At 55.1% G+C, this 138022-nt stretch overlaps 7 protein-coding genes across 15 annotated transcripts in view; 1 reads left to right on the forward strand and 6 right to left on the reverse strand.

Moving 5' to 3' along the window:
• Positions 1-6552: 6552 nt before the first annotated feature.
• Positions 6553-12177, forward strand: MPV17L2 (MPV17 mitochondrial inner membrane protein like 2). The gene is made up of 5 exons (XM_003817781.4): positions 6553-9186; positions 9582-9752; positions 10495-10571; positions 10676-10804; positions 11434-12177. The coding sequence occupies exons 1-5, from the start codon at positions 9000-9002 to the stop codon at positions 11488-11490; spliced, it is 621 nt and encodes a 206-aa protein (XP_003817829.1). The 5' UTR covers positions 6553-8999; the 3' UTR covers positions 11491-12177.
• A 58-nt stretch (positions 12178-12235) lies between these two features.
• On the reverse strand, positions 12236-19467 carry RAB3A (RAB3A, member RAS oncogene family). 2 transcript variants are annotated; one of them, XM_003817779.5, is made up of 5 exons: positions 19296-19467; positions 17913-18140; positions 15755-15873; positions 14150-14274; positions 12236-13085 (listed from the first exon to the last, which is right to left on the reverse strand). In XM_003817779.5, the coding sequence occupies exons 2-5, from the start codon at positions 18138-18140 to the stop codon at positions 12895-12897; spliced, it is 663 nt and encodes a 220-aa protein (XP_003817827.1). In that variant the 5' UTR covers positions 19296-19467; the 3' UTR covers positions 12236-12894. The 2 variants fall into 2 exon arrangements, with proteins under 2 accessions (XP_003817827.1, XP_003817828.1); XM_003817780.4 differs by lacking the exon at positions 19296-19467 and adding an exon at positions 18856-19000.
• Positions 19468-19921: 454 nt separating this feature from the next.
• PDE4C (phosphodiesterase 4C) lies at positions 19922-48928 on the reverse strand. 2 transcript variants are annotated; one of them, XM_008971041.5, is made up of 15 exons: positions 48432-48928; positions 37634-37825; positions 36767-36803; positions 36611-36684; positions 36357-36409; positions 35883-35995; positions 35706-35799; positions 34716-34879; positions 34422-34520; positions 33710-33874; positions 33525-33624; positions 32117-32271; positions 28755-28877; positions 27146-27328; positions 19922-26662 (listed from the first exon to the last, which is right to left on the reverse strand). In XM_008971041.5, the coding sequence occupies exons 1-15, from the start codon at positions 48671-48673 to the stop codon at positions 26315-26317; spliced, it is 2142 nt and encodes a 713-aa protein (XP_008969289.3). In that variant the 5' UTR covers positions 48674-48928; the 3' UTR covers positions 19922-26314. The 2 variants fall into 2 exon arrangements, with proteins under 2 accessions (XP_008969289.3, XP_008969290.3); XM_008971042.4 differs by lacking the exon at positions 48432-48928 and adding an exon at positions 41766-42899 and having other exon boundaries at positions 19923-26662.
• A 15028-nt stretch (positions 48929-63956) lies between these two features.
• On the reverse strand, positions 63957-72486 carry CIST1 (colon, intestine and stomach enriched 1). Its single transcript, XM_008971040.5, has 4 exons — positions 70720-72486; positions 67556-67963; positions 65813-65973; positions 63957-65678 (listed from the first exon to the last, which is right to left on the reverse strand). Exons 1-4 carry the CDS (start codon positions 71063-71065, stop codon positions 65631-65633), a joined length of 963 nt encoding a protein of 320 aa, XP_008969288.2. The 5' UTR covers positions 71066-72486; the 3' UTR covers positions 63957-65630.
• Positions 72487-72603: 117 nt separating this feature from the next.
• Positions 72604-90213, reverse strand: IQCN (IQ motif containing N). Of its 6 annotated transcripts, none has more exons than XM_034945430.3 (4): positions 89868-90213; positions 84962-85083; positions 80410-83012; positions 72604-73612 (listed from the first exon to the last, which is right to left on the reverse strand). In XM_034945430.3, the coding sequence occupies exons 2-4, from the start codon at positions 84972-84974 to the stop codon at positions 72686-72688; spliced, it is 3543 nt and encodes a 1180-aa protein (XP_034801321.2). In that variant the 5' UTR covers positions 84975-85083; positions 89868-90213; the 3' UTR covers positions 72604-72685. The 6 variants fall into 6 exon arrangements, with proteins under 6 accessions (XP_034801321.2, XP_054960417.2, XP_034801320.2 ...); XM_055104442.2 differs by having other exon boundaries at positions 72604-73699; XM_034945429.3 differs by having other exon boundaries at positions 79849-83012.
• Positions 90214-95258: 5045 nt separating this feature from the next.
• On the reverse strand, positions 95259-97133 carry JUND (JunD proto-oncogene, AP-1 transcription factor subunit). Its single transcript, XM_008971037.5, has one exon. The coding sequence runs from the start codon at positions 96992-96994 to the stop codon at positions 95954-95956; it is 1041 nt and encodes a 346-aa protein (XP_008969285.3). The 5' UTR covers positions 96995-97133; the 3' UTR covers positions 95259-95953.
• Positions 97134-125527: 28394 nt separating this feature from the next.
• Positions 125528-138022, reverse strand: part of LSM4 (LSM4 homolog, U6 small nuclear RNA and mRNA degradation associated) — a 16396-nt gene continuing 3901 nt past the window's right edge. The window contains exons 2-5 of one of the 2 annotated variants that reach the window (XM_003817776.4): positions 134666-134707; positions 131233-131331; positions 128309-128492; positions 125528-126168 (exon numbers count right to left, since the gene is read on the reverse strand). In XM_003817776.4, coding sequence (XP_003817824.1) covers positions 126077-126168; positions 128309-128492; positions 131233-131331; positions 134666-134707 — 417 coding nt within the window. In that variant the 3' untranslated portion in view covers positions 125528-126076. Of the gene's footprint in view, positions 128493-131232; positions 131332-134665; positions 134708-138022 lie in introns of both variants that reach the window. The other variant, XM_063600019.1, reaches the window with a different exon arrangement.

Raw genomic sequence — 138022 nt, forward strand, 5'->3', positions numbered from 1 at the left:
CACTGCAACCTCCACCTCCCAGGTTGAAGAGAGTCTCCTGCCTCAGCCTCCCGAGTAGCTGGGACTACAAGCGGGTGCTACCACACCTGGCTATTTTTTTTTTTTTTAGTAGAGATGGGGTTTCATCGTGTTAGCCAGGATGGTCTCGATCCCCTGACCTCATGATCCACCCGCCTCAGCCTCCTAAAGTGCTGGGATTACAGGCGCGAGCCACCACGCCCAGCCACACCTGACTAATTTTTGTATTGGTAGTGGAGACGGGGTTTCGCCATGTTGCTCAAACTGGTCTCAAAGTCCTGGACTCAAGCGATCTGTCCGCCTTGGCCTCCCAAAGTGCTGGGATTACAGGCGTGAGCCACTGCGCCCAGCTCTTCCTTTCCTACTCTACAGGATCTGGCTCTGTTGCCCAGGCTGGAGTGCAGTGGCACAATCATAGCTCACTGCAGCCATGACCTCCTGGACTCAAGCAATCCTCCTGCCTCAGCCTCTTAAGTCGCTGGGACTACAGGCTGGAGTGCAGTGGCGTGATCTTGGCTCACTGCAACCTCCACCTCCCAGGTTCAAGTGATTCTCTTGCCTCAGCCTCCCAAGTAGCTGGGATTACAGGCACATGCCACCACACCCAAGTGATTTTTATATTTTTAGTAGAGACAGGGTTTCACCATTTGGACCAGGCTGGTCTTGAACTCCTGACCTCGTGATCCACCCGCCTCGGCCTCTCAAAGTGCTGGGATTACAGGCGTGAGCCACTGCGCCCCACCCCGAAGTTCACATTTACAAACAGATTTTGAAAACAATATTTAAGCAGGCATATTAAAAAACATAATTATTGTTGAAAAGCTTATTTACAAGCTTTCATCTCACTTTCATTTAACTTACTTGTGTTCAACAATTATGCTTAATTACTCATGAACATTTCATAAAACATTGAAAAAATAATCATCATCTTAAGTTACTTTTCTTGTTGACAAATCAAGTATCAAAAATCAAAGAAGCAAAGAACCTAAAAAAAATATATATGGGACGCAGCTCCATGGCTCACACCTGTAATCCCAGCACTTTGGGAGGCCACGGTGGGAGGATCACTGGAGACCAGGAGTTCAAGACCAGCCTGGCCAACACAGTGAGATCCCATCTCTATAAAAAATACAAAAATTGGCCGGGCGTGGTGGCTCGTGCCTGTAATCCCAGCACTTTGGGAGGCTGAGGCGGGCAGATCACCTGAGGTCGGGAGTTCAAGACCAGCCTGACCAACATGGAGAAACCCCATCTCCATTAAAAATACATTAGCCGGGTGTGGTGGTGGTAGCTCTAATCCCAGCTACTCGGGAGGCTGAGGCAGCAGAATCGCTTGAACCTGGGAGGCAGAGGTTGCGGTTAGCCGAAATCACACCATTGCACTCGAGCCTGGGCAACAAGAGCAAAACTCAATCTCAAAAAAAAAAAAAAAAATAGCCAGGCCTGGTGGCTCACACCTGTAATCCTAGCTACTCGGGAGGCTGAGGCATGAGAATCACTTGAACCTGGGAGGCTGCAGTGAGCTGAGATCATGCCACTGCACTCCAGCCTGGGCGACAGAGCAAGACCTTATCTCAAAAAATAACCATCCAAGCAACCAAAAAAAATTAAAAACCCACATATGGGTCTCTCCTTTACTTTTTAAAATTAATTTTATTGTCAGGCTTGACATCCATTAAGCAAATCACCTTTTTTTTTTTTTTTTCAGACAGGGTCTCACTCTGTCACCCAGACTGGAGTGCAGTGAGGTGACATCACAGCTCACTGCAACCTCTGCCTCCAGGGCTCAAGCGATCCTCCCACCCCAGCCTCCCGAGTGTCTGGAACTACAGGCACGAGCCACAACACTCAGCTAATTTTCTATATTTTTAGTAGAGACAGCTTTTCACTATGTTACCCAGGCTGGTCTCAAACTCCTGGACTCAAGCAATCCGCCTGCCTTGGCCTCCCAGAGTGCTGGGATTGCAGGCATGAGCCACCATGCCCACCCTCAATTCACTTCGTAAAATTTTTTTTATTTATTTTTTGAGACAGGGTCTTGTTCTGTCACCCAGGCTGGAGTGCAGTAATGTGATCACAGCTCACTGCAACCTCCACTTCCAGGGCTCAGGCGATCCTCCCCGCTCAGCCTCCCGAATAGCTGGGACAACAGGCGCGAGCCACGAGCCAGCATGCGCGGTAAATTTTTGTTTGTTTTTTTTTTTTTTTTGCAGAGATGGGGTTTTGCCATGTTGCCCAAGCTGTTCTTGAACTCCTGGCTTCAAATGACCTACCTCCATCAGCCTCCCAAAGTGCTGGGATGGATGACAGATCTGAGCCACCACCTGGCCAAGCAATTCACTTTTATTGCATGTATTGTTCTTAGGTTTATTTTATAGTTTTACAGTTTACACTTTTATAATCTTCAACATCTAAAGATAACATAAGCCTGTTTGACTAGTCTTAATTTACATAAGCAAATGTGGCTTTCTAAAGTCAATGAAATAGAGCTCCTTTACAAGTTAATCTTTAGGAATTCCATCAAGAGGGAGAAAGTGTTACATACCTATAACATATATATATATAAACATAAATAGGTGCAGTCAGAGATCTTATAGCTTTCATTTTAAAATTATAGCTGTGAGACAGGTGTGATAATACAAAACTCACTAGTTTTTTAAAAAATGGTGGAGCCGGGCACAGTGGCTCACGCCTGTAATCCTAGCACTTTGAGAGGCCGAGGCAGGCAGATCATTTGAGGCCAGGGAGTTCAAGACCAGCCTGGGCAACATGGAGAAGCCCCATCTCTACTAAAAATACAAAAATTAGCCAGGCGCAGTGACTCACGCCCATAATCCCAGTACTTTGGGAGGCCGAGGTGGGCTGATCACCTCAGGTTGGCAGTTCAAGACCAGCCTGACCAACATGGAGAAACCCTGTCGCTACCAAAAATACAAAATTGGCCGGGTGTGGTGGCACATGCCTGTCGTCCCAGCTACTCGGGAGGCTGAGGCAGGAGAATCACTTGAACCCAGGAGACAGAGGTTGCAGTGAGCTGAGATCGTGCCTCTGCACTCCAGTCTGGGTGACAGAGCCAGACTCAATCTCAAAAAATATAAATAAATAAATAAGTGAGATCCAATTTGCATCTGCAGAGGCAGATGAAATGAGTTAAGATTACCTACTCAGATCATGAAAGCTTTGTGCTAACATTTGTAAAGACTGTTAAAATTTTTCACTTGCCAGTTGGTTTCCAAATTGCCCTCTGAGAACACAGTTCTGATCCATTGCAGGGGAGCCCCAAATTTTGGGCTTAGCCCAGGAGGGCTCTTGGCTTCTTCTAGGAAAGTATCCAAGGGTGACGTGGTGGTGTTATACAGCACCTTTTTTTTTTTTCCCTGAAAGAGTCTTGCTCTGTTGCCCAGCCTGGAATGCAGTGATGTGATCACAGCTCACTGCAGTCTCCAAATCCTGGGCTCAAGAATCCCCTTTGCCTCAAACTTCTGAGTAGCTGGGACTACAGGCATGCACCATCTATCTGAGCTAATTTTTAAAATTTTTGTGGAGATGGGGTCTTGCTATGTTGCCCAGGCTGGTCTCAAACTCCTGAGCTCAAGTGATCCTCCTGCTTCAGCCTCCCAAAGTGCTGGGATCACAGGTGTGAGCCATAATCCCAGCCTGATAAGAATTCGTCCTTTTCTTTTTTTTTTTTGAGACGGAGTCTGGCTCTGTTGCCCAGGCTGGAGTGCAGTGGTACTTTCTCAGCTCACTGCAACCTCCATTTCCCGGGTTCAAGCGGTTCTTCTGCCTCAGCCTCCCGATTAGCTGGGATTACAGGTGCCTGCCACTATGCATGGATAATTTTTTTGTATTTTTAGTAGAGACGGGGTTTCACCATGTTGGCCAGGCTGGTCTTGAACTCCTGACCTCAGGTGATCCACCCACCTCGGCCTCCCAAAGTGCTGGGATTACTGGTGTGAGTCACCGTGCCAGCCTTTTTTTTTTTTTTTTTTTTGAGACAAAGTCTCACTCTGTTGCCCAGGCTGGAACTCAGTGGTGCTATCTCAGCTCACTGAAACCCCAGCTTCCCAGGTTTCAGTGATTCTCCTGCCTCAGACTCCCGAGTAACTGGGACTACAGGCACACACCACCACACTCAGCTAATTTTGCTATTTTTTGGTAGAGATGGGGTTTCACCGTGTTGGCCAGACTGGTCTTGATCTCCTGACCTCAAGTAATCCACCCACCTCAGCCTCTCAAAAAGCTGGGATTACAGGCATGAGCCACCGCGTCCGGCTGAATTCTTACTTTGCATTGGCTTGTCAGGTCCCAGCATTTCTCCCCTGCAGACCCCAGAGGGAGCAGATATTCCCAGCCAGTTGTAGCCCGTCCTCATCACCAGAAACTAGCAGGGCTAGAGCTTTCCTCCTCTCTCTGGTGTCTGGCTCAGACTGACAGACAGATTAACAAAACAATAGCACACAAAGCTTACTCATTGTAGATGGGAGCCCTCACGAGAAAAATGGAGACCGAAAAAAGTAACTAGACCTAAGTGTTTGTTTTGAGACAGGGTCTTGCTGTGTCATCCAGACTGGAGTGCAGTAGCGGGATCACAGCTCACTGAAGCCTTGACCTCTCAGGCCCAAGCAATCCTCCTGTCTCAGCCTCCCAAGTAGTTGGGACTAGAGTTGCACACCACCACACCTGGCTAATTTTTTAAAAATTTTGGCCGGGCACAGTAGCTCATGCCTGTAATCCCAGTACTTTGTGAGGCAGAGGCTGGGGGATCACCTGAGGTCAGGAGTTCAAGACCAGCCTGGCCAACATGATAAAACCCGTCTCTAGTAAAAATACAAAAATTAGCCAGGCGTGGTGGCGGGTGCCCATAATCCTAGCTACTTGGGAGGCTGAGGCAGGAGAATCACTTGAACCCGGGAGGCGGAGGTTGCAGTGAGCTGAGATCGCGCCACTGCACTCCAGCCTGGGCAACAGAGTGAGACTCCTTCTCAAAAATAAAGAAAAAATAAAAAGATAGATCACAGAGCCCTTCTGGGCTGGCCGCAGTGGTTCGTGCCTATAATCCTAGAATTTTGGGAGGCTGAGATGGGCAGATAACTGAGGTCAGGGGATCAAGACCAGCCAGACCAACATGGCAAAACCCCGTCTCTACTAGAAATACAAAAATTAGCCGGCCATGGTGGTACATGCCTGTAATCCCAGATACTTGGAAGGCTGAGATAAGATACTTGAACCCGGGAGGTGGAGGTTGCAGTGAGCCAAGATCATGCCACTGCACTCCAGACTGGGCAACAGAGTGAGACTCCATCTCAAAAAAATAAAAAGAAGAGCCCTTCTTGCATCTACTGTTTGCAAGTGTGTTTAACTCAAAATTCTCAATATCAATATGCCAAAGTTGTATGCTGGTATGTTATGGGTGACATGTCCTGAACACTATCAACAGAAACATACAAAAATTACCGCCAGGTATCAAAAGCTGCTCTTCCTGGGAAGCAATAAAGTATCTTTTGTTTTTCTGTTTTTGAGACAGAGCCTGGCTCCGTCGCCCAGGCTGGAGTGCAATGACAAGATCTCGGCTCACTGCAACCTTTGCCTCCCGGGTTCAAGTGATTCTCCCGCCTCAGCCTCCCATGTAGCTGGGATTACAGGCACCCGCCATCATGCTTGGCTGATTTTTGTATTTTTAGTAGAGACGGGGTTTCACTATGTTGGCCAGGCTGGTCTTGAACTCCCGACATCAGGTGATCCGCCTGCCTCGGCCTCCCAAAGTGATGGAATTATAGCCATGACCCACCACACCCAACCCCATAAATTCTCTTAATTTTATTTTTTATTTTACTTTTTGAGGCAGGGTCTCGCTCTGTCATCCAGGCCAGAGTGTAGTGTCACCATCTCAGCCAGCTGAAGACTCAGCCTCTGGGACTCAAGCGATCCTCCCACGTCAGCCTCTCAAGTAGCTGGGACTACAGGTGTGCGCTACCGTACCCGGATAATTTTGTTATACGGTCTTACCATGTTACCTGGTCTTACCATGTTGCCCAGGCTGATCTCCAACTCCTGACCTCAAGCGATCCTCCTGCATCCAGGTCCCAAATGGTAGGATTACAGGCATAAGCCACCGAGCCCGGCCAAGCAATAATTTTTTTTTTTTTTTTGAGACAAAATCTCGCTCTATCGCCCGGGCTGGAGTGCAATGGCATGATCTCAGCTCACTGCAAACTCCGCCTCCCAGGTTCAAGCGATTCTTCTGCCTCAGCCTCCAAGTAGCTCAGATTACAGACATGCACCACCACACCTAGCTAATTTTTGTATTTTTAGTAGAGATGGGGTTTTGCCATGTTGGCCTGACTGGCCTTGAACTCCTGACCTCAAGTGATCCACCTGCCCCAGACTCCCAAAGTGCTCGGATTACAGGCATGAGCCACCGTGCCTGGCCAATAAATTCTTAATTTATCCACCATTGTCTCTCAGCAACCAGTAATCCATTTGTAGATTACTAAATGGTCAGCTCAATGTCAAACAAAACTATGGGAGACCACTGTTTTGGACTGAGCTCCTGCACTAGGCACCAACAGACCAGATGAAACCAGAATGGAGTCACTCGTGCTAAATGCCACGTAATCAAACTGAAACTTTGAGGAAGCAGACATATCCCAAACAGATCAGTTTTTTATTTTTATTTTTTTTAAATTTGTTTTGTAGAGATGAGGTTCTGGCCAAGTTGCCCAGGCTGGTCTTGAACTCCTGGCCTCAAGCGATCCTCCTGCCTCAGCCTCCCAAGGTGCTGGTATTATAGGCATGGTCCACTGTGCCCAGCTGTCTTTCCTAAAAATAGATTTTAGTCTACCTGGGCCGGGCACGGTGGCTCATGCCTGTAATCCCAGCACTTTGGGAGGCCGAGGCGGGCGGATCATGAGGTCAGGAGATCGAGACCATCCTGGCTAACACGGTGAAACCCTGTCTCTACTAAAAATATAAAAAATTAGCTGGGCTTGGTGGCGGGCACCTGTAGTCCCAGCTACTCGCCAGGCTGAGGCGGGAAAATGGTGTGAACCTGGGAGGTGGAGCTTGCAGCGAGCCAAGATCGCGCCACTGCACTCTAGCCTGGTCCACAGAGCGAGACTCTCTCTCTCAAAAAAAAAAAAAAAGAAACTCCGTAAAATATTTAAAGAGGTTAATTCTGAGCCAAATGTGAGTGACCACGGCCCTAGGCACAGCCTTTTTTTTTTTTTTTTTTTTTTTTTGAGACAGTCTCGCTCTGTGGCCCAGACTGGAGCTATCTCGGTTCACTGCAACCTCCACCTCTCGGGTTCAAGAGATTCCCCTGCCTCAGCCTCCCGAGTGGCTGGGATTACAGGCGCCCACCACCACGCCCCTGGCTAATTTCTGTATTTTTAATAGAGATGGGGTTTTACCATGTTGGCCAGGCTGGTTTTGAATTCCTGACCTCAGGTGATCCAGCTGCCTCGGCCTCCCAAAGTGTTTGGGATTACAGGCGTGAGCCACTGCGCTTGGCCAATCCCCACCTTCTTGACTGACCATTTAAAAAATGTAAGAAACACCTTTAGCTCATCGTGAGCAGCACAAAACAGGCAGGGACAGGATTTGGCCCTGAGACAGGAGAATAGGTCTGGAGGCAGGGAACATAAGGCCAAATCAAATGGAAACAATTCAGCTATGACAGGAAATATCTTCTCCATTTAAAGAGGGCATACATCCAGTAAATGACTTTGTAACTTTACTTCATCCTCTTCATTTACATAGGACGTACATTAAGTAACCAGTGAAAACCTCTAGAGGGCATTTAAACCCCAGAAAATTCTTAAACAGGTCTCTTGAGTCCGTATGCTCCACTGGCTCCCACCCTGTGGAGTGTACTTTCGTTTTCAATAAATCTCTGCTTTTGTTAAGCTTCATTCTTTCCTTGCTTTGTTTGTGCACTTTGTCCAATTCTTTGTTCAAGATGCCAAGAACCTGCACACCTTCAACAGTTAACAGCCCACAGGCAGTAGTTTGCGAGTCTAGTAGAGAATGCATAGGGATTTCCACTGAAAATCATTTTTTAAGCCAGTTACGGTGATTCACGCCTATCATCATCCCAGCACCTTGGGAGGCCAAGGCGGGTGGATCTCTTGAGGTCAGGAGTTCGAGACCAGCCTGGCTAACATGGCAAAACCCCTGTCTAGACCAAAGATACAAAATTAGTTGGGCGTGGTGGCCCGTGCCTGTAATCCCAGCTGTTTGGGAGGCTGCGACACGAGAATCGCTTGAACCCGTGAGGGAGAGGTTGCGGTGAGCCGAGATCGCGCCACCGCACTCCAGCCTGGGTGACAGAGCGAGACTCCATTTCAAAAAAAGAAAAAAAATCATTGTTCCCTACGGGAACGGTATAATTAGGATATAATTGTTTCTGGCCACAGATCACACCCCTTCTGGTTAAGTCCAGGAGAATCTGGAAATACGGAGGGCAACCAGGCCAGAAGGCGTTGTAACTGCCTAAGATTGACCAACCCTAACGCGGGAGGCGGGACGACGGTCACTGATTTGCCAGCGTGATGCCGGTCTGCGACTGGCCAGTGCCGTCCTGGGCGTGTCGGTAGGACGGGGCTGCGGCGGTTTCGCATAGGCTGGCACAGAAAGGGGCGGGGAAACAAGAGTGCAACGTTACCAATCGGCATGCGGGACGTAACGCAATTCTTTTTTCCGATTGGTCCGTGAAGCTCGGGAGGTCGTTGGGGGCTCGACCTTGGGATAGAACGCCTGCCTTTTATTGGTCAATACTCTTCGAGGCGGGCAATGTGGCTTCCCGAGGCTGCCTGCGATTGGTGAACGCGTCGCGGCTCGGGGCGGACCTGCGGACTGAAGATCCTTATGCGATTGGCCGGGGAGCCGGAGGGACGGGCAATTTGGGATCAACAGTGACTCGCGACTGGTCGGCGCGGCGAAAGCAGAGCGGCGCGCCGGTTCCTTGGTTCCTGAGGGCGATGGCGCGGGGTGGCTGGCGCCGGCTACGCCGCCTGTTATCCGCGGGGCAGCTTCTATTCCAGGGCCGCGCGCTGCTCGTCACTAACACGCTGGGCTGCGGCGCGCTCATGGCGGCCGGTGATGGCGTGCGCCAGTCCTGGGAGATCCGCGCCCGGCCCGGCCAGGTTTTCGACCCACGGCGCTCCGGTGAGGACGCCATGCTGCTTAGCCCTTCACCCCGGGCGACCTTTGATCCCGACACCCGACTGCGGGCCGTGACCCCTGACCCGTGGCCTCAGTCCCCCGCAGGACCCTTGCCCTGACCGCGCCTCTCCCCGGGTGTCTGTCTCCCCGCAGCTCTGGGTCTCCATCACCTCCCAACCCCTGGAGGTCTCTGCCCACTACCCAGGAGCCTCTGGAGCCGCGCCTCCTGGTGGGGCTTGTAGTGGAAGAATGCACGGGTGGGCTCTTCCGGTTTTCCCGGTGAGGCTGAGGCTCCGGGATGGCATTGGGCTTACCCAGGCCTTAGCCAGGGAGGGAGAGAGGGAATGGACTGAGGAATTTGCCGGCCCGACCCAGCCCCCTGACTTACACTCTTATAGCGAGCATGTTTGCGGTGGGCTGCAGCATGGGTCCCTTCCTGCACTACTGGTACTTGTCGCTGGACCGCCTATTCCCTGCGTCTGGCCTCCGAGGCTTCCCAAATGTCCTCAAGAAGGTCCTCGTGGATCAGCTGGTAGCCTCTCCATTGCTGGGCGTCTGGTACTTCTTGGGTAAGGAGCCTCCTAAGCCTAGGCTTTGCCTCTCATAGGTCGGGAGGGGTGGAGCCAGCTTTGTGTTAAGAAGGATGCAGAGGTGCATTTCCAATGTGCCCCCTGTTTGGGTCGCCCTGGACTAGGAGCCAGGTCACAGCGGGGACAGGACAGACTCGGCCGATGTGAACGCTGGCGAGTGTAGGAGGGACGAGGACGGTATCTGTTGGGGCCGCCCTGGGCGGGAGGTTGAGAGCATTTCCCAAAGAAGGGGACCACACTCAGTTGAGACATGAAGAGGGAACCAGCGGGCAGAGGGAACAGCTAATGCAAAGGCTCTGAGGCCTGAAGGAAGAGAAATTGAGGCTAGACTTAATGGGGTGCAGCCGTGCCAGCCCTAGGCTCGGTAAAGACAGCGGTATTAATAGAGGAGTCTCTCATTCTCCACCTCCCAGCCCGGCTTCCTGGTCTGTGATGGAAAAGTAACACAACTCCCTCAACTTCAGGGTGTCTCCATTGGGGCACATGTTTATATGTTTATAACCTCTCTTTCTCTCACTGGGACTGACTTGCTCTGTTTTGTCCCTACACCAGCTACCCTAATTCTCTGTCCATCCCATCTGAAAGTCCCTGTCCCTCTGCCCGGGGTGGGCGGCGTGGGTTCTCAGGGGCCCAACCCCGCCCCCTCCATCGTCAGCCCATCTTGTCGTCTCAACAGTACTTCCTGGCCTCTAACACTCTCATTTCTTGGTTTCCTTCCCAGGCCTTGGCTGCCTGGAGGGTCAGACAGTGGGTGAGAGCTGCCAGGAGCTGCGGGAGAAGTTCTGGGAATTCTACAAGGTGGGAGCACCCGCCCCTTGCACATGTCCGGCCCCGCCCCCTGATGGCCGCTCCGCCCCCGCCCAGCTCTGGCCCCGCCCCTCATCCCCCGCCTCTCCCCGCAGGCTGACTGGTGCGTGTGGCCTGCTGCGCAGTTCGTGAACTTCCTCTTCGTGCCCCCCCAATTTCGAGTCACCTACATCAACGGCCTGACGCTGGGCTGGGACACGTACCTGTCCTACTTGAAGTACCGGGTGAGTGTGGAGGGCATACCAGGCACCCAGGGGACTCCCCAGGGGGCTACACGTGTGAGCTCCAAGTGGCAGTGTAGCCAGCCACCCTGGAGGGTGGGAGTCTCCTGTGCTCCTGACAACCCACACCCAACAGTGGGCTGGCGGAGAGCTCCTCACTAGCAGTTAAGACCCAGCCGTGGCTGAGCGCCGTGGCTCATGCCTGTAATCCCAGCACTTTGGGAGGCCGAGGCAGGCGGATCACGAGGTCAGGAGATCGAGACCGTCCTGGCTAACATGGTGAAACCCTGTCTCTACTAAAAATACAAAAAAAAAAAAAAATTAGCCGGGCGTGGTGGCGGGCGCCTGTAGTCCCAGCTACTCCGGAAGCTGAGACCGGGGAATGGCCTGAACCCAGGCAGCGGAGCTTGCAGTGAGCCGAGATCGCGCCACTGCACTCCAGCCTGGGCGACAGTTCGAGACTCCGTCTCAAACAAACAAAAAGACCCAACCCTTCTCTGCTGTCTGATGTGACCTCAGCCCGGTCCCTGCCAAGTCTGTTGAGCAGAGCTGACCTCTGGCCCAAGGGCAGGTAGAGGGACAGGGAGGGATGAGCCAGGCTTCTGACCAGATGCCTTGTCTTGTGTGGACAGAGCCCAGTTCCTCTGACACCCCCAGGCTGTGTGGCCCTGGACACCCGAGCAGACTGAACTGTCTGCTTCCTGGACCGGATGCAAGACTGTCTCCTGGCGGACCACCCCCTCTGACAGAAGGGGAATGGGCTCCTGCAGCAAGCTCGGGTCTTGGGCCACGTCCCAGCACCACTTCAGCTCCCGAGCATTGGGCTGAGCCGCCCTTTCCAAGCTCACTTCTGGGACTCAGTTTCCCCAACCGGAACACACCCATGAAGATGGATGATCATCCTCTAGCCCTTCTCAGCAGGAACCTCATGCGACCTGTGACCAAGATGTCCCATCCTCAGCACAGGGCCCACTCTGCCAACCAGTCTCAAGCACCAGCCCCTCAACACTGCCATCCACCTGGCTCTGGGCCAAGCCACCAATCCAGAGCTCCCTCAGGTCCTGGGACTAAGGCGGGGACATGACTGATCCCCTCAGAGCAGGCTCAGGCCTGGAGTCGGCCCCCAAAAGTTTCACATAGGGCCAGGCAGCCTCTGTGTTTCTTTCCCTGGTCGTGAACTGTGGAAATGCCATTAAACTCTCTCTATAATGTAACTGAAACTGCTGGCTGGGTGCAGTGGCTCCCACCTGTAATCTCAGCCCTTCACGAGGCTGAGGTGGAAGGATTGCTTGAGGCCAGGTGTTCGAGACCAGCCTGGGCAACATAGCAAGACCCTGTCTCTATTTATATTGAAAAATAAAAATAACAAAAGAAAATGCTGTGGATGATCAAAACCAGGGTGGGCAGGGCCCGGTGCTCACAGGGACACACATGGATGGTCCATTCGCTTTATTGGGTGTGTGTAGTGTTGTCATGACATCTCCTAAGGAACTGGGGGGCACGTTTGACACTCATGAGGTCAGAACAGGTCCGGTGGGCAGGGGGGGTCCCAGGGTGGTGAATACCCACAGCACACCCCCCCACCAAAAGAGAAAACGGGGAGAGGAGCCTGGCAGGCCAGACTCTGACCCCCATGGTCCACACAGGGAAACCCCCAACAGCGGCCTCGGCCCACCGCGGCAGAGCCGAGGGGCTGGCAGGCCTGGCCACCTCCCATTGCCCGATCAGCCTGCTTTAGGGTGTCATCTGGCCCCTCTTCACAACTGACAACTGTGGATGGGGGTGAATTTAAAAAAAAGGCGGGGGGTGGTTCAGGAGGGTGAGCGGTGAGTTCACGGGGCCACAGACACCACAGCTGAGTGGGGAAAGGGATATATGTACAGGATGGGCAGGGCTTGGGGCGGGCAGGGGAGCCTGGGCCCCTGGGGGACATCTTCAATAAATAAATAAATAGCTACAATAATAAATAAGGGTGACGGGCTAAGTCAGGAGCAGGGGTCTTGTGCCCGTGGCTGGTAGGGGCCGGGTCAGGTCCGGGTAGTTGGGGGAAGGTGGGGAAGACAGGGAAGAGGGGAAAGGGGGTGGGGTGGCTCTCAGCAGGCGCAGTCCTGGTGCGGTGGCACCTGCTGGTCACTGAGCTGTGGGCCCTGCTTGGCGCCTGTGACCGCAGGGTCCGCTGTGTCCAACGACTCGGACATCTTCTCGCAGATGACATCCACCAGGCGCTCAAAGGTCTGCTTGACGTTAATGTTGTCCTTGGCGCTTGCCTCAAAGAACTCGAACCCTGTGGTCAGAGAAGGCAGGGATGAGGACCCTGGCCACGCCCTATGCCAACTCCCAGAGGTGTTTCTCTGAGGAAAGGGAACACCTGGAGATTCCCAGTGCCAAGCAACTTATTGAAGGTACTGACAAATCCCACAGAGAAGAAACTTATTGAAGGTACTGACAAATCCCGCAGAGAAGCAACATGGAACTGGGTCAGCTTTGCATTTCCTGCTTTTTTTTTTTTTTTTTTTTTTTGAGACAGGGCCTTGCTCTGCTGCCCAGGATGGAGTATGGTGGCGTGATCATAGCTCACTGCAGTCTCAACCTCCTGGGCTCAAGTGATCCTCCACCCCCACCTCTCAAATTGCTGGGATTATAGGTGTGAGCCAGCGCACCTGGCCTCCTGCCCTTCCTTCCTAAAATTGTGTCTTGTTGTCCTTAGGGACCTGGCAAGACATGCCCTGCAGCGTCCAGCCCAGCCCCATGCACTGGCCCTGGAAGGCTCTGACACTCAAATCCAGCTGTGACCTCCCCCTGCTCACACACCCTCTGTGACTCCCTATTGCCCTCCAAAGAGTCCCAGCCTCTCAGCACATGGTTGAGGCCCTCTATGATCGGCCACATTTCCTCCAGCTGACCCTCATGTTCTAGTCTTGTGAAATTATTACCAAAACACACACGACCTTTCTCACTGCAAGCCTTTGCCCAAGCTATTTCCTCTGCCTGAAAGACCCTTCTTCACTACCCACCACTCCAGGAAGCCTGGCTCCTCTCATGTGCTCCTCCCATCCAGGTCCCTCCCTCTACCTCAGGGGTCCCTCGAGGCACCCCTAGATGCCTCTTGAGCCCAGCAACACCCAACAAAGCGTTGGACAGTGAGTGTCAGAATAAATCCTTAAACTTTCTGCATGGCGAACTCCTACACATCCCTCAGGATCCAACTCAAATGGCTCCTGGATGAAGGCTAGTTTGCAGAAAGTGTGAATTACCTGGCTTTAGCTGTAAGACCTTGAGTGTGCGCCCTCCCCTCTCTTAGTGTCCTTTTTCTAGACTTGTGGGTCTCCAGCCCAGCTGGGCACTCACCAAGGTGGTCAGCTAGCTGCCGGCCACGTTCTGATGACACCACCCGCTCATCCTCCATGTCACACTTGTTTCCTACCAGCAGCACCTGGGCATTGTCCCATGAGTAGGTCTTGATCTGGGTGGACCTATAGGAGGCACCAATGGGGGCAGGTCAGGGCTTGGAGGATCCCAGCTCCACCCTGACGGGCTGATGTGGAGCCTGTGTCCTTGTCCGAGGAAGAAAGACCCAGAAGCTTGCCCCTCCATCCTCCCCACCATCCTTTCCCCCAATGTGCCCCTCTTTCACCCCACTCCAGCCCCCGACTGACCCATTATTGTTTCTGTGTTTTGGGGTTTTTTTTGAGATAGAGTCTGGGTCTGTTGCCCAGGCTGGAGTATCTGCCTGCCTTCGCTTCTCAAAGTGTTGGAATTACAGGCATGAGCCACCCAGCCCAGAAATTTTCTTTTTTTGAGATAGAGTCTTGCTCTGTCACCCAGGCTGGAGTGCAGTGGCGCGATCTAGGCTCACTGCAATCTCCACCTCCCAGGTTGAAGTGATTCTCCTGCCTCAGCCTCCTAAGTAGCTGGGACTATAGGCATGAGCCACCATGCCTGGTAATTTTTTGTGCTTTTAGTAGAGACAGGGTTTCACTATGTTGGCCACGATGGACTCGAACTCCTGAGCTGAAGATCTACCCACCTCGGCCTCCCAAGGTGCTGGGATTATAGGCATGAGCCACTGTGCCCAACCCAGAAAATTTTTTTTTAAAGTTATTACTTCTGAGCAGAAAATTGAAATGTTTACAATCTCTAACCTATGCCAACTCTCCTTTTTTTTTTGAGACAGAGTTTTGCTCTTGTTGCCCAGGCTGGAGTGCAATGGCACAATCTTGGCTCACTGCAACCTCCACCTCCCGGGTTCGAGCGATTCTCCTGCCTCAGGCTCCCAAGTAGCTGGGATTACAGGTGTGCGCCACCACGTCTGGCTAATTTTTGCATTCTTAGTAGAGATGGGGTTTCTCCATCTTGGTCAGGCTGGTCTCGAACTCCCGACCTCAGGTGATCCACCTGCCTCAGCCTCCCAAAGTGCTGGGATTATAGGTGTGAGCCACCATGCCCGGCCATGCCAACTCTCCTTATAGTCTCTATGTTCTCCACCCTACACTTGCAGATATTTGTTTCTATATGGTTATAGTTTTACTTTTCCATCTGAAATCCTTCTCTGACCCCTACGTTTTATTTATTATTTTTTGAAGAAAGTTTGGCTCAGAGACAATGGCCCCAGAATGAGTGTGGAAGGCCAGAAGCAATGGCTCACGCCTGTAATCCCAGCACTTTGGGAGGCCAAGGTGGGCAGATCACTTGAACCAAGGAGTTCAAGACCAGCCTGGGCAACATGAGGAAACCCCATCTCAACTGAAAATACAAAAAAATTAGCCAGGTGTGGTGGTATATGCCTGTAGTCCCAGCTACTTGGGAGGCTGAGGCAGGAGGATCACTTGAGCCCAGGAGGTCGAGGCTGCAGTGAGCCCTGATCGTGCCACTGCACTCCAGCCTGGGTGACAGAATAAAACCCTCTCTCAAAGAAAAGAAAAGAAAAAAAAAGAGCAAGTGGGGTACACTCACCAGTCCTGCACTGCATTGAAGGATTCCTCGTTGGTGATGTCATACATGAGGATGAAGCCCATAGCGCCCCGGTAGTATGCGGTGGTGATGGTCCGGTACCGCTCTTGCCCTGCTGTGTCCTAGGGAGGAAGAGATGAAGGTCAGAGAGGACCTGCACATAAGGCCCTCGAAGAGGAAATGAGCTCTGATATCATCCAGTTCAGCCCCCTGGGAGAAGCAGGAGCTTGCCCAGGGGCACAAAGTGTCAGGAAGAGCAGGTTGGGTCACCAGTGCTCAGAATATATGAGTGCTCCATTATTCCATAGAGTCATTCACCAAACGTACTGTGCCAGGTGCTGTGGCTCACACCTGTAATCCCAGCACTATGGGAGGCTGAGGTGGGCAGGTGGCTTGAACCCAGGAGTTCCAGACCAGCCTGAGCAACATAGCAAGACACCATCTCTACAAAAAGTACAAAAATTAACAGGGTGTGGTGGCTCACACCTGTAGTCCCAACTACTCAGGAGGCTCAGGTGAGAGAGTTGCTTGAGCCCAGGAGGCAGAGGTTGCAGTGAGGTGAGATCGCGCCACTGCAGTTCAGCCTGGGTGACAGAGTGAAACCCTGTCTCAAAAAACAAACGGGGTCGGGTGTGGTGGTGGCTCACGCCTGTAATCCCAGCACTTTGGGAGGCCAAGGCAGGTGGATCACCTGAGGTCAGGAGTTTGAGACCAGCCTGGCCAACATGGTGAAACTCTGTCTCTACTAAAAATACAAAAATTAGCTCGGCGTGGTGGCATGCACCTGTAATCCCAGCTACTCAGGAGGCTGAGGCAGGAGAATCGCTTGAACTCAGGAGGCAGAGGTTGCAGTGAGCCGAGATCGCGCCATTGCACTCCACCCTGGGTGACAAGAGCGAGACTCCGTCTCAAAACAATAACAACAAAAAAAAAAAAAGAAAGAAAGAAAGAAAGAAAAAAAAAACAGGGGCCAGGCGTGGTGGCTCATGCTTGTAATCCCAGCACCTTGGGAGGCCAAGACAGGTGGATCACTTGTGGTCAGGAGTTCAAGACTAGCCTGGCCAACATGGCAAAACCCTGTCTCTACTAAAAATACAAAAAAAAATTAGCTGGGCTTGGTGGTGAGCCCCTGTAATCCCAGCTACTCAGGAGGCTGAGGCAGGAGAATCGCTTGAACCCGGGAGGCAGAGGTTTCAGTGAGCCAAGATTGCACTACTGCACTCCAGCCTGGGTGACAGAGCAAAAACTCTGTCTCAAAAAACAAACAAACATGGACTGGGCACTGATCTTTTCCACACCCTGAACTGGACACTGGGGACACAGTTGTTAACAAGATGGGCACTTCCCTTGCTAAGTGACACTCAGTGTGGGAAATAGAAAATAACGGTATAAATGTATCCTATATTGGAGAGTGACAAGGACCAAGGAGAAAAATCAAGCCAGATGAAGATGGAGAGAATTTAACTGTAGGTTTAAAAATTAAAGGAAGCTGACACTTGCCTGTACTCCCAGCTACTTGGGAAGCTGAGGCGGGAGGATTGCTTGAGCCCAGGAGTTCAAATCCAGCCTGGGCAACAGAGTGAGACTCTGTCTCTTAAAACTAACAAGGCCAGGTGGGGTGGCTCATGCCTGTAATCTTAGCACTTTGAGAGGCTGAGGTGGGAGGATCGCTTGAGCCCAGGAGTTCAAGACCAGCCTGGGCAGACATAGCCCGACCCTGTCTCTACAAAAAAGAAAAAAATCAGCAGGCGTGGTGGTAGGAGCCCGTGGTCCTAGCTACTCAGGAGGCTCAGGTGGAAGAATGGTTTGAGCCTGGGAAGTCGAGGCTGCAGAGAGCCGTGATCACGCAACTGCATTCCAGCCTAGGTGACAGAGCAAGACCACCCTGTCTCAAAAAACAAACAAAAAAAGAGAATGGGGACCAAGATCCAGCTGAAACCTCATACATGGAAGAACTTGAAGATGGGGAAACTGAGGGACCAGGATTAGGTGCTTATGGGAGAACACAGGTGCTGTTTCTGCCCCGGTACACAGTGGGCACCTGATAAATGCCCAGTGTGTAAGTGAATGACTCCAGTCAGGAAAGAGACGAGGTTGGGGCTGCTTTTCCAAGTACGGGAATCCAGCCGAGCCGAGCGGGAGCCCTCCAGCTGGGACCCACCCAGATCTGCAGCTTGATCCTCTTGTCGTTGCGATAGATGGTCTTGACCTTGAAGTCGATGCCCACGGTGCTGACGAAGGCAGGCGTGAACGAGTCGTCAGCATAGCGGAAGAGGAAGGACGTCTTGCCCACGCTGCTGTTGCCGATGATGAGAATCTTGAACATGTAGTCGAAGTTCTGATCCGAGGACTCCTTCTGCCCATAGCGCGAGTCTGTGGCGGATGCCATCTGGGGATACCGGGTGTAGCAGAGCCGTGAGGGGGGCTCTCTCCATCCTCATGTGCCCAAGCCCAGGCAGAAGATGGCAAGGGCTCCAGAAAACGGCCGGTGTATGGAGGACACCCTTATCCCATCAGGAGCCCCAGTATTAATTGGTGGTGCCCCCAGCAGAGGGCAGCCTGTGACCTTGAAATCCTGGGCGTTTCAGAGGAGGGGCTCAGAGGGTTGCCCATGGGGACACCCCAGCAGCCCCCTTCAAGGGGCAGGTGCCCCAGGTGGGGCTGTAACCCTAAACCCAGGGCTGAGCCCGGAGGGGGTGACTGCGGCTGGCTCCGCCCCCCATCAATCTTTCATGGTCCTCAGAACCCGGCCGCGCGGCCCCACGTGCACCGCGTGCATGGTCCCTCGAGGACGCGCATCTGCAGCCCCCGCTCCCCGCAAACCTCCAGGCCGGAGAGCTCCGGCCAAGGCCGCTGCATCACATGATACAGGCGGGACATGCACACGCTCACGTGCACACAGCCTCAAACACGCTCATCCGTACATACAGGAGTGTGTGAACGCACTGAGGTGCACAGGACAAAGACACAGACACCTGTTTGCACACCGACTCGCCTATAGAAATGTGCAAACCACCCGTGCGCACAGGCCCCTCCACCCATGCAGGCGTGTGCACATCACCCACACGGACACGGATCCCCGTGCTTGTATGCACGGGCCATACCTGCACAGGCGGTCCACACGTCTTTCTCCACGCGCGTGCAACGCGCACACACTTAGGCCCAGACCCCCACGGCGTCACACGAGCATATCCAGGTACACAAGCAAGGGTGCACACAGACCCGCTGACACAGGCAGGCGCGCACACGCGTGTGCACAACACGCGCACGCGCACGCAAAAGCCTCCCGCGCGCACAGCTTCCCGCAAGGAGCTCGGCTCCCCTCCCCCTCCGCCGCAGAGCAGGGGGGTTGGGGGGGTTAGTGGTGAGGATCAGGCAGGAGTGGGGCGCCCGGGCCCTACCCATTCCCAGCCTCGCGACCGCCGCATCCTTCCCCCCATTCAACCCTAGTCAACCTCGTCCCCCACCTCCATCAGCCCATCAGTCAAATGAAGGTTATGCAGGTGCTCGGAGCCTGAGCACACCCGGCCGCCCAGGAGCTCACCTTGCCCTGCACCGATGCAACGGCGACCCTAGCGGCGGTGACTTTTTTGGCGGTGGCGGTGACAGGACCCCGGTGCGTTGATGTGGGGCTGCGCGGCGGCGGCGGCAGCAGCGGCTCAGGCCCCTGCAGTCCTCCGTGACGTCCTGCAAAGGGAGGGGCGGAGCCTCACATGTAGATAAGTCCGTGACGCCATCCGGAGGCGGAGCCGCGCGTAGAGATGTGGCCCATTGACGCACGCAGAGCCAGATGGGGCAGGGCTCCTGAGCAGATTGACGTGAAAATGGGGCGGGGCCTAGCGTGTGCATCCAGTAGGGGCGGGAGCGGAGCGGGGACCGACTCCGCCTCTCGTCCGCCTCCTGCCCGCCTCGGGGAGGCGGGGCCCCTCAGCGTTCTCTCACTGGCTTAAGCCCTCGAGCGACGGGCGAAGTAGCCAATCAGCGATTGTCTACGCCCTCCTCTTGTCCAATGGTGGCATCTGGGACATTGAAGGGCCGAGAGGCTGAGGCCTCGGCTGAGCCCCGGTCTTCCAGGGGCGGTTCCCTTACCCGCCCGCACCCACCCCAGGTAGGGGACTCTTGAGGCCACCGTCTACTCCAAGGTGCTGTGACCCCTGTTAAATGCCCCTGACTCCCAATTGCAGAAAAGAAAAATCGAGGCCCAAGAGATGTTTTATACCCTCACATATATGGGGTTCAAAATAAATACAAAAGAATAAACAGGGGTCAAGAGGGACCCCTGTCCCATTCCCGAGGCGTAAGACCCCCCCCACTGAGGGAGGGGCTAGTAAAGACTCCACCCCTCCCCCGTTTCTGAGGTTTGAAAAGAAAGAAGTAGAGGTCAAGAGAGCCTCCCCTCCCCACCATTCCCAGAAAAGGAGGAAGGGGCTGATGGACTCTCTGGGAACCCCCTCCCCTCCCTGCGCCCCGTCATCAAGAGGAAAATTCGAAGAAAAGGTTTAGCAGGGACAGAGAAGCGACCTGTCCCGGAAACCCCTTAAAGCCTGCGGTAAATGCCCCGGGAAACAGGGAGGGCACGAGCCGAAGCCTCCAGCTCTTCAAAGCTCGGATTCAAAGACCCGGGGGCTGGGAGACCCCCTCCCTCCATCCTGGGAAAGCAAAACTCAGAGAATGGAGCCTTTTGGGAGCTAAGATGGTCCATCTTTTATTCCTCCAAATCTTTAGGGAAGGAAGTCAGAATTTGGGGAGGGGGGAGGAGCCCGAAACCCCAGCCCCCACTTTGGGTCTCCTGCTCCCCCTACTCCAGCTTTCAAACCCTCCAGGGGTGTGTGGCCCCCAGGAGAGTCCTGATCCCCTAGATTCTCCCCCCACCCCTCCCAGTAGGCGGGGCTGGAGCGTGTGTGTGTGGCGGGGGGTGACTCGTCCTGTTTATAAAAAGCTCGCCAGCTGCGGAGGCGCCGAGAGACCAGAATAACTTAGCGCCTCGAGGCCCAGCCGCCGCCAACCCCGTCCCCAGCCCGCCCCCAGTGCCCTGGGAGTACTGGGACGCCCACCCCCACGTCCCCGCACCGTTTACATTTGGGAAATTTATTTTTTCTTTTTAGGGTAACATGTTTGCTCCCTCCTCCCCCACTCGGACTATAAAAGTATCACCAATCCACTGCAGAGAAATTGGGAAAATTCAGAAAAACAAAAAATAAAAAGAAATCCACCTCCCATTCTCCCTGCCCTCCGCGCCCACGCGGTAGTCCGTGCTCTGTGGGGGGCTCCAGGGCAGCTGGTCCAGGCCCTGGCCTGCCGCCCCCTTGGAGGGGAGGTTTCTCGGTTGCTCAGCTCCCTGATCGCCCAAAGGCACGCTTCCTACATGGGTGGCTCTCTCGGAAATACCTCCTGCCTTTTTTCCCCAGGAAGAGAAAAGTGAGCCACGAGAATGTGCGGAAGCTTCCGTCACTGACTTAGTATTTTAAAGTAAAAATAGCCGGGTGCGGAGGCTTACGCCTGTAATCCCACCACTTTGGGAGACCAAGGCGGGAGGATCGCTTGAGCCCAGGAATTGGAAACCAGCCTGAGTAACATAGGGAGGCCCCATCTCTACAAAAAATTTAAAAATTAGCTGGATGTGGTGTCGCGTGCTTGTGGACCCAACTACTCCCGAGGCTGAAGTAGGAGGATCACTTGAGCTCAGGAGGTCGAGGCTGTAGGAAACCGTATGGCGCCACTACACTCCAGCCTGGACGACAGAGTGAGACGCTGTCTCAAAAAATTAATTACTTAATTTAAATTTAAAAAGAATGCAAGCCCTTGATTGTCCAGAGCAGCATTGGGCTCTGGAATTAGAAATGGTTGAACTGGGGGAGGGGCTGCCGGATTGGGGTATTTTCTTTGTGTCAGGGGAGACAGAGCTGGTGGGAGAACGGGCTAGGCTTCCAGGCCGGCCCCACTCAGAGGAAAGTCCAGAGGCTTCCCTGCAGCCCTACCCTATCGTCTACACTAGACAAATAAAAATAAAAATGTGGCCAGGTGCGGTGGTTTATGCCTGTAATACCAGCACTTTGGGAGGCCGAGTCAGGAGGATCACTCCTTGACCTTGAGGTCAGGAGTTCGAGACCAGCCTGGCCAACATGGTGAAACCCCATCTCTGCTAAAAATACAAAAATTAGCCCGGTGTAGTGGTGCCTGTCCCAGGAGGCTGCTCAGGAGGCTCAGGCATGAGAATCGCATGAACCAGGGAGGCAGAGGTTGCAGTGAGCTGAGATCACCGGCACCACTGCACGCCAGCCTAGGTGCTAGAGGGACACTCTGTCTCAAGAAAAAAAAAAAAAGTATCCCAGATACGGGTCCAGGGACGACTTCTCGGGGAAGAAGACACTAACTTAAAACCCAATGGGGGGGCCAGGTGTGGTGGCTCATGCCTGTAATCTCAGCACTTTGGGAGGCCGAGGTGGGTGGATCACCTGAGGTCAGAAGTTCAAGACCAGCGTGGTCAACATGGTGAAACCCCATTTCTACTAAATATTAGCCGGGCATGGTGGCGGTCGCCTGTAATCCCAGCTACTTGGGAGGCTGAGGCAGGAGAATCGCTTGAACCCGGGAGGCAGAGGTTGCAGTGAGCCAAGATCGCGCCATTGTCCTCCAGCCTGGGCAACAAGAGCAAAACTTTGTCTAAAACAAAAATAAAAACAAAAACCCAATGGGTGAGGCTGGGGGCTGAGAGAGAAGCATTCCAGGTAGTGGGAACAGCTTGTTTGAAGGCCCTGTGGTGGGACCAGGCTTGCAGTGTGGCCAGAGCAGATGCAGTCAGTAAGGGGAGAGGGACAAATGCCTTTGGCTCAAACTGAAGGAGAACATATGAATATTCATTTATAAGAAATATGAATATTCTAGGGCTGGGTGCAGTGGCTCATGCCTGTAATCCCAGCACTTTGGGAGGCCGAGGCAGGCGGATCATGAGGTCAGGATTTCAAGACCAGCCTGGCCAACATGGTGAAAACCCAGTCTCTACTAAAAATACAAAAATTAGCTGGGCATGGTGGTGGGCACCTGTAATCCCAGCTACTCAGGAGACTGAGGCAGGAGAATTGTTTGAACCTGGGAGGCGGAGGTTGCAGTTAGCCGAGATCACACCATTGCACTCCCGCCTGGGCGACAAGGCGAGACGCAAAGAAAGAAAGAAAGAGAAAGGGAAAAGGAAAGAAAAGAAAGACAGAGAAAGAAAGAAAAGAAAAGAAAGAAAAAAATATGAATTTTTTTTTTTTTTTTGAGAGTCTCGCTCTGTCACCCAGGCTAGAGTGCAGTGGCTCGATATTGGCTCACTGCAAGCTCCGCCTCCCGGGTTCAGGCCATTCTCCTGCCTCAGCCTCCCGAGTAGCTGGGACTACAGGCGCCTGCAACCACGCCCGGCTAATTTTTTGTATTTTTAGTAGAGACGGGGTTTCACTGTTAGCCAGGATGGTCTCGATCTCCTGACCTCGTGATCCGCCCGCCTCGGCCTCCCAAAGTGCTGGGATTACAGGCGTGAGCCACCGCGCCCAGCCAAAAATATGAAAATCTTGTAACAGATGGAGAAAAACTAGAGGGAAATAAGTCAAAATACTGCAGATAATCCATGGGTGGAGATACAGCAGAATTTTATTTCCTTCTTTATACATTTCCATTATTTCCAAATTTTTTACAGCGAACATGGTATTACTTTGTAAGCGGACTAGGGGGAAAAATCTTGAAAAAAAAATTCCCTAAATATCTGCTTTTTAAAAGTCTGGAAGGAAATGCACCAAGTTCGTGAACCCGGATGACTTTTAGTTCTGGCACTGTGGAATTTTATCATTAACTGTGATGATGATGAATTCTGAGTGGTTATAATATTTATGAACGAAGCCAGCTGCTCTGGAAGCCGAGGGCGGCTGTGATGACGCCTGTATCTTGTATAAATATTCAGGCACGCGAAGAGGGAGGCAGAGGGGAGGGATGGATACTGAGGCTTCCGGAGGCGGGGATCGAACCCTAGGCTTGAGCATGGTGCTGCCCACTCCGCTCGGAGGCCCGACCAGCAGGACGAGCTCTTCCTGGCGAGGTGCGGTAAGTGGGACCATCACGGCTGGAGGATGCCATCCCTCCGACCCACCCCCCAACCCCCGACAAGCGCCCCGCCGTGTCTCCCACGCCCGCCACCAGGGGGCGCCGCTGGCTAACATTGGGCGCCCAGATGCTTGACTTTGAGCTGGCAAGAGGACCTCTCTGCGCCTCAGTTTCCTCATCAGTGAAATGGCCAGGACACTCAATTTAGTCAATCGAATGTCTTAAGATGTAAAGATTTTATTTAACCCCAGATAAATGCTCAGTACCCCAAATGTCTAAGATATTTCAGGGAGGTCACAGACAACAACCCCCCACACCTAGTCGGAGTTTATCCAAGTACTAGGATCAGGTTACAGAGGGGAAACTGAGATCCAGAAGAGGCTATGATGGCAAGAAAGCCTCAGGGGCCTCCATTCCTCTAGGGGGAGTCTGAGGCAGTTTCAGGAATCAGGAGACTTAGAGACCTGCTAGAGAGGGAAAATCGTGTGTTTTTGTTGCTGTCCTAGGGAAGGAGGAACACGTAGGGGACCCACTATGGCGTTCTGAGGACAGAGAAAGCAGGGGGCTCCTACATCCAGAGACAGCAAAGACAGAAAATAAAGCGACTTAAAGCAACAACTGGTGCACAGGTGCAATCAGTCTTCAGAGACATGCCGGGCACAGAGCCCCCTCTTTTCATTGTTGTTGTCGTTGCCCAGGCTGGAGTGCAGTGGCGCGACCTCGGCTCACCACAACCTCCACCTCCCGGGTTCAAGTGATTCTCCTGCCTCAGCCTCTCAAGTAGCTGGGATTACAGGCACCTGCCACCATGCCCGGCTAATTTTTTTTTTTTTTCTTTTTGAGACGGAGTCTTGCTCTGTCACCCAGGCTGGAGTGCAATGGCACGATCTCGGCTCACTGCAAGCCCCGCCTTCCGAGTTCAAGGGATTCTCCTGCCTCAGCCTCCCGAGTAGCTGGGATTCAGGCACCCACCACCATGCCCAGCTAATTTGTGTATTTTTAGTAGAGATGGGGTTTCACCGTGTTGGCCAGGCTGGTCTTGAACTCCTGACCTCGTGATCCACCCGCCTCGGCCTCCCAAAGTTCTGGGATTACAGGTGTGAGCCGCCGCACCCAGCCTCTAATTTTTTGTATTTTTAGTAGAGACAGGGTTTCACTATGTTGGCCAGGCTGATTTCGAACTCCTGATCTCAGGCGATCCACCCTCACTCAGCCTCCCAAAGTGCTAGGATTACAGGCGTGAGCCACCTGGCCCAGCTATTTTTTTTTTTTTTCTTTTTTGAGACAGTGTCTTGCTCTGTCGCCCAGGCTGGAGTGCAGTGGCATGATGTCGGCTCACTGCAACCTCCGCCTCCTGAGTTCAAGTGATTCTCCTGCCTCAGCCTTCCGAGTAGCTGGGATTACAGGTGCCCGCCACCATGCCCAGCCAATTTTTGTATTTTTAGTAGAGATGGGGTTTCACCATGTTGGCCAGGCTGGTCTCGAACTCCTAACCTCAGGTGATCCACCTGCTTCAGCCTCCCAAAGTGCTGGGATTATAGGCATGGGCCACTGTGCTCGGCCTCAGAGCCCCCTCTCTTTCCTTTCCTTCTCTTTTCTTTTTAGACAGGATCTTGCTGTGTTGCCCAGGCTGGAGTGCAGTGATGTAGTCATAGCTCTCTTCAGCCTCCAACTCCTGGGCTCAAGCGATCCCCTTTGTCTCAACCTTCTGAGTAGCTGGGACTACAGGTGCACACCACCATGCCTGGCTAATTTTTTTTTTAAGAGACGGTGGGGGTCTTGCTATGTTGCCCAGGCTGGTCTCAAACTCCTGAGCTTAAGCAGTCCTCCCACCTCAGCTTCCCAAAGTGCAGGGATTACAGGCATAAGCCACTATGCCTTGCCCAGCCCTTCTCTTCTGCTCCTCTTCCTGCCCCCTACCGCAGTTTCGGAAACAAAACTGGGTATGAATGAAGCTTTGGTGCTGAAAATTTCCCCATTCACATTTCCATGCTCTTGCAGAGAGCCGCTTGGTAGAGGAAGACGGAGAGATGCCTTTCGGATGGTCTCCTGACTCCCCACCCTTTGTGCAGGGCTACTACAGAGGCAGAAAGCTGGCACGAAGTAGATGAGCAATAAATATTTGATAAAGAAAGAAATAATTGACAGATGTGACTCAAGAGTGACCACTGGAGAGGGTGGACTAGAGGCTCCAGCAGACAGCACCTCTCCTCACAGGGATAGAAGCCCAGGAGAAAGACACCAAGGGCATCGTAAGAGGCTGCCCCTTAGAGAGCTCTTTTAGGCAAGTCTAGGGTCAGAGTGGACCCCAGCCAGGTGCCTCCAATTAGACCCTGGGAGCCACCTATAACTAAGAGCTTGATTGTCTCCCTAAATGGGTGGGAAAGTGAAGCAGGAGCCACATGGAGCCTCTTCCTGGAAAGTCTGCCTGCCAAGAGCCAAAGGGCTTTACCATCCATTGCCCCTGCAGTTCACGCAGGGCTGGCCCTAAGTCCTCTGGTTGTCGAGGGGTAAGTCCCCAGGGTCTGGGCCGGCTTCAGGGGACAGGAGTTCAGTGTCAGGCAACTCCAAGGCCTCTTTGGCTAAAGCTGTCTCTTCCCCCTCCTCTTCTTCCTCCTCATCCTCTTCCTCTGCCTCCTCCAGAGTCAGTTCAAACTGGAATCTGTCAGGCCCGTCCCGCTCGGGGTTGGTGAGGTCTGAGGGACTTCGGGGGATCTTGCTCTGGTACCACTCTCGATTGTCCTCCAGCGTGTCCAGCAGGTCCTGTGCGTCTGGGTGGACCAGGTCAGCCCAAGTCTCCCACAGTGGGTGAGCAATGTAGTCAATGAAACCCACCTGTGGCGGGGGGTGGGGCAGGTCGACATTTGGTGAGTTACAGTGAACCCTAGACTCAATCCAGCCTCCAGATCTTTAGCCAAGTTGTTCCCTCTGCCTGGAATGCCGCTTCCCAACAACTGCTCATCCTTCAAAACCCTTTTCAAATAACTCATTCTCTAGAATGCCGCCCTTAACCCTCCTGGCCTCCTCCAACCCCAACCCTAACCCCACAGGGCTGAATGTACGTGTCCCCCAGACTGGAAGCCCCTCCAGGGTCCTGCATGTCACCTAGAACAGATGTTTCCAAACCCCAGAAGTGCATGTCCCTCTCCCTGAAGCCCAGAGAGAATGGATCCCAGGTCTAACTCGGCCCAGACAGCACCCTTCGGGCACACTCCCTGGCTAGCCAGCCAGGGCCAAACCAGGGCTCGTGGGGTTGGCTCAGCCCCTCCCTTTTACTTCCTCCCAGTGTCTACCAGCTTAGCCCAGTCCCCTGCCAACCTGGGACTTCTCCACTGAGGCCGTATGCTTGTCACACATGGGACTGATGTCCAGGCCCGACTCACGCTCGCGGTCTCCCTGCTGGAAGAACTCGGCCATGATGCGGTCCGTCCACTGGCGGTACAGGGGCAGCGGCTTGGTGGGGTTGCTCAGATCAGCACAGTGCACCAGGTTCTGCAAGACCTACAGAGATCGAGGCTTGGGAGGGCACTGGCGGGGCCCAGCCACACCTAGACCTGGCACCTCCACAGACAGGCTTGGTGCCATGGACACATTCATCTTACAGGTGGGGAAACTGAGGCCTGAGACCTGAAGAAGTGGTTAAGGCACAGGCATGTGACTCTTGCCATTTCTTCAAGTTTGGCATCCAGTTGGCACTTCATAAATGAAGCTAAATGAGAACTGCAAAAATGGAGGCCCTCTCCGATTTTTTTTTTTTTTAATGAGTTAGGGTCTCACTCTGTGACCCTGGCTGGAGTGCAGTGGCAAGATCTTGGCTCACTGCAACCTCTGCCTCCCAGGCTCAAATGATCGTCCCACCCCAGCCTCCTGAGTAACTGGAACTATAGGCATGCGCCACCATGCCCGGCTAATTTTTGTATTTTTGTAGAGACGGGGTGTTGCCCAGGCTGGTCTCAAACTCCTGAGCTCAAGCGATCCACCCATCTCAGCCTCTCAAAGTGCTGGGATTACAGGTGTGAGCCACTGAGCCCAGCTTTTTTTTTTTTTTTTTTTTAAGAGACAGGGTCTCACTCAGTTGCCCAGGCTGGAGTGCAATGGTGCAATCACAGCTCACTGCAGCCTCTAACTCCTGGCCTCAAGCAATCCTCACACCTTGGCCTCCCAAAGTGCTGGGATTACAGGCATGAGCCACTGCGCCCAGCCTTCACTCTAAATGTGTAAGAAACCTGGCTAAAATTGTTTTTGTTTGTTTGTTTTGGTTTGTTTTTTTGAGATGGAGTCTTGCTTTGTCACCCAGGCTGGAGTGCAGTGGGGTGATTTTGGCTCACTGCAACCTCCACCTCCCAGGTTCAAGCAATTCTCTGCCTCAGCCTCCCGAGTAGCTGAAATTACAGGCGCCCGCCACCACACCCAGCTAATTTTTGTATTTTTAGTAGAGATGGGGTTTCACCATCTTGGCCAGGCTGGTCTTGAACTCCTGACCTCATGATCTGCCTGCCTCGGCCTCCCAAAGTGCTGGGATTACAGGCGTGAGCCACTGCGCCCGGCTGCTAAAGTTGTTTTTAAAGTAAAACCGGCCGGGCGCGGTGGCTCACGCCTGTAATCCCAGCACTTTGGGAGGCCGAGGTGGGCAGATCTCAATCTCATGGAGATTGAGACCATGGTGAAACCCTGTCTCTACTAAAAATACAAAAAAAATTAGCTGGGCGCGGTGCCGGGCACCTGTAGTCCCAGCTACTCGGGAGGCTGAGGCAGGAGCATGGCGTGAACCTGGGAGGCAGAGCTTGCACTGAGCCAAGATGGCGCCACTGCACTCCAGCCTGGGCGACAGAGTGAGACTCCGTCTCAATAAATAAATACATAAATAAATAAATAAAGTAAAACCAAAATTTAAAAAGGAAGCCCCAGTGCCCATCCAGCTACACACCTGGATTCGGTCGGAATAGTTGTCCAGGAGGAGGACACCGAGGCTTGTCACCTTCTTGGTCTCCACCATGGTCTTGAGGTCGGCCAGGAGGTTCATGTGTTTGGACATGTCTGTGGCCAGCACCTGGGGGCAGGCAAGGGAAGGTGACAGGCGCGAGGACCCTGCCCACCCCAACCCTCACTCCCAACTCCCAGATGCCACTCTGGCTCAGACTCAGCCCTCTGGGCCTCAGCATACTCATCTGTGAAATGGAAGGATGCAACTGCATTCACTGCAAACTCTGCTCAAAAGAGGGGCTCAGTCAGGGGCCCCTTTTGGGAGGTCGTTTGGGTTGGCCATGAATTCCACTTGTGTGACAGGGTGTAGTGGGGAGGTGATCAAATCTGTGCGCCTGGGACTTGTCAGACAGAGTCTCCCACAGTGGGTGGGCAGTGTAGTCAATGAAACCCACCTGTGGGGTGGGTGGGGCAGGAAGGCATTCGTTGAGTCACAGCAAACCCTAGAACCAATCCAGCCTCCAGATCTTTAGCCACGTTGTTCCCTCTGCCTGGAATGCCGCTTCCCGACTCCTACTCATCCTTCAAAGCCCTTTTCAAATAACCCACCCTCAGGCTGGGCGCCGTGGCTCACGCCTGTAATCCCAGCACTTTGGGAGGCCGAGGCAGGTGGATCACGAGGTCAGGAGATCGAGACCATCCTGGCTAACATGGTGAAACCCCGTCTCTACTAAAAATACAAAAAGTTAGCCTGGCATGGTGGTGGGCACCGGTAGTCCCAGCTACTCGGAAGGCCGAGGCAGGAGAATGGCATGAACCCAGGAGGCGGAGCTTGCAGGGAGCCGAGATCCTGCAACAGATCTGGGCGACAGAGCAAGACTCCGTCTCAAAAAAAAAAATAAATAACCCATCCTCTAGGATGCCTCTGTTGACCCTTCTGGCCTCCTCCAACCCCAACTGTGACCCCACAGGGCTGGTTACGGGCTAGGGTGACTTGTGCCTGAGGACAGTGGGGAGGATGAGTTCTGTGCAAAGGGGCTGGAAGAGTTGGGTACATGGGAGGGAACTAAAAGAGGTGGCTGTGGCTGGAAGAAGTGAGCTCAAGAGAAAGGGAGGTGAGATTGAAGAGACTGAGGGCCTCTGGCAGCTGGGGGAGATTGTCCAGAGGCTATGGGAGCCACAGGGGAGTTTGCAGCTCACTGTGGGGAGGGATGTGACTTCATACCCCTCAAACTTCCATGTAGCCACCATGTGCCCTGGAGGGCTATTTCTAGGCACAGATGTTTAAAAACCAGATTAACCCAGCCGGGCGCCGTGGCTCACACCTGTAATCCCAACACTTTGGGAGGCAGAGGTGGGTGGATTACCAGAGGTCAGAAGTTCAAGACCAGCATGGCCAACATGGTGAAACCCCGTCTCCACTAAAAATACAAAAAATTAGCCGGGTGTGGTGGCAGGCGCCTGTAATCCCAGCTACTCAGAGGCTGAGGCAGGAGAATCACTTGAACCCAGGAGGTGGAGGTTGCAGTGAGCCAGGATCACACCATTGCACTCCAGCCTGAGTGACAGAGCAAGACTCCATTTCAAAAAAAAAAAAAACTTAACCCACCACTCAGCCCAGCCAGGAGTGACTCAGATGTGGTTCACCGGCTTCTCTGAGAGTCAGACAAAAGTCTCAAAACTTCTCCTCAAATCTCTCATCTGTCCCAAATGCTGTCTCCCCACCCTGTGGGTACCCACCACTCAAGACCCCAATTCCACCTCACCAAACGTTTAGTTCTTTCTCACTCCAAGCCTTGGCTTTGTCTAAGCCCTCCTCACGTGGGGTTCCCTCTGCTGAGAACACAGCCTTCCTCATTCTGCACACCCTGGCTTCAATGTTCCCTCTCCAAGAAGCCCTTTCTGACCTCTTTGGCTGGTCTGGGCTCCGAAAGCACCTTGAACCTTCCTCCTCACAGCTCTGCCTGCAGGTCCCTAGTCAAGGGTTAGAATTTCATAACGGCCGGAACTGTCTTTGCACAGATCAAGCACACAATAGGTGCTCAATAAATGCTTGTTAAGTGAATGAATGAGGCATGAGACCCCAAAACTTACTGATGTGCCCCTACCTAAAAAAAAAAAAAAAATTCAAATGGATAGATGTGTATAATTTTTTTTTTTGAGACAGAGTCTTGCTCTGTTGCCAGGCTGGAATGCAGTGTGCGATCTCCGCTCACTGCAATCTCCACCTCCCGGGTTCAAATGATTCTCCTGACTCAGCCTCCCGAGTAGCTGAGACTACAGGTGCATGCCACCACACCCAGCTAATTTTTGTATTTTTAGTAGAGACAGGGTTTCACCATGTTGGCCAGGATGGTCTTGATCTCTTGACCTCATGATCCGCCTGCCTCGGCCTCCCAAACTGTTGGGATTACAGGCCTGAGCCACCGTGCCTGGCTGCTTAATTTTTTTCTTTTCTTTTTTTTTTTTTTTTTGAGACAGAGTCTCATTCTGTTGCTGAGGCTGGAGTGCCGTGGTGCAATCTCCGCTCACTGCCACCTCCACCTCCCAGGTTCAAGCGATTCTCCTGCCTCAGCCTCCCAAGTAGCTGGGATCACAGGTGCCCGCCACCAGGCCCGGCTAATTTTTGTATTTTTAGTAAAAACAGGGGTTTCACCATGTTGATCAGGCTGGTCTCGAACTCTTGACCTCAAGTGATCCACCCGCCTCAGCCTCCCAAAGTGCTGGGATTACAGGCGTGAGCCACCGCGCCCGGCCCAGATGTGCTTAATTTAAGGCTTAGCAAAAGTTGCACCTGACATCCCAGAAACGGTTCCACATTGCCTGGGTACAGCCAGGATCTGCTGGGCCCAGCAGAGGGCCTAGGGTTTGGGCAGTCACTAGCCCCCTTTTTTTTTTTTTTTTTTTTTTGAGATGGAGTCTCACTCTGTTGCTGAGACTGCAGTGCAGTGGTGCGATCTCAGCTCACTAGCTCACTACAGCCTCTGCCTCCCGGGTTCTAGCAATTCTCCTGCCTCAGTCTCCCAAGTAGCTGGGATGACAGGTGCACACCACCACACCCAGCTAATTTTTGTATTTTTAGTAGAGACGAGGTTTCACCATGTTGGTCAGGCTGGTCTCGAACTCCTGACCTCAGGTGATCCGCCTGCCTCTGCTTCCCAGAGTGTTAGGATTACAGGCATGAGCCACCGCCCCTGGCTCCACTGTTCCATTTCACAGATGAGGAAGCTCAGACAGAGTGAGGACATGCCTGGGTCTGGATGAACCGCCGGCCATGCCAATATCACCCCACCCTGCTGTCTGCAGATGAGAAGGATGCCCCGCTCCCCTCTGCCCCTCCCGCCCCGCTTACTGCCCTGGCCTCACCATGTCAATGACCATCCTGCGCAGACTCAGTCGCTGCTTGGCGCTGAGGTTCTGGAAGATATCGCAGTTCTCTGCCTGCAGCAGCTTGAAGCCCACAGCCAGGTGATGGTTCTCCAGCACCGAGGCGTCATTGTACATAAGCGCCAGCTCTGAGTCTGTGAGGGTATGGGACTGAGAGCCCCAAGATCCACCCACCCCACCCACTCTACCCAAAAGCAGCTTTTGGAAATCCTTAGCAAACTCCTACCCATGCGTTGAAGGCCCAACTCTAGCATGCCCTCCTGTAAGAAACCATCCAGGTCCCTGGCGCTTCCCTGACTGCAGGGCTAGGGTTGTCTGTGTTTGGCTCTGCCTACCCAAGACTGGGAAGGCTCCTCATGGACCCCCTATGGCCAGTGACAGTGAGTACTCAGTAATGTTTTTTTTTTTTTCTTTTTCTTTTTTAGAGACAGGGTCTTGCTGTCACCCAGGCTGGAGTGCAGTGGTGCAATCACGGTTCCCTGCAGCCTCAACCTCCTGGCCTCAAGTGATCCTCCCATCTCAGCCTCCTGAGTAGTTGGGATTACAGGTGTGTGCCACCACACTTGGCTAACTTTTGTTATTTTTTTGAGAGACAGGGTCTCACTGTATTGCCCAGGCTGGTCTCGAACTCCTGGCTTCAAGCAATCCTCCCGCCTCGGCCTCCCACAGTGTTGGGATTACAGGTGTGAGCCATGGCACCCAGTCTCTGGACTCTAGGTCCTTTGAGTGAGGGGCCTCCACTCTCACCCCCAGCACTCCAGGGCTTGTACACAAAAGGTGCCCAATAATTGCCTGTCAACTGAGTTTTTCAGATTCCTCATAGGATCCTAAACTTTAAGATCTTGGTGGAACTGGCTGGGCGCGGTGGCTCGTGCCTGTAATCCCAGCACTTTGGGAGGCTGAGGCAGACAGATCGCTTGAGGCCAGGAGTTTGAGACCAGCCTGGGCAACAGAGCGAAACCCTGTCTCTACGAAAAATACAAAAATTAGCCAGGCATGGTAGTGTGTGCCTGTAATCCCAGCTACTCGGGAGGCTGAGGCTAGAGAATCGCTTGAACCTGGGAGGTAGAGGTTGCAGTGAGCCGAAATCGCGCCACTGCACTCCAGCCTGGGTGACAGAGCAAGACACTGTCTTTAAAAATAAATAAATAAAGGTCTTGGTGGAACCAGATCAGCTCTGCCACAGCTCATTATTCTGTCATTTGTTGGCACCTACTGTGTACCCAGACCTGCTCCAAGACCCTGAAGGGAGGGAAAACTGTCATAGTCATTTCATAGACAGGGAGACTGGGCTCAGGGCAGATGGGAACCCCCTGAGATCACCTGGTGGACAGGGTGGAGGCAGGGTCCACCTCCTCTCCTGCACCCACTTCCAACTCCCACTTACTGGTGTTAATCAGAAACTGGTTGGAGACCCCAGGATGGTCCACGTCGTGGATGGCGCTTGCAAAGAGGGCAGCCAGGATTTCCAAGTCTGTGAACACAGCCTGAGCAGGCAGAGGGCACAGGCGGTGAGGGGCGGGTTCTCTGGGCCCTGCACCCGCCCACCTGCCTGCAGTCATGGCGCGGTACCTCGAGGGCGGGCGTAGCCAGCAGCACATGCGTGGACTGGGCCACGTCGGCGGCATGTAGGCTGTTGTGATAGGCCACATTGGCGTGGTAGTGACCCTCCAGCATCAGCAGGTAGGTGGCCAGTGTGTCTGCTGGGATCTGGAATGTCTTCAGCAGGTCCCGCTCCTGGTCCATCACAGATCCTGGCTCAGGGCCTTGGCCTTGGGGCTGCAGCACATGCTGTTCCTACCCCTCTCTTCTGAACTCCTATCTATGCCTCAAGCACCTGCTCCTGGTCCATCACAGATCCTGGCTCAGGGCCTTGGCCTTGGGGCTGCAGCACATGCTGTTCCTACCCCTCTCTTCTGAACTCCTATCTATGCCTCAAGCACCTGCTCCTCTGAGATGCCCTCTGTGCTCTCCTGAACTCCTCCACTCTGTGTTATTTGGTGGTCCATCCCTGACCCTACAGGACTGGGGGTGTCTCTGTCCAGCTCTTCTCTCCAGATTTCTCTCCTCTTCAGGGCCAGGGGCCGGGCCAGGGCTGAGGCTTCTGGACAACAAACTGTTCATCTGAGTGAACTCCTATTCATCCTTCAATACCCTGCTCAAATTATCCCCTTCAGAAATGTCAGGGAGGATTTGAAAAATGAGTGTCCCTGAGGTCTGTGGTAGGAAGCAGTGAGGGAAACCCCAGGAGTTTTTCCTTGGAAGCCAAGGGCAGGGTAGGTACCTGAAAAATGCTGAATATGATAGCTGTGAGGGGCCGGTTCCCACTTAGCTCCGCCACCTTGAACACGTCAAGTCCCCACTTGTTGGTGTCTTCTAGCTCCTAAGATATGAAGGGCTGAAGCTTAATTAACCCCAGCCCAACTTCCCCAGACTCTAGAGCCTCCATCCTCCCACCCCAGGTTCCACAGTGAGCCCCAACTGCCCAGTATATAGGTGGGCAAACAGGCCCGAGATAGGGCATCCAGACAGAGCCAGGGGCCAAACCTTGATCTTGGCATTGTGGTTGGGGACCCACCTTGGCCAGTTGCTCCTCCTGGTCAGTCTGGACCCCAAAGCGTGGGACAGTGGCTGAGGAGAGGTTGGCACTGTGGCAGAGCCCATGTAGGCCACTGATCCGGGACATGGGCTGTGGGGCCTCCTCAGCGGTCACCTTGGGCAGCTCCACCTCGGTCTGCTGGTCTGCGGATGGGCCAGGGTGAAGCTCAGAGAAGCCGATTTCACCTGCTGGGGCCTGGCCTCAGGACCTGAATTTTGCCAAACCCCAGGATCAGCCTATTTCCCTTTCTACAGGAACCAAAGTAAGTTCGGAGTAAAGACCCTGTCGGCCGGACGCGGTGGCTCACGCCTGTAATCCCAGTGCTTTGGGAGGTCGAGGTGGGCAGATCACTTGAGGTCAGGAGTTCGAGACCAGTCTGAGCAATACGGTGAAACCCCATCGCTACTAAAAATACAAAAATTAGTCACGTATGGTGGCAGGCACCTGTAACCCCAGCTACTCAGGAGGCTGAGGTGGGAGAATTGCTTGAACCCAGGAGGCGGAGGTTGCAGTGGCTGAGATTGCACCACTGCACTCCCGCCTGGGCAACAAAGTGAAACTCTGTATCAAAAAAAAAAAAAGATCCTGTCTTGCCTGTAGCTACCTACCCCTCTCCTCTGTTCACAGCTGATCTCAGTAAACCCTTCTGCTAGGCTTGGCCCCTGGGTGCCTGGGGCTCAGCATTTTCCCCCAAACAGCCTAATGTCCTTTCCGTCTCCCAAGCTAGTGTCTGGTTCCCTCCATCTCCTCCTAGGCAAATTTCTACTCATGCTTCAAAACCGTAGCTTTAATGTCCCCTGCTCCTGGAAGTTCCCCTTGTTCCTCCCTCTGATCCAGCCCTGACTCATGGGGCTGAAGGTGTCGGTGTCTGGCTGTATCTCCCCCAGACTGAGGTCTATCATAGGAATCTTTCTTTTGTTTCTTAGTACTCCTAAAATGTCGTCCAGGCAGTGACTCAACAAAGCTCACCCAGGAAGGTCCGGGAGATGTACTCGGACACCTGGTTCCCGGAGCGGCTGGTTTCGGACAGGTGGGTCAACTCCCGGTTCAGGATGCGCTTGAACTGGGGCGGAGGGAAGGTGAAGACCGTGATGATGGGGCACCGTGGGCCGAGGCAGGTGAGCTCAGCGATCTGCCCCACCTCACCTTGTTGGAGGCCATCTCCCCCACCGAGTGCCGGGTCTGCAGCGTCTCCAACTGATCCAGGCACCAGTCCAGCTCGTCTAGCGTCTCCAATGCCAGCTTCTGCCCCGTGTCCTCTGGGAGCCGAGGCAGTCAGGGGCCTGCCCAACCCCCCGCTCAGGGACCCCACGCCTCTCACGACTTCGTCTCTTCATCTGGACCCTGAAACTGTTCCCACGGGGGCCACCCAGGACTCCTGGACCCAAGTTCCAGATCTGTTCCCCGAGTGCCTGTGTGACCATGAGATCTCTGGGCCTCAGCCTCCTCATCTGTAATATGAGTGTGGTGGGGTCCATCCCCGAGGGCGTTATTGTTTGTTTTTGCAGGGGCGGGGCTACAATTAGCCCCAGTCTAAGGGGCTCATGGACTGGGGAGGTCACTATGGAAAGGAAGCTCCCAGCTGTCCTCAGCGGGGGAGGGAAGGAACAGGTACTTTACCTGCAGGCGGAGGGAGCTGATTGCTGGATGAAGGGTTTCCGACGGGTCCCTGCCTGCGGTACAGCAGCCTCAGGCGTGGCTGCTCCGCCCATCTCGCCCCGCCCCCAAGTCCACCAGGCCCCGCCCCTCAAACCCACCTGGAGGCGCCGGAGCCCCAGCCTCAATTTGCAGCCCGCTTTCCGCCAGGCCCCGCCCCACCCCGCCCACCTTGTCTCTGCCGGCCCCGCCCCCGCCCCGCCCCGCCCTCTACCTACTTGGCTGCTCCTAGGCATTGCTGGCGGGCAAGGGCCGCCACGTTGCTCCGAACGGTCCGCAGACTGGCCAGGACCTGTTGGGAGGAGGTGGTAGGCGGTGGGAAGGAGAGGCCGGATCCGGAGGGGGTCAGGGCAGGGAGGGCGGGGGACACCCACCTGGGCAAAGGGCGTCACAATCATGTCCTCTCCATGTCTGCGAGGAGACGGGCCATCAGGGAGAGCTCTCTCCCATCTTCCAGCTTTTTACCCACACCATATGCCCTCAGCTGAGGGGGTCCTGCTCTCAGGACTTCTCCTCCAGGCTCCTTCTTAGTCCCTGGGGTCCCCTCATGCGACTCTCCCTGAGACCCAGCACAGCCCCTCCAACCATTCACTCACTTTATCGGCATTTCATAAATGGGGAAACTGAGTCCTAGGGGTAAGTAGATATTTCCCTTTTCATTATGCCTACTAGGAAGCTCAAATCAAAGTATTTCTTCATTTGCCGCTAATTGGCCTTAATGTTTTTTGTTTTTGTTTTTGTTTTTGTTTTCTGAGGCAGACTCTTGCTCTTTCGCCCAGGCTGGAGTGCAGTGGTGCCATCTCGGCTCACTACAACCTCCGCCTCCTGGGTTCAAGCGATTCTCGTGCCTCAGCCTGCTGAGTAGCTGGGACTACAGGCGCGCGCCACCACACCTGGCTAATTTTTGTATTTTTTAGTAGTGACAGGGTTTCACCATGTTGGCCAGGCTGGTCCTGAACACCTGACTTCAGGTGATCCGCCTACCTCGGCCTCCCAAAGTGTTGAGATTACAGGCGTGAGCCACCGTGCCTGGCCGACCTTAATGTTTTTGGATTACCACCCCTACTCCAGCAAAAGGCCAAGTTCTCTACACACTTGATTGAATATATGAGCTGTCTGGCAAACTCCTACTTAAACTTCAAAACCTTCCTTAAATGGCTATTTGAAGGAGCTTGCTGAATAGAGGAACAAAGGAAGGAGGGAGGGTAGAGGCGGTGTCATCCCACCAGCCCCAGACTCACAGGTCGCTGGCCACAGAGGAGTTCCGAGACATGGCCTTGGGCGAGAGTTCATAGTCGCTATCTGAGCGGTACAGGAAGGACTCACGCCGCTGGCTGTGCGGGACTGGAGCCTGCATAATCCGGCCCAGGCCAGGGCTGGACTGAGGGTCCGGGGCCCTCCTCCCGCACGAGAGCCCATTTTCCAGGTCAAAGCTGAAAGGAGAGAAGGCATGGTCAGAGACGAGGGTCATGACAACTGGGTGCCGGGTCGTGGCCACCTTGTCTGGTGCGTCCTCCCTGGGGCTGCTTGGCAGTCAGGCAAGTGTGGTTTCCAGCTTGTTCACCTGCCCCCGGCTACACCCTCAGGAACCCTGCACCCCTCACACTTTGGTCTTTGAGTCTACACTGGACTCCAGGACCTCAGTTCCAGATCTTCCTCAAAGTGGCTATGTGGCCATGGACAGGTACTGACTTTCTCTGGACCTCAATCACCCTATTTCTTTTATTTTTTTTCTCTCTTTCTTTTTTTTTTTTTTCTTTCTCGTTCTTTCTCTCTCTCTCTCTCTCTCACCCTTTCTTTTCTTTTCTTTTTTTTTTTTTTTTGACAGGGCCCCACTTTGTCACCCAGGCTGCAGTGCAGTGGTGTGATCCTACCTCACTGCAGCCTCAATCTCCTAAGCTCAAGCCATCCTCCAGCCTCAGCCTCCTGAGTAGCTGAGACTACAGGAGCATGCCCCAACACTCGGCTAATTTTAAAATTTTTTGTAGAGACCAGGTCTCACTATTTTGCCCAGGCTGGTCTTGAACTCCTGGCCTCAAACAATCCTCCCAGCTCCGCCTCCCAAAGTGCTGGGATTACAGGAGTGAGCCACTGCACCCGGCCTCCCCATTTCTTTTTTTTCTGTTTTTTGGGGTTTTTTTGAGACGAAATATTGCTCTGTTGCCTGCACTGGAGTGCAGTTATCCATGCTGGAGTGCAGTGGGGGCACGATCTCGGCTCACTGCAACCTCCACCTCCCGGGTTCAAGCAATTTTCTCGCCTCAGCCTCCCAAGTAGCTGGGATTACAGGTGCGCACCACCACGCCCGGCTAATTTTTTTTTTTTTTTTTTGAGACAGAGTTTCACTCTTGTTGCCCAAGCTGGAGTGCAATGGCACAATCTTAGCTCACCACAACCTCCACCTCCTGTGTTCAAGCGATTCTCCTGCCTCAGCCTCCCGAGGAGCTGGGATTACAGGCGTGTGCCACCACGCCTAGCTAATTTTGTATTTTTAGTAGAGACGGGGTTTCTCCATGTTGGTCAGGCTGGTCTTGAACTCCCGACCTCAGGTGATCCGCCCGCCTTGGCCTCCCAAAGTGCTGGGATTACAGGCGTGAGCCACCGTGCCCGGCCAAAGTTTTGTATTTTTACTAGAGACAGGGTTTCACCGTGTTGGCCAGGCTGCTCTTGAACTCCTGACCTCGTGATCTGCCCGCCTCGGCCTACCAAAGTACTGGGATTACAGGCATGAGCCACCGCACCCGGCCTCCCCTGTTTCTAACATGTGCGTGATGTAGCCCATCCCCGAGAGCTCTTTGAGGGGGTTACAACCGAACATCCAAAGACTGCGACTGGATGACCATATTGCAAAGGGACAAACTGAGATCTAGCTCACATGGTGGACACGTGGACTGGAAACAGCTTCTTGGGCTCTTCTACCTGGAGGAGGCCGGGGTTCTGCCTAGCTCCTGCGTGCGCCTTAGTCTAAAGAGACCCCACTTCTAGCCAACTTGCCCACACCCTTGGCTACCTGCCACGCCCCCAGCGTTCCAGGCTCCACCCTCAGCCCATAAGGCTCCGCCCCACGGCCGCCGACCACGCCCCCAGCTAGCCGGGTCCTGCCCTAGGCTCCCCCACTCCTCCACTTCATCTTCAGCCTGAACGTTCCGCCTGTTATCTTCCACCTCCGGGTCTTTGCACAGGCTGTGCTTTCTGCCCGGCCCACCCTCCTCCCTCTCCACACTACCTGTCCCGTTCTACCCTCAAACCCTGTCTTTCCCTCTGGCCCCTCCTCTTTGGGGTCAGAGGTCAGAGAAAGGGCGTAGGGCAAGAACTGGGGCGCTAGAGAAGGCGGTGACCTGGGGGTGGGTTTTCAAGAAGGGCAGGCGGAAGCGGCACCGACAGGAAGACAACCGGGACCGCCTGAGACTCGGAGTTCCCGGCCGAGGGCCAGTGTCCGGCTGGTCCCGGCCATGACTTTTGGGTCAAAGGTCACCGTATCCCCGTCCACGAGCTGGGTCGGCACCCCGCGTAGGCTCAGATCTGGGTAGAGGTGGGGGATTTGGCAGCATTCGGTCCAAGTATGACCGGGTCTGAGTTGGGTCTGATCACGTCGAACTGGACTTGGTCACGAAGAGTTTGTTCGATGAGTTCGGGAGAATTCGGCTACGTCCGATTGAGCTCGGGAGACTTCGGATAAGTTCGAGCTTGTTCGCCTAAGTCCGGTTACGCTCGGTCTGCTTCGAACAAGTCCGGGTGACGCTCGGGCCGGGTCGGGCATGTTCGGTCACGTCCGGCTACATGAGGGCTAGTTCGGGCATCTCCGACTAAGACCGGCCGCGCTCGGCCTGTTCCGTCCGACTCCAGCGGGTTTAGCAGCACCGGGATGTACCCCACGGCCAGCCGAAGGGGCGGGGCTTCTTAACCCTTCCCTGGCCCGTCTGGGGTGCGCCGTGGGCGCTGTGGTGCAATGGGAGACGCTCTTAGGGGCGGACTGGAGGCGGCGGATAACCCAGATCTGCCCCTCGAGGGGGAGGCATGCGGATCGCGACCCCCTACCCCTCTCTCGGCTCTCCCCAAGGGTTCCAGAAAAGCGCGTCTGTGGACAAATAGGGAAACTGAGGCCAGGAGCGGCCACAGGGCGTGCAAATCCGGATCCCGGGCGCGGAGGGTTAAGGACTGGGCCCGGGTTTTCTTGGGGCGGGGGAGGCTGTTTTTCTTTCTGCTCTAAACTTAGCCGGGAGCGGCGGGGTCAGGCTGTGGTTCCATGACGCGGGCGGTGCGGGGGTAGGGCCCCCCGGCTGTGGGAACGGCGCGGCTGCCCATTGGCCAGGGGGGTAAACTGAGCCAGGGAGGCTCGGACTTGGGTTCGGGTCTGGCCTGCGCGGGGCCGGCCCTCGTTCATCCTCACTTCCTAGTACCCGCGACGCGCCCTCGACGTCCCTGCGCTGTCTCTAGCGCCTTCAAAAGGGAATGTGCTTCGCTAGTGTTTGGTGCCCCGAGGTCGCTCTCCAGGACACGGAACCCCCACTCTCCCACTCCCTGGTTGAAATGGAACCACCAGGAACCACGGTCATACCTTCTCCCTCCAACCCCAGCTATGACCTTGGAGAGGGACCTCCCCTCTCAGCCTTTGGGTGCCAGACTTACCAAGTGGGTGCCAATTCGGCGCGGACCAAGCGCAGGATGCCAGCCACAGTCGGCGCCCACAAGCCCCACTCCGAACCCCAGCCTTGCCCCCATCCCTCCCCACGAGGTCACAGTCGTTTCTGGAAAGGCAGGGATTCGAACCCAGAGGGGTGGACCGAGTGCTTAGAGGATGCAGCGCAAGCAGCTTCCGGGCGCAGGCGCGCGCTCAGCCTGGGACTCCCGAACGCCCTGCCTCGAAAACCCCCTCAATTCAGGTCTTCCTCCGTGGACACCCAGAGTTCATTGTGAGGCCCCCAGGGCATCTCTTTGCTGGCACTGGGACAGGATGCTGGTGGGAGGGGGCACCAAGGGAAGGAGTGCCCCTTCCCCCTCCTCCCACTGCCAGGACGCACAGCCTGCCTGCCCCAGGCCGGCGAGGGTCAGGAGGAGACGTGAGCCTCAGCCCGTCCCACTCTGGGCCTCACAGCTGGAAGGAGACAGACGGCTGGTCCCCTGGGCCTATATCCAGGCGGCGGGTGGAGACAGACAGAGACAGAGAGAGACAGAGTCACCAACTGCGAGACAAAAGTAGGGTAAGGTAGGGTAGAGGGAGAGAGATACAGAGAAAGCGAGGGAGAGGCAGAGCGTCCAAGCCCTGACTCCGGCCCCGGCCCCAGCTGTCCCTGGCCTTGTCCCTGTCCCTGCCCTTCCCACCTCCACACCGGGCGTCCCGGTGACCCCGCCAGGCCCTCTGTCCAGCCTCACCACAGCGGATGGGCCACCGTGAAGCGCCGCTGCAGGCGGATGCTCTGATTCACCAAAAGCTTCCTGAAGAGCCCGGGGGAGCCGCGCGGGGATCCCCGAGGGGAGCCGGGCCCGGGGACCGGGGCGGGCGCGGGGGGGCCCTGCATCGCCAGGACTGCGTGGAGGCTGGACCGAGCGCCGGCTGCGCGGGACCTTTTCTGGACAGCTGCGGGGGCGGGGCCCAGCGGGGAGGGGGCAAAGGGCGCATCGGCCCCGCCTCGAGGCCGGCGGCTCCCTGACGACCCCCGGGACAAACGGGGAAACTGAGGCACAGAGTCAGACGCAACTCTCTGCTCCTTTTTTTTTTTTTTTTTTTGAGACGATCTCGCTGTGTTGCCCAGGCTGGAGTGCAGTGGCACAGTCCTAGCTCATTGCAGCCTCAACTTCCTGGGCTCAAGGGATCCTCCTACCTCAGCCTCCCAAGTAGCCGGGACTACAGATGCACACCACCACGCCCGGGCTAATGTATTTTCTGGAGAGATGGGGGTGTCTCTTTATGTTGCCCAGGCTGATCTCGAACTCCCGGACTCAAGTGATCCTCCTGCCTCAGCCTCGCAAAGTGCTGGGATTATAGGTGTGAGCCATTGCGCCAGGCCCAACTGCACTTCTTTAGGGGGCTGCCCCTAAGATCTCAGAGCCTGGATCTTACTCAGCCTTCCTCTGCACGTCCCTGGTTAGTGCAGCTTGCTGGGCCAATAACTGCTAAAAAGTGTAGAATGAGGGAGTCAGAAAGCAAGGTGCCCAGAGAAACAGCTGTCTTGCCTTCCATTATTGAGGGCGTCACCGAGGTATAGAGTTTGCCAATGTCCGATCCCACGCAATGTTTCTAATCCTCCTCTGCCCATTTTCCAGATGGAGAAACTGAGGCCTAGTGCCATCAAACAGCGCACCAGAAACTACAAACCCTTAATCCTTTACCAAGTGGGGAAACTGAGGCTTCCATGGAAGCGGTCATGGGCATGGGTCTTTGTTGCAGAAAGCGAGACCCAAACTCAGGTCCCCCTCTCCCAGCACCCCTACACGCAACTCCCCACATGATCCCCCACCTGCTCTGACATTCCCCAGGCCCTGTCTCTGGATGCCTTCACCTCTCCTGCTGTCTCCTCCTAGACAAACATCCGCACATCACCTCTGCCAAGTCTTCTGTCCTGCGAAACCTCAGCCGCCCACCCCTGCCATCAGAGGGACCTCACTGTCCCAGGACTGGGGGGGCCTCTGGTGTCTGGGAGGATTCCCAGAGTCTGTACCGGGTGCTCTACCCTCGGAATGCTGGAGTCAGGCTGGCCTTGTTCCACTTTACAGAAAAGGAAACCAAGGCTTAGCATGTGTCACACAAGGAGGAGGGACCTAGAAACAGCCATGTCACAGGCAGAGGCCCAGGGGACCTCCCAGCAACTGAGGCCTGACCGTGCCCCTTGCTGTGGAATGACCTCTGTCTCTCAGCCTGGGCCTTCCCCCCGGGGCGGCTGCCTCAGTCTTGGTGTCCCCAGACATGGTACCCATGTTTCTGGCAGTCCTGGAGAAGCCCATTGATCAGGGATCCTGTAGGAGATCCTGAGGCAACCATGCTAAGGCCAGATACATGAGAGTCTCCCCATTCTACAGATGAGAAAACAGAGGCTCAGAGGAGGAGTCACACAGCCCAGAAAAACAGAGAGCCTCAGGTATCTGGCCAGGAAGCCCCCCTAACCCCCGCAGTCTTGCAACCAGACACCTGGCGGGAACCAGACCTCGCTGTCCCCAAGACAAAAATACCATCGTTGTCTGCTGGGGCCAGACCTAATTATAGCCATCCCTAGGGGACACATGCTGCTAGGATTGGCCTTGTGGGGACACTGGAGCCAAGGTCTCAGCAGTCTTGACACCACCTCCCCGCCACTGTGAGAGAAGTGACAATAGTTACATGTCCCCAAGGAGAAACCGAGGCACAGAGATTCAGCCCCTCCCCCAAAATCACAGACATAAAATAGGAGGCTAAGACTAAACAAAATTATGTAAACTGAGTGCTTCAAAAACATGCAGCACTCAGCCAACAGCAGTGAAGGGAAAAGTCATTGGATTTTCAGACGAAACCTACAAAGTGTGGACTACTATTCCCATTTCGAGGATGGGGCTACTGAGGCACAGAAAGGCACAGTCATTTGCCTAAGGACACACAGCCATAAGGTGCAAGACTGGGGTCATTTGAACCCGGGCAGGTAGTGTTCTTCCCAGCCTGGGTCCTCCCGCACTGGATGCGTTAACTCATTTCATCCCCTCTGTAGTCCCAGGGGCGAGTCTCACATTAATATTTTATCAATAGGTTTACTATTAATGTTTCATCCATATATTTAATTTTAAATATTTTATTAACAGTTCTAACAGGAAGGTGTTAATTAATAGCTGTTCGGATGGAGAAAGAGTCACAGCAAGGGGTGGCCACAGAGCCAGGACTCAGCATTCACAGCCTGGCTCCTACCTGGCCCTGGGAGGCTCTCCAAGCCCCGCTGGGTAAGGGACAAAAGCTGAAAGAGGTTTGGACAGAAGCACCCCTACCCTGACTCCATCCCTGCATTACTGCATCTCCTGTAGAGGTGCCCAGTAGTCTCTGGTGCCTTTATTTATTTTATTTTATTTTATTTTATTTACATATTATTATTTTTTGAGACAGAGTTTTGCTCCTGTTGCCCAGGCTGGAGTGCAATGGCACAATCTCGGCTCACTGAAACCTCCGCTTCCTGGGTTCAAGCAATTCTCCTGCCTCAGCCTCCCAAGTAGCTGGGATTACAGGCATGTGCCACCATGCCAAGCTAATTTTTTTTTTTTTTTTTTGTATTTAGTAGAGACGAGGTTTCACTATATTGGTCAGGCTGGTCTCGAACTCCTGACTTCAGGTGATCACCTGCCTCAGCCTCCCAAAGTGCTGGGATTACAGGCGTGAGCCACTGTCCCTGGCCTTACTTTTTTGAGACACAGTTTCACTCTGTCGCCCAGGGTGGAGTGCAGTGGCGCAATCTTGGCTCACTGCAACCTCTGCCTCCTGGGTTCAAGTGATTCTCCTGCCTCAACCTCCCAAGTAGCTGGGATTACAGGCATCTGCCACCACGCCCAACTAATTTTGGTATTTTTAGTAGAGACGGGGTTTCACCATGTTGGCCAGGCTGGTCTTGAACTCCTGACCTCAGGTGATCCGTCTGCCTCAGTCTCCCAAAGTACTGGGATTACAGGTGTGAGCCACTGCGCCCATTCTGATGCCTTTAGCACACCACTGCCTCAGTTTCCCTCATTTGAATGTCCCTTCTCTGGGCAGGCACTTTTCTCCACTGCCACCAGGTGGCCCCAGAGAGATTTTTTAATGGGTGTTTTTGCCCATTTTACAGATGAGTAAACTGAGACATGGAGAGGGGAGATGACTTGCCCAAGTCCCCACGGAGGAGTCAAGCAGAATGAGCAGGGTGGGGGCCAGGTCACATGTGTAGATGTTCGCATGGGTCAAATCACACACTCCTTTGCTGCAGACCCTCCCATGGCCCCCCATTGCCCTCAGATCTGAATTCACACCTCCCAGAGGTCCCATGTGGCCCATCCCCACCTCTCTTCTCTTGGCTTACACCGTTCCAGTCTCTCCCCACTCCTCACTGTTCTCTGAATCAGCCAGGCTTATTTCCACCCCATGGCCCTCACCTGAATGCTTGTCGCCTGCTGATGCTTTGTCTTTTGGGTTACAGTTAGAGTCACCTCCTCCGAGAAGCCCTCCCTGACTAGCCAGGTAAATGCCTCAGAGCACCCTCCAGCCATGGATACAATTTCACATTTATTGTCATGATTATTTGCCTGTGAGTCCCTGGAGAGCAAGGCCAGGTCTGCCTTGTTCCCTGCTGTTCCCTCAGTACTTGGCACTTAGTAGATGCTCAATAAATGCTTGTAGCGGCTGGGTGTGGCGGCTCATGCCTGCAATCCCAGCACTCTGGGAGGCCACGGTATGTGGATCACTTGAGGTCAAGAGTTTGAGACCAGTCTGGCCAACATGGCAAAACTGTCTCTACTAAAAATACAAATATTAGCCAGGCATGGTGGTGGGCACCTGTAATCCCAGCTACTGGGGAGGCTGAGGTAGGGGAATCGCTTGAACCCAGGAGGCAGAGGTTGCAGTGAGACAAGATTGTGCCACTGCACCCGGCCTGGGCAACAGAGTGAGAGACTCCATCTAAAAAATAATAAATAAATAAATGCTTGTAGCATAAACAGAGAGCCTCTCCTTCCATCCTCAAGCCACACTGATCCATTTTCAGCTCCTCACATGCCTGATCTTCTTGAGTCTGAGGCTTTGCACATTCTGTTCCTTCTACTTAGAATACCCTTCTTGCACTCACCCTAGCTGACCTCTTTCCTCCTGCAGGCTAAACTTAAATGTCACTTCTCCCAAGCAGTCCTCCCTGACTCCCACCCCACTGCTGGGTCTGGAGCCTCCTCTGGGCTTGTTCTCTGACCTTTCCCTATCAACCTGTGCCTTCTCCACCTGGTATGAGTGTCTCCAACATCAGCCTTAGGGGACACAGCTTCTTATCCATGGTTGTGTCTCGAACACAGGGCCTGCCACCCAGTAGGTGCTTAAATGCCTTCTCAACAAAATGCTTAGACCCTCCCATACCCCTGTGATCCATCTGGGGCTGTGGGGAAGCACATTCCCCCAACAGTTTCTAGGGCTGAGTAAAGAGCCACAAGCTGGGGACCCAGTGTGTACCAGGCTCAGGCACAGAATATTCACCTCTCTGATGAGGACGCCGAGGCTCCGGGAGGCACCACGGCTTGCTCAATACCACACAGCAGGTTGGCCTTGGGGCCTGGCCTTGAACTCAGTTTCTCTGGGCTTCCCCCTGGGGTGAACCCCTACCCTCATATCAGCACAGAGAAGCACAGTGGGCCACATGCATGCTCATCCACGTATGTGTGACTGCAGCGCATACGATGCGCAGAACGACGTGTGTGTGCACACACACGTGCACAGGGACACCCAATCCACCGCTCCTGCCTCCCAGAGCCAAGCGGGGGCTTCCCCTAGAAGAGCTCATACCAAGGCTCTGTTTGTTCTTTCTTGAAAATGGAAAATCATGAGTCACCCGAAGGGATGGGGCAGGAGGAACTAGAAGCCGGGGCGGGAGAAGGGGCTCCTGGGTCACCTGAGAACAGCTCCAACCCCTCTGGGCTGTGGGAACCATCTACCCCAGATGCCTCCCAGGCTGCTGGAGGGCCAGGCTGGGGGTGAGAGGCCAGGCTTGCTGATGGAGTCAGAAGCCAGTGGCCCCTAGGGGGTCCATGCACCAGGACGCAAGAAAGCCAAGCTCCAGAGCAGGGAAGTAACCCATCCAAGGCCACTCAGCCTGGACTGAAATCTGGGATGCTGGTCCTGCTGACTTGGTTCTCCCTCCAACCTAAGGAGGGCTTGGAGTTCCTGGACCCTCCTTCCTGGCCCTGGAGCCTCCACCTGGTAGCTGGAGACCCTCATGTAGGGCCCCCTGAGGATTCTACATTATCTTTCTATGAGTCTCTTCTGTCTCTGTCCTAACCCCACCCCACTCAACTTACACGAAACAGGAGAAGCAGCCCCTCCTTACTTAAGTGAAAGAAACTTCCTGTGCACGAGCTTCCCAAGGGACTTCCCTTCCTCCTACAGGGGAGCAGGGTGGGGTGAGGGAGTGGGGGCGGGGGAGGTAGCAAGAGAAGGCTCCTCCCCCCAACACTGGAGGCAGCCTGCCCTGGCCCTTATATATCTATAATATATTAAATAGGCCAGGTGCTGTGGCTCACACATGTAATCCTAGTACTTTGAGAGACTAAGGCGGGAGGATTACTTGAGGCCAAGAGTTCAAGACCAGCCTGGGTAACATGGCAAAACCTCGTCTCTAGCAAAAATACAAAAATTAGCCAGGCCTTGTGATATGCCCCTGTAGTCCCAGCTACTCGAGACTGAGGTGGGAGGATCGCTTGAGCCTGGGAGGCAGAGGATGCAGTGAGCCATGATCAAGACACTGCACTTCTACCTGGGCAACAGAATGAGACTCTGTCTCAAAAATAAAAACTTTGTGTGTGTGTGTGTGTGTGTGTGCATGTGTGTGTGTATTTATATCCAAGCACCCCAGGGTTACCTCGGGTGCTTGAGGTGGTCACAAACTTCCCCCACAGGCCTGCGGACATTCCACAACCCCGAAAACCTTCGGACCCCCAGCTATGTTAGCACAAGGACAGTCACACTCAGCCACATACCTACAGGCACCACAAGGGGAGACACACAGGCACACCCACAACTACCTGGGACACATGGAATCATACCCAAGCATGAACGTACAGGAGCACCCCAAACACATCTGGTCACCCCAGTCTCACGCGCGCGCGCGAACACACACACACACACTCTTTCAGTCCCAACCGCACGTGGGCACACCCGGTCACACAGACCCACAAGCCATGATGACACCAGCACCCTCAGCTCCACCCCTACGTAGAAATAGCTTTTTCCTTCCAGGCGCCAGCCTCAACCAAGCAGCAGAGACCCCCGCCCCCTGGAGAAGCAAGGACCCTCCCCCACTCCCGCCAGGCCCCGCGCGCCCCTCCCCCGCGCTGCAGGGGGCCCCTGCCCCGGCCACCTACCGCCTGCAGGAGGAAACGGGCCAGGAGAGCCGCGACTTCCTGAGCTCCGGCCGCGGGCTCAGGTCCCTCTCGCGGCAGCCCGCGGACTTGTCCGGATCCGAATAGAAGCGCTGTTGGATGCGGATGGGGCGCCGGGGTTGCCGCCACAGGTGCTTCGGGGCTCTGGTCATGCTGTGGCGGCCGCGAGAGCGACTCAACCTGCTGCACGCCTCTGCCCCTTCGCCGACCCCCAGGTTCTCCATGCGCCAGAGAAAGGGGTCTGGGATAGCAGGGAGCAGGACTCGTCCCCGTGAGCGGGCGCCGAGGAGCGTCTGCTCCCGGGTCCGGCCCAGGGCCGGGAGTGGAGGCGACAGCGAGGAGCTGTCCGCGCCGGAGGTGCTGAAGCGGTAGAAGGTGGAACGGGGGCTCAAGGTGGGGCCGACACCGAGGAGCTGTCGATGCCCAGATGGTGCTGAAGGGTAGAACAGGGGAGAAGAACGTGGCGAGGGGGTGTTGAAGCTAGGGGCTGAAGAGACCCCCCCCACACACCAGCCCCGAAAACCGTCTGCCGTCCCCTATAGCGCTGCATGGAAAAGAACCAAGACAAGGACTTGGAGTGGAGAAGACAGAAATTGTCCACTGATTGCTGCTAAATGGAGGGCAGGGAGACAGGGTCTCAGGAGACCCCCGGGGCCGAGACGGTGTCCCTCGCACCGTGTTGAAAGAGAAAAAGGTAGCTTTGGGTTCTCCGGGTGGATGAGACAGCGAAGAGCTGTCCGCGACCTGATGGTGCTGAAGGCAGGGGAGGGAGAGCGGGGTTCAGGTGCACCCCCAGACCAGGGCGTCATCCGCCCAGGAGGTGCTGAAACATGAGCAGTGACGGGCCCTCAACCTTCCCCAGCAACAATGGCAACAAGGAGTCTGGAAGCAGTCAAGGTTCTGGTCTTCGGAGGTACGTACAGATAGCAGTCTTTCTGCCAAGCCCAGGAAGGTAGACTCCGCGGTTCAGCCCCAGAAGGGGTCTCTTTGGAGCCCTAAAACCCCCACCCATGCCAGGCAGGGATATGAGAAGGACAGGGAAATTGGCAAGGCTGTGAGGGGGCTCCCATGTCTGGGATGGGCACACAGAGGCTACCTCTGGCCAGAGCTCCAAACAGCTACCAGTAGGGATGGGCAAAGAGGGGAAGTCAGGTCTCTCTAAGAAACATCCTAGTTCTGCTTCTAAGACCCTCCCCACCCCAAAGCCATGCTGCAGCTGAGTTGGGGGAGGACTGGCAGAAAACCCACCTTTTGTGGAAGCTCAGGACAGGCAGGAGGAGTATCTCTGAGACTCTCGTGCTTTTAAAGCCACACCAACACACAGACCCTCAGCGGAAATGGCAGGATCTCATTCGCCCTGAGAAAGGCCCAGGCCCCACCTCACAGCCACGATTCCTGCCCTCAAACCCCAGGCCTGCCCCTCCCTCCCAGTTCTGGAAACTCAAGTCTCCACCCACCAGGCGTCTTAGTCTCAGGGGTAATTTCCTGGGAAGTGCAAGGATGGGTAAGAACATTTTCCATCATGGTTAACTGAAGTAGGCATGAACAGCAGCAGGGCTGGGCGGGTGAGTGTGGTGCAGAAAGAGGTGAGATTTTGTACTCCCAGGGTCATGACTTGGTGGAGGCCTCCTGTGGGCTCTGGGCTTGGGCAGGGAGGCATTTAAGGCCATTAGGGTGCCTCTTGCTGCATCAGATTTGAGAAGAGCCCCGATGTTTTTGGAAGTCTCAGAAGCACTCAACAAGGTCTTTCCCATGGAGACCATCTCCCAGTGACCCCAGCCATGTCCCCAGGTTGGAGAAAAGGAAAACATTTGGGCCAGGATGTCAGACAGACTGAATTCAAGCCCCAGTACCATCATGTCTTGCTGTGTGACGCATGACAAATGACTCCCTCTCTGTTCTATGCTTGGGTGGTTCAGTCCCTGTTCTCCACCCCCCCACCACTCCCAAGAACTGACTGTGGGAGACAACTTGGCTCAATGGTGAGGGACATGGTCACTGGCTGGCTCTGTCACTTCCCCTCCTAAAGTCTTTTTTTTTTAATATTCTGGAAAAGAGGAATAATAATGGTGTCTCCAACTCTTGGCATCATTGCAAGGACTAAAAGTGATGCCAGATGTAAAGGGTCTGAGACCAGGAGCTGTGCATACCAGTGCCCCCTCTCCCCAGCTCCTGCTAGCATCCACCAACAACTGGTGTGTCTAGTTTGTTTGTTTGTTTGAGACGGAGTCTCACTGTGTTACCCAGGCTGGAGTGTAATGGTGCGATCTTGGCTCTCTGCAACCTCTGCCTCCCAGGTTCAAGTGATTATCCTGCCTCAGTCTCCCAAGTAGCTGGGATTACAAGCACTCGCCACCACACCCAGCTAATTTTTGTATTTTTAGTAGAGACGCAGTTTCACCATGTTGTCCAGGCTGGACTCGAACTCCTGACCTCAGGTGATCCACCCGTCTTGGCCTCCAAAAGTGCTGGGATTACAGGCGTGAGCCACCATGCCCAGCCCTGGTGGTGTGTCTACTTTGTAAATGTCATCCAAATCTCCTCAGTTCTCTCCAGCCCATGGCTCCCACCCTGGTCCAGCACCAGTATCTCCTGCCCAGACACTGCCCAAGCCTCCTTCCTAGTCTCCTTGGTCTCCTTCCACTCCTATCCCTGACAGTCAGTGCTCCACAACAGCAACCACAGGGAATTTTTAATGCCAATATTGACCAACTCTGTCTCCGGAAGACACACCTCTCACTCTCCAGGGCACCCCATGAGGTCTGGTGTGTGGTTTCAGCTCCTGCCTACTTCCCGGGGCTCCCCTCCCACCCTCCAGCCACACTGATCTGTTTTCAGCTCCTGACACACCTGATCCTCTTGAGTCTGAGGCTTTATACATTCTGTTCCTTCTGCTTGGAATGCCCTTCCCTGCACTCCCACTGGTTGACTTCTCTTCATCCCTCAGGCTAAGGATTTGTTTTACTGTTTTTTGTTTGTTTGTTTGTTTGTTTGTTTTGTTTTGTTTTGAGACGGAGTCGCCCAGGCTGGAGTGCAGTGGTGTGATCTCAGCTCACTGCAAGCTCCGCCTCCCGGGTTCACGCCATTCTCCTGCCTCAGCCTCCTGAGTAGCTGGGACTACAGGCACCCGCCACCACGCCTGGCTAATTTTTTTGTATTTTTAGTAGAGACAGAGTTTCACCATGTTAGCCAGGATGGTCTCGATCTCCTGACCTCGTGATCCACCCACCTCGGCCTCCCAAAGTGCTGGGATTACAGGAGTGAGCCACCGCACCCGGCCTGTTTTTATTTTTTTAAGATGGTGTCTTGCTCTGTCACCCAGGTTGGAGTGCAGTGGTGCAACCTCGGCTCACTGCAACCTCCACCTCCCGGGTTCAAACAATTCTGCTCCTGAGTAGCTGGGACTACAGGTGCACCCCACAACTAATTTTTGTATTTTTAGTAGAGACAGGGTTTCACCATGTTGACCAGGCTGGTCTCGAACTCCTGATCTCAAGTGATGGACCGGCCTCGGCCTCCCAAAGTGCTGGGATTACAGGCATCAGCCACCACACCCAGGCCCTCAGGCTAAGTTTAAATACCACTTCTTCCAGGTAGTCCTCCCTGAGCCCCCTCGATGTGAGGTCAGGAGCCTCCTCTGGGCTCCTCTGGTCTTCTCCATCACAGCATGATTACTTTGTCCTGTCTCTGCCTGGTATGATCTGTCTCCACCATCAGCCTGTGGGCACCTCCTTGTGCATGGCTGTGTGCCCACTGTGTGCCAAGTACAGGGCCTGGCACACAGTGGGTGCTAACTTAATAAATGCTTTCTGGATAAGGTCAAGAAGGGTTCAGATGGACGAACTGCTCTTCCTCTCCTGGGGCCGGCCCCTTTAATCCCCATCAGCCTTCTCACCTATCTGGGACCACGCTGTCTTTTCTCTGTCCCTTAAGCCTCAATGGTGAACACCACATGGGTACTGGGCTCGACCTCTCCAGGCGGCACAAGGCGGCTCGGCAGCGATGGCAGCAATGGGGTACCCGAGAAGCCTCTCCGGATGATACCATCACCAAGGGGGCTCACAGGGGCCAAGCCAGAATCCACCAACTCCCAGAACCACTGGAAGAAACCAGAAAGACATGAGCAAGTTCTTGGTCATGGGACCTCTCTAGGACCCTGAAGTGCCCTCACCCAGACACCTGGACTGGCCCAGAGAGCTGTATCTCAGTCCTACTCTCCTGAGTGAATTTACCTCTCTGAGCCTCAGTTTCCTCATCTGTGAAGTAGGGATCTCAAACGTGGGGGGATATAAATATTGCCTGGTCCAGGCCAGGCGCTGTGGCTCGTGCCTGTAATCCCAGCACTTTGGGAGGCCAAGGCGGGAGGATCACCTGAGGTCGGGAGTTTGAGACCAGCCTGACCAACATGGAGAAACCCCACCTCTACTAAAAATACAACATTAGCCAGGCGTGGTGGTGCATGCCTGTAATTCCAGCTACTCGGGAGGCTGAAGCAGAAGAATCGCTTGAACCTGGGCGGCGGAGGTTGCAGTGAGCCGAGATTATGCCATTGCACTCCAGCCTGGGCAACAAGAGCGAAATTCCATCTCAAAAATAAAAAATATAAATAAATAAATAGTGCCTGGTCCAGCCAGGCCCAGTGGCTCACGCCTGTAATCCCAGCACTTTGGGAGGCTAAGGCGGGCGGATCACGAGGTCAGGAGATCAATACCATCCTGGCTAACATCGTGAGACCCTGTCTCGACTAAAAATACAAAAAAATTAGCCGGGCGTGGTGGCGGGCGCCTGTAGTCCCAACTACTCAAGAGGTTGAGGCAGGAGAATAGTGTGAACCCGGGAGGTGGAGCTTGCAGTGAGCTGAGATCGGGCCACTGCACTCCAGCCTGAGTGACAGAGCGAGACTCCGTCTCAAAAAAAAAAAAAAAAAAAAAGTGCCTGGTCCACAGTACACATTGCAGAAATATTTATTTATTAACTAATAATAGCATGCTCAGTAGGGCACGGTGGCTCATGCCCATAATCCCAACATTTTGAAAGGGTAGTTTGACCCCAGGAGTTCTAGAACAGCCTGAGTAAAATAGTGAGACACTATCTCTACAAAAAATAAACAAAATTAGCCAGGCATCGTGGTGTATGCCTGTAATCCCAGCTACTCAGGAGGCTGAGGTGGGAGGACTGCTTCAGCCCAGAAGGTCAAGGCTGTAGTGAGCCAAGATCATGCCACTGTACTTTAGCTTGGGTGACAGAGTGAGACCCTGTATCTCTCTCTCTCTTTTTTTTTTTTTTCGAGATGGAGTCTCGCTCTGTCAACCACATTGGAGTGCAGTGGCACAATCTCGCCTTACTGCAACTTCTGTCTCCCAGGTTCAAGTGATTCTCCTGCCTCAGCCTCCTGAGTAGCTGGGATTACAGGTGCCCACCACCATGCCTGGCTAATTTTTTGGTATTTTTAGTAGAGAGGGGTTTTCACCATGTTGGCCAGGCTGGTCTCGAACTCCTGACCTCAAGTGATCTGCCCACCTTGGCCTCCCAAAGTGTGGGAATTACAGGTGTGAGCCACTGCGCCCGGCCGAGACCCTGTCTCTAAAAATAAAAATAAATAAAACAGTATGTTTATTTTTATAACATATTATATGCCATATAATGCTATTTATTATAATGCTATGCACCATAGTGATATTCTATTGTATATTTTTTCTTACATTTGAGATTCCAATATATTATTTATTAAAATATAAAAGTAGGGCCCAGCACAATGGCTCATGCCTGTAATCCCAATACTTTGGGAGGCCAAGGCAGGTGGATCACAAGGTCAGGAATTCCAGACCAGCCTGGCCAACATAGTGAAACCCCATCTCTACTAAAAATACGAAAATTAGCCGGGTGTGGTGGCACACGCCTGTAGTCCCAGCTCCTCAGGAGGCTGAGGCAGGAGAATCACTTGAACCCGGGAGGCGGAGGTTGCAGTGAGTGGAGACCACACCACTGCACTCCAGCCTGGGTGACAGAGCAAGACCCTGTCTCAAAAAAAAAAAAAAAAGTAAAACAATAAAACATGCAGTAAATAAGCAAATGAATAATAACGATAGTACTAATGGCTAACATTTTCTGCACAATCACCCTGTATAAATGCCGTTCCAATAGTACATGGATGGGCTCATGAAGGTATAATGAAGCCATTTAGCGCCATTATTTCCATTTAACAAAGGAGGAAATGAAGGCTCAGAGGTTAAGTAACTAGAGCCCAAGGTTGCAATTCATAAATAAAAGCAATTCTGAGCTTCAGTGCCGAGTTCCTTGAAGGAAGGACTGAATGGGAGAAACTAAATGAGATGCTGTTTCCAAGCAGGCTCTGGGTAAATGCTGGATACATTTTAAGAACAGGCAGAATCAGTCTGAACGGATGCGTTGGGAGTGTGAGCTCTTCAGCGCAACAGATCTGGGTTCAATCCAGGCCACGTGGTCCAGGGCAAGCGGCCTCAGTTTGCCCATCTGGGAAATGGAGGCGAAAGGGGTACGGATCCCTCAGAGGTGTTGATGATAAAACAATGGGACCCACGTGCGCCAGACACAGGCTGTGTGCTGTCCGCAGTGCTGACCCCAGAATGGGGCACAAAACTGGAACTCACAGCTTTGGGGTAAGGCGATCAGTGAAGACAAATGTGGAGATGGGAGAGGTGGGGTTCAAAGAGATGGCCCAGTCTTCCCCTACTGTCCTCCTGAGCCTCACCAATGAGCCTATCTCCACCACCAGACTGAGCATTAAAACTGGGAAACTGGCCAGGCGCGGTGGCTCACGCCTGTAATCCCAGCACTTTGGGAGGCTGAGGCAGGCAGATCGCTTAGGGTCAGGAGTTTGAGACCAGCCTGACCAACATGGCAAAACCCTGTCTCTACTAAAAATACAAAAATTAGCCGAGCATGGCGCTTTGCACCTGTAATCCCAGCTGCTTGGGACGCTGAGGAAGCAGAATTGCTTGAACCCAGGGGGTAGAGGTTGCAGTGGAAAGATCTGGGCAACAGATCTGGGCAACAGCACTCAGGCTGGAGTGCAATGGTGTGGTCTCCGCTCACTGCAACCTCTGCCTCCTGGGTTCAAGTGATTCTCCTGCCTCAGCCTCCCGAGTAGCTGGGACTACAGACACATAGTCCCCATCTCAAAAAAAAAAAAGTAAAAATAAAAATAAAAAAGCTGGGAAACTGCCAGGCATGGTGGCTCATGTCTGTAGTCCCAGCACGTTGGGAGGTTGAGGCCAAAAGTGAGTTCAAAACCAGCCTGGGCATCCTGTCGCTACAAAACATTTTATAAATTAGCCAGGTGTTGTGGTACATGTGCCTGTTGTTCCAGCTCCCAAGGAGGCTGAGGCAGGAAGATTGTTTGAGCCCAGGAGGTTGAGACTGCAGTGAGCTATGATTGTGCCTCTGCTCTTCAGCCTGGCTTACAGAGGGAAACTCTGTCAAAAAAAAATGGGGCTGGGCACGGTGGCTCATGCCTATAATCCCAGCACTTTGGGAAGCCGAGGTGGATGGATCACAAGGTCAAGAGATCGAGACAAGCCCAGCCAACATGCTGAAACCCCATCTGTACTGAAAATACAAAAGTTAGCTGTGCCTGGTGGTGCACACCTGTAGTCCCAGCTACTCGGCAGGCTGAGGCAGGAGAATCGCTTGAACCTGGGAGGCAGAGGTTGCAATGAGCCGAGATCATGCCACTGCACTCCAGCCTGGCAACAGAGCGAGACTACGTCTCAAAAAAAATATGGGGAATCTGAGGTCCAAGACCATGCTGCTAATCAGGACCAGAGCCAGGGCAAAGTGGGGTGGGAGAAAGAGGGTGCGGAGAATGGATGTGAGTTGAACTTGAACTTCTGTGTGTGTAAGGGATGCAGCATAGCTCATTTCCTTGCCTATGAGTGGGGGGTCCTCTGACTCTCGTGTTGTGGAGGAAGACATCAAAGCTTGGAGAGAAAATGACCTGCTTGCTGGGAGTCACACAGCTGGGAGCTTGAGCCACGCTCAGATCTCATCCTTCTAGGACTGTTCCCCACATTTGAGCACAACTCGTCCCCACCCTTTCCCAGGGGCACCTGAAATTGAAGGCAGAAATGCAAGTGCTCTACAAGAGGCCTCCCTCGGGAGAGTTCCTGGTAGCTGGGAGGGTGTGTCGGGAAGGAAGAGGGTGGGGTGTGTGGGGACAGTTAACATCTCCCAGATGGGAGGCCCCTGAGATGTCAGCTGCTCATTTTCTTTTTTCTTTTCTTTCTTTCTTTTTTCTTCTCTTGTTTTTTTTTTTTTTTTTTTTTTTTGAGATGGAGTCTCACTCTGTCTCCTAGGCTGGAGTGCAGTGGTGCAATCTCGGCTCACTGAAAGCTCCGCCTCCTAGGTTCACACCATTCTCCTGCCTCAGCTTCCCGAGTAGCTGGGATTACAGGCACCCGCCACCATGCCCGGCTAATTTTTTTGTATTTTTAGTAGAGACGGGGTCTCACTGTGTTAGCCAGGATGGTCTCGATCTCCTGACCTCATGATCTGCCCGCCTGGGCCTCCCAAAGTGCTGGGATTACAGGCATGAGCCACTGCGCCCGGCCAAGACAGGGTCTTTCTCTGTCACCCAGGCTGGAGCATGCAGTGGTGCAGTCTTAACTCACTGCAGCCTCGACCTCCTAAGCTCAAGGATCCTCCCACCGCAGCCTCCCAAGTAGCTGAGACTACAGTCACACACCACAACTCCCAGCTAATTTTTGTATTTTTTGTAGAGACAGGATCTCACTATGCTGCCCAGGCTGGTCTTGAAATCCTGGGCTCAAGCGATCCACAAGCCTCAGCCTCCCAAAGTGCTGGGATTCCAGACTTGAGCCATGGCGCCAGGCTTGTCTGCCCATTTTCCTGCTGGGAAAACAAGGTTCCAGATGGGAGAACTCCCTGCACACATTCCTATTTGTTCACGTATTCATTGAACAAATGCAAAAAAATAGTTCACCTCGTGTTAGGAAGAAAAGAAAACTGGACAAGGGTCTGGGAATGAGGGAGTGGATCACATTGCTGGGGTGAGTTAGGGAATTTTCTGAGGAGGTGGCTTTGAGCCGAGGCCAGAAAGAGGAGAAAGAGCTGGCCAGGAGAAAGATAGGGGAACAGCATACCAGGCAGAAGGAACAGCACCTGCGAAGGCCCGGAGGTGGCAACAAGTTGGTAGGTTTAAGGAATGGGAATTGGTAAGCCAGGCACTGTGGCTCACGCCTGTAATCCCAGCACTTTGGGAGGCCGAGGCAGGCAGATCACCTGAGGTCAGTAATTCAAGACCAGCCTGGCCAACATAGTGAAACCCTTGTCTCTATAAAAATACAAAAATTACCTGGGTGTGGTGTTGTGTGCCTGTAAGCCCAGCTACTCGGTAGGCTGAGGGAAGATAATTGTTTATGCCCGGGAGGCGGAGGCTGCAGTAAGCCGAGGTTGCACTGTTACACTCTAGCCTGGGCAACAAAGGGAGACTCCATCTCAAAAAAAAAAAAAAAAAAAAAAAAAAAAGCCAGGCACAGTGGCTCACACCTGTAATCCCAGCATTTTGGGAGACCGAGGTGGGCAGATTGCCTGAGTTCAGGAGTTCAAGACCAACCTGGCCAGCATGGTGAAACCCTGTCTCTACTAAAAATACAAAAAAAATAGCCAGGCATGGTGGCATGGGGCAGTAATCCCAGCCACTTGGGAGGCTGACGTAAGGGAATTGCTTGAACCAGGGAGGTGGAGGTTTCAGTGAGCCAAGATCGCACCACTGCACTCCAGCCTGGGCCACAGAACAAGACTTTCACCTCAAAAAAAAAAAAAAAAGAAAGGGAATTGGGAGCCAAGGGCCAGGGTGGAGGGAAGTTCGTTGCTTCAGGTGCTGGGTGAGGACTTAGGATTTGATTCTGGGAGAATGTTGAGGTTTTGAGGAATGTGATCTACTTGGGGATCACAGGAAGCCTGCTGTGGCCAATTTGGGGAGCAGGGCCTATCCCTGGGGCAGAGGCTAGAGCAGTGGCCATGTGAGATATGGACCAGAGCGGGGCCTGTGAGTGGATCTGAGATATGTTTTGGGGGCTGAAAGACAGGCCATAGCCATGGAGTGTGAGAAAGAGAAGATTCAAGGGTGCCTGGTGACTTTTTTTTTTTCTTTCGAGACAGAGTTTCGCTCTTGTTGCCCAGGCTGTAGTGTAATGGCACAGTCTCACTGCAACCTGCAACCTCTGCCTCCCATTTTCAAGCAATTCTCCTGCCTCAGCCTCCCGAGTAGCTGGGATTACAGGTGCCCACCACCATGCCCAATTAATTGTATTTTTAGTAGAGACAGGATTTCACCATGTTGGCCAGGCTGGTCTCGAACTCCTGACCTCACGGGATCCACCCACCTAGGCCTCCTAAATTGCTAAGATTACAGACGTGAGCCACCACATCCGGTGGTGACTGGTGATTATTAAGCATGATTACTTGTTTTTCAGAAAGCCAGGAGTCACACAGTTACCTGGGGAATGGGGCTGCCATTACTCGCATGGGAAAAATTGAGGGGAAGCACCAGGCTTTGGGTGGGTTCCAATTTCGCTGGAGCATCACATGAGTCCCAGATGGAGCCAGCAGAGGCAGCTGAATGTTTGGATCTGGAATTATGGGGGACCTGGCTCAACTGAAGGTGAAACAGACCTAACAGGTCTGGGGGCAGTTGCCAGCATCTGGCTGTTGGTCAGATGCGGGGGTGCTCCCGAGAGCCCTGATTCCTGGGACCCAGCCAGCTATCCCTCCCCCATCTGGAGTGGAATGGGGTAAGGATGGGGCTCCCAGGGACTAGGGATGGGGTATAGCGGGGTGTCCTCTGGTCTCAGCTGCAGCACACATCAACCTACCACTCCTGATTTTTTATCTTTTATTTTTGAGACAAAGTCTCACTCTGTTGCCTAGGCTGGAGTGCAGTGGTGCCATCTCGGCTCACTCCAACCTCCAACTCCCTGTTTCATGTGATTCTCCCACCTCAGCCTCCTGAGTAGCTGGGATTACAGGCGCCCACCACGATGCCAGGCTAATCTTTTTTTTTATTTTTTATTTTTTTATTTTTAGTAGAGACAGGGTTTCACCCTGTTGGCCAGGCTGGTCTCTAACTCTTGGCCTCAAGTAATCCACCCACCTCGGCCTAAAGTGCTAGGATTACAGGCATGAACTGCTGCACCTGGCCCTGCTACTCCTGATTAATTGCCCTCTTCATTAAGAAGCTGGGATGGGGATGGAGGGCCTGATGGGAGGCTCCTGGGTGGGGAAGGCCTTCGTAGGAGACCCAGAGCTACCTCCTCTTTTTTTGTTTGATTTTTTTTTTGAGATGACATCTCACTCTGTCACCCAGGCTGGAGTGCAGTGGCGCAGTCACAGCTCACTGCAGCCTCGGCCCCCTGGGATAAAGCAATCCTCCCACCTCAGCCTCCCAAAGTTCTGAGATTACAGGCGACCGCGACCACACCTAGCTGAGAGCTCCCTTTTGTTGTTGTTGGGTTTTGTTGTTGTTGGGTTTTGTTGTTGTTGTTGTTGTTGTTTGTTTTGGTTTGTTTTTTGAGACAGGGTTTCCCTCTTGTCACCCAGGCTGGAGTGCAATGACGCGATCTTGGCTCACCGCAACCTCCGCCTCCTGGGTTCAAGCGATCCTTCTGCCTCAGCCTCCCGAGTAGCTGGGATTACAGTCATGCACCACCACACCCAGGTAATTTTGTATTGTTAGTAGAGACGGGGTTTCTCCATGTCGATCAGGCTGGTCTCAAACCCACAACCTCAGGTGATCCACCTGCCTTGGCCTCCCACACTGCTAGGATTACAGGCATGAGCCACAGTGACCAGTTTTTTTTTTTCTTTTTCTTTCTTTCTTTTTTTTTTTTTCTGTTGAGATGGAGTCTCACTCCTTCACCCAGGCTGAAGTGCAGTGGCACGATATTGTCTCACTGCAACCTCTGCCTCCCAGGTTCAGGTGATCTTCCTGCCTCAGCATGCCGAGTAGCTGGGACTGCAGGCGCGTGCCACCACGCACTGCTAATTTTTTGTATTTGTAGTAGAGACAGGGTTTCACCACGTTGGCCAGGATGGTCTCGATCTCTTGACCTCATGATCCGCCTGTTGTGGCCTCCCAAAGTGCTGGGATTACAAGCATGAGCCACTGTGCCTAGCCTGTTGTTGGTTTTTTGTTTGTTTGTTTTTTTGTTTGTTTGTTTGAGACAGAGTCGCACTCTGTTGCCCAGGCTGGAGTGCAGTGGCACAATCTCGGCTCACTGCAACCTCCACCTCCTGGGTTCAAGCAATTCTCCTGCCTCAGCCTCCCAGGTAGCTAGGATTACAGGTGCCTGTCACAACACCCAGCTTATTTTTTGTATTTTTAGTAGAGACAGGGTTTCTCCAGGTTGGCGAGGCTGGTCTCAAACTCCTGTCCTCAGGTGATCCACCTGCCTCAGCCTCCCAAAGTGCTGGGATTACATGTGTGAGCCACCGTGCCTGGCCTCTTTGCTGTTCCTTAAACCTGCCTCGGGGCCTTTGCGTGTGCTGTGCCATCTGCCGGGAACACCCTTCCCCTGGCTGTTAAAATGGTCAGCTGCTTGTTTCCATCCATACTTCAGCTAAAATGTCAACTTCCCGGAGAAGGCCCTCCTGCCCAGCTCGAGCAGTCTCATGAGCACTCACCCACCCCCACATTTTCTCTTTTTTCTTGCCTTAACATCTGTCTCATGAGCCCTGTCATTTTGGGGCCTGTCACTGCAGTTCTGTGTCCTACACACTCAGCATGTGGCTTGGCACACAGCGGGTGCCCATGTGCAGGTGCAATGACTGATGCTGTGAGCTGAGTGTGGGAGAGGTCATCAGAAGGTCCTTTATTTATTTATTATTATCATTATTTTTTGAGACGGAGTCTCGCTCTGTTGTCCAGGCTGGAGTGCAGTGGCGCAATCTCAGCTCACTACAAACTTCACCTCCCAGGTTCAAACGATTCTACTGCCTCAGCCTCCCGAGTAGGTGGGATTACAGGCACCTGCCACCATGCCCAGCTAATTTTTTTTTTTTTTTTTTTTTTTTGAGACAGAGTCTTACTCTGTCATCCAGGCTGGAGTGCAGTGGTGTGATCTTGGCTCACTGCAACCCCTGCCTTCCGGGTTCAAGCGATCCTCCTGCCTCAGCCTCCCGAGTAGCTGGGATTACAGGTGCCCGCCACCACGCCAGGCTAATTTTTTTTTTTTTTTTTTTTTTTGAGATGGAGTCTCGCTCTGTCACCCAGGCTGGAGTGCAGTGGCATGATCACGGTTCACTGCAGCCTCAACCTCCCGTGCTCAAGCAGTCCTCCTACCTTAGCCTCCCAAGTAGCTGGGACTACAGGCGTACACCACCATGACTGGCTTTTTTTTTTTTTTTTTTAATAGAGATAGGGTCTTACTGTGTTACCCAGGATGGTCTTGAACTCCTCGGCTCAAGCGATCCACCTGCCTCGGCCTCCCAAAGTGCTGAGATTACAGGCGTGAGCCACCGCGCCCAGACTACCCTTTTCCTTTCCTCTTCCTGCAGATGGCTGGAGTGTGGATAAATAAACATTAAGGCATATGCAGCTACGCCTGCCCTAGGAGACCCGAGGCTCACCCTGAGCACCCTCATTCCACACAATGTTAGCCCAGTTTTTTAACACACAAAAACGCTGAGTTCTGGCCAGGTATGGTGGTTCATGCCTGTAATCCCAGCACTTTGGGAGGCTGAGGCAGGCGGGTCACTTAAGATCAGGGGTTCAAGACCAGCCTGGCCAACATGGAGAAACCCGTCTCTACTAAAAATACAAAAATCAGCCGGGCGTCAAGGCTTGTGCCTGTAACTCCAGCTGCTCGGGAAGCTGAGGGAGGAGAATCACTTAAACCCGGGAAGCAGAGATGGCAGAGAGCAAAAATCACATCACTGCACTCCAGCCTGGGCGACAGAGTGAGACCCTGTCTAAAAAACAAAACAACACAACAACAGAAACCACTGAGTCCTAGAGAGGTTACCAGCCACTCAGGTGATGGGCCTGGGATTTGAATCCAGCCCCCGCAGGGTTTTCCTCTTGGCTCAGTTTCCCAGAATGGGGGCACTGGCTGTGATCCGAAGTTGTGACCTCATGACCCATTGCTCAGGCCTGGTGGCAGCCAGGTCCCCTTTTCTTGGGTGAGTCAAAACCTTGTGTCCAGGCACAAGGGATCTCCTGCTCCCAAAAGCAGTGGCCACAGCCCTGGGCTGGACAGTTGGATCAGGTCCCCAATTCCCTGGTGGCCTCTCTGGGCCTCAGTGGGCCCCTGTGAGCTGGTCCCCAAGCAGCTCTAAGTGTTTCCTTTTTTTTTGGTGGTGGGGACAGAGTCTCACTCTGTCTCCCAGGCTGGAGTGCAGTGGCGTGATCTCGACTCACTGCAACCTCCGCCTCCCAGGTTCAAGCAATTCTCCTGCCTCAGCCTCCAAGTAGCTGGACTACAGGCATGAGCCACCATGCCCAGCTAAGTTTTTTGTGTGTCTAGTAGAGACGGGGTTTCTCCATGTTGGCCAGGTTGGTCTTGAACTCCTGACCTCAAGTGATCCGCCTGCTTCGCCCTCCCAAAGTGCTAGGATTGCAGGCGTGAGCCACCGCGCCTGGCCAGCTCTGGGTATTTCTCAGTAGGGGGTCTCTGGGATCTCCCCACCATGGCCTGGGCCACCCCCACCCCCTACTCACTTCACTCAGCAGGAAGGAGAGTGTTGTCCTGCTGTGCCTCATGCTGCTGGCACCTGTGGCCCTGCAGAAATGGCTCTGAGACCTCCAGACCACTGGGAGCCCAGGTACGGCCCTGTGGGACACCCCCTAGACGGAAACTCACTCCCACACTCTCTGCACCCTCCCTTGAACCCCAAGGACACTAAATCAAGGTGGCATGGACCACACCACAGGCACCAGTGTGAGACACCCGCCCGGACCTTGCAGCGGTCCCCATCCAGGGACAGCAGCCAGGTGCCCAAAGCCCCTCCCCACACCTGTCCAGGTTCAGCAGCCTGGGTGGGGGCATCAGGACTGGCGAAACAAGGTCTCCTGGCCCCAGACACATGGGAGACCCATTCAGCTCCCAGAGTGGCTCTGATGGTTTCAGGGGGATTACGACACCCCAGCCCCTCTCCTGAGATGCCCCCAAGCTCAAGAATAAGCTTGCTCCAGGAGGCCCAGGCATGTCTGGCACTTACCACCACTGCGGAGTCCTGCCTGGGTCCCATGACCTCCTGGCTAGTGAGGGAAGGAGGGGAGAAAATGACCTGACCAAGAGGGAGGCCCAGGGCTCCCTCAACACCCACTCAGCGGAGCCCCTTAACTGTCTGGGCACCAGGCCAGGACATAATCCACACACTTTCCTTGGGTGAGGCTCCCAGTGGGTGGAGGGCAGAGTGTCCAAGAGGGCCTGAGGGGACGAGAGAGTGGCCAAGAGGGTGGCCAGGCATGGAGGGGGAGGGGCGGGGAGGGCAGAGGAAGGAGGGGGGAAGGAGGGAAGGGAGGCGTAGGAGTGAGGAGGCTGGGTGAGAGGTGTTAAGATTAATTGTTCATGTGTTTGCATATGATAGAGTGAGAGAGAGGGCACGAAGGAAGATGGTGGTAGGGGACCAGCGGCTCTGGGAACGGGGGGATTTTATCAACTCAGGGTCTAGGATATCTGCTTCCAAGCAGAGCCCATGGGGTGTGGCCTAAGGAGCTTGGGGGCTCCAGGAAAGTTGCCTGCTGTGCTGTGCCGCCCCAGGCAGATCAAAGACCCTCTCTGGTCATTGGCTGGGCGCGGTGGCTCACGCCTGTAATCCCAGCACTTTGGGAGGCGGAGGCGGGTGGATCACGAGATCAGGAGATCGAGACCATGCTGGCCAACATGGTGAAGCCCCATCTCTACTAAAAATACAAAAAAGTAGCTGAGTGTGGTGGCAGGTGCCTGTAATCCCAGCTACTTGGGAGGCTGAAGCAGGAGAATCGTTTGAACCCAGGAGGCAGAGGTTGCAGTGAGCTGAGATCGTGTCACTGCACTCCAGTGTGGGCAACAGGAGCGAAACTCCATCTTATTAAAAAAAAAAAAAAAAAGAATGGCTTGAACCCAGGAGTCAGAGGCTGCAGTGAGCCAAGACTGCACTACTGCACTCCAGCCTAGGTGACAGAGGGAGACTATCTCAAAAAAGAAAAAAAGAGAGAGAGATGGGGTTTTGCCATTTTGCCCAATTTGGTCTCAAACTACCAAGCTCAAGCAATTCACCCACCTCAGCTTCTCAAAGTGCTGAGATTACAGTGGTAAGCCACCATGCCCGGCACCCCCAGTTTTGTTTGTTTGTTTTGAGACAGGGTCTCACTCTGTCACCCAGACTAGAGTGCAGTGGTGCAATCTCAGCTTACCGCAACCTCTGACTCCCAGGCTCAACCAATTCTCCTGCCTCAGCCTCCCTAATAGCTGGGATTACAGGCACACACCACCACGCCTGGCTAATTTTTGTATTTTTAGTAAAGATGGGGTTTCACCATGTTGACCAGGCTGGTCTTGAACTCCTGACCTCAAATGATCCACCCACCTTTGCCTTCCAAAGTGCTGGGATTACAGGTGTAAGCCACTAGGCCTGGCCCTATTTTTTTTTTTTTTTTTTTTGAGATGGAGTCTTGCTCTGTTGCCCAGGCTGGAGTACAATGGGGCGATCTCAGCTCACTGCAACCTCCACCTCCCTGGTTCAAGAGATTCTCTGCCTCAGCCTCCTGAGTAGCTGGGATTACAGGCACCTGCCACCACGCTCAGCTAATTTTTGTATTTTTAGTACAGACAGAGTTTCTCCATGTTAGCCAGGCTGGTCTCAAACTCCTAAGCTCAGGAGATCTGCCCGCCTTGGCCTCCCAAAGTGCTGGGATTACAGGTGTGAACCACCGCACCCAGCCAAGTGAGCTCCTGATTCTTATCTGTCCCTGCCTTGAGTCTGTGGATCCCCTGAAAGTAAAGACATGGTCCCCACTGTGACCCCAGCACAGAGCCCAGCACATAGTAGGTGCTCAGTTAATGTTTTCACATGAGTCCATAACTCGTGTTTTCACATGAGGCCTTGGATGAATGGTAGGGGCTTTATTTCCTCAGGTTCTGCTCCTCCCCAGGAACCCCAGCCCCATCCATGCCCCCATCTCTGTTGGCTCCTCAGGGCTCACTCCTGGAGGTGGTGGGCAAAGGACAATCTGTCATTCATGGATCCCTGAGGAAGGAACACACAGGGAGGCATTCAGACACCAAAAGGCTCTGCAGCCCAGGCTGGCCCTGCTTGGGATGGCAGCTCCCCCAACCATGCCTTGGCCCCAGGGCTGAGCCCCCAGCCCAGCCCTACCTTACCATGGACACCTCGTCCAGGTTCTCAAACTTGGACTCATTCCGGTGACAGAATCTCACAGCCATGACCACAGACCCGATGAGCAAAAGAGACACCAGCAAACACACGACCACCACCACGCTCGGGTTCCTGTGTAACTCACGGGGCCCAGTGTCACCTGGAGCTGGGGAAAGGAGCTCAGAGTCAGCACTGGGTCCTATTTCCCACAAGCCTAAGACACCCACCAGGGCCCAGAGCCTTTTAAATCTGTTCTCAAGAAGCTGACCTCTCTTCCCTCTCCAGTTGAGGCTGCCACTTTTTAATCATTTATTTTAGAGACAGGGTCTCACTCTGTCACCCAGGCTGGAGTGCAGTAGTGCAATCACAGCTCACTGCAGCCTCTATCTCCTGGGCTCAAGTGATCCTCCCACCTCAGCCTCCCAAGTAGCTAGGATTACAGGCATGCACCACCATGCCTGGACAATTTTTTTTTTTTTTTTGAGACAGGGTCTTGCTCTGTCACACAGGCTGGAGTGCAGTGACATTATCTCAGCTTACTGTGACCTCCATCTCCAAGGATCTAGTGATCCTCTTACCTCAGCCTCCCCAGTAGCTGAGACTACACGTGTGTGCCACCACAGCCAGCTAATTTGTGTATATATTTAGTAGAGATGGGGTTTCACCATGTTGCCCAGGCTGGTCTTGAACTCATTGGCTCAGGTGATCCACCCGCCTCGGCCTCCCAAAGTGCTGGGATTACAGGCGTGGGCCACTGAGCCCAGCCTAATTTTTAAATTTTATTTAATCAATTACTTTATTTATTTTTGAGATAGAGTCTTTTTTTTCCCCCCTGAGATGGAGTCTTGCTCTGTCTCCCAGGCTGGAGTGCAGTGGTTCAATGTGGGCTCACTCCAACCTCCGCCTCCCGGGTTCAAATTATTTTCCTGCCTCAGCCTCCCAAGTAGCCCGGATTACAGGCGCCCGCCACCATGCCTGGCTAATTTTTGTATTTTTAGTAGAGACGGGGTTTCACCATGTTGGCCAGGCTGGTCTTGAACTCCTGACCTCAGGTGATCCTCCCACCTTGGCCTCCCAAAGTGCTGGGATTACAGATGTGAACCACCACGCCCAGCCATTTTTATTTTATTTATTTATTTATTTGAGACAGAGTCTTACTCTGCCACCCAGGCTGGAGTGCAGTGACACGATCTCAGCTCACTGCAACCTCTGCCGCCTGGGTTCAAGCGATTCTCCTGCCTCAGCCTCCCGAGTTGCTGAGATTACAGGCGTCTGCCACCACGCCTGGCTAATTTTTGTAGTTTTAATAGAGACGGGGTTTCACCATTTTGGCCAGGCTGGTCTTGAACTCTTGACCTCGTGATACACCCCCCCCCCGCCCCCGCCCCCGGCCTCCCAAAGTGCTGGGATTACAGGCTTGAGACACCGCGCCCCGCCATTTTTAGATTTTTTTGTAGAGACAAAGTCCTGCTATTTTGCCCAGGCCCAAATACATAATGTATAACCTGTCTCCCCACCACAGCAAGTATTAGTTTCTCTCTTTGCCCATCGCTGCGTGCCCAGCCGTGACATACACTAGGCACTTAATAAATGCGCATAGCATGAAGGGCTTTAGACAATGGAGCAGAGACAAGAAGCCCTTCCTAGAGCATTCTCGGGGCTGTACCTCCCCCTGGTGGTCAGTTCCAAAACTGCAGCCTGTTACACCCGCCACCTCCCTACAAACACCCCAATCTCTTAATACTCACCTGGGCCAGGGGGCTCCAAGGTCTGGTCAGTGGAGGTCAAGGGCTCCGTTCCGGGGCTGTGGGAAGTGGGGCTCCAGTGCGGGGTCAGGGATTCGGAACTGGGGAGGGTGGAATGGGAAGAGGGGGTGAGCTCTGCCCTGGGGGAGCCAGAACTAGGGTGCGTGATTGTCTCTGGTTGTGGGGAGGAGGGAATCATCCTTGAATCTGTGGAGCTGGGGCTCGGCTGGATGGTAGGGGTTGCCCCTGAACTTGAGGGGCTGAGGTGGGTTATGGAGTCTGTCTCCAAACTCATGGTGCTGGAGTAGGATTTGGGGGGTTCCCCTGAACTATGGGTGCTGTGGGCGAAGGGAGAAGAAATCAGAGAGCTGACAGGTGATGTCTCCGTACTGTTCTCTGAGGTCACAGTATCTGGAAAGAAAAACATCATTGGAAACTGGGCGCGGTGGCTCACGCCTGTAATTCCAGCACTTTGAGAGGTCAAGGTGAGAGCATCACTTGAACCCAGGAATTAGAGACCAGCCTGGGCAACATAGCGAGACCCTCTCTCTCTCTCTTTCTCTCTCTCTTTTTTTTTCTTTTTTTGAGATGGCGTCTCGCTCTGTCACCCAGGCTGGAGAGCAGTGGTGCCATCTCAGCTCACTGCAACCTCCACCTCCTGGGTACAAGCAATTCTCCTGCCTCAGCCTCCCAAGTAGCTGGGATTACAGGCATGCATTACCACGCCTGGCTAATTTTTGCATTTTTAGTTTCACTGTGCTGGCCAGATTTGTCTCGAACTTCTAACCTCAGATGATCCACCTGCCTTGGCCTCCCAAAGTGCTGGGATTACAGGCATAAGCCATCATGCCCAGCCTTTTCATTTTTAATTAATTTATTTTTTTGTCCAGGTCATAGGGAGACCTGAAAGATTTAGGACACCATGTGAGCTCTCAGTGGGAAACTGAAGCTCCCACTCAAATTCATGCTCCTGGTCTGAAGTCCCATAGCCCGGGTTCAAGTGCAGATCAGCGTTCCCAGTTCTCTTGGCTGAGAGCTCTAGAAGCCCTTTGGATATGGGAAGTGACTGCATCCCAGGCAGTGCTGGGCAGCTCCTTTAAATTTTCTGGGACTCAGTTTTCTTTTCTGTAAAATGGAGTTCATGTGGAGTTGGTGCCTCTGACAGTTCATCAGTCAGGTTCATAGTGGGTGTACACAAGCTGGGTGCTCCCAGCTATTGGGGAGGCTGAGGCGGGAGGATTGCCTGACCCCAGGAATTCAAGGCTGTAGTGCGCCATGATTGCGCCACTGCACTCCTGCCTGGGAGACATAATGAGACCTTGTCTCTACAAAAAAAATAAAACAAAAATTAGCCAGGCATGGTGGTGCATGCCTAGTCCCAGCTACTCAGGAGGCTGAGGTGGGAGGATCGCTTGAGTCCAGGAGTTCAAGGCTGCAGTAAGCCATGATCATGCCACTGAACTCCAGCCTGGGCAACAGAGTGAGACTCCGTCTCAAAAAAAAAAAAAACACACACACACAATAGAATAGAAACACAGTGGGTGCACAGTGACACTCAACTATAAAGATCCACCTATGAGCTCAGAGAGGATCAGCCCTAATTTTCTCCAGGTAGCCCTAGGCTAACCTCAACTTTAATGGAAGACACAAAGACACAGGCGCTGGGAACATGTCTCCGGAACCCACCCTTCTACGTGTTGGTCCAGCTACTTCCTGGCTCACATCCCATCCCAGGCATGGAGTCCAGGGACCAGGCTGGGGGCAGGTAAGCAGTTCATGAGCCACCTCCCACAACGACTTCCCACCCAGTTCCAGGTGACTGGGCCTCTTAGGCACTTACAAGTTCATTCATCAACTCTCTGCTCCACCCATGCACTCTGCTCTGGGCCAAACTTTGTGCTTCCTCCTTGACTCACCCTAGGCAGCAGAAATGCGGAAATAACACACAACACTGGCCCTGAGAGGGGGCTGGGTCCACATGCCACCCTCCCCAGATCTCTATGTAGCCCCCCAGGCCCTGTGGGGATGACGGCTGAGTCTAGAAGAGGCATGGAACTCAGGCTGGGCTTCATCCCTATTTGACAGATGAGAAACTGAGGCTCAGAGTAGCAGAGGGTCTGGCCTGAGGTGACTAGGGAGCTGGGCAGAACGCCCCTCAAGGACCCTTGTCCTCTGTTTCTGCTGAAATGAAGATGATTCAGAGGCCAGAGTGGACCCCAAGCCAAGTCAGAATTCTGGGGAGCTGAGTGCTTAGTGAACTGAGGAAAAGCTGTGGACTTGAAAAAGGAAGAGTTGGAGGACACAAGCCCTGCTGAGTGCCTGGCACTGAGTAGGCACTGGTGAGCTGCTGAAGGGTTGACCAGAAGGTAAAAAGAAAGATGTTTCTAGGCACTGTGCTGGGTGTTTGCTCTCCCCAGAGACTCCTAGACTGGGAGGCTCACATGAGCCAAGTCAGCCAGTTCTAATCTGGGTCTGGGACAAGCTGGACTGAGCCTCAGTTTCCTGAGCTATGAAATGGGGATAAAAGTGGTGCCTTCTGAATGAAACCCCTCCCTGCAATGAGCATTTCAGCAGCCATGGTGGCCTCTGCTCTGCTATTACAGGTCTGTGGGGTAGGACACCGGTCAGAGAGAGTGACAACATAGTGGCAGGTAAAGGGCAGAAAAAGGGAATGCAAGAAGCTCAAGGCTCCTCCCCTCCACCCTAGGCACTGTCTTATAGGAGAGCAAGAGGGAATTAAGTCAGACACCCAGAAGAACTTCTCATGGGAACCACAGATGTTTGATGACCAGGAAGTGAGTCCCTGTTCCCTGGAACCCCCATGGCCCTGAGGTCTTCACCATTCTCCCTTTGGGGACTGGCTAAAAGGAACAGATTTGAAAAGGAGCCCAAAAGTAGGTGTGAGGCCATCTGCGGCCTCCAGCAGGTTCAGGGCTCACTGGAGTTGCAGGACCCACAGCCCCAGGGCTTGGGAGCAGCGGTGCCTCATCTGTCCTCACAGCTGCTCCGTTTGCTTCTGGGAGAGAAGCCAGCCTTCCTCGGAGGGCTGGCAGACCAGCGTGGCCTGAGGGAGGGGTCCAGAAGCCAGGTGTGTGACTGGGCTGTGCGTCCCCCACCCCCACCCTTCCGCTTTCTGGAAGCTGAGCCTCGTTTTTACCAGCTCTTACCTGTAGGGGAAGTATTGTAATTCCCATCAGCTTTCAGCGACACCATCAGCACCAAAAGCAGAAGTGGCGGCAGCTGGGGGCACGCCATTCCTGTGCCGGGAGGGCCTGCCACCGGCTCTGCACAGGTGTGTGGCCAGGTGTGTGCCCAGGTGCCAGCTCCTTGCACCTGGGTGTGCGCTCCCTGCTGGTGGAGCGTGGGGCTGTGCAGGGGCGAGGCGCAGGTGGGGCTGCAGGGTGTGGGACCTCCCTGGGGCGCTCCTGTTCCCCCGGGTGCGGTTCTCGCCCTCTTCACCTGGACTCCACCCCTTCTAAACACGACGACCCAGAAGCTCTCAAAGCCAGTCATCCACTAAAGACACCCTGCTCCTGCCGTCCTTTTTCCCCCTGCTCCTGGTTCCACAGCTGCCCAAACCCCTGCTGTCACTCCCTCTGCCCCTCGTCCAGCCAGGTTGTCCCCTCTGGGAGCACCAATTTCTCCCACCTCCCTCCTATCCCTGAACCCACAGGGCTGGGGATGTCCTTGTTCTCTGTCCTCGTCCTCCTCTGTCCTCTGTCTCACCCAGACTGGGGCCTTTTGGGGACATGACTAAAACCTTCTAACCTTCTAGCATTTCTATTATGGATTTCTTTTTCTTTCTTTTATTCTCTTTTTTTTTTTTTTCGAGACGGAGTCTTGCTCTGTCACCCAGACTGGAGCGCAGTGATGCAATCTCGGCTCACTGCAACCTCTGCCTCCCGGGTTCAAGTAATTCTCCTGCCTCAGCCTCCCGAGTAGCTGGCGCCCGCTACCAGGCCTGGCTAATTTTTGTATTTTTTAGTAGAGACAGGGTTTCACCATGTTGGCCAGGCTGGTCTCGAACTCCTGACCTCAACTGATCCACCCGCCTCGGCCTCCCAAACTGCTAGGATTACAGGCATGAGCCACCGTGCCCAGCCCTTTTTTTTTTTTTTTTTTTTTAAGAGACAGGGTCTCACTCTCGCCCAGGCTGAAGCACAGTGGCACAATCACAGCTCACTGCATTCTCAAACTCTGGGATTCAAGCAACCTCCCGCCTCAGCCTCCCAAGTAGCTGCGATTACAGGCGTGTACCACCATGCCCGGCTAATTTATTTTTTTTTTTTTTGAGACTGAGTTTAGCTCTTGTTGCCCAGGCTGGAATGCAATGGCACAATCTTGGCTCACCACAACCTCCACCTCCCGGGTCCAAGCGATTCTCCTGCCTCAGCTTCCTGAGTAGCTGGGATTACAGGCATGTGCCACCATGGCCGGCTAATTTTGTATTTTTAGTAGAGATGGGGTTCCTCCATGTTGGTCAGGCTGATCTCGAACTTCTGACCTCAGGTGATCCGCCCACCTCGGCCTCCCAAAGTGCTGGGATTACAGGCGTGAGCCACCGTGCCTGGCCTTTTTTTGTTGTTGTATTTTTTTTAGTATAGATGGGGTTTTACCATGTTGGCCAGGCTGATAGCTCTAACTCCTGACCTCAGGTGACCCACTCATCTTGGTTTCCCAAAGTGCTGGGATTACAGGCATGAGCCACCACACCCAGCCATCCTGTAGGATTTTTTAGGGGTGAGGGACTTGAGGTGAGTGCTCTGGGCCGGGTCCCAGGCACATTTCTAGAGTGCACTGGGGACAGTTTCCATCTGGGACGGGCTGGACACCACCCCACTACCCGTACGTGGATATGGCAGAGGCACAGCTGAGACCACATTGGCAGTGCCTGACCTCCAGGAAAGATTTGAGGTCCCCATGCTGGCCACAGACCCCAGATGCATACTGCATGGTTGGAAACTTCAGAGTTCTCTTCCCTCTGGGATGTTCCAGATTCCCCCACTATACCCAAGCCACTTCCATTAACCCAGAACACATCACCCAAGATCTAGACTGTGGAGGACTTTATTCATTAGGCCCAGAGAGCCATGAGTGCCTCCCACGAAGTCCCCACTGCAGGGAGCCAGGGTCCTAGACGCCGGGCCAATGCATGTGCCGTGAGCTGGCCCAGGGGTCTGCTGGTCCCAAGAGCGCCTCTGTGTTCTTCAGACAGCTCCGGGTATGGTGGCCTCGCCAGGTGGCTTGAACTATCTTCGCTGCCATTTGCTGCTGCCTCATCTGCTGGCGGATCTTAAAGCCCCTCCAGGTGGACTGGATGGCTGTGGCCGCTTTGTCCTGGCGATGCGGCTGCCTGGGACTCAGGGCAGCCCGCTGGTAGGCGGAGGCCCAAGACACTGCCCCGGGGCCCTCAGCGCCCCGGCCCATGCCCTGCACCACGCGGGTGGGCTGTGTGCGTCCACAGGTATGACAGGTGCGAGGGCTGGAGCCCACTAGCATCACCACGCTGGGCGGGCTCCCGATCCTGGAGCTCAGGGAGTGGCAGACGCTGCAAGCGTGTGCCTGGCAGGACTGGAAGCAGCGATGGTCAGATACTGTCCTGGCTCTGCCATCCTGGAACCAGCTTCGGTCAGACATGACCCCGGCCCGGCTGCCCAGCTCCACCCACGTGACGGGGTGGAGCATCTGCCGGTGCCGGGCTTGGTCCCGGCGGGTGCTGTAGCCGCGCCAGGCAGACTGGATGGTCGTGGTGGCTCTGCAGAGGTGTGCCAGGTTCCGCCGCACACGGCAGCCGCGCCAAGTAGCTTGGATGACCGTGGCCCCCCGGTGCCACAGCCGGATCCTGCGACGCACCAGGTAGCCACGGATGCCCGCCTGGATAGTGATCACTGCGAGGATACGGATCTCCTCCGCAGCCTGCATGGACACCATCGGCTCCCCGGACCGCCTGGGAGGCACCACTGCCTTGTTGCGCCGGGTGTCCCAGGACGCAGCACCCCTGGCTGGCTCCCACGCGCGGTTCCACGATTGGCCACCAACCACACCAGCGTCCGCGGGGCCCTGGAGTATAGTGGAGTTCAGGGGCGCCTTGTGACTAACGGCAGGATTCTGGGGGCTATAGGAGTCCTGCCGTCTCCACGGTGACTCCTGGTTAAAAAGGGGTGGCAGGGAACCACTTGGGGAAGACTCATAGCCTAGAGACACCCTCCGAACTCCCGGGGCCAGCGGAGGAATGACCGAGGAGTGTGTCATCTCCCCAGTGCGGATGACGGGCCTTACCTCTGCAGAGGGCCTGTGGGTGGGGTTTGCACCACCTCGGGCTGAGGCCTGGGATGGTTGTCTTTACACATACTGGAAGGGCCTAACCCTGGCCACAGAACTTTCTAGCAGTTCTGGAACAATCCTACCATGCACGGATCTGTAGGAATTTTTAGGGCCCATGGAGTCCCAGCGGCTGCTCGGAGCCATGTTTCCAGACACTGTTTTCTGGAGTGGATTGGGGACAGTTTCTGTCTGGAAGGGACTGGACAATGCCCTTCTAGCCGAGGACGGATATAGTGGCACATGTGAGACCATGCTGGTGGTCGCTGACCTCTAAGGAAGACTAGGATTCCCCATCCTGCCCACAGACACTGAAAGCAATCTGAAAGCCTCAGTACTGCCACGGGCCAGCTGGGGTGATCCTGAGACTACATTAGAAGCAACTGTACCCTGAGAGTGATTTTGGGGTATGACGTGAACGACAGACGCCTGTTGATAAACTGAGGGGGACTTAGTGGCTAAACCCGGGGCCTGGAAAGGGACAGGGACCATGCCACTAGCATGGCTGGGAGCCACCTCCCTTGGGGAAGAGACCCTTTCTCAGACAGGGACCTATGATCATGGCCCCCATCAGCTCCCAGAGGACTGGAGTACATCCACGGGGTTGCGCCAATGACCCTGGCTTTGCTGAATAGGTCATTGGATCCACTTGATCCTGACACTTGGGACACAGCCTCATCCAATTCTCCTAGCTTGGCTTGGTCCCCTGTGACCCCAGATGGCATTATCCTAGCATCTTGGCTCAATTGTAAGGCTCTTGATAGAACCGTGGGCACTCGGTGTAGACTCCTCACTGTGCCACTAGCTGCCGGGGCTGAGGAGTGACCTGGCGCCAGACTGGTAGTGTGGGGCATCTGCAAGGGGGCTATAGACCTCTCCCCAGCCAGGGCTTTGAGGTAAGGAGGGGCAGTGATGTCAATCACCATGGGCCCCTTGGAGCAGCTCTGAGCCACACTAGAGGCCCCCATCATTGGCACAGAACCAGGGGGGACAACTGGGCTCACCCGACTCACTACTGAACCTGGGAGCAAGTTTGGAGCAGCTAAGCTAGCGGAGGGTCTTACAGATAGACTCGGCTTCTTTCTGTCTGCCATCAGACTGGGAGCCACCCAACTGGACACAGAGCCTGCGGGAAGGCTCTGACCCATGCCTCAGATGGTGGAGCCCGGGGGAAGGCTGGAGGTTATGCCACCAGGCAGAGTGCCTGGGACTGCGCCCGTGCTCACCCTACTGGCTACAAAACCTCCTGCCGCACCACGACCAGCCCTGCTCTTCAGAGAGTCCTGCGGAATCACATCTCTCTGCTGGTAACTGGGTGGGACCATGGATGCCTCAGAAGGGTGCCAGCAGTCTATGTTTTTTGGAATAACCACACTGATCTGGGAGCTGCTGGGGCCCATGCTGTTCAGGGAAAGATTAGACTGAGTCACGGCCAGTCTGTTGGGCGCTGAAGCCAGAGAGGGGCTGGGGGCCATCCCTGTGGTTCCAGAGGGATGTGTCAAAGGGCCACCTGCCTCTAAGACCTGGGATGCAAGGGAAGCCATACCATTGGCCACCTGACATTGACTTTGGCCCATGCCAGTTGCTATGGTTCTCCAGGGGAGATTCCCAGCTAGGCCAGGAGACGTGGTCCCCTGAGACCCACTGAGGAACATAGCATCAGCCAAAGGCTCCTGGGGATGGCTTACAGCCACACCCCTGAACAGAGGCGTGATTCACTGGCCTACACAACAGGCCTCCTCATCAGCATGAGAGAGATTTGGTGTTGAAACACTAACCACAGAGGGTGGACATACATGCCTCCCACCAACCCTGGGTGGATGATGGAACCCAAGGGACACGTCGTTGAACTTGAAGTCCGGGGGGCTGGATACCATCTCACTAACAATCAGAGGTTCTTCACATAGTTTCACCCCAGTAACCAGGGATGGCTGGTTCGGACCCTGGTCCATATTTCCAGCCACAGAGGGATATGGTCCACCCAGGCTAACTGAAACAAACGCTGATGGGTGACACAGACACGGGACTACTGAGTCCACCCTTGAACACTGCAGATTTGAATCCAGCCTAGAGCCCCAGCATGGCTCATTGAGGCCATGACATGTACCACTGACCACAGATGGCTGGGATCGGCTTGGGGCCAACCTAGTGTCCGGGGGTGACTGAGCCAGGCTTAGGGCTTCCGTGTGGGCCACAGATGGTGGGAATAGGCTGGGGGCTATGGCTGGCTTGGCTAGGCTGGAGGCTAGGGAACAGGATGAATATGTCTTGCCTGGGCTGGAGGCCACGGATGGTTGGGCTTGCCTTGGGGATACTGCAGTGGTCTGAGATGGGTGGGCTAGGCTGGGGCCCGCCCCCTGGCCACATATGGGTGAGCTAGACTTGGAGACAACCCATGGGGTCCTGATGGGTGGGCTAGGCTTGGGGACACACCAATGGCTTGAGATGGCTGGGCTGGGCTTAAGGACACCACACAGGTCATAGGTTGGTGGGCTAGCCTTGAAGACATCCCTGTGGCTTGAGACGGCTGGGCTAGGCTTGGGGATACACCACAGGCCATAGGTTGATGGGCTGGTCTTAAGGGCATTGCAGTGGTGGCTTGAGATAGCTGGGCAAGGCTTGGGGACACCTCACTGGGCATAGATCGATGAGCTTGGCTTGGGGACACCATACAGGTCATAGATGCATGAGCTCTGCTAGGGGACATCCTGCTGGTTATAGATGCGTGAGCTTGGCTTGGGGACAACCTGGAGGCCACTGGTGGGTAATCTTGTCTAGGGGACATCCCACTGGCTTGAGATGGCTGGGCTAGGCTTGAGGAAACCCTACTGGCCACAGATTGGTGGGCTACACTTGGGGACACCCCAGTGGCCTGAGATGGCCAGGTCAAGCTTGGCGATTCCCCAGTGGCCTGAGGAGGCTGGGCCAGGCTTGGGACTCCCGAATGGCCGTAGATGGGTGAGCTAGGCTTGGGGACACTCCAATGGTGTGAAATGGCATGACTAGGCTTGGGGACACTCCAATGGTCTGAGACGGCATGGCTAGGCTTGGGGACACTCCAATAGTCTGAGATGACATGGCTAGGCTTGGGGACACTCCGATGGTCAGAGATGGCTGGGTCAGGCTTGGAGACTCCCCAGTGGGCTGAGATGGGTAGGCTGGGCTTGGGGACATCTCAGTGGGCTGAGATGGGTAGGCTGGGCTTGGGGACTCCCCAGTGACCACAGATGAGTCGCCTGGGCTTGGGGACACCTCAGTGGCCATAAATGGGTAGGCTGGGCTTGGGAACACCTCAGTGCGCTGCTATGACTGGGCCAGGCTTGGAGACTCCCCAGTGACCACAGATGGGTAGGCTGAGCTTGGGGACACCTCAGTGGGCTGAGATGGCTGGGCAAGGCTAGGGGACTCCCCAGTGGCCACACATGGATAGTCTGGGCTTGGGGACACCTCAGTGGGCTGAAATGGGTAGCCGGGGCTTGGGGACACCTCAGTGGCCATAGATAGGTAGCCTGAGCTTGGGGACACCTCAGTGGGCTGAGATGAGTAGTCTGGGCTTGGGGACACTTCACTGGCCACAGATAGGTAGCCTGAGCTTGGGGACACCTCAGTGGGCTGAGATGGGTAGCCTGGGCTTGGGGACACCTCAGTGGCCACAGATAGGTAGCCTGAGCTTGGGGATATCTCAGTGGGCTGATATGGGTAGGTTGGGCTTGGGGACACCTCAGTGGCCACAGATGGGTATCCTGGGCTTAGGGACATCTCAATGGCCATAGATAGGTAGCCTGGGTTTGGGGACACCTCAGTGGGCTGATATGAGTAGGCTGCACTTGGGGACACCTCAGCGAGCTGATATGGGTGGGCTGGGTGTGGAGATACCTCAGTGGGCTGAAATGGCTGGGCCAGGGTTGGGTACTCCCTAATGGCCTGAGATGGGTAGGTTGGACTTGGGGATGCCTCAGTGGGCTGAAATGGCTGGGCCAGGGTTGGGTACTCCCCAACAGACTGAGATGGGTAGTCTGGACTTGGAGACACCCCAAAGGCTTGAGATGGCTGGGTCAGGTTTGAGGTTACCCCAGGGGCTTGACATGGCTGGGCTAGGCTTGAGGGCTCCCCACTGTCCATAGATGGCTGGGCTAGGTTTTGGGACCCCCAGTTAGCCATTGATTGGTGACCTTGGTCTGAGGCCACTCTAAAGGTCCTTGATGGGTGTCCTTGGCTTGGGGACCTCCTAGTCACCAAAGATGGCTGTGCTGGTCTTGGTGTCACTCTATTAGGCACAGAGGAGTGTGGTAGCCTTGGGGTCACCCAATTACCCATAGATGGGCAGGTTAGCCTTGGGGATACCTTACTGGATGCTATATGCTGGGATAGGCTTGGGGCCAGCCTACTGAACCCTGATGCCTGGCCTAGGTTTGGGGCTACCCTACTGGCCAGTGTAGCCTGGGACACAATTGGGGCCAAGCTCTTGGCCACAGATGGTGGCTTATATGCAGTGGAGACCACAGTACCTAAAGACAGAGTCCTCCTCAGCTCTGTCTTGACGGTTGCCTGGGACACCTCAATCAGATTCACAGAGCTCTTGCCTAAGGAGAACTTGTGGATCTCAGCCTCTGAGCCCCAGTGAACACGCAAGGTCAAGCAGTTAGACACTGAGCTGTGTTGGAAACTGGGCACTTTCTCCGAGGCTGGAGTGGGCCGGTAGGGGAAGTGTAGGGTCATGTACCTATAGCCGGTTTCAGTCTCTTGCGTATCCTTAAGCCTCTGGAGTGTCCTCATGGACTCCGGAGGAAAAACAGACTTCACCGCAAGGTCCCCTTCTAAATTGCTTTCCCGTGACTCATCTATCTTGTTGACGGCAGGCAGGCTGGCCACAGACATAGTGGAAAGGCTGAGGGAACTAGAACTTTGCAGAGAGCTTTCGGAATTGTTCTCCTGACTGTAGGTCACAAAGCCCTGGGAGAAGCACTGTCTCGATCCTGTGGCAAACCACCTACTGGCTCACCGAGGATGGATGGCTGGTGGTCTGTTGCTAGCTTCTGGGGGCAGAGCAGGGCAGACACAGAACCCTGTGTTCGATTCCTCCCCTGTCCACAGACAGATGTCTTGGGACGAACTTGAGCCAATGCACTGCCGGGGGAAGCTTGAAACAGACCATGAGTCTTGGATGCCTGAGTTTTGGTCACCATGGTGACCTGCAAGGGACTTGGGGCCCCCTTGTCTATCACCTCCCTAGTACCCGGGGGGGCCTGCTTGCGATTTGGGGGCTACTACCTCCTCCCCAGGCTCTCCTTGGAAGCCCTGGATGCCTGCTGCTGGCCTCTGGCCACTGAGGGTTGGTAGAGACCAGGATGTACCCCTGAGGACTGACACCAAGGCAGGCCCCCACAGGCAGGGTAAGGCTGGTGAACATGGGCAGCCCTCCCACCACCCACGCTGCAAGGAAGCCTACCCGAGGCCACCCTGCCCTCCCTGGTCGATAGACGAGAGGCCACCCTGGGGACCACATGTGGCCTGTGGCAGCTCGGGGCTGTGCCATAGGTCACGGAGGGCTGGTTCATGCTTGGGCCCACACAGTTGGCAACGAGAGGCTGCCACAGACTCGGGGGTGGCTGCACGTGGGACAGCTTGAGCAAACTGGGGCCCTCCCCACTCCCCTCGGGGTTAAAATCTGATGCCAATGTGCCAGGCTCCAGGGTCGGGCGTGCTTTTTCCTTTTGGAACTTGGGGCTCAAATCCAGGTTTGAGGAGAAGTCCCTGCTGGACTCCATCTCCCGGGACAGCATGGGATACAGGCCAGTGATCAGGGGGCCCTGGTGAATGCTGGTGATGACGCTACCCATCACGGAGGCTCCCACAGTGACCACAGATAAGCAGGGTGACCCCCACAAGATGGCCCCATCCCCCATCTCCTCCAAGGGCCCGGCAGGTTGGCCCATGGTGAAACAACCCCAGATCCCAACCTGGGAATCCCTGACCTTGCTGGTCTGTGGTCTCACGGGGCCCAGGGAGGGCCCCCATGCGGCCGATGGACTCCTCCTGCAGGCCACCTCCACCAGGGCCAGCGTCTTAGTCACCCCGCTTCCTGTTGATTTTGAGGCGGCCTTGGGGAGGATGGTTCCAGTCCTCAGGGCCACCCGACACCAAGACTGGCTCAGGAGAGCACCCAGCTCACCCTGACACAGGGCCTGGCTCAGAGCCGCCCACTCCTCCTCCGTCAAAGCCTTGCTAAGCACCTCGGCCAATTTACCCTGCATGACCTTGGTGAGTTCCGCCCGCAGCTCGCCCCGGGACACGGCTCGGGACAGGGTCAGGCGCAGCTCACTCCAGGACAGCGCCTTCACCAGCGCCATGCTCAGCATGCTCTGGGGCAGGGCTTTGGTGACAGTGGCACCCAGGACCTCCTTGGACAGGGCCTGGTTCAGAGCTGCCCAGACTTCTCCCTGGGAGAGGGCTTTGGCCAACAGAGTGCGGAGATCCTCCTGGGATGCCAGCACACCAGCTACTTCAGCACACAAGGAGGCCAGCAGGGAGCTTACCGTGTCCTCCTGGCAGGGCACCGCCTGGCCGGGCATTGATGGCTGGGCACGTGTGGCTCCGTTGTCTCCCCAGGACTCAACATTGCATGTGGAATGTCTGGTGGGTGCCATCAGCGGCACCAGCATACCCTGGACCTCACAGGCTGCCAGGCATGGTCCCCCCTGAGTGGTCTTCCCCGGCACGTGTCTGTGGGGCTGTGGCTGGGTCTGTCTGTCCTCTGGCTTGGCCCAGGGTGGGGCGCTGAGGCCACCGAGGCGCTGGCAGGTGTGGTTGGACACCTTGGACCCTGTTAGGAGCACCTGGGAGTGGGTGTTGCTGCTGAGATCAGCAGCCTGGTGCGCTGGGATGAGGCACGTGGTTATGTCTGTGATCGGCTGCCCCCGGGACTGCGTCTTGGTCAGACAGGTGGCTAGAGGCGCTTGGGATTGGACCTTCATGGCACCTGTGGCCACATGTGTCTGGGAATGCATCTTGCTCAGACAGGTGTCCAGATGGGCCAGGGATGGGGTCTTGGTCAGCTCAGTGGGCAGATGTCCCTGAGATGAGGCCTTGGTCAGCGGGGCGGCCAGCAGTCTCTGGGACAGGCAGGGTGGATGTCTCTGGGATGAGGCATTGGTCAGTGGGGCAGCCAGCTGTCCCCGGGGCAGGGTGACAGCCATGTCTACAGGCACATACACGTGAGGTGGCTTGTCCCCTTCCTCAGCAACTTTTGTCCAGGATGGAGCCCCAGCCATTTCCACTGCCACACTGGTCTTAAATGGCATGTCTGTTTTCACCTGTTCCTGGGGGCCAGTCTTGATTTTCTCAGCTTCCAAAGGAAGCTTAGCTGCAGCCCTGGGGACCCCAGTTCCCGGATGTGGTTGAGCCAGGCACCTGATCCTCCCCTCAGCCAAATAGGAGGCGGACGAGGCTTTCACCGCCTTTGCAGCCTGCTTCACATTCACGGCGGCCTTGGCCTTGGGTGGGTTCTCATGGATGGAGCCTGAGGCGTTGGGAGTTCCGGCTGCTACCGCCACTTGGGGTGGAGCCTTGACATTTGCCGCTGTTGGAGAGGCCAGACACAGAGTCTTGAGGATGGTGGCCACCGAGCGTAACTGGGCTGGGGTCTTGGTTATCATGGCTGCCAGGCGAGTCTGGAGTGAGGGCTTGGTCACCCCAACTGGGCTCCTCTGGGATGAAGCCTTGGACATTGTGGCTGACAGACATGTTTGCAATGGGTTTTTGGCTGAGGTGGTGACCGGGTGCATCTGGGGTGGCGTCTTTGCCATCGCAGGCCCTGGGCATACCTGGGGCAGGCTGTTCATGATGGAAGCCAGAAGGGAAACCTGAGGTTGGTTCTTTGCCGTGATGGTCGCAGGGCATGTCTGCCGTGGGGTGCCAGTTCTGGAGGCTGTGGGGTGTACCTGGATCTTGGTCATTGTGGGCATGGGGCATGTGTGAGGTGCAGTTTTGGTCACTGTGGGCCCCGGATACATCTGGGCTGGGGTCTTGGTTATTGTTACTTTGGGAACTGGGCTAGTCTTGGGTAGGGTGGTGGTCATCATGGACGCTGGATATGTCTGCGGCAGGGTCACGGAGACCACTGGATATGTCTGGAGTAGAGTCTTGGTGATCATGGGCCCTGGACATATCTGGAAGGGGGCTTTGGGGGTCTCTGCTTTCACAGGGCCCTGGGTTTGGGCTCTGGATGGTTTCGTAACTGCCTGGTCATACCTTCTGGACAATGGTGTCTCCGGAGCTCCGGCTTTGTTGGTCCGGGCAGTTACATGTTTGGTCTTCACTGAGTCACCCTCTATGTGGATGAGGCAGGTGCTTCTGATGGTTCTGGTCAGCAGGCATGGCTGGCATTTTGCGTCCAGACTCACTGGGCAGGGAAATCTGATGGTGACCATCTGGTGTGGCAGGAAGGCCACCCCCCGGACTCTGGCAGCATGAGGAGCCTGCACACAGGGCTCTGGGGTACCTTGAGCTGCTGGGGGCTGCAGGAGGGGGGACGACTGGGGTCTGCAGAGGACCAGATTGTCACAGGAAGGGAACTGGGTCTCCTTGTTCACCATGATGGGCGGGGACAGAAGACGGTTCTCTTCCGGATGCTGGAAGCGCACCTGCTGCGGGGCGTGATAAGGTATGTCCCCCTCCTCCGCCCTCGTTTTCTTTACCAACGACTTGCTGGAGTGAAGGATGTGTCTCTTGTTGAAGCGCCGCCAGGCCTCCTGGATGGCCTTGGCCGCCATCATCTGGGAAATCAGCTTCTGCCGGAGCCAATAGCCCCTCCAGTTGGCTTGGATGAGCGTGGCTGCACGGGCGTGCATCATGTCCATCTCGTCTACCAGGATGTTCTTGAAGGCCTGGCTCTCGACCACAGCCCGGAGGCGTGGGACGCGGCGGGACGCCGTCTTGGCTTCGGCAGGCTGTTGCGGGAGATGCTTCTTGGACTTGAGGCCCTCGTGCTGGGGCTGTGGAGGCGCTTTCTCCATTTTGTCCGGGAGACTGGGGTGGGCGGGGGCTGGAGGATGCACTGCCCACGGGGTGACAACTGGCTCGTGAACTGTAGCTGGGCGGCCGGCTGCACTGCCTTGATTACGGGACAGGTCAGCTCTGCCTGTGGGGGCGGCAGGGGGTGGTCAGGGTATAGCAGGTCCTGCAAACAAGAGGTCTCCTGGCTGGGGTGGACACTGGCCCCCCAGGCCCAGATCTTGTTCCTGGCACCTTGCGATCTTCCGCCTCCCTTTTTCCATCCCTCCCTCTCCCAAGTGGCCTTTGCCATCCTTATATCCACCTCTCATCACCCTACGGCCACTTCATCTTGGCACACAGTGTATGACACCTGAATGCCCGACCACTTACCTGCTTTTCTTTTTTCTTTTCTTTCTTTTTTTTTTTTTTTTTTTTTGAGACAGAGTTTCGCTCTTGTTGCCCAGGCTGGAGTGCAATGCTGTGATCTTGGCTCACCACAACCTCCGCCTCCTGGGTTCAAGCGATTCTCCTGCCTCAGCCTCCCGAGTAGCTGGGATTACAGGTGCACGCCACCATGCCTGGCTACTTTTCTGTATTTTTAGTAGCGACGGGGTTTCACCATGTTGGCCAGGCTGGTCTCGAACTCCCGACCTCAGGTGATCCACCTGCCTCAGCCTCCCAAAGTGCTGGGATTACAGGTGTGAGCCACCGCGCCCAGCCTGCTTTTCAAACTTTATCTTGGATGTACCCCGGGTTTAGTACTGATCACAATGTTTTGGAAATTTCCTGTTTGCCTCTGTGTGTGTGTGTGTGTGTGTGTGTGTGTGTGTGTGTGTGTTTGAAAAAGAGAGAGAGAGAAGTGTGGTGGGGGAGATTATTTGCCTCTCCCCATTGATTGTGAATCCTAGAAGAGAGTCATTTCTGTGTCCCCATCTCAGTCATAGAGCTTGGTTCCAAGCTGTGAATGGGTAGGTATTGGGTGGGGGGGGCATCTTGACTGATAAATGGTGAGTGGATTGGAAGTTGGATGGACAGATAGATACAGGACTAGATACTGAATGGATGAATCAGTCGATGAGTGAATGGTAAATGGGTTGGAAAGACAGATGAAGGTTTGGATGAATAGGTAAATAAAGCTGATGAATAAAGTGTTAAAGGCAAATTGGCCCGGCGCGGTGGCTCATGTCTGTCATTCCAGCACTTTGGGAGGCCAAGGTGGGCAGATTGCTTGGGGTCAGGAGTTCGAGGCCAGCCGGGCCAACATGGTGAAACCCGTCTCTACTAAAAATACAGAAAAGTAGGCCGGGCACAGTGGCTCACGCCTGTAATCCCAGCACTTTGGGAGGCCGAGGTGAGCGGATCACAAGGTCAGGAGTTTGAGACCAGCCTGGCTAACGTGGTGAAACCCCATCTCTACTGAAAATACAAAAATTAGCTCGGCATGGTGGCACGTGCCTGTAATCCCAGCTACTCAGGAGGCTGAGGCAGGAGAATTGTTTGAACCCGGTAGGCAGAGGTTGCAGTAAGCCGAGATCATGCCACCTCACTCCAGCCTGGGTGACAGAGCAAGACTCTGTCTCAAAAAAAAAAAAAAAAAAGAGCCAGGTATGGTGGCATGAGCCTGTAGTCCCAGCTAGTCAGGAGGCTGAGGCAGGAGCATTGCTTGAACCCGGGAGGAGGAGGTTGCAGTGAGCCAAGATCACGCCATCACACTCCAGCCTGGGCAACAGAAGTGAAACTCCGTGTCAAATAAAAGGAAAGAAGGAAGTAAGCAAGGGAGGGAGGAAGGGAGGGAGGGAAATTAAAGAGAGCTGGAAAGACTGGTGAAGAGATAACCCAACAGGAGGTAGACTGATGGGTGGATGGGTGGGTGGGTGGATTAGGGGATGGATAGGTAAATGGCATATGGAAGGATGCAAAGAAGGAAGAAAAAGTGGTGACTGTGGCTTTCAGAAGTAACTAGGATGCAGAGAGAGCTGGGACACTGTCAAGCCACCCTGATGCATAGCCTGGAGCACAGCACACTTGTTTGGCAGAAGCCCCTCTCTTCAGGTTGGACTAGCCAGACCCCTTGCCCATAGACCATCTTCTTACCTTGAAGGGTCATAGATTTGGAGGAGTAGCAGGAGAAGAAGGTGCAATCTCAGAAGCCAGCCTGCAAGAGGAGGCAGCCTTCAGCCTTTCATCCATGCAATATGCAGCAACACTGCCCTGGGCTGGCTCAAGACCAACACAAAAAGAAATGTTAAAAGCAAAAATGCTAAATTCTAAAATTTCTAAATTCTAAAAAAAAAAAAAAAAAAGTGCAAAGATGAGGAAATTTATTCCAGTGTTATTTTGTAGCTAGAAATCAAACAAAACAACTGGAAATAACCAAAACAGTGATTAGTAGAGGTTCTGCTACAAATGAATACAGAAGTATGTTCAAGGATGTTTAACACTGTATTGTTTAGCAGAGGAAAAACTGGAAGAAACCAAAATTATCAATGGAGACAGGCTTAAATTAATCATACAAGGGCATGATATCCAGGCATCAGAAATGGCGTCCAGGCTGAGCACAGTGGTTCTTGCCTGCAATCCCAGCACTTTGGGAGGCCAAGATGGGAGGATCACTTGAGGACAGAAGTGTGAGACCAGCCTGGGAAACTAAGCAAGAACTGTCTCTTAAAAAAAAAAAAAAAAAAAAAAAAAAAAAAAAAAAAAAATTGGCCAGGCGTGGCTCACGCCTGTAATTCCAGCACTCTGGGAGGCCGAGGAGGGTGGATCACCTGAGGCCCGGAGTTCGAGACCAGCCTGGCCAACATGGTAAAACCCCGTCTCTACTAAAAATACAAGAAATTAGCCAGGCATAGTGGTTGACGCCTGTAATTCCAGCTACTCAGGAGGCTGAGGCAGGAGAATATCTTGAACCTGGGAGGCAGAGATTTCAGTGAGCCGAGATCGTGCCATTGTACTCCATCTGGGGCAACAAGAGCAAAACTCTGTCTCAAAAAAAAAAAAAATAGGTCGGGCACAGTGGCTCACATCTGTAACCCCAGCAATTTGGAAGGCCAAGGTGGGTGGGTCACTTGAGGCCAGGAGTTCCAGACCAGCCTGGGCAACATGGTAAAACCCGTCTCTACTAAAAATATAAAAATTAGCCAGGCATGGTGACATGCACCTGTAGTCCCAGCTACTCGGGAGGCTGAGACAGGAGGATCATTTGAGGCCAGGAGGTTGAGACTGCAGTAAGCTACGATGGCACCACTGCACTCGAGCCTGAGCGACAGAATGAGACCCTATCTCTTTTTTGTTTTTAAAACAGAGTCCCACCCTTTTGCCCAGGCTGGAGTGCAGTGTCACAATCTCGCCTCACTGCAACCTCTGCTTCCCAGGTTCAAGTGATTCTTGTGCCTCAGTCTCCCAAGTAGCTGGGATGACAAGTGTAAGCCACGGTGCCTGGCTGAGACCCTGTCTCAAAAAAAAAAAAAAAGATTGTGATTAAAGAGTAAGCATAAGATAAAAGGTAGCCTGGGAGGCCAGGCATGGTGGCTCACACCTGTCATCCCAGCACTTTGGGAGGCCAAGGCAGGTGGATCACAAGGTCAGGAGTTTGAGAACAGCCTGGCCAACATGGTGAAACCCCGTCGCTACGAAAAATACAAAAATTAGCCAGGCACAGTGGCATGCACCTGTAATCCCAGCTACTTCAGAGGCTGAAGCAGGAGAATCGCTTGAACCCGAGAGATGGAGATTGCAGTGAGCCGAGATCATGCAACTGCACTCCAGCCTGGGCGACAGAGTGAGACTCTGTCTCAAAAAAAAAAAAAAAAAAAAAACCAGGCGCAGTGGCTCACGCCTGTAATCCCAGTGCTTTGGGAGGCCGAGGTGGGTGGCTCATGTGAGGAGTTCAAGACCAGCCTGGCCAACATGGTGAAACTCTGTCTCTACTAAAAATACAAAAATTAGCCAGGTATGATGGCAGGTGCCTGTAATCCCAGCTACTTAGGAGGCTGAGGTGGGAGAATCTCTTGAACCCAGTAGGCGAAGGTTGCAGTGAGCTGAGATCATACCATTGCACACCAGCCTGGGTGACTGAGCGAAACTCAGTCTCAAAAAAAAAAAAAAAAGATAAAAGGAAACTCTATGTGGTACTTTAGGGCTGAGGGAGTATCCCCAAAAAAGGGGCAAATTTGGAGAGCATTCAGACTTCCTTGGAGAAAGTATGGTCCCGCCTAACAAGTTAACGGAGATAATTGCTGGATCGGCCAAGCCAGAGCTGGTCTGGAGTTGCAAAACAAGCAAAAGGCCCACCCTCCAGGGTGCAGATGTGGGAACAGGTTATCAACAGTTGGTGCTCTGGATGTGCACTGGAAACCTAAGTGTTGTTGGGGCAGGAGGCCTTCAATGTGTATGGGCCACCGTGGGGGCTCTGTTCTTTTATTATCATTTATTTATTTATGATTTTTGAGACAGAGTCTCACTCTGTCCCCCAGGCTGGAGTGCAGCGGCACGCACCATCTTGGCTCACTGCAACCTCCGCCTCCCGGGTTCAAGCGATTCTCCTGCCTCAGCCTCCCGAGTAGCTGGGATTACAGGCATGAATCTCACCACACCCAGCTAATTTTGTTTGTTTTGTTTTGTTTTTGGAGGGACGGGGTTTCACCATGTTGGCCAGGCTGGTCTCAAACTCCTGATCTCAGGTGATTCGCCTGCCTCGGCCTCCCAAAGTGCTGGGATTACAGGCGTGAGCCACCGCGCCTGGCCTTTTTTTTTTTTTTCTCTCTCTCTCTTTTGAGTTTTGTTCTTGTCGCCCAGGCTGGAGTGCAGTGGCGCGATCTCCTTTCACTGCAACCTCTACCTCTCGGGTTCCAGCGATTCTCCTACCTCAGCCTCCTGAGCAGCTGGGATTACAGGCACCTGCCACCACGCCTAGCAAATTTTTGTATTTTTAGTACAGATGGGGTTTCATCATATTGGTCAGGCTGGTCTCAAATTCCTGACCTCAGGTGATCCACCCACCTTGGCCTCCCAAAGTGCTGGGATTACAGGCATGAGCCACCGCGCCCGGCCTTAGGGGCTCTATTTTTTGTGTGTGTTGAGAGGGCTGAGGAAAGGTTTTCACCAGGTCAAGACTGCAAAGTCACAGGACCACGTTCTGGATCCAGGGCTCGGGCAGGCTTCACCTGGTGTCTTCACACCTCTATCCCTAATGCCTCACCAGCGCCCTCTATTGAGAAATCTTAGCATTGTGCTCACTTTTTTTTTTTTTTTTTGAAACGGAGTCTCGTTCTGTCTCCCAGGCTGGAGTGCACTGGCACCATCTCGGCTCACTGCAAGCTCCACATCCCGGGTTCACGCCATTCTCCTGCCTCAGCCTCCTGAGTAGCTGGGACTACAGGTGCCCGCCACCACGCCCAGTTAATATTTTGTATTTTTAGCAGAGACGGGGTTTCACTATGCTAGCCAGGATGGTCTCCATCTCCTGACCTCGTGATTCGCCCACCTCGGCCTCCCAAAGTGCTGGGATTACAGGCGTGAGCCACCGCACCTGGCCGAGCATTGTGCTCACTTTAAACAAGACATAACGAAAGAAATTCCTTTGTTTATCACATATTGAAAGGGTCCATTTGGAGACAAGAGGCAATGCATGGATAACTGACACACATATATTTATTATTTTTATTTTTTTGAGATGGGTGGAATCTTGCTCTGTTGCCCAGGCTGAAGTGCAGTGGCACGATCTTGGCTCACTGCAACCTCCGCCTCCCGGGTTCAAAGTGATTCTCCTGTCTCAGCCTCCCGAGTAGCTGGGATTACAGGCACTTGCCACCACACTTGGCTAACTTTTGTATTTTTAGTAGAGTTGGGGTTTCGCCATGTTGGCCAGACTGGTCTCGAACCCCTGACCTCAAATGATCCGCCCGCCTCGGCCTCCCAAAGTGCTGGGATTACAGGCATGAGTCACCATGCCTGGCCTAATTATTATTATTATTCTTTTTGAGACGGAGTTCCACTTTTGTTGCCCAGGCTGGAGTGCAATGGCGCCATCTTGGCTCACTGCAACCTCTGCCTCCAGGTTCAAGCGATTCTCCTGCCTCAGCCTCCCAAATAGCTAGGATTACAGGCATGCGCCACCACACCTGACTAATTTCGTATTTTTAGTGGAAACGGGGTTTCTCCATGTTGGTCAGGCTGGTCTTGAACTCCTGATCACAGGTGATCTGCCCGCCTCGGCTTCCCAAAGTGCTGGCATTACAGGCGTGAGCCACCTTGCCTGGCCTAATTTTTGAATTTTTAGTAGAGATGGGGTTTGACCATATGGGTCAGGCTGGTCTCAAACTCCTGAGGCAGGAAAATCACTTGAACCCAGGAGACAGCAGCTTTGGGAGCTGAATGGGCCCATTCCAGGGGCTGAGGTTTCATCAACCAAACGGTGCAGCTCTTTAGAGGAACTCAACCAGAAGGGGTGAGAAACGGGATTGTGGAGGATGAGAAGAAGGAACAGGGGCCCCCTGGACACAGAAGCCAAGCGACTGGCTCGGTAATTTTGAGTCTCAATTGAGCCTCAATTTCCCTATCTGTCACAAGACATAAGATCACCATCCTCAGGTTGCCAAAGAGACACAACAGGCTCAGCTGGGTGCAGTGGCTCCTGCCCGTAATCCAAGCACTTTGGGGGACCAAGGTGGGAGGATCGCTGCAGCCCAAGAGTTTGAAAACAGCCTGGGCAACATGTCTCTATTTATTTAAAAAATAATAATAAAGAGACATAACAGGCTCTCCAGGATGTCCCCCATCACAGGTGAACAAATCCGCCATCAAGGCTTTAGAGGTCCCTAGAGCCCCTGCTCTGAGGGGCCAAGGAGCTGACCCATCATTTGCAGTCACCCAGAAGGCCCAGAAGGGCTCTAAAGGCACTGGGGGCCAGAGGAGAACGACAGGGTCCCCCACGAACCCTCGCAAACAAGTCCTCCACCAGCCCCACTCACCCGCCCCCAAAGCCACCAGCCCCACTCACCTGCCCCTGAAGCTAAACCCAGCAGTCTGAACGGCCAGTCTTGGAGCCCTGGTGCCGCAGCAGCTTTGTGACTCAAAGCCAAGTTCTGGCCAATCCCTGGCAGCTCTTAGGGGGTGGGGATTCTAGAAAGCACAGCCAGAGGTTGGGGAACAGGATGCAGGGCAGGGCCAAAGGTCATGGTGGTTGCTACCTACACCGGCTCATCCTGAGTACAAAGGGTTCTCAGCACAGAGGGAACCCCAAATCTCCCCCTCCATGTACCTAGAGGCAGTTTCAGTCTTTCATCCCACGGGCATTTTCTGAGCACCTACTATATGCTGGAATTTGCCCCATGTCTGGGGATACAAACAACTCATGGAATTTGCCCCATGTCTGGGGATACAAACAACTCAAAGAATTTGGGGCTGTAAAATGGCTAGATGGGAAGGGACCAAAAAGGGGGTGCAACGGGCCAGTCAGGGTTCTCACTGATGTCTTGGGTGTGGCTCTGAGACTGCGGGCTCCTTGGGGTGGGGCCGGACTTGATCTCTTGGGAACCCCACTGGGCCCGGCAAAAGTGGGTACTGACCCTGAGCCGCAGCGCTATAAGGGGAAGTCAGGCCGCTGTCCTGGATCACCTCCTGGGGCTGGGCTGGGGCCCAGCATGAGTCACCGCTGGCTGGGCCAAGGCTGACACGCACCTTGGACTCAGTGCAGCTGGCTCCAGCCAAAGCCAGCCTGGCCCAGAAGCCTCTGCCTGGCTTCCTTGGGGAGCCGCTGAGGGTTGCCGGGACAAGAACCAGCAGGGGTGCCTGACCTCCCTCTGCAGCGATCACCCCCTCCAAAACCTTCCCTATACTGTGGGTGTGACTTTGGACAAAATCAGGGACATGGCAGATGGCAGTTGGATGGGGTTTATATCCTTTGTCTGTTTTTTGAGATTGAGTCTCGCTCTGTTGCCCAGGCTGGAGTGCAGTGCTACGATCTCGGCTCACTGCAACCTCCACCTCCCCGGGTTCAAGCAATTCTCGTGCCTCAGCCTCCTGAGTAGCTGGGACTACAGGTGCATGCTATGACGCCCAGCTGATTTATGTAGTTTTAGTAGAGATAGGATTTCACCATGTTGGCCAGGCTGGTCTCAAACTCCTGACCACAAGTGATCCGCCTGCTGCGGCCTCCCAAAGTGCTGGGATTACAGGCATGAGCCACTGCGCCCAGCTCATCCTTTGGATGTTTCATCAGAACAGGTCCCTTCTGTGCTGTCAATGAGCTAAACACAAACTGGGAGTTCTCAGGGCAATTGGAGACCGTAGGAGCCCAGTAAGGTGCTGGCCTAGCCTGAGGGTTACTACGGACAGGCTTCCGAGGACTGTGCAGCTGAGGCTGGGAGGTGGCGCTCAGCTGCATGACTGGGGGAAGAGTAGCTGGCACAGAACTACAGCTGCAGCCGTGCAAAGACCCTGAGGCCAGGAAGGCAGGATATTGGGAATTTGGGTGGAGAGGCTCCTGAAAGGAGACACTGGCCAGCCCAGGGACTGGTGCAGTCAGGACTTTTTCCAAAAAGTTTTTAAGGAGTCAGATCTGTGATTTAGAAAAAGCCCTTCACATCACAGCTCATGCCTGCTTGACTCCCCCATCAGACTGGAGGGCTGGCCTCCAGGGAGTATGCATCAACTAGGTGTCAATAAATGCTGGGGACGCTGGGCACGATGGTTCATGCCTATAATCTCAGCACTTTGGGAGGCCAAGGCGGGCAGATCACTTGAGCCCAGGAGTTCGAGACCAGCCTGACCAATATGGCAAAACCTCGTCTCTACTAATAATACAAAAATTAGTCAGGCATGATGGCAAATGCCTGTAATCCCAGCTACTTTGGTGGCTGAGGCAGGAGAGTCGCTTGAACCCAGGAGGTGGAGGCTACAGTGAGCCAAGATTGCACCACTGCACTCCAGCCTGAATGAGAGTGAGACCCTGACTCAAAAAAAAAAAAAAAAAAAAAGAGGCCGAGTACAGTGGCTCAATACCTGTAGTCCCAGCATTTTGGGAGACCGAGGTTGGAGGATCACTTGAACACAGGAGTTCAAAACCAGCCTGGGCAACACAGATCCCATCTCTACAAAAAAATTATTTAAAAATTAGTAGGGTGGCTGGGCGCGGTGGCTCACGCCTGTAATCCCAGCACTTTGGGAGGCCAAGGCTGGCGGATCATGAGGTCAGGTGATCGAGATCAACCGGGCTAACACGGTGAAAGCCCATCTCTACTAAAAACACAAAAAAATTAGCCAGGCATGGTGGCAGGCGCCTGTAGTCCCAGCTACTCAGGAGGCTGAGGCAGGAGAATGGCGTGAACCTGGGAGGCGGAGCTTGCAATGAGCCGAGATGGCGCCACTGCACTCCAGCCTGGGCGGCAGAGCAAGACTCCGTCTCAGAAAAAATACAAATAAAAATTAGTAGGGCATGGTGGCGTGCACCTGTGGTCCCAGCTACTTGGGAGCCTGAGGTGAGGCAGGACAATCAGTTGAGCCTAGGAGGTCAAGGCTGCAGTGAGCTGTGGTCTTGCCACTGCACTCTGGCCAAGGCAAGAGCGAGACCTCATCTTGTAAAGAAAAAAAAAAAAAAACTTGTGGGGCCCAGTGGCTCACACCTGTAATCTCAGCACTTTGGGAAGCCAAGGTGGGTGGATCACCTGAGGTCAGGAGTTCGAGACCAGCCTGGGCAACATGGTGAAACCCTGTCTCTACTAAAAATACAAAAAAAAAATTTAGCCAGGCAGGGTGGCTCACGCCTGTAATCCCAGAAACTTTGGGAAGCTGAGGCGGGCAGATCACGAGGTCAGGAGATCGAGACCATCCTGGCTAACACGGTGAAACCCCGTCTCTACTAAAAATACAAAAAAAATTAGCCGGGCATAGTGGCAGGCGCCTGCAGTCCCAGCTACTCAGGAGGCTGAGGCAGGAGAATGGCGTGAACCAGGGAGGCAGAGCTTGCAGTGAGCTGAGATCACGCCACTGCACTCCAGCCTGGGAGACAGAACAAGACTCCGTCTCAAAAAAAAAAATTTAGCTGGGCATGGTGGCAGACACCTGTAATCCCAGCTAATCGAGAGGCTGAGGCAAGAGAATCGCTTTGAAACTGGGAGGTGGAGGTTGCAGTAAGCCAAGATCAGGCCATTGCACTCCAGCCTGGGCGACAGAGGAAGACTCAGTCTCAAAAAAAAAAAAGAAAAACAAAGTATGTCCTCCACCTCTCTGCAGGGCTCCTCAGAGTCCTTTCGCCTTAGACCACTTGGGGGCAGGCAAGCAAGAGACCTGGGTTTGAATCACTGCTCTGCCATTTAACAGGGGTGTTGGCCGGGCACGGTGGCTCACGCCTGTAATCCCAGCACTTCGGGAGGCCGAGGCGGGCGGATCATGAGGTCAGGGGATCAAGACCATCCTGGCTAACATGGTGAAACCCCATCTCTACTAAAAGTACAAAAAATTAGCCAGGCGTGGTGGCGGGCGCCTGTATTCCCAGCTACTCAGGAGGCTGAGGCAGGAGAATGGCATGAACCCAGGAGGCGAAGCTTGCAGTGAGCCGAGACTGCGCCACTGCACTCCAGCCTGGGCGACAGAGCAAGACTCCGTCTCAAAAAAAAAAAAAACAGGGGTGTTGGGCAAGTCTCAAAACTTCCCTTCCCCTTCTCTACTAATTGGGGGCCACAGTAGGTACCATCATTGAGTGCAGTCACTGTTGTCCGTCCCCTGAGCACCTCCCAGTTCTGACTTGTGACCTGAGAGATGTTACGCTGGATGCAAACACCCGCATCTCACAGCACAGGATGTAGAGGCCATCGGGGGAGGAGGACTCGCCTGAGATCTCACAAATGCCAACTGGAACCTAAGCTGGAACCCAGTCTCCCAACCAGTGACACTCTGCCCGAGATGTGGTTCTTGATCTCTTGTGTGTCAAGACACCCCTGTTCTCCCACCTCAGCCTCGGTTCCCTTCAGCAGGTTCCTTCAGGCCCTGCTGAAACGTCTGCATGACCTCCCACAAGGCAACGTGACAGCTAAAAACCAAACCCTGGCCGGACGTGGGGGCTCACGCCTGTAATCCCAGCACTTTGGGAGGCCGAGGCGGGTGGACCACTTGAGGTCAGGAGTTCCAGACCAACTTGACCAACATGGTGAAACCCTGTCTCTACTAAAAATACAAAGAAGTAGTCGAGCATGGTGGGCACCTGTAATCCGAGCTACTTGGAGGCTGAGGCAGGAGAATCACTTGAGCCCGGGAGGCAGAGGTTGCAGTGAGCCTAGATGGCGCCACTGCACTCCAGTCTGGGTGACAGAGCGAGACTCTGTCTCAAACAAATGAACCCCAACATAGCTGTTGGTGGCAAGGCCTTTCTCCATGACCAAGGGACGGTGGCCATTCTCTCCAAGTTTCTTCATCTGTAAAATGGGTGCAATTCAGTGGCCCTCCCTAACAGGGCTGGCTAGGTACACATGGCCACCAGCCCTACTTGCTGTGTGACCTCGGCCACTAATGTTCACATCCCTCAGGGTCCCCAATGAGTTGGAAGCCCAAAGCGCAGGGTCTTAACAGCAAAGTGCAGAGCAGGCAGGAGAAGCAGGAAGCCTCGGGTCAAAGCTCTGAAAGTGAGGGAGTCCAAGGTCAGACTATCTCTGCACAGTCTCCTTAAAAGGCTGTGTAATGTCAAGCCAGTTGCTCAACCTCTCTGAACCTTAGATTTCCTCAAAGTAGGGAGTAGGATGTTGGGAGGAGGAGAAGCGAACTTCAGGGAGATACTTGGAAAATCCCAGTCCTGGAGGCAGACCTCTTGGGTTAGATCCCATCTGTGCCACCTTCCTCCTGGTACTGGGTCCATCAGCTTGTCCTGGGCCTCAGCATCCCCCGATCCACCAAAAGAGAAAAGCTTACACTGTAAGCCAAGCACTGCTCTGTAAACATAAACTCTCTTAATCGTCACAACTTTATGGGGCAAGTTTTTCGACTGTTCTCCCCATTTTATACGGACAGGCAAACCAAGGACCAAAAGGTTAAAAAGTTTACTAAGTTTCTGTCTCTTCCTTCCTGCCTTGGGCTGGGGCTGTGCCCTTTCCACCTCGAAATCTCTCCTTCCCAAAAGGCAAGGAGGCATTAGCTAGTTCCAAACGCAGATCGAAGAACCCAAGACCCCTCCCCAACCTGGACATTAGCCGGCCCCGCGCCCAGGCGCGTCTAGGGGGCGCTCGCTGCGCGCCAGATGTGCGGGCCGCTCTCGGACACCCGCTCTCTGCTCCTTCCCAACGAGGGGAGGAGCTAGGGACAGAGGGAGGAGAGAAAGGCGGGGGTGTAGGGGGGGAAGCGAACCAGGCCCCGCCCAGCCCGCCAGGCCCCGGCGGGGGAAGAAGGAGGCGGAGAGCCGAGCTGGCGTAACGAGACTTTACTGAAAACAGAAAACCGGGCGAACCAAGGATTACAAACAGGAATGTGGACTCGTAGCAAAACAAAACAAAACAGAACAAAAAGGGAGGGGGGACCGGTCGAAAGAACCGAAGGGGGGAGCGAGATCGAGGAAAGGGGCGGAGAATTTTTTTTCTTCTTCCCATTTCTTTAAAAAACCAACACAAGAAAACACACACACACACAACCAACGTTTGTTCCCGAGTAGAAACATAAATAGGGCAGAATCGAACACTCTGTTCTTCTCTCTTCCAAAGGAAAAAAAAAAAAAAGTAAAAGGAAAGGAAAGGCAGGGTTTGAGGCTGCGCCCCCTCGGAGCCCCCTTCCGCGGCGCGGTGTACAAAGGGGCAGCCGAAACGCGCGGGTTTGTGCAACACGGGGCGGCCGCGCGGGGGACAGAGGCAGCGCGAGGGCGGGGGGTCATGCGCTCGCCCCCCCGGGAGCAGGGGGTCCAGCTTGTCGAGTCCGGGGCGCCCCTTCCGAGTCCTGGGCACCCTCGGGGGGGAATCCCCGGGGGCCGCGCCCTCTCTGAGTTCCTGGGCACACTCGGGGAGGTGGGGTCCCCAGGGCCGCACCCTCTCCAAGTCCGGGGCGCCCACGACAACCCCCGCGAGCCCGCCCCTTGGGGAGGGTGGCCGCGCATGCGCCCCGCGCGCAGACTCAGTACGCGGGCACCTGGTGCTGGGGCAGCAGCTGGCAGCCGCTGTTGACGTGGCTGAGGACTTTCTGCTTGAGCTGCGCCACCTGCTCGCGCAGCAGGCTCGCCGTGGACGCCAGCTCCGTGTTCTGACTCTTGAGGGTCTTCACTTTCTCTTCCAGGCGCGAGATGCGCTCCAGCTTGCGCTTGCGGCACTTGGAGGCGGCGATGCGGTTGCGCAGCCGCTTGCGCTCCGCCTTGATGCGCTCCTGCGTGTCCATGTCGATGGGCGACAGCGGCGGGCTCTCGCCGAAGCTCGGCACGTCGGGCACCGTCTGTGGCTCGTCCTTGAGCGCAGCCAGGCGCGGCGGCCCCAACGCGCCTGGGGGTGGCGGCGGCGGGAAGGGCACAGGTTCGGCAGCGAAGGCGACCGTCGCGGCGCCCCCCGCGCCCCCGGCGCCGCCCGCGTAGCTGCTCAGGTTCGCGTAGACAGGCGCTTCGGGCGCGGCCGCCGCCGGGGCCAGCTCGCCGGGGGGCGCGGAGCCCGTGGCCGTGCCCGAGGGCCCCCCGGCGGCGGCGGCGGCGGCGGCGGCCGCGCCCGCGCCGAGCTGGTTCTGCTTGTGTAAATCCTCCAGGGCCTTGACGAAGCCCTCGGCGAACTCCTGCTCCTCGCTGGCCGCCACCTTGGGGTAGAGGAACTGTGAGCTCGTCGGCGTGGTGGTGACCAGCCCGTTGGACTGGATGATGAGGCGCTCGAGCTCGGGGGAGGCCAGCTTCAGCAGCCCCAGGTCGGGAGAGGCGAGCAGGCCGTCGGGGGGTGCCGCGCTGGGGGCGCCGTCGGCGCGCAGGGGGGTAGGAGGCGGCGCGGCCGCAGGCTTGAGCGCTGCCGCCACCTGCTCACTCAGGCTCAGCGTCAGCGCGTCCTTCTTCATCATGCTGCCGGCCGCGGCCGTCGGGGGCGCCCCGGGGAACAAGCGGCCCGGGGACGCGAAGCTGCCGCCGCTGCCACTGGCGCCGCCGCCCAGGCCGCTCAGCGCCTCATCGCCGTAGAAGGGTGTTTCCATCCTCCGCCTCCCCCGCCGCGCCGGCCCGGGGGGGAGTGGCCGCGGCCTCCCGGGGGGCCCGCGCCCCCCCGTCCGCTCGGCCCTGCGCCCGCCCCGGCCGCGGCCGCTGCGCCCGGCCCTCCACTGGCGGCGGCTCCTGCGCCGCGCCACTTGTGCGCCCTCTTATAGCCTCGGCTCGGCGCGATGAGCTCACCGCCCCCGTTCGCCATTGGGTGCGGGTGACGTCGCTCATTTGCATGGAGGGGCGGGGCCAAGCCGCCGACGCCCGCCCGGCCGCCGTTGCCCCGGCGACGCGCGGTAAACGGCACAACAGCGCGCTGCCTTGTGGGTTGACGTCATGGGGGCGGCCGCGCGCCCGGGCCGGGTCACCCCGCCCCGGGACCGCTGTGTACGACCGATCTCCCCGGCGCCGCCTCCGCCAAGGCACGTCCCGGGTGGCGTGATGGGCCCGGGCCACCAGGCGCCCGCCCGCCCCGAGGCCCCGCCCCGTGTCCGCGCGTGGGGCCCCGGCCGGGCGGGGGCGGGGGCGGTGCCGGCCTCCGGGGACTGGAGGGGGATGGGGTCCCGCATGGATAAATAACTCCTTGGCGCTTCCTGCTCTGCTGTGCCGCCAGGGCCTCCCCTAGCGCGCCTTCTGGAGAGGCTTTGTGCGGATACGGGGCTGGAGGCCTGGTGGGGCTGTGTCCGGGGGCTCGCCGGGGGTGTGGGGAGGTCTGCGTTCCTCACCCTCCCTCCTTCCTTCCCTCCCTCCCTCCACCCCGCGTGTGATTGCTCAGGAAGAGACAGGGGAGGGGAGAGGAGGGTCGCCAGAAGTTGCTGAAAGCGCTTGGATCCTGATCATTTTCACTGAGTGCGTTCTAGAACCAGGAGTCCGACTTCCTGCCTTTACAGATGGGAAACTGGGCTCAGAGAGGTGGAGTGACCATCCCCCGAGAGTTAGCTAGGAGTCACAGCAGGGCCAGGGCTGTGACTAGGCCTGAGCTCTTGTCCACCCTTAGAACCCTAGAACCTGGGAGTCCAGGCCCCTGCGCAGCCCCTTCCTTCCGCCGCCCACGTTTTAACCCCAGGTCTGCCAGGGCTGTGATGTCCTGGGCGAGGGTGCCCAACTCCAGGGGCTGGGCTGATGAGGCAGGAATGCCGGCTATAATTATTACATGCTTGTTGCCACTATCATGGCTGTTAGGGCTTAATGAGCCACTATTAAGACTGGCTGGGAAGGGGGTGTGAGGGAGGAGAGATGGACCCACCCCACCAATACTCACAAGGGATCCTTAGGACATCTGGATCTGACCTACAGCCTCTGCATGCACCCCTCCAGCTCCCCACCTCTGTCTGAATGGAGCCCACACCCTCCTTTCCCTGACCTCCTTCCCCTCACTCTCTCTGATCCTTGGCCTCCCAGTTGCAGGACTAATCGTACCTCTGGGCCTTTGCACGTGCTATGCTCTCTGCTTGGTACTCCCTTCCCCCAGTGCAAAGATGTGTCTTCAGGAAGTGCCCCACCCTCAGACTTTACTCCTTTATTGTAGCCTCTGAATCTGCCAGAATGATGGAGTGGACCATAGTCCCTGAAGGTCAGGGACATTGCCTATGCTGAGCCTGCTGACAGGGCCTCATATAGAATGGATGCTCAGTATTAAAGGTGAATGCGGGGCTGGGTGTGGTGGCTCATGCCTGTAATCCCAGCACTTTGGGAGGCCGAGGCAGGCAGATCACTTGAGGTCAGCAGTTCAAGACCAGACTGGCCGAAATACAAAAATACAAAAAAAAAAAAAAATACAAAAATTAACCGGGTGTGGTGGTGTGCACCTGTAATCCCAGCTACTCAGGAGGCTGAGACATGAGAATCGCTTGAACCCGGGAGGCAGAGGTTGCAGTGAGCTGAGATTGTGCCACTGCACTCCAGCCTGGGAGACAGAGTGAGACTTCAGTCAAAAAAAAATAAAAAATAAAGGTGAATGCAACAAAAGGTTGCTTGTGTGGGTGGTCTCTAGCCTCAGTTTGTCTGCCTGGCCAGTGGGCATGCGTTACTCCTTTTCTATCCTCCTTACTCACCTGGCTCTGCCCCCAACTGGGCCCTGGGGCATGAAGGCCATAGGGGAGGCTGTCCTCATCATCAAGAGAGGTGGCCTGTCGGCCACACGTGGTGACTCTTGCCTGTAATCCCAGCACTTTGGAAGGCTGAGGCAGGCATTTGAGGTCAGGAGTTTGAGACCAGCCTGACCATCATGGTGAAACCCCGTCTCTATCGAAAATAAAAAAAATTAGGCTGGGCGCAGAGGCTCACGCCTGTCATCCCAGCACTTTAGGAGGCCAAGGCAGGCTGATCACGAGGTCAGGAGATCAAGACCATCCTGGTTAACACGGTGAAACCCTGTCTCTACTGAAAAATAAAAAAAAATTAGCCGGGCGTGGTGGCGGGCGCCTGTAGTCCCAGCTACTCGGGAGGCTGAGGCAGGAGAATGGCATGAACCCGGGAGGCAGAGCTTGCAGTGAGCCGAGATCACACCACTGCACTCCAGCCTGGGCAACAGAGCGAGACTCTGTCTCAAAAAAAAAAAAGAAAAAAGAAAAGAAAAAAAAATTAGCCAGGTGTGGTGGCAGGTGCCTGTAATCCCAGCTAGTCGGGAGGCTGAGGCAGGAGAATCGCTTGAACCCGGGAGGTGGAGGTTGCAGTGAGCCGAGATTGCGCCATTGCACTCCAGCCTGGGCTACAGAGTGAGACTCTGTCTCAAAAAAAAAAAGAAGAAGAAAAAAATAGGCTGGGCGAGGTGGCTCACACCTGTAATAAGCACTTTGGGAGGCTGAGGTGGGCAAATCATCTGAGGTCAGGAGTTCGAGACCAGCCTGGCCAATATGGCAAAACCCTGTCTCTACTAAAAATACAAAAATTAGCCAGGCGTGGGGAGTGCACCGGTAATCCCAGCCGCTCTGGAGAAAGGAGAATCACTTGAACCCAGGAGATGGAGGTTGCAGTGAGCTGAAATCATGCCACTGCACTCCAGCCTGGGCAACAGGGCAAGACTCCATCTTAAAAATAAAAATAATAATAATAATAATAATAATAATAATAATAATAAAGACCTGGCCGTGCGCGATGGCTGACTCCTATAATCCCAGCACTTTGGGAGTCCGAAGCGGGTGGATCATGAGGTCAGATCAAGACCATCCTGGCCAACATGGTGAAACCCTGTCTCCACTAAAAATTCAAAAATTAGCTGGGCGTGGTGGCGCATGCCTGTAGTCCCTGCTACTTGGGAGGCTGAGGCAGGAGAATTGCTTGAGCCCGGGAGGCGGAGGCTACAGTGAGCCAAGATTGCGCCACTGCACTGCAGCCTGGGCAAAAGAGTAAGAATCCGTCTCAATAATAATAATAATAATAATAATAATAGGCCGGGCGCGGTGGCTCACGCCTGTAATCCCAGCCCTTTGGGAGGCTGAGGCGGGCGGATCACCTGAGGTCGAGGGTTCGAGACCAGCTTGGCCAGCATGGTGAAACCCCGTCTCCACTACAAATACAAAAATTAGCCAGGCGTGGTGGTGCATGCCTGTAATCCCAGCTACTCGGGAAGCTGAGGCAGAAGAATCGCTTGAACCCGGGAGGCAGAGGTTGCAGTGAGCCAAGATCGCGCCAGAGGTTGCGGTGAGCCAAGATCGCGCCGTTGCACTCCAGCCTGGGCAACAGAGCGAGACTCCGTCTCAAAAAAAAAAAAAAAAAAACCCGTCTCTACTAAAAATACAAAATGAGCCAGGCATGGTGGCGCATGCCTGTAATACCAGCTACTCGGGAGGCTGAGGCAGGAGAATCGGTTGAACCCAGGAATTGGAGGTTGCGGTGAGCCGAGATTGCGCCATTGCACTCCAGCCTGGGCAACGAGCGAAACTCTGCCTAAAATAATAATAATAATAATAATAATAATAATAATAATAAAGACCTGGCCTGGCAGGCCTGGGATTCAAATTGCCAGGGCAGGGAACTGGAGGTGTGGGTTTGTTTTGTCTCTAGATTGGTTAGGAAGGTGTCTGTCTGCCTATTGGAGTGTGTGTCTGTGTGTGCACCTGTGTCTGTCTATATTCGTGTTGTATAGACAGACGCAGGTACACACAGATACATACTCAGATCCATGGGTCTCTGTGCTCTCTAGCCCAGGTTCTACCCTGGACAAAGAGATCCCTAGTGGGACAAGATCCAGCCCGCAGACCTGTAGCCAGCCCTGCCCTGGGAACCCCTCTCTGGGTCCCGTGCAGTGGGGCCAGAGTGGAGGAGACGGGGTCATGCCTCTCCCTGAGGCAGGAGGTGAGTGGGCGGCCTACGGAGGCCCTGCCCTGAACTTGGGCCTCAGCCTTGGCAGCTGGGGAGATGGTCTGGTGAACGGTAGGCTGAGACAGCCTGAGCTGAGTGGAGCACTTTCCTGGAGGCAGGCACGTGAGATACAGAGGCCTTTTACCTCTCTGAGCCTCAGCTTTTCCTTCATGAAAATTGAGCAAATAAACCTACCTACTTTGTGGAGTATCGCGATTTTTTTTTTTAAATGAAAGGCCTCACATATTTATTACTGAACCCAGCCAACCCACACGTTCATAACAGATTCAGAGAGGAAAACACGTCGAACTCTCCAGATAGTGGTGACACTTTCAGTTTGATATGCTAACGTGATCGTGACCTTCAGACAGCATAAATATGTGTGCCATCTCATGTGCAATTCCTTATAGACCCAGCTTGGTTCTTCTCCAGTGTCCTTTTGGAGTTGTACCTGATTTTATTTCCAGTTTTCATCCAAATCCACTGGGGAATGGGACGATTTTGCTTTTGTTTCTTGTCCAGGAATCGCTTAATCCTGAAAGTCTTGTGAGAAGATATGGCGAGAAGTGGAGTCAAGAACACACCACGATGGTGGAGAAAGGAAAAGCATTGCGATTTTTATTGGATTTGAAGAAATAGTAAGGGGTCAGGCTGGGTGTGGTGGCGCACGCCTGTAATCTCAGCACTTTGGGAGGCTGAGGCAGGTGGATCACGAGGTCAGGCGTTCGAGACCAGCCTGGCCAACATAGTGAAAGCTTGTCTCTACTAAAAATACAAAAATTCTCCCGGTGTGGTGGCGCACGCCTGTAGTCCCAGCTACTTGGGAGGCTGAGGCAGGAGAATCACTTGAACCCAGGAGGAGGAGGTTGCAGTGAGCCGAGATCGCGCCACTGCACTCCAGCCTGGGCAACAGAGTCAGACTCCAACTCAAAAAAAAAGAAAGAAAAAACAAATAGTAAGGGGTCAATAAATGCTTTCTATGATTGTATTATTTGCCCAAATGTAACTGCAGTTCTTTGGTTTTGAGTTCTCTCAGCTTGGAATACCCTTACACTCTTGGCGAACTCCTACTCATCCTTCAAAACCCACCACCTTCTCCAAGAAACCCTTCCTGACCATGTCCCCTAGGACCGTCGTCAATCCTCTCCATCTGGCTAAGACCTGTCTGTCCCTTATCTGTGTCTTGTTCTGTCTCCTCCATAGAAGGGGAGGGGAGGTCTTCAGGACTGGATGGGGAAGGCCTCTCCTGGCCCCTAAGTGTGGGAAGCTGCCTTTGCCACCCCCAAGGGCTCCTTTCTTCTTTTTTTTGAGATGGAGTCTCGCTCTGTCGCCCAGGCTGGAGTGCAGTGGCTTGATCTTGGCTCACTGCAACCTTCCCCTCCTGGGTTCAAGCGATTCTCCTGCCTCAGCCTCCCTAAATAGCTGGGATTACAGGCATGTGCCAACACGCCCGGCTAATTTTTTTGTATTTTTAGTAGAGACGGGGTTTCACGAAGTTGGTCAGGCTGGCCTTGAGCCTGACCTCATGATCTGCCCGCCTCAGCCTCCCAAAGTGCTGGGATTACAAGCTTGAGTCACTGCACCTGGCCTCCCTTTTTCTTTCTCTTCGCATTTTCTGTTGCTCCACCTCAATGCCCTTTCCTACCCTCTCCTTCCTCCTCCCAGCCAGAGAGCCCTCTGGGACACCCCATTCCTGTCCTTCCATTTGTCCCAGCCCTGACACCACAGCAGCTGTTGGTCCAGCTCTGTCCTCCCAGAGTGGGGGTTCCTCCGGGACAGATCTGAAGCCACTTTGGACATATGGGGCGGAGGGTGTCTCTAACACCATCAGCTAGTCCCATACAATGAACTAGAGAGATCTTTCATTCATTCAATCCACATACACTGATTGAGCCCCTACTGTAAGCCAGGGGAAAGGGCACACATGAACAAGACCAACATCTGCACCTTTGTAGGTCCCCACACCAAGGGAGAGCCAGACCGGCGCAGTTTTCAGGAGAATCAATGGTGTCCCCGCCATAGATGGTAATGGAGGGGGCTGATATTTTAGAGTTTGGGTAATCTGGGAGGGGTGGCCCAGGACGTAACACCAAGTGACAGACAAGCTGGACCTAATTGCCAATTATTGGGGGATCAGAGGGTTCCGGTAATAGGAACAGCCAGTTCAAAGGCCCCGGGGCAGGAACCAGTTGGACACATTTCTAGAAGGTGGGGAGGCAGGTGGGACTGGATTGGGAAGCCAGTGAGTGCCAAAGGAAGAGGAGTGCCGACGCCTCCACCTCTGCTCAGGAGGGATTTACCCCCAAGGCAATGAAAGTTGCAGATGAGGTTGGGGCAACACTAGGGCTTGGTCCGGGACTCTGCATTTTCACCTTTATCCCAGCAGCAGCTCCACGAGTGGTGAGGGACGTTATCCCACTTCTCAGGGCAGTGTCTGGAGGGGGCGCGCGACGTGCCCAGAGTCGTACAGGCTAGGCCAGAGAGAACCCTGCCCTCCAAGCAGAAGCCGAACCTGACGCCCCGCTGCCGCCGGGGTTTGAATCGCTGCGGCTGTAGTCCTTCCCCAGCGCAGAGATTTATTGTTTAAAGCAACCTGCAGGCCGGGCACAGTGGCTCACGGCAGTAATCCCAGCAGTTTGGGAGGCCAAGGAGGGAGGGTCGCTTGAGCCCAGGAGTTTGAGACCAGCCTGAGCAATCTAGTGAGAACCTCTTCTTTACAAAAATAAAAAAGTTCGCTGGGCATGGTGGTACACGCCTGTGGTCCCAGCTACTTGGGAGGGTGAGGTGGGAGAATCGCTTGGGCCCGGGTAAATTGAGGCTGCAGTTTAATTTTTAGTCTTTATTTGAACACCCAGAAACCAAAAATCACCTTGATAAATCGGAAAGCCCCAAAGAAAACCGAGTTAAGCAGGCAGCCGAAGGGGTGAGGTGGAGCCAGGCACTCACGACCCCACAGCGGGGAGGTGGGGCTTGTGAGGACCCTAATCCGGCGCTTAGGACCCTTAGGCTCGCAGAGGCGGGACTTGCAGGGAAAGTGCCCCGACTGCCGGACCCCCGCAGGGCGGTCGGGAGTGGGGCGCCAGACTCGGGCTGGGGGCGCTGTCTGGCCCGCACATTCCTGAGGATCAAGTTACCCGAGAAGGCTGAGGCCTCTCTGTTCCCCTCCTGCCAGGCTTCCGCCCTCTCCAGGAGCAGGAACCGCAGTCTGTCCCCAGTCCAGCGCAGGTGTCTGCCCAGCCTCTCGGAGGGGACCCAGGCCCTGCCCTCTGGACTGGCACCGGATCCCTCCTGCCTCATAAAACCATTTTACAGATGAGGAAACTGAGGCACAGTCAGCCCCCCTTCAGCATTGATGGAACCAGATTGAACCTGGCTCTGCCAGCTTTATGACCATTTTTACTAACTGGGCAGGCCTAGAAGAATGGTTCAGTCAAGTGTTTGTTGATTGACTGACCATATAGAATCAGTCTCCAAAGCCTCTTATTATAGCACAAGGAGAAAAGAACTTCCCATACCACTTACCCTCCTACCCCACCCTAGGACAGACAGGACCCCTGCACTTATCCAGCATGCATTTAATGTGCACTTCCTGTATGCCCAGGCCTGGGTTAGGCCGTTTCACAGGTAGATACTGGAGAACCAGAGGGTTTGGGGATCAGAAGGTAGTGAATTTGCTTTCTTTAGACCAACTTCAGAAATTGGTTTGGGCCAGGCAAAATGGCTCACCCCTGCAATCCTAGCACTTTGGGAGGCCGAGGCAGGAGGACTGCTTGAGGCCAAGCATTCAAGACCAACCTGGCCAACATAACATGACGATACCCCCGTCTCCAAAAAAAAAAGAGGCCAGGCACCGTAACTCATGCCTGCAATCCCAGCACTTTGGGAGTCTGAGGCGGGCGGATCATGAGGTCAGGAGATCGAGACCATCCTGGCTAACACAGTGAAAACCTGTCTCTACTTAAAATACAAAAAAAAAATTAGCCAGGCGTGGTGGGCAGGTACCTGTAGTCCCAGCTACTGGGGAGGCTGAGGCAGGAGAATGGCGTGAACCCGGGAGGCGGAGCTTGCAGTGAGCCAAGATCGCACCACTGAACTCCAGCCTGGGTGACAGAGCAAGACTCTGTCTCAAAAAAAAAAAAAAGATAAATTAGTTTGTAGTCTGAGCAGGGTGGCTCATGCTTATAATCCCAGCTCTTTGAGAGGCAGAGACAGGAGGATCTCCTGAGCCCAGAAGTTCAAGAGCAGCCTGGGCAACATAGCAAGAACCCATCTCTACAAAAAGATAGAAAAATTAGCTGGTTGGGAGGCTGAGGCGGGCGGATCACAAGGTGAGGAGATCGAGACCAGCCTGGCCAACATGGTGAAACCCCATCTCTACTAAAAATAGAAAAATTAGCCGGGTGTGGTGGCGCATGCCTGTAATCCCAGCTACTCAGGAGGCTGAGGCAGGAGAATCGCTTGAACCTGGGAGGCAGAGGTTGCAGTGAGCTGAAAGCGTGCCACTGCACTCCAGCCTGGGCAACAGAGCGAGACCCTGTCTCAAAAAAAAAAAAAAAAGCTGGTTTGGTTTTTTGTTTCTTGGTTGTTTTGGGCCAAACTCACATACCATCATTCATCAATTCAACCATGCTTTTTTTTTTTTTTTTTTTTTTTGGAGACAAAGTGTCACTCTGTCTCTGAGGCTGGTGTGCAGTGGCACGTTCTCAGCTCACTGCAATCTCTGCCTCCCAGGTTCAAGCAATTCTAGTGCCTCAGCCACCAGAGTAGCTGGGATTACAGGCACATGCCACCACACCAACTAATTTTTGTATTTTTAGTAGAGATGGGGTTTCTCCATGTTGACCAGGCTGGTCTTGAACTACTCACCTCAAGTGATCCGCCTGCCTCGACCTCCAAAAGTTCTGGGATTATAGGCATGAGCCACTGCGCCCGGCGACCATGCTCTATTGAGTGCCCGCTGTGTGCTGGGCAGGTGGGTTCTCACCGCCCAGAGGTGATGTTCTGGGGGACTGGAAGCAAGGTCATTTTAGAGAAGCATGCTGTAGGTTGGTCTCACGATTTTCCTTTAAGTTGGCCCCCTTTTCTGTTTTTACTTCAGTAAATACATTTTAAAAGGGAACCTTCATGTCACCACCAAGAATGGAAAACCAGTTTCTCTTGCTATAAATAGAAGGAAACCAAAAAACTATGAAATGAGAGCAAAGTCAGGCATTCCCGCCTCAGGAACACTCAGGGCTGGGGCTGGACTTCGAATGTCTGAGTCTTATCAAAGGCAGGGAAGCCCCAAGCAGAAGGGCAGGAGGGGCCACAGGAACCCACTTGGCAGATGCTCCAGTCCTGTGGGTCCCAGCACACAGTAGGCGCTTGATGAATGTGTGTTGATCTGTTAACATGCAACCCATTATTGTAGGTGCCCCCCCCCCACCATGATGTGTGGGTTTTGCCTGCATCCGACCACATACTCGTGGCTTTTCCAGGTACTGAGCCATTTCCCCGCTGACAGACTGAGGGCGGGGTGGTGCCTGAATGGGGAGGGGTGGGGGAGGTGGCAGGCAGCTGCCTCTTGGGCAGGGGACCCCACAGGGGCCTCTCTGGGGAGGCTTCGGTTTGGTTTGGTGACATGCCAGGATGCAGCTCGGGGCAAACGTTTATTTGCAGCCTTGGGGCTGTCCCCACCCACGGTCCTGTGGGCCCCTGACGTCTGTCCACACTGAGATGTGGGCCCCTGTGGCCCGCCGCCCTCCCTGGCTGTCTGTGGTGTGTGAATCAATGAATGAGTGAATGAGTAAAGGAATGAATGCAGTAAGTAGCATAATGGATGAGTTCGTAGAATAATGAATGGATGAGTGAATTAATGAATGAGTGGAAGTATTCATGCTGCCAAGATGGGAAACCCATTCTCCACGTATTCTTTTTTTTTTTTTTAAGACACAGTCTTGCTCTGTCGCCCAGGCTGGAGTGCAATGGCACTATCTCGGCTCACTGCAGCCTCCACCTCCTGGGTTCAAGCGATTCTCCTGCCTCAGCCTCCTGAGTAGCTGGGATTACAGGCGTGCGCCACCACGCCCGGCTAATTTTTGTATTTTTGTAGAGACGAGATTTCACCATGTTGGCCAGGCTGGTCTGGAACTCCTGACCTCAAGTAATCCGTCCGCCTCGGCCTCCCAGAGTGCTGAGATTACAGGCGTGAGCCATCTAGATATGCTTTGTCCCCTTTTTTCGGATGGACAAACTGAGGCTGTCAGCCAAGAAAGGCTTCAGTATGTGGAAGGCAGATTCGAAGCCAGTTGGCCCTGCACATCGTGGGCTGCATTTCTGCACCAAGACTGGGGGTTCCTAGAGCGAGCTTAGGGGTCCGGACTGGTGCAGAGGGGGCGCTGGACCTGGCCCCCAGCCAGCGGAAGGGATCTGGGCCCCAGATGGGGAGTAGATGGAATTGGAGGCAAGGCAGGCGGCAGGGGGTGAAGAGGCCGCTGCCCCAGGCTGCGGGGATGGGGAGGCACCGGCAGGGTCCGCGTTGATTCAGAAAGGACCCCAAGGAAGGAGCAACTTTGGGGGACCCCAAAGTTGTCTGAGTGGTATCAAAGGCCGTGCACATGGCGCCCTTAAGCGCTACAGCAGGGGTAATAGTGGAGAGACCCCACGCCTTCCCGCCTCCCGCTGCCCCCGCATCCCCTTCCTCCCGCCTCCCGCCTCCCCCCTGCTCCTCGCCTCTCGCTCTCCCGGGGAGGAAGTGGCGAGAATGCGGGGGTGGGCGCCCTATTCTCACTTCCCCTGGGGAAGGGCGGGGCCTGCGGGGTCCTCTCCGCCGCCGGGAGACTGGGCATCTCCGCGTACAGGGGTGGGGGCGGGGAGCCCTAGGAGCTGGGCAGGCGCTGCTCAGTCCCTGGCCAGGTGACGTCCATAAGTTTCCTGGTCTTCGATGGTTCTCGAATGAAAAATGGGGGGAAAGACATTGAGTTGGAAACAGCGAGTTGTTGGGGAGAGAGGACCCCACCCCGGGCCGGTACTAGCAGCCAGACACGGACACGCCCTGCCCCGGAGGGGTCAGGGCCAGGCCGAAGGGAGGGAAGTCGCAGTAAACACGGGGTTGGGTTGGGGCGGGAGGCGCATTCCAGGCGGAGGGAACGGCGCGGGCAGAGGCCTGGAGGCTGGTGGAGGCCTCCTGCCTCGCCTAGCTGCGGGGTCCTCAGCGTGTGGCCCCTCCCCTAATGGGAGGGGGGGGAGAAAGGATCCGGGGGGAGGGGTCTCGGAGCTGTCGGCGGCAGTGGAAGAGTTAACTTCCCGGGGCTGCCGGACCCCGCCGCGAGCTGGCGGGTGGCGTCAGCGCCAACGTCAGGGCGAGGTGGTGCCGCGTAGACGCGGACGCTTCGGCAGCCCGGCCCCCACCCCACGCGGCGCTGGAGGCCGCGGGGATGGGGGCGGGGGCGGTCGGCCCTGCAAGCAATTTACTGGGCTCTGTGCAGAGAGGGAAATTGAGGCACGGGAACGGCCGTGGCCTGGCTGGTGCTAAGCCCGCTAGCCCGCGTCCCACACTACCGCCCCCTCCCAGCTCCTCCAGGTCGCCGGACGACCTGGAGCTGGTTTGGGCTTGTTTTCCATTGCGCAAATACCTGCGAATAAACGTTTGCCCCGAGCTGCGACTTGGCACATCACCTCCTCTGCATGGCCTCAGTTTCCTCAACCGGATAATGGGGAGAGTTGACATTTAGTGTGGGCGCTGGGTTCGGCCTTGAAAAGGGGGTGTGGGAGGGGACTCCACCCCAAGAAAGAGGCTGGAGCGGGGACACCTGCGAGGCTGTGAATTCCGGGCTGGTTCTCCAGCCCCCTCCTCTCCCTCCCCTTCCTGCTTCAGCTTCCCCTCCCCTCTTCCCTATCCCCTTCTCCCTCCCGTCTCCCCTGATCTCCTCTCCACCCCCTCTCTCCCTTTCCCCCGCCTGCCCAGCTAGGCCGCCCCACCGGACTGCTAATTAAATGCAGAGCTGGGGGGAAGGGACGGCGCGTGGTTAACCCCTTCCCCGCCGGGGCCCTGAACCGGGGATGGGGAAGGGTGTCCGGCACCGGAATTTCCTTCCCCCCAGGGGCAGGCCTTAAGCTCTAGGACAAGCCCATTTATTGAGTGGGTATATCGAGGCCAAAGGAACGGCCCCAACGTTCTGGGTGAGGCTATACTAAATCGGGCCTCCTGATTGGAGGGCCAGAGCTTCGAGATAGCGGAAGAGAAAAGCAATATCGTGGCTTGGAAATAAACCAAGAGAAAAAAAAATGAGTTGGAAGGAGAGACAGCGGGAGAGGGAGGCTGGAAAAAATCTAGGAGCAAGACAGAGACAGAGAGACAACCAGGTAAGAGAGGTGGAGCTCCGGGTGTGGCCTGGAGGCACCCAGGCAGGCTCCCGGGAGGAGGCGGCTTCCTGGAAGAACCTGTGGTGGAATAACTCCTGGCCCTGGTGTTAGCCTCCAGGCCTGGCTCACGCACTGACTGCTGACTTCTGATAGGGCCTTGTGGCCTGAAAGGAAGGTCATGCCTGCCTTTGGAGCCATCGGTCAACCCAAGTCCCCGCCCTGTCCCTGAAACTTCAGAGAGGAGCCCAGCGAAGCGAAGTGTGGGCTATGTGCTGTGAGGTGACTCAGTGGCCCCTCATTCTTGGGACGGGAACAACTGAAAGAAGTGAATGATATAAAGTCAGGTGGTGAGAAAGCAAATGACAGCAGGCGGAGGGAGTGTGGGGTGGGGGGGCCAGAGGATCCATGATACCAGCAGCAGGGCCACCATGAGGATGCCCCAGGGAAGGGTGTTCCTGAAAGCTGGAGTAGCACGTGCAAAGGCCCTGGGGAGGAATTTGAGGTATTTGTTTGTTTGTTTTTTGAGAGGAGTCTCCCTCTGTCGCCCAGGCTGGAGTACAGTGGTGCGATCTCGGCTCACTGCAACCTCCACCTACCAGGTTCAAGCGATTCTTCTGCCTCAGCCTCCCGAGTAGCTGGAATTACAGGCGCGCGCCACGATGCCCAGTTAATTTTGTATTTTTAGTAGACAGGGTTTCACCATATTGGCCAGGCTGGTCTCCACCTCTTGATCTCGTGATCCGTCCGCCTCAGCCTCCTAAAGTGTTGGGATTACAGGCGTAAGCCACTGTGCCCGGGCTGAATTTGAGGTGTGTTAAGGGAACATCCAGGAGGAGGCGTGGCGCGGGGTGAGGAGAGATGGGGGATTACAGGGGCCTCCAGATCCTAAGCAGGGAGGGTGGGGGGTGGCTTGAGTCCTTGGCCAGCCCAGGTGGAGCCTGTGACTGCTCTCCCTGCCTCACTTTTCCTACCATTATGCATGCTCCAGAAGCAGCAGGGGAGGCTTTGGGGATGTGGAGGTTGCCCAGGGTCACAGGGATCCCTGTTGTGCCCTCCGTCAGTGCCCCTCTGGCCTCCCCACACCCTCTGTGGCTCCCTGCTGTGGCCACTCTTCCCCATCATCGCCCCTGGCTCTCTTCTCTCCTGCAGTCCAGCCACTCAGCCCTTGTACATGTCCCTCCTCTGTTCTCATAATGCCCCCCCCAGGTGACAACATCCTCCCAAGCCCCCTTCAGGAGATGGTGGGGCTGACACTAACAGGGGAGGGGGTGTAGGGAAGGTGAGCACCCTGGCCCCTGAGTGCTGCACACAAACTGTGTAAAAATAGCTGCTCCCCCTGCCCCTGCCCCCTGTGAGGAGGTGGCTGTGACGGTGGTGGCTGCAGTGACGGGGATGTGCCCAGAGAAGCATCCGGCAGGGCCAGTTGCCATGGTGATGCTGACTCAGCGGCAGAGGCAGGTAGCGGCATCTGGTACCCAGCCGGCACGCCTCTGCTTGGCCTACGCTCATAGCACCCTGTCCAGCCCCAACTTTCCAGCCTCCACCCTGGGGGTGTCTTCTGAGGCTGCAGAGGGGTGGGTGAGACCTCGGGAAGGACTGGACAAGTTCCTCCACCAGACACCACTCAGTCATCTGCTAGAAGGTGGGAGACGCTGCTTCTCATGGAGCGGACCTCAGTGTCAGGTCTTCCTCCCTCTATCAGCCATCCGCCCATCTACCTACTCACCCATCCATCCACTCATCCACCATCCACTCATCCCCCATCCATCCACCATCCACCCATCCATCTACCATCTGCCCATCTACCATCCATCCACCCACCTATCCATCTATCCACCCATCCACCATCCACTCATCCCCCATCCATCCATCATCCACCAATCAGTCCATCATCCACCCATCCATCCACCATCTACCCATTCATCCATCCATCCCTCCACCCAGCTGCCATCCATCCATGCACCATCTACCCATCCACCATCTGCCCATCCACCATCCATCCATCTACCCACCATCCATCCATCTACCCACCCACCCATGCATCCACCATCCACCCATTCACCATCCACCCATCCACCATCCGTCCACCATCCACCCATCCACCACCTAACCATCCACCAGCCATCCATCCACCTGTCTACCCACCGACCCATCCATCCACCATCCACTCATCCACCCATCCACCCATCCATCCACCTATCTACCCACCCACCCATGCATCCACCATCCACCCATCCATCCACCATCTACCCATCCACCATCCATCCACCATCCACCTACCATCTACCTATCCACCATCCATCCACCATCCACTCATCCATCTACCATCTACCCATCCACCATCCATCCATCCATCCATCCACCTATCTACCCACCAATCCATCCATCCACCATCCACTCATCCACCCATCCATCCACCGTCCACCCATCCACCTATCTACCCACCCACCCATCCATCCACCCATCCACCTACCCACCATCCACCCATCCGTCCACCATCCACCCTTCCATCCATCCACCCGCCCACCCATCCATCCACCAATCCACCTATTCATCCAGCCACCCATCCACTTACCACGCATCCACCCATCCATCCATTCCTGTGTTCATCCATTCATTCAACATTTTTGGAGCACTTACCGTGTACTGACATCCTTCCGGGCACATGGTGGTTGCCACTGTCGATGCAGTCAGGGTATCAGCAGTCTGGGGTGCAGGGACTTGGGTGAGGACAAGGCCTCCTTGGCTACTTGGAGCCAGGCCTTGAGATGCTGAGGCCCTATCTCTTCCTTGTTCTCCCAGTCTTGCTCCCTCTCTCTTCCTGCATCTCTCAATCTCTCTGTTTTCCCATCTGAGTCCATCTTAGATCCTTCCCCATATCCCCAGGCCCCCCAGCAGCTGCCGTCTACTCCCCTCTTCTTCTCCCCACTCACTTGTTCCATGCCAGCTTTCCCTTGAGTACAGCTATGTATTCCCACCTCGGGGTCTTTGCACATGCTGTTCCCACTGTCTGGGAGACTCACTCACCTGGAATTGATCATATTTAATTCTTGGCTGGCTTTCTTTCTTTCTCTCTCTCTCTCTTTTTTTTTTTGAGATAGAGTCTCACTCTGTTGCCCAGGATGGAGTGCAGTGACGCAGTCACAGCTCACTGCCCCCTCCATCTCCCGGGTTCAAGTGATTCACCTGCCTCAGCGTCCCGAGTAGCTGGGATTACAGGCACACGGCACCACACCCTGCTAATTTTTGTATTTTTAGTAGAAACGGGGTTTCACCATGTTGGCCAGGCTGGTCTTGAACTCCTGACCTCAGGTGATCTGCCCACCTTGGCCTCCCAAAGTGCTCTGGGATTACCATATTTAATTCTTGCCTTCCTTAATGTCTGCCTCTATCCCCATCCCCAGAGTATAAAGGCCAAAGAGCTGACCTGTGGTTCTTTCAGGGACCTGTTTGTGCCTTCATTTCTCCAACTACGAAATGGGTAAATGGGCATGGTGCTAACAGGATGACCTCATAACTGGGGCAGGGGTTGGAAGGAAGCCCTTAGACCTGTGCCCACTGCAGATTAAACACTCAGTAAACTCCCTTCCTTGGAAATAGCCCAAATGTCCATCAGCTGATGAAGGATCAACAAAATGTGTTCCACCCACACAATGGAATATGATGCAGCCACAAAAAGGCATGAAGCAGGCCGGGCACGGTGGCTCATGCCTGTAATCCCAGCACTTTGGGAGGCTGAGGCGGGCAGATCATGAGGTCGGGAGTTCAAGACCAGCCTGGCCAACATAGTGAAACCCCGTCTCTACTAAAAATACAAAAATTAGCTGGGTGTGGTGGCGCACATCTGTAGTCCCAGCTACTCAGAAGGCTGAGGCAGGAGAATCGCTTGACCCGGGAGGCAGAGGTTGCAGTGAGCCGAGATCGCACCATTGCACTCCAGCATGGGTGACAGGATAAGACTTAAGACTCCATCTCAAAAAAAAAGGCATGAAGCACTAGTCTGTGCTACCACGTGCACAAAACTCGAAAACACGATGCTGAGTGAGAGAAGCCAGGCATGAAAGGCCACACAGTGTGAGATTCCATTGATATGAAATGTCCAGGACAGGCAAATCCACAGAGACAGGAAGCAGCTTCCTTGTTGCCAGGGGCTTGGGGGAAGGGAATGGGGAGTAACTGCTGATGGGGACCAGGTCTCCTTTGGAAGGGATGAACATGTTCTAGAATTAGAGGCGATGGTTGCACAACAGTGTGTGTGTATTAAATGCCCCTGAATTATACACTTTAAAGTGGTTCATTTTATGTTATGTGACTCCTGCCTTAATTTATTTTAATTTTTTGAGACAGGGTTTCACTCTGTTGCCCAGGCTGGGGTGCAGTGGCATGATCTTGGCTCACTGCAACCTCCGCCTCCTGGGATCAAGCAATTCTCCTGCCTCAGCCTCCCAAGTAGCTGGGATTACAGGTGTGCACCACCACAACCAGCTGATTTTTGTATTTTAGTAGAGACGTGGTTTCACCAGGCTGGTCTTGAACTCCTGGCCTCAAGCCATATGCCCACCTCAGCCTCCCAAAGTCATGGCTCCCATGAGCCACCGCGCCTGGCCTTCAATTTATTTTTTAGAGACAAGGTCTTCCTCTGTCGTTCAGGCAGAGGTCAAACCGTGCAGTCGTTCAATCTTGGTTCACTGCAGCCTGGTCTCCAGGGATCAACCAATCCTCCCACCTCAGCCTCCTGAGCAGCTGGTACTTACAGGGGCCACGCCACCATGCCAGGCCAATTTTGTTTATTTTTTGTACAGATGAGGTTTCACTATGTTGCCTAGGCTGCTCTCGAACTCCTGGATTCAAGCAATCCTCCTGCCTCGGCCTCCCAAAGTTCTGGGATTACAGGCGTGAGCCACCACCACGCCAGGCACCTCAATTTTTTTTTTTTTTTTTTTTTTTTTTTGGAGACAGAGTTTCACTCTTTTTGCCCAGGCTGGAGTGCAATGGTGCGATCTCCGCTCACTGCAACCTCTGCCTCCTGGGTTTGAGCAATTCTTCTTCCTCAGACTCCTGAGTAGCTGAGATTACAGGCATGTGCCACCACACCTGGCTAATTTTGTATTGTTAATAGAGACGGGGTTTCTCCATGTTGGTCAGGCTGGTCTGGTCTTGAACTCCTGACTGCAGGTGATCCGCCGGCCTCGGCCTCCCAAAGTGCTGGGATTATAGGCGTGAGCCACCGCACCCAACCACCTCAATTTTTTTTGTTAAGTACATTAGGTAAAAACGAAGGAAATCTGAATAAAGTAGGGAATTTAGTTATTACAAACAAAACAAAACTGCTTCTTAAGTGGTTCAGGAAGGTTGGCTCTCTGAAGGTGTCTCTAGGTTGACTCATCCTCTCTAAGGGAAAACAGAGGGCCAGGGAGGCCTTCACATCTACAGTGTGCCAGCCCTTGCCCGGTACCCTCACCCTTGCTTTTTGGTTTTTTTGTTTTGTTTTGTTGTTTTGTTTTGTTTTTTATTTATTTATTTATTTTTTATTGATCATTCTTGGGTGTTTCTCGCAGAGGGGGATTTGGCAGGGTCATAGGACAATAGTGGAGGGAAGGTCAGCAGATAAACAAGTGAACAAAGGTCTCTGGTTTTCCTAGGCAGAGGTCCCTGCGGCCTTCCGCAGTGTTTGTGTCCCTGGGTACTTGAGATTAGGGAGTGGTGATGACTCTTAAGGAGCATGCTGCCTTCAAGCATCTGTTTAACAAAGCACATCTTGCACCGCCCTTAATCCATTTAACCCTGAGTGGACACAGCACATGTTTCAGAGAGCACAGGGTTGGGGGCAAGGTCACAGATCAACAGGATCCCAAGGCAGAAGAATTCCTCTTAGTACAGAACAAAATGAAAAGTCTGCCATGTATACTTCTTTCTACACAGACACGGCAACCATCCAATCTCTCAATCTTTTCCCCACCTTTCCCCCCTTTCTGTTCCACAAAACCGGCATTGTCATCATGGCCCGTTCTCAATGAGCTGTTGGGTACACCTCCCAGACGGGGTGGTGGCCTGGCAGAGGGGCTCCTCACTTCCCAGTAGGGGCGGCCGGGCAGAGGCGCCCCTCACCTCCCGGACGGGGCAGCTGGCCGGGCGGGGGCTGACCCCGCCACCTCCCTCCCGGACGGGGCGGCTGGCCGGGCAGGGGGCTGACCCCCCACCTCCCTCCCGGACGAGGCGGCTGGCCGGGCGGGGGCTGACCCCCCCACCTCCCTCCCGGACGGGGCGGCTGGCCGGGCGGGGGGCTGACCCCCCACCTCCCTCCCGGACGGGGCGGCTGGCCGGGCGGGGGGCTGACCCCCCCACCTCCCTCCCGGACGGGGCGGCTGGCCGGGCGGGGGGCTGACCCCCCCACCTCCCTCCCGGCCGGGGCGGCTGGCCGGGCAGAGGGGCTCCTCACTTCCCAGTAGGGGCGGCCGGGCAGAGGCGCCCCTCACCTCCTGGACGGGGCGGCTGGCCGGGCGGGGGGCTGACCCCCCCACCTCCCTCCCGGACGGGGCAGCTGACCGGGCGGGGGGCTGAACCCCCCACCTCCCTCCTGGACGGGGTGGCTGGCCGGGCGGGGTCAGGGCGGGGGGCTGACCCCCCCACCTCCCTCCCGGACGGGGTGACTGGCCGGGCGGGGGGCTGACCCCCCCACCTCCCTCCCGGACGGGGCGGCTGACCGGGCAGAGGGGCTCCTCACTTCCCAGTAGGGGCGGCCGGGCAGAGGCGCCCCTCACCTCCCGGATGGGGCGGCTGGCCGGGCGGGGGGCTGACCCCCCCACCTCCCTCCCGGACGGGGCGGCTGACCGGGCGGGGGGCTGAACCCCCCACCTCCCTCCCGGACGGGGCGCTGACCCCCCCACCTCCCTCCCGGACGGGGTGGCTGCGGGGCAGAGAGGCTCCTCACTTCCCAGACGGGGCGGCTGCCGGGCGGAGGGGCTCCTCACTTCTCAGACGGGGCAGTTGCCAGGCAGAGGGTCTCCTCACTTCTCAGACGGGGTGGCCGGGCAGAGACGCTCCTCACATCCCAGACAGGGCGGTGGGGCAGAGGCGCTCCCCACATTTCAGACGATGAGCGGCCGGGCAGAGACGCTCCTCACTTCCTAGATGTGATGGCGGCCGGGAAGAGGCGCTCCTCACTTCCTAGATGGGATGGCGGCCGGGCAGAGACGCTCCTCACTTTCCGGACTGGGCAGCCAGGCAGAGGGGCTCCTCACATCCCAGACGATGGGCAGCCAGGCAGAGACGCTCCTCACTTCCCAGACGGGGTGGCGGCCGGGCAGAGGCTGCAATCTCGGCACTTTGGGAGGCCAAGGCAGGCGGCTGGGAGGTGGAGGTTGTAGCGAGCCGAGATCACGCCACTGCACTCCAGCCTGGGCACCATTGAGCACTGAGTGAACGAGACTCCGTCTGCAATCCCGGCACCTCGGGAGGCCGAGGCTGGCAGATCACTCACGGTTAGGAGCTGAAGACCGGCCTGGCCAACACAGCAAAATCCCGTCTCCACCAAAAAAATACGAAAACCAGTCAGGCGTGGCGGCACGCGCCTGCAATCACAGGCATTCAGCAGGCTGAGGCAGGAGAATCAGGCAGGGAGGTTGCAGTGAGCCGAGATGGCAGCAGTACAGTCCAGCTTCGGCTCGGCATCAGAGGGAGACTGTGGGGAGAGGGAGACCGTGGGGAGAGGGAGACAGAGGGAGAGGGAGACGGGAGACGGGAGACGGGAGAGGGGAGAGGGAGAGCCCTCCTGTCCTTCTTCCTCCTCCTCCTCCCTCCTCCTCTGCTTTTTGTTTTTTTTGAGATGGAGTTTCACGTTGTCACTCAGGCTAGTGTGCAGTGCCATGATCTCGGCTGACTGCAACCTCTGCTTCCTGGGTTCAAGCGATTCTACTGCCTCAGCCTCCCAAGTAGCTTGGACTACAGGCATACACAGCCACGCCCGGCTAATTTTTGTATTTTTAGTAGAGACGGGGTTTCGCCATGTTGTGGCCAGGCTGGACTCGAACTCCTGACCTCAGGTGATCCGCCTGCCTCGGCCTCTCAAAGTGCTGAGATTACAGGCGTGAGCCACTGTGCCCTGCTCCCTCGCCCTCACTTTGCTCGCCAGCCAGCTGACTGCCTTTTCAACACACCCAGCACACACTTTCTTCAGTGCCTTGACACCTGCCATTCTCTCTAATTGGAAGCCTCAGGTGATCGAGAAACGCTGGCTTCCACCCCAGCAGGTGGAACCGAGATACAGTTCTGTGTGCTCTGTTTTCCCCACCTTCCTTAGGCCACCAGAAAGGTCAAGGTGCTTGGTGGTTAGGACAAAGTTGACCGCACCTTGGGGCCACAGAGGCCGTTGAATATGACCAGGGAGGCTGACAGCCTGAGATGACAGCAGGGTGTGAGGGTATCTTGGAGGGCACAGTGCACACCCCTCTCCCACCCTGGGAGGGAGAGGACCCTATAAGCTAAGTGGGGTCTCGAAGCCAGTGGGAGGGTGAGGAGGTGGAATTCAGACCAGCTGGGGGCTCTGTCAAAAGGGCCTGCTTCTGGCTGCCTCAACAATGCAAACAGCAAGAACTTTTTTTTTTTGGTGGGGGGGGGTCTTGCTTTGTCACCCAGGCTGGAGTGCAGTGGCGCAATCATGGCTCACTGTAGCCTCAACCTCCCTACTCAAGTGATCCTCCCCCTTCAGCCTCCTCAGCAGCTGGGACTACAGGTGTGTACCGCCGTGCTTGGCTAATTTCATTTGTTTTGTAGAGGTAGGGTCTCACTATGTTGCCCAGACTGGGATCCTGGGCTCAAGCCATCCGCCCGCCTTGGCGTCCCAAAGTGCTGGGATTACAGGCTTGAGCTACTGTGCCCGGCCAAGAACCATTTTTAAATCTAATTAATTTTTTTTTTTTTGAGATGAAGTTTTGCTCTTCTTACCCAGGCTGGAGTGCAGTGGCGAGATCTCAGCTCACTGCAACCTCTGCCTCCCAGGTTAAAGCAATTCTCGTGCCTCAGCCTCCTGAGTAGCTGGGATTACAGGTGCCTGCCACCACACCCGGTTAATTTTTTTGTTTGTTTGTTTTGGTTTTTTTGAGACAGAGTCTCACTCTGTTGCCAGGCTGGAGTGCAGTGGTGTGATCTCGGCTCATTGCAACCTCTGCCTCCCGGGTTCAAGCAATTCTCCTGCCTCAGCCTCCCGAGTAGCTGGGACTACAGGTGTGTGCCACCAGGCCCGGCTAATTTTTGTATTTTTAGTAGAGACGGGGTTTCACCATGTTAGCCAGGATGGTCTCCATCTCTTGACTTCATGATCCGCCCGCCTCGGCCTCCCAAAGTGCTGGGATTACAGGTGTGAGCCACCACGCCCGGCCAATTTTTATATTTTTTAGTAGAGATGGGGTTTCACCATGTTTCCCAGGCTGGTCTCAAACTCCTGACTTCAGGTGGTCCACCCACCTCAGCCTCCCAAAGTGCTGGGATTACAGGCATAAGCCACTGCACCTGGCCCATTTTTTTAATTTTTAATTTTTTTTCCCAAGACAGTCTTGCTCTGTCACCCAGGCTGGAGTGCAGTGGCATGATCTCGGCTCACTGCAACCCCCACCTCCCAGGTTAAAGCAATTCTCCTGCCTCAGCCTCCCGAGTAGATGGGATTACTGGCGCTCACCACCATGCCCGCCTAATTTCTGTATTTTTAGTAGAGACTGGGTTTCACCGTGTTAGCCAGGCTGGTCTTGAACTCCTGACCTCATGATCCGCCCGCCTCAGCCTCCCAAAGTGCTGGGATTACAGGTGTGAGCCACCACCCCCAGCCATTTTTTTAATGTTTAAGGAAAACTGCTGGGCAGTGAAGGTCTCCCCAGACAATGTCACTGAGCCCCGGCCTCCCCAACCTGGTCTGAGATTTCAGGGGGTTTCAGAAGAAGCTGAACTTCGAGAAGGCTCTGGGGCCAGGATGTCTGAGTTACTTGATGCTGGAGGGGTGGGGCAAGGAGGGTCTGGCCCTGGTGGTGCAGAGGAGGGGAGATGAGGGAGGGGAAGACACTTGAGGACGTGAGGAGTATTTTTAGGTGCTGAATGCAGCCCTGAAATATTTCCACGGCCACTCCCGAGAGCGAGCTGGGTGACTATTTCGGTGCCTGGTTCCAGTGGAGGCGGGGCAGGGGTGAGTCACTCACTGCCCAGTGGCCGCAGAGGCCAGGCCCAGGCTGGGAGGCGGCTCGAAGGGCAGGATCGCAGGCCTGCAAGGTGAACGGTCACTGGCCTGGGGCCAGGCTTCCTAAGCCAGCCTCCAGGGCACAGAGGACAGCGGCCTTTCTATTCCCCATGGCACTGGCCAATCCAGAGGGGCCACTGCCTGGGTCCCCTGGGACAATGAGCTGCTCACGCCAACCCCATAGTTGTAAAGATGGAGGGTCCCCCGTGAGGTTCTGGACACCCCACAGGTGCTAGGCGAGATGCCATCTTAGATTATTTCAAGCATTTATTGAGCACTTGCTGTATACCAGGCCAGTCCTAAAATGATTACTGGCATCCTCTCTTCATGCAATCTGCCCAACAACCCCCATGAGGTAGAGCTGCTGTTATCCGCCCGACCAGGGAGGAAACTGAGGCACGGTAGGGTTAAGCCCTCCAGGCACCTAACTATGTGCCTCAAATCCTGTCCCTCAGCTGATGTTACAATCAGGGGAGTGAGTTTTAAAGCAGCAGCCGATCTTGCTTACCCCCCACACCCTATTCCCAACCAATTTTGGGGTCCTGACTGTGCCTGAGCTGGGAGAAGGTCAATGGATCCTTCAGGTTTAAGGAGGCAGTGGAAAGAGGAGGTCACCATTGCTGTGTGACCTGGGGCAGGTTCCTCACCCTCTCTGTGCCTGAGCAGTGAATGACGACGCCACCCTATGGATGAGTTCCGGAGCTGCCTGGCACACATTCATGATAGGTAAACAATGGTTGGCTGAGCATAGTGGCTCAGGCCTGTAATCCCAGCACTTTGGGAGGCTAAGGTGGGAGGATCGTTTGAGCCTAGGAGTTTCAGACCAGCCTGGACAACATGGTGAGACCCCTATCTGTAAAAAAAATAAAAAACAATGATCGGCTGTTGCTTGGATCGTGTGCCTGTCCTGAGCCTTCATTTCTCCATCTGTGAGGACCCTCGGAGGTGCTGGGTTGGAAGTGGCTTTGGAAACCCACGGGGCTGAGCGGCAAGGCTGAGTGGGAGCTCGGGGAATCCTCGCCCTCACTCGAAGTCTCCTTGAGAAGAGGCTGATGCTTGGCCCGGCGAGATGGCTTACGCCTGTAATCCCAGCACTTTGGGAGGCCGAGGCGGGCGGATTGCCTGAGATCAGGAGTTCGAGACCAGCCTAGCCAACATGGCGAAATCCTGTCTATACTAAAAAATGCAAAAATTAGCTGGGCGTGGTGGCGGACGCCTGTAATCCCAGCTATTCGGGAGGCTGAGGCAGGAGAATCGCTTGAACCTGAGAGACAGAGGTTTCAGTAAGTGGAGATCGCGCCACTGCCCTCCGGCCAGGGCGACAGAGTGAGACTTTGTCTCAAAAAAAAAAAAAAAAAAAGAAGTGGCTGATGCCAAGCGTCAGGAACAGATCCCTGCAAGTGCTCACCCCAGCTCCTGTAGGGGCTTCTTTTTTTTTTATTTTATTTTTTCTTTTGAGACGGAGTCTTGCTCTGTCACCCAGGCTGGAGTGCAGTGGCGTGATCTCCGATCACTGCAAACTCCGCCTCCCTGGTTCGCGGCATTCTCCTGCCTCAGCCTCCCAAGTAGCTGGGACCACAGGCGCCCACCCACCTTGGCTTCCCAAAGTGCTGGGATTACAGGCATGAGCCACCACGCCCGGCCCTGTAGGGGCTTCTGGCCTGAGCCCTGACCCCCTCTGCCCCTTCCCCACAGAAGTTCAGAGGCTCCGTGCTTGCAGTTCCTCCACCTGTTCCGGCTCTCTCTGCGTGGCCAGCAGCTTCTTGTCCACTCGAGACTTGGTTTGACTGGACCTCCTCTTAAATTTAAAAAAAAATTTTAATTTATTATTAGTAGTATCATTTTTTTTGAGACAGACTCTCGTTTTGTCGCCCAGGCTGGAGTGCAGTGGCGCGATCTTGGCTCACTGCAACCTCTGCCTCCTGGGTTTAAGCAATTCTCCTGCCTCAGCCTCCTGAGTAGCTGGGATTACAGGCACCACGTGCCACCACACCTGGCTAATTTTTGTATTCTTAGTAGAAATAAGGTTTCACCTTGTTGGCCAGGCTGGTCTCAAACTCCTGGCCTCAGGTGATCCGCCTGCCTCGACCTCCCAAAGTGTTGGAATTACAGTTGCCGCTGTGAGCCACGGCACCCAGCCGGCCTCCTCTTGCTCTGTGGAAAGGAGGTGCCACCTCGGGGTCCTGCACTTCCTGGGCAAGGCCAGCTGGTCAGCCTAGGCCCTGGCAGCCTCCTCCTCCCTGCCCTGAGCCCCCAGCACTGCCCCCTTCCTGCCCTCCCAGCTTCCACCCCTGCTTCTGACTGTTCCAGAACCCTCTGTGGCTGCTTCTCATGTCACTCAGGGCCCACATCCTCCCCATTTCCTGCCCTTCTGTTTGCTCCTGTGTCCCCTGGGCACAGGGCCTTTGCACGGGACTGTCCTCCTGACCCCTGCTGGTCCAGAATGTTCTTTCCCAAGGTGGCTGGCTCCCTCGTCTCTCAGGCCCTTCCTGAATCTTCAGTGTCCTTCTCTCACCTTCCCTGACCACCTCTTCATTCACCTCCTCACGAGCCCGCCCTGTTTCTGGTTTCTTTTTCTTTTTTTGAGAGAGTCTCGATCTGTCGCCCAGGCTGGAGTGCAGTGGTGGCGCGATCTCAGCTCACTGCAACCTCCGCCTCCCAGGTTCAAGCGATTCTCCTGCCTCAGCCTTCTGAGTAGCTGGGATTACAGGTTTGTGCCATCACGTCCGGCTAATTTTTGTATTTTTAATAGAGATGGGGTTTCACCATGATGGCCAGGTTTTGAACTCCTCATCTCAGGTGATCCGCCCACTTCGGCCTCCCAAAGTGCTGGGATTACAGGCATGAGCCACTGCGCCTGGCCTGGTTTCTTCTTTTTACAGCATTTATGCATTTGATATGCATATGCTTGTGGCCGGCTCACTCCTGTGGAAGGGAAGGATTGCCGGGGCTGTGTCACCAGCACCTGGGACAAGGCAAGTGGCCCTAGTGCCAGGCTTGTGCCAGGCCCTGGGCTCCAAAAGAAGAAGGTGGGGAGGGAGGTGACAGGGACACAGGCCATCTGGGGGTGGCTGTCAGAGTAGTGCTGGGAACAGCAGGTGAAGCCCAGAGGAGGGAGAGGAGGAGGAGAGAGAGGAGGGGGATGGGGGATGAGAGTGGGGGATGAGTGGAGGAGGATGGAGGAGGAGGGGGATGGGGAGGAAGATGGGGAGTGAGAGGAGGGGGATGGGGGAGGAGAAGGGGGAGAAGGAGGAGGAGGAGAGAGGGATGGCTTCCCACAGCTGCCTCTCGGGGGCCACTGCCCAAGGCCAGCCTCTGCACTTTTGTCCCTGAAGCGGGTGTTTGGCTCCAGGATGAGGTGGCGTCAGCAGCCGACCCGGGCCTGTCGCACTCTGGAGGGGGACTGTGGGCTGGCCCTGCAGAGCTCAGCCCCGGGCTGAGTCACAGCACAGCGCCAGGCGTGGGCCTCCCTAACAGAAAGCAAACTCCAGGCGAGAAGGTCTGGGGGCGGGTGGGGACCATCTACGATAAAGGCAGCCCCAGTTGGGTGAGGAGGGCACAGACCATCGGAGGGACAGAAAGACCTGGAAGCCTTGGATTTAGGAACTAGACTGGTGCTTTTGGTTTCTTTTCTTGTTGAGGGGGCTGAGGATGAGGCTTTGTGAAACCAACCAGGAAGAATGAAACACAGAGCTGGTCCGACACCCAGCTCGAGGGAGGGGGGCTGGAAGCTTCTGGAAGTTGGCTGCCCCTAAGCAGGGGCCACTCTAGCCCACAAGGCCAAGTTGGCAGAGGCAGACGAGGGGACTCTGCGGCTCAAGTCACGGGCCAGGAGGGACTGGGCCTGGAGCCTGCAGCTGCCGGGCTGGAAAGGTCAGAGCCGGCTCTGCGTCTGGCTGCGCCGGCAAGAAGCCACAATTACGCAGGCAAAAGAGCCCGGGGATTAGCCCCAGCACCTGGGACCCTGAATGGTGAGAAGGCACCTAGGGGGTGTTGGAACACATTCTGAGTTCAGAGCCTGGTCAGGGAGAAAAAACCAAACGGAGATCAGGAAGGGGAAGGGGCCTTTGAGGGCTTTCCCATCCCAACTTCCCAGGATGCCTGACCCCAGAGCTCCCGGATTTGATCCACGCCTCGTGACACACACAACCCCTGGGAGGAAGGAGCCCAGGCCCCTTGGAGAGCCCCAGAGGCCTCTAAGGGCCGGTGAGTCTAGGACATGGGGCAGGAGCTGCAAATGGGGCCTCCCTGCTCCCCACCCTTCCTTCCCTCCTCCTCTAAACATTGCCCCACCCACCTCGCCCTGTGAGCCCAGCCCCCTGCACGGCCCACACTGTAGGGGCATGGGGTGTGCCAAGAGATGCTCCTGTCGACCAGGCGCAGTGGCTCATGCCTGTAATCCCAGCACTTTGGGAGGCCAAGGCGGGAGGATCACTTGAGATCAGGAGTTCAAGACCAGCCTCGCCAACATGGTGGAACTGTGTCTGTACTAAAAATACAAAAATTAGCCGTCTGTGTTGGTGCACACCTGTAATCCCAGCTACTCAGGAGGCTAAGGCAAGAGAATCGCTTGAACCCACGAGGCAGAGGTTGCAGTGAGCCAAGATTGCGCCACTGCACTCCAGCCTGGGCAACAGAGCGAGACTCCGTCTCAAAAAAAAAAAAAAAAAAATGCTCTTGTCCAACAGGCAGGTGGGTGCCGTGGGCCAGTGCATCCCAAGGCTTCCAGGCCCAGGCCCCCAACTGCTGCCCCTGCCTGTGTTGAGGGGGCGGGTTTGTGAGGTTCAGGGCAGGCCACATCCTGGACCCCACATGCCCCATCTCTAACCATCAATCAAGTGCCGCTGTGGCAGAGAGGATTCAGGCGACAGCAGATATCCATCCCTGTCCCCCACCCCACACACAAGGAGAGCATCCCAGGCGAGGACATTGTAAATGCAAAATCTATACGATGGCAAGTAACTCTGAAGACTCAAGACAAAGAGTTCCTCACGGACGGGACCTTTTATTCCAATCACCTCTCAAAATAGGTCTCCAAACGAGGACCCTGAAGAGAAGGCTATGCAGGGGGACGGGCCGCTGCCTGGCTCAGGGCTTCCCTCTGGTTTCTTCACGGTCCACAGATGCTACCCGGAGTCTTTCTCGAAAGCGCTGACTCAGTGTCTCAGGTGCGCGCCCGAGGAGTGGCAAACCCGGCCTGGCTCAGAAAGGGGGCAGGAGCCTCATGAGAATCTTCCATGAGCATCTTCCGAGGGGATTCCTGTCCCGTCTTCTCTGTGTGAACGCCAGTGTGGACAGATGAGGATAGATGATGGAGCCCAGGCCACCCAGGAGGGGGTGATGGGGACCATGCGTGGCCCCTGCCTGGGACTTCCCTCCCCACACACCTCTCGGCATTAACATCTCCACAGAGGGGAGAGGGTTATAGGACAACCTGGTGTGGGGGGCGCCGGGGACTCTCAAGAGCCCCCACTGTCCAGATGCTGGTCTTGCCTTTTGTAAAAGGACATCAGTGCCTCACTGTGCCGCTGACGCCTGGTGAGAACTCTCAAAAGGAAGCTTCCCTTACAGGAACGGGGATTTCCTGAGAGTCCAGCGATGGACAGAGGGCAGGAGACCCGCTAGGTGCACCCAGAGGCTCAAAAGGAACAGTGGATGTGCAGTGTGTAGTTTTATTTGTTTTTATTTCCATAACACAAGAGAGGAAGCGAAGGGCCAGGGCCCGAGGCATCCCCTGCACGGGTTCGAAGGCTTTCAACCGTCCCGGGTTTGTTTTGAAGGCAATTTTGGGGCCGCGCCCAAGGAAACCCTGCAGGCTGTCAGTCCCGGCGTGAACAGCTTAAAATAAAAATCTCCCGTCTGGTTGCTGCTCGGAGAGGCTCCGAGAAATGCAAAACAAACCCGCCTGGAAAATGCTGCCCTGAGAACCAGAGCGAGGGCTTGAAAGATGCCTTCAACACAGACTCTTCTAGGAATCCAGCCAGCTTTGGGACGGCCGTTTCACAAAACCAAAAAACACCAAGTAACATTTCTAACCGGAGAATTGCCGGTTTTAGCAAGAAAAAGGGGCTTCACCTAAAAGGGAGGGTCGCAAAACACGAAGGGGGTTCCCCCTGGCGCCTGCCTCTTCCTTTCTGAGCAGATCCGTCTGAGACTGTGGAGCGGAATCGCCACCCTGGCAGGAGGGGGCGCAGCGGCCGGTCTGGGTGGGCGCTCACTGTTTGCCCGCCTGTCTGCCAGGCTTCTTCTCTGGCTGGCCTCTGCCTGTGCCCGGGATCCCACCTCGGCCCCGGCCACCAAACACACCTAGAGGACAGAGAGAGGGCGCTGCAGCAGAGCCAGGTGGGTGGGACCTTCGACAGGATCCCGGCGCCCTGAAACTCTAGGCCAGGTCACCTAAGTCTCCAACCTCAGCTTCCCTCATGTGTGAGGTGGTGACTGAGGGTGCTTGGATCTCCTCCGTGGGGCAGAGCATCTGAGGAAGGCAGGAACTCCAGGGCATCCTCATTATGGGACTAGACCCAGCCCCCAGGGATGCGGGGGGGGGACTAGGCGACAGAGGACACTAAATCACATTGGGGGTTGGGGCAGGCTTCCTAAAGGACAAAGCCAGAAGGGTTTCCTGGAGGAGGAGGAGGAGGTAGGAGAGGCGTGGAGCAGAGACCAGGGCAGTAGGCCAGGCTGGGGGCTCCCTGGCGTGGGGGGGGCCTCCTATGCTCCACAACCACCCACAGCCCCTCATCTACCTGCCAGGAGGAAAACAGAAAGAGGGATTTCTGTGTATCCAGCCCCAGGGATGGGGAAGCGGAGGGGACTCCCCAGCAGGCCTGAGGCCACAGAGATAGACCATGAGGACAAATGACATTTTCCATGAAGCCCCTGAGGTGGGAGCATGTGGCCACTGGGGAGGTGACAGGGGGTTCCCGGAAGATGAGGGCCCCAGGGACTGAGTGAACGCTACAGCGGCACCTCCAGTAATCCTGAGCAGGCTGCACGCAGGGCACGCCTGTCCCCACACCCTCTGTGTGCCCGGCGCCCCTTCACACCACCCTCACCACAGGCCAGGCCTGGATGCAGCAGGTTGGGCAGGCCGGGACCCAACATTGATCCCTCCCTCTCTGTCTCCCTTGGGGACCCCAGCTCTGTAAGCCCCGTTTAGGGAGCCGTTTCAGAGAACTTTCTAACTGGACGAACGCTTGAGGAAATCAAAGCTGGAGCTTCAAACAGCAGGAGAGCCAAGGCCAGCAAGAGGAGCTGGCCCTGTGGCCCATGTGCTGGGTGCCAGGGGCCAGAGGCCAGCGCTGCAGGCAGCATAGCTCAGGCCCTCCACAGAGCCGGCTGGGAGGCTCAGTCGTGGGCCAGGGAGGTCTGGGGACAGGAGGACTGTTCCCAACAGGAACTGGAATCACGGTCTACTCTGCAGACCTCAACCCCGTGAAGGTGGGGTCAGGGGTCCAGATTCAGAGGATCTAAGAGGTCAGGGCTCTCACCAGCCAGGGGCCACCAGGCCCTGTGGGGACAGAGGCCAGAGGCCAACGCTGGCCTGGGCCACCAACCTCCCCTCTCACCAGGCAGGACCAGCTGTGCTAGGGTGCACAGCCTGGTGGGGGTTACTGCGAGGCTGCTATCTGCACTCCATGCCCCAGTGGCTTCCTGCAGAGCAGCCAGAGAAAACCCCCCACTTCCCTAGGTAGGACCCGACCCACTCTCTCAACAACCTTGACCCCAAGTACTGGGAAGGAGCCAGGCCGGGGACCCCAGAGGCCCCACCCACCCTGAGATCCCCAAAGCTCCCTGCCTGGAGTACTATCCCTGCCCCTCCCTCGGGCTCACTCCTGACCACCTCGTAAGCCTGCACAGAATTGGCGCCTGGGGCCTTCCGGGGGCAGCCATGCCATGCTGCAAGCCCCCAGGCTGGCACCTGAGCCCAGCACACAGGCAGTGCCCATGGATGGCAGAAGCAAAGCCCAGGTCTCCCCGAGAACACAGAGCTAGGGACAGAGAGGTGAGGAAGGGCAGGGGCTACAGATGGCCCCTGGGCCTAACAAATGGAATTTTATGCCAATTCATCATCTCCGGTGGGGGCGGGCAACCTTGGCTCTGGATAGAGCCACGCCAGGTTCCAAGTGGAGTTGCCAGCGGCCTGGACAGATGGGCACCACCATACCCTCTCAGAGGGGAAACTGAGGCTTGGGGAGGTGACTTGATGTGCCCTGAGGACCGCCAGGAGGCGCAGTGAGAGGAGGGCTGAGTCCCAGGTCTCGGGGCTCCTCTGCCTGGGCCTCGGCTCATGGCCAAGGACCAGGAGTGGGGCCCGGGAGGGTCGGGAGGCTCCGAGGCAGCACTGCGGGGGCACCAGCGCTGCGAGGGCAACCCCAAGAAGGAGGGATGCCGCGTGTGGCTCTCTTCCCGCCCCAGGTACGTCCACTGGAGAGGGGAGACCCACCTCGGCCAGCGCCGCCCATGCCGCGGCCTTTCTGCTGCTTCTGCTGCTGCAGGCCTCCGCGGCCGCGGCCCTTGGCCACCACCTCCTCCTTGACCATGTCGATGATCTCGTCGGGGATGCGCAGGTACTTGATGGTGCTGCCGCGGATGTAGCACTCGGGCATCCGCCAGAACTTGTCCCCGTCCTGCGGAGAAGGGGAGCAGGTTATTAACTTACCACCGGGCCGTCTGGCCCAGCCCTGGGAGCGTGGGAGGCCCTGCAGATCCTGCCCAGCCTGCACCCCGTACCACCCCTGCAAGCTGCACAGTATCAGTCCCGGGACATACGTGGCAAGGGGTCCACCCGGCAGGCAGGATCTGTCCTGACCCCAGGCAATCCTTCACCCAGGAGCAAGGGTGGGTGTGGTAGGCGCAGCCCCCATTGTGCACCCACAAGGAAGACTGGCTCCTATCCTCTGCCCGTGGGCCTGGCTCAGGAGTGGCTGACTGGGCTCCCTCCAGCCTGGGATGGGGCTCACTCTGGTTGGGGTTCTTCACCTGCAGCCCAAAGCCCAGAGCGGGTGGGGGCCTCCCTGTGCACCAGACACAGCCGAAGCCCAGCTACTCCTCCTCCTGCCCCAGCCCCACCTCACTTCTGGAAGCCTCTGTACGTGCCCTGACTCATTCATTCATCTAAGTATCTCCTGACAGGGCCTGCGCTGGGTGCAGGGACATGCGAGCAAGCTACAGGCCTAGTGTGGTGGGTGAAGAGGGGCGGGAAATGGGGGGACTTGGGTCCTGCCAGGGTGGCTCAAGGGCGGCTCCCAGCGATGCCAGTTTTAGGAGAGCTAACCAAGACTGGAGAAATGGGGGCCTTGCAAAGACACAGACTCATGCTGCAATGCCTCCGAGGCCCCCACTGGGACAGATCGAGGGATTAGCAGGGGCCAGGGCCATTCCTACCATATCAGTTTCCCAGCCCCGCCCCACCACCCAGGTTCCTGGACAGACCCACACACGACGCCTGGATGGCCTTTGCCTCCGATGCCCTTTACAGTCAGATCACAGTATGTTCCAGCTTGGAACCCACCCAGGGCCCCCTCCAGCCTGGGGGCAAGGTCTAAGAACCTCAGCAGGGCTCTCTAGGGCCCGAGATCCTGCCCCACCCTGGCGGTCCTCTCCCAGCCCGACGACACTCCCTCCAGATGGAACTTTCTGTTTCCGGAACACACGCCATGGGCTTGCCCCCAGAACTTTGCACGTGGTTTTCCCACTTCTCATCTGGCTAACTTTGACCCCAAAAGGCCTTACCTGCCCGAATCCCCAAGTCCTCCTGTCAGACACTCTCCTCCACACCTGGGTGGGTGTGGCCTGGCCTAGCGCTAGGCGGGGAGGAACAGCCCCTTTGGGTGCTCACTCTCCCAGGAACCCCTCGAGGGCTCGTGGGGCGGACACACCATGGTTCTGTGGGGACTCAGGGCCTGGGCAGGTGACTTGGCGCCCAGCTCTCCCAGGCAGGGCCCAGAGGCTTCCTCGTGCAGGAACCTGGGCAGGGCCTGAGCTCACTGCAGGGAGGCCCCTGCCTCCTGCCCACAGCGCTCCAGAGGTCTCTCAGCCCCGGGTCTCTGCATCCTGCAGCCTGCCTCTGAGGGAGGGAGGGCCCCACTTAGATGGGGACGATGTGAGTTCCCATCGCCTCTCCTCCCAGCCACATGTGACGGCAGCATCACCGCCCGGCCACAGAGGCAGGCTGCTCAGGGAAAGCCATCCGTCCACTCGAAGCTGGAGGCAGAGGCCAAACCAACCCCTGGAGACCACACAGCCTCTGAATCAACAGGTTTCTCATGTCTAGGACCTGGAGGTGTCCACAAGACCGCACATGCTCACGCATGCAACACGCCTGGTGATTCCAATACCGGAAGTGGACAGAGCCCCGCTGGCCGCAGATGGGAGGCACGCGGTTCTGCACCAAGACACCGTCCGACACAGCCAGACTGGACCCACCCAGACGCCCTCCGACAGGCTATGGCACGAAACCCAGCAAGCAGCTTCTAGAGCTTCTAGCGCTGCTGCACAGCAGCCTCACCACCTGTCCCCACCCCGCCCAGCCCTGTGCTGATGAGAGGCCCAGTCCCGGGTGGGGGTGGCGGTCAGGGCAAGATACGGCCACTTCAGGAAGAAGCGCCTCCCCCCTCGAGCCCTGTTGTCCTGTCAAGGTGACCCCAGGCAGGCACTCCAAGCTCCCCAGCAGTTTCCTCCCTATACCATGGGGGGCTGTCACCCACAGGGAGACAAGACAGATGGGGTCAGGGAAGGTTGGTGGGAGGAGTCCAAGGGAGCCGCTGCCTTCAGCACCATCCCTGGCCTCCTCCTCAGTGCTCTGTGGGTCATCCCAGGGGCAGGGAAGGCCCGTGACGCCAGGGGAACCATCTTCCAGCCCCGGCCGACCCAGCAGCGCTCCTAGCCAGGCACTTCCCGGTCTTGGGCTCTGGCTGGTGGCTCCTGGCCCACCGGGCCCTGGCGCTGCTCCTGCCCACCGTGACCTGGGCATCCCGGACATCCCAGGGCCACAGTACCATGGCCCGCAGAGTGCAGGCAACATCCAGGCTGGACTAAAGGCAGCAGAGTCCGGGAGTCTCGGGCCTCCCCTGGAGGGGGCTGCCCCAACCTGAGCCACAGGGAGTCCCCAGTCCTAGGTCCTTCCAGGTCAGGGGTAGCACCAACAGACACACAGCAGGAAAGTCTCCCACAGGGTCAAAGTCCAGGGTACACTGGGAGACTTGGGCCTAGCTCACCCTGCCCTGTCCCTCCTGACTGACCCCTGGAAGGACGAGCAGTCCTAGGCGGCCTCCCCCACTGACTCCTCCCATGAGGCCCAGGGAGGGAGGGAGGAGGCTGAGTGTGCACCCCCTGCATCCCACCCCCGTTGGTGGGTGCAGCACCCACCCTGGACGTGCAGATGACTTCTCGCAGGTTAATGTTCATCCAGTTGTCGCAGCTCACCAGGTGTCCATTGTACGTCTCCCCATTTTTCAGCTCCACCAACTAGAAGAGAGACAGGCCAGAGGTTGGCTGTAGCCCTGGAGCCCTGCGCCATGGGCCCCTCAGGAGGTGTAGCTCTGCCCTGAGACGGACCACCACCTCCGGGCCTCAGCCCACAGCTCCCAGACCCCTAAATGGCCTTCCTTACAGGCGACAGGCTCTGCCTCCGCTAGACACTTTGCTGGCAGTTAGACAGTCTATCATGACGCCAACCTTTGTGCAATTAAAAAATGATACTGGGCCGGGCGCGGTGGCTCACGCCTGTAATCCCAGCACTTTGGGAGGCCGAGGCGGGCAGATCACGAGGTCAAAAGATTGAGACCATCCTGACCAACATGGTGAAACCCCATCTCTACTAAAATCAAAAAATTAGCTGGGCATGGTGGTGCATGCCTGTAGTCCCAGCTACTCGGGAGCCTGAGGCAGGAGAACTGTTTGAACCCAGGAGGCGGAGGTTGCAGTGAGTTGAGATAGGCGGAGGTTGCAGTGAGCTGAGATCGTACCACTGCACTCCAGCCTGAGCAACAGAGTGCCACTTGGTCTTAAAAAAACAAAAAACTAAGAAACACAGAAATGTTTAAAGGAATAAGTGAGACAATGGTGATGGTGGCCACTGATCCAGGGTGGCTGGGGGCCAGGTGGGCACAGCTGGGCTGGTCCTGGCAGGCACCCCCACAACACCAGATATTTGGACTTCGGTGTTCCACAAATGCTGTTTTTTACTGCAATAATTACTCATCTATTTTGGTATGTTTTGAGAACAAAGATAAGTAGCAGATCATTCTGAAGATATGCTGCTGTTAGGAAAAGACTGAGATTTTTTGGTGTCTTTTATGAGACAGGGTCTTGCTCTGTTGCCCAGGCTGGAGTGCAGTATCGTGATCATGGCTCACTGCAGCCTCAACCTCCTGGGCTCAAGCCATCCTCCCACCTCAGTTTCCCTAGTAGCTGAGACTATACGCGCACACTACCACACGTGGTTAATTTCTTTTCCTTTTGTAGAAGTGGGGTCTCACTGTTGCCCAGACTGGTCCCAAACTCCTGGGCTCAAGTGATCCTCCTGTCTTGGCCTCCCGGAGTGCTGGGATTATAGGCATTAGCCACCACACTCAGTCCAAGGCTGAGATTTTCTTTTGAGATGGAAGTTTCTCTGTTGTTGCTCAGACTGGAGTGCAATGGTGTGATCTCAGCTCACTGCAACTTCTGCCTCCCGGGTTCAAGTGATTCTCCTGCCTCAACCTCCCAAGTAGCTGGGATTACAGGCACCTGCCATCACGCCCAGCTAATTTTTTAGTACAGATGGGGATTTCACCATGTTGGCCAGGCTGGTCTTGAACTCCTGACCTCAGGTGATCCACCTGCCTTGGCCTCCCACCAGGGCTGAGATTTTTAAATGACTCAACTTAGGCATCTGCCCAAGAGAAATGAACACAGGCAACCATACAAAAATGTGTGCGTGAACGTTCACAGTGACACTATTCGCAATAGCCAAAAAGGGGAAAGAGCCCAGATGCCTATCAGCAGACGAACACATAAACAAAATGTAGGCCGGGCGTGAGCCTGTAATCCCAGCACTTTGGGAGGCCGAGGCGGGCGGATCACGAGGTCATGAGATCGAGACCATCCTGGCTAACACAGTGAAACCCCGTCTCTAGTAAAAAAAAAAAAATACAAAAAAAATTAGCCAGGCGTGGTGGCGGGTACCTGTAGTCCCAGCTACTCAGGAGGCTGAGGCAGGAAAATGGCGTGAAACCGGGAGGCGGAGCTTGCAGTGAGCCCAGATCACTCCAGCCTGGGCGACAGAGCTAGACTCCCTCTCAAAAAAAAAGAAGTGGTAAGTATCCGCTCCACGGAGTATCGTCTGGCTATAAGGAATGAGGCACTGACACAGGCCACAGGGTGGATGAACCTCAAAAACACGGTGCTGAGTGACAACCACCAGGCTCGAAAGGCCCCATGGTCTCCGTTCGCATGCATGGGAAATATCCGGAATAGGCAACCCCACAGAGACGGCAGCTGCCTCATGCTCATCAGGGGCTGGGGCTGGGAAGTGACTGCTGATGGAAATGGGCTTTCCTTTTGCGGAGATGGAAATGTTCCGGCCTAGATAAAGGTGGTGGTTACACAACCTGTGACTGCACCAAATGCCACTAAATTGTGCACTTTAACTGAAGTGTTAGTATGTAATATTATCCTTTTTTTTTTTTTGAGATGGAGTCTCGCTCTGTCACCCAGGCTGGAGTGCAGTGGCACGATCTCAGCTCACTGCAAGCTCCGCCTCCCGGGTTCACGCCATTCTCCTGCCTCTGCCTTCCGAGTGGCTGGGACTGCAGGTGCCCGCCATCACGCCCGGCTAATTTTTTTGTATTTTTAGTAGAGACGGGGTTTCACCGTGTTAGCCAGGATGGTCTCGATCTCCTGATCTCATGATCTGCCCGCCTCGGCCTCCCAAAGTGCTGGGATTACAGGCATAGAGCCACCACGCCTGGCCAATATTATCATTTTTTGGAGACAGGGTTTCACTGTCACCCAGAGACCTGCAACCTCAAATGCCTCAGGCTCAGGTGATCCTCCTGCCTTAGGCTCCCAACTAACTGGAACTACAGGTGCACGCCACTACACCCAGCTAATTTTTATATTTTATGGAGAGACGTGGTTTCTCCATGTTGCCTAGGCTGGTCTCTGAACTCCTGGGCTGAAGCCATCCTCTAGCCTCAGCCTCCCAAAGTGCTGGAATTATAGGCCTGAGCCACCATGCCCAACCTGAAGTTCTTTTTATTTTTTTAAGTGACAAGGTCTTGCTATATTGCCCAGGTTGGATTTGAACTCCTGGGCTTAAGTGATCCTTCCACCTCATTAATTTTCTTTTTCTAGAGACAAGGTTTCACTCTGTCGCTCAGACTGGAGCGCAGTGGTATGATCATAGCTCACTGCAGCCTCAAACTCCTGGGATCAGTCGATCCTCTTGCCTCAGTCTCCTGAGTAGCTGTGACTATAGGCACACACCATCTCATCTGGCTAATTTTAAGTTTTTCTTCTTGCCCAGGCTGATCTCGAACTCCTGAGCTCAAGCGATCCTCCTGTCTTGGCCTCCCAAAGTGCTGGGATTACAGGCGCGAGCCACTGCAACTGGCCCATTAAATTTTTAATAAGTATGTATGTATTACTCTTACAAGCAGCAGAAATGACAGGAGTGTGGACACTCCTGGGGAGGGAGAAGAGAGCGAACTGCCATGCTGGTGGACAGGCAGGCCAGGAAGCCATCTGCTCAGCCACCGCCCCTGTGCTGAGGCTGGCCCCCTCTCAAACAGGCTTTCCCAGACCACTGAGTACTCACCATGGGGTGATTCTGAGCCGTCTTCAGCAGTGACAAGGGAAGCTGAAAGGCAAATAAAGCCACATGATTTGTCTGTTTGACCAGCGCCTGGGAGCTCTGGTCTTGAGTCCCACCCACGACTCATAGATGGTGCGGTGCGGTTGAGGGGGCACAGGAGTGCGTGTCAATCACCCCCCGCTGGAAATGCCATTTCCTCACTCTGCCCAGCCCTGGAACACACACCTGCCTCTCAGATTAGGAAGAAAAGCCTCACACACCCTCCCTACTCCCGTAGGTGGCCACCACCTGCTCTTGGTGCTGAACACTCTGGTCAATTTTTTTTTTTTTTTTTTTTTTTTTGAGGCGGAGTCTCGCTCTGTCACCCAGGCTGGAGTGCAGTGGCATGATCACGGCTCACTGCAACCTCCACCTCCCGTGTTAAGCCTCAAAAACAGCTTGCCTCAGCCTCCCAAGCAGCTGGGGACAACAGGCATGCGTCACCACACCCAGCAAATTTTTGTATTTTTAATAGAGGCAGGGTTTCACCATGTTGGCCAGGCTAGTCTCAAACTCCAGACCTCAGGTGATCCACCCGCCTCGGCTTCCCAAAGTGCTGGGATTACAGGCATGAGCCACCGTGCCTGCCCTAATGCTTGTATTTTAAGCTCAAACTGGTATCTCTGAGATGCATCCACGTTGATGAGGTTACTCTGAGTATGGAGTTGAGGACACTACAGCTTGGAAACCGAGGAACTTGCCCAGTACTATGGCGCTAGGAGGAGACAGAGCTGGCCTGGTCCTGTCTGTCTGAAGCAAGCACAAGCCCGTGCCTTGCAGGGCAGCCCCAACTGGCCCAAGACTGACACCGCCAGGCCCCAATGCAGGGGTCAATCCCATCAGAGAAGGCCACATCTGAGCTGGTTTTATTTTTATTTTTTTAGATGAAGTCTTGCTCTAAAAATACAGAACTTTGCTGGGCACGGTGGTGCGCATCTGTAGTCCCAGCTACTTGGGTGCTGAGGCAGGAGGATTGCTTGAGCCTGGGAAGCAAGCCTGTCACCCAGGCTGGAGTGCAGTGGTGTGATCTTGGCTCACTGCAACTTCCACCTCCCGGGTTCAAGTGATCCTCCCGCCTCAGCCTCCCAAGTAGCTGGGATTATAGGGGTGCACCACCATGCCCAGCTAATTTTTGTACTTTTAGTAGAGATGGGGTTTCTCCATGTTGGCCAGGCTGGTCTTGAACTCCTGACCTCAAATGATCTGCTTGCCTGGTCCTCCCAAAGGGCTGGGGTAACAGCATTGAGCCATCACCCCCTACCTGAACTGGGTTTTTTTTTTTTTTTTTGAGACGTAGTCTCGCTCTGTCGCCCAGGCTGGAGTGTAGTGGTGCGATCTTGGCTTACTGCAAGCTCCGCCTCCCGGGTTCATGCCATTCTCCTGCCTCAGCCTCCCGAGTAGCTGGGACTACAGGCGCCCGCCACCACGCCCGGCTAATTTTTTTTTTATTTTTATTTTTGTATTTTTAGTAGAGAGGGTTTCACCGTGTTAGCCAGGATGGTCTCGATCTCCTGACCCCGTGATCCACCTGCCTTGGCCTCTCAAAGTGCTGGGATTACAGGCGTGAGCCACCGCGCCCGGCCCTGAACTGGGTTTTCAAAGACAGGAAGTCACCAGGTAAGGTGAACTTTCAAGATTTTTTTTTTTGGTGGCGACAGGCTTTTACTATATTGCCCAAGCTGGTTTTGAACTCTTGGCCTCAGGGCATCCTCCCATCTCAAGCTCCCAAGTAGCTGGAATTATAGGTATGCACCACCACACCTGGTTTCAAGATGTTTTTTTCTATCATTACTGAATTTCTTTATTATGTCAAATATGTAGTATTTCTATTACTGGGGGGAAAATCAACACTTTCATTTTGGAAACAGAAAACTCAACCCGTACACTGGGAGCTGCCTCGGGTGACGCAGGGCTGTGCTGGGTGCGGGGTCCTATAACATGCCCGTTCTAGTACTGCCATGAGGAAGGCCCCAGCACCAAGGGGCCCTGACGAGACAGTGCCTCACGGGACACAGGCTTCACCTAGCCCTGTCCTGGTGACTGGAATTCCAGGTGGCCCTGACCCCAGAGGCCTTTGCTGGGAGTCCTGCCCTGGCCACCACCCTAATCCACAGTGTGGCTGCTTTTCCAGGTGGTGTGAACTTGAAGGCCTCTCCCTGTGGAGGCCGGAAATGGCCCTCAACCCTGGCGGGGTGGCTCCCCGATGAAAGGAAGGGGTTGGGGAGGGAATCCTACATCCCACAGCCCCTTCCTGAGAAGAGCTGCCCAGGGGAGGTTGGTGCCAGCAGGAAGCCAGGCCCAAGCCCACTTCCTGCACCGGCTTCCTGGAAGAGCCAGATAAGGGGGAAGAAAGGGCCATGTGGCCCCGGGGCAGCTGCTCGGAGAGGCAGGGGAGGAGGGCTGCGGGCGGCTGGGTGTGCATCTGACTGGGTGCCACCAGCCACAGAGAAAACACAGGAGCCACAGACTGGCACACGGGTCCCATGCCCAGGTCGCCCTTTACTGTGAAGACGCCGTGGGTTTTCCTCAGCAAGCCTGTTTTCTTTCTCTAGTCCGTAACAGGAATGGGACCTGGGACGTCCTCCTGGATCACCAGGAAAGGCGCAGAGGTCAGGCTAGCCCTTAAAGGCCCACCTCTCATTCTGCAGAGGAGGTGCCAGCGCCCACAGCAGAAGTGACCTGCCCAGGGACATCCAGCAAGGCCCTGGCAAAGCTGCCCAGAGGCAGATGCCCTACTGTCAGCAGGTGGCTTGTAGACACACCTTCCATGAGACAGACCCTCTTGGGCCACCACCTGGTCTCAGCGACCAATAGCACAGCCTGGGAGGACCCACGGCCTCCTTGCCTGTCACCTGCAGTCCCATCCAAAAAGCAGCAGAAAGAACATCTGAGAAACAAAGAGAGCTGGTGGGATGGCCACGGAGGCTCTCGCCTGTAATCTCGGCACTTTGGGAGGCTGAGGCGGGCAGATCACCTGAGGTCAGGAGTTCCAGACCAGCCTGGCCAACATGGCAAAACCCCACCTCTACTAAAATACAAAAATTAGCTGGGCGTGGTGGTGGGCAACTGTAATCCCAGCTACTCAGGAGGCTGAGGCAGGAGAATCGCTTGAAACCAGGAGGCAGAGGTTGCAGCAAGCCAAGATTGCGCCACTGTACTTCAGCCTGGGCAACAGAGCGAGACTGTCTCAAAAAGAAAAAAAAAAAAAAAAAGAAAGACTGGCTAGGCGCCGTGGCTCATGCCTGTAATCCCAGCACTTTGGGAGGCCGAGGTGGGCGGATCACGAGGTCAGGAGTTCGAGACCAGCCTGGCCAATATGGT

The sequence above is a fragment of the Pan paniscus genome, chromosome 20, assembly GCF_029289425.2.
Source record: "Pan paniscus chromosome 20, NHGRI_mPanPan1-v2.0_pri, whole genome shotgun sequence".
Taxonomy (NCBI): Eukaryota; Metazoa; Chordata; class Mammalia; order Primates; family Hominidae; genus Pan; species Pan paniscus.

Bases quoted from the DNA above. Each gene is read 5' to 3' on its own strand.
- PDE4C (XM_008971041.5), bottom strand. From the start codon at position 48,673: ATGGAGAACCTGGGGGTCGGCGAAGGGGCAGAGGCGTGCAGCAGGTTG. The intron at 36,685-36,766 runs GTGGGTGTCCCC...TCCTCCCAACAG, and splicing joins TTGTGACGCCCTTTGCCCAG to GTCCTGGCCAGTCTGCGGAC. The intron at 34,880-35,705 runs GTGAGCTTTGTT...GCCCATCCGCAG, and splicing joins CATCTCCCGGACCTTCCTGG to ACCAGCAGACCGAGGTGGAG.
- IQCN (XM_034945429.3), bottom strand. The intron at 73,613-79,848 runs GTCAGGGATTCC...ACTATACTCCAG, and splicing joins TGAGACCACAGACCAGCAAG to GGCCCCGCGGACGCTGGTGT.
- MPV17L2 (XM_003817781.4), top strand. From the start codon at position 9,000: ATGGCGCGGGGTGGCTGGCGCCGGCTACGCCGCCTGTTATCCGCGGGG. The intron at 9,753-10,494 runs GTAAGGAGCCTC...TTTCCTTCCCAG, and splicing joins GGGCGTCTGGTACTTCTTGG to GCCTTGGCTGCCTGGAGGGT. The intron at 10,572-10,675 runs GTGGGAGCACCC...CTCTCCCCGCAG, and splicing joins AGTTCTGGGAATTCTACAAG to GCTGACTGGTGCGTGTGGCC.
- JUND (XM_008971037.5), bottom strand. From the start codon at position 96,994: ATGGAAACACCCTTCTACGGCGATGAGGCGCTGAGCGGCCTGGGCGGC.
- RAB3A (XM_003817779.5), bottom strand. From the start codon at position 18,140: ATGGCATCCGCCACAGACTCGCGCTATGGGCAGAAGGAGTCCTCGGAT. The intron at 14,275-15,754 runs GTGAGTGTACCC...TGCCTCCTATAG, and splicing joins TTCAATGCAGTGCAGGACTG to GTCCACCCAGATCAAGACCT. The intron at 13,086-14,149 runs GTGAGTGCCCAG...CTCTGACCACAG, and splicing joins GCAGCTAGCTGACCACCTTG to GGTTCGAGTTCTTTGAGGCA.
- CIST1 (XM_008971040.5), bottom strand. From the start codon at position 71,065: ATGACTGGCTTTGAGAGCTTCTGGGTCGTCGTGTTTAGAAGGGGTGGA. The intron at 67,964-70,719 runs GTAAGAGCTGGT...TTTTCTTTCCAG, and splicing joins TTACAATACTTCCCCTACAG to ATACTGTGACCTCAGAGAAC. The intron at 65,679-65,812 runs GTAAGGTAGGGC...TTCCTTCCTCAG, and splicing joins ACCTGGACGAGGTGTCCATG to GGATCCATGAATGACAGATT.